This window comes from Sarcophilus harrisii, chromosome 6 (genome assembly GCF_902635505.1).
Source record: "Sarcophilus harrisii chromosome 6, mSarHar1.11, whole genome shotgun sequence".
Classification (NCBI taxonomy): Eukaryota; Metazoa; Chordata; class Mammalia; order Dasyuromorphia; family Dasyuridae; genus Sarcophilus; species Sarcophilus harrisii.
Genome location: NC_045431.1, coordinates 70,020,456 through 70,164,634, shown reverse-complemented (window position 1 = coordinate 70,164,634; position 144,179 = coordinate 70,020,456). Strand labels below are relative to the sequence as shown.

At 35.0% G+C, this 144,179-nt stretch overlaps 2 protein-coding genes across 11 annotated transcripts in view; both read right to left on the bottom strand.

Moving 5' to 3' along the window:
- The window catches only part of C6H4orf51 (chromosome 6 C4orf51 homolog), a 74,899-nt gene extending 42,291 nt beyond the window's left edge, over window positions 1-32,608 (bottom strand). For all 6 annotated transcript variants that reach the window (XM_031942035.1, XM_031942032.1, XM_023505960.2 and 3 more), the window contains exons 1-4: window positions 32,483-32,608; window positions 31,540-32,276; window positions 19,151-19,227; window positions 4,667-4,725 (exon numbers count right to left, since the gene is read on the bottom strand). In XM_031942035.1, the coding sequence (XP_031797895.1) occupies window positions 4,667-4,725; window positions 19,151-19,227; window positions 31,540-31,772 (369 nt within the window). In that variant the 5' untranslated portion in view covers window positions 31,773-32,276; window positions 32,483-32,608. The remainder of the gene's footprint in view (window positions 1-4,666; window positions 4,726-19,150; window positions 19,228-31,539; window positions 32,277-32,482) is intronic.
- A 19,789-nt stretch (window positions 32,609-52,397) lies between these two features.
- MMAA (metabolism of cobalamin associated A) lies at window positions 52,398-142,223 on the bottom strand. Of its 5 annotated transcripts, none has more exons than XM_031943901.1 (7): window positions 142,098-142,223; window positions 80,576-81,077; window positions 77,524-77,646; window positions 67,272-67,442; window positions 64,923-65,008; window positions 54,372-54,521; window positions 52,398-53,442 (listed from the first exon to the last, which is right to left on the bottom strand). In XM_031943901.1, the coding sequence occupies exons 2-7, from the start codon at window positions 81,018-81,020 to the stop codon at window positions 53,161-53,163; spliced, it is 1,257 nt and encodes a 418-aa protein (XP_031799761.1). In that variant the 5' UTR covers window positions 81,021-81,077; window positions 142,098-142,223; the 3' UTR covers window positions 52,398-53,160. The 5 variants fall into 5 exon arrangements, with proteins under 5 accessions (XP_031799761.1, XP_031799760.1, XP_003773212.1 ...); XM_031943900.1 differs by lacking the exon at window positions 142,098-142,223 and adding an exon at window positions 99,169-99,391; XM_003773164.4 differs by lacking the exon at window positions 142,098-142,223 and adding an exon at window positions 88,641-89,171.
- Between the last annotated feature and the right edge of the window lie 1,956 nt (window positions 142,224-144,179).

Below are 144,179 nucleotides of genomic sequence, written 5' to 3'. Positions count from 1 at the left end.
GTCCAATATCAACATGGAGATAGGGCTCTTAAGAATGTCTCTGTTCTTGGCCCTGTTATATTATATCTGAACAATTTTATCATTTACTTAGATAAAGGCATAAATGGTGAGATTGTCAAATTTGTGGTTATCACAAAGCTCAGGGGACACCAAACATGTAAGATCCAATAAGATCTCAGCAGGTTAGAATGGTGGGTGAAATTTAGTTTCATGGAATTTAATAAACATAAATGTAAAACATGATATTTGGATTCAGAAAATCAATTCACAAATTTAAAAATGGGGGAGATGTGGCTATGCAATAGTTCAGGTGAAAAGAATTTGTTAGTTTTAGGAGACTGTGAATTCAACCTGAGGGAACCATTAAAAGCATCCCCAGAAGTTAATGCCATAATACACTGTACTGACTAGAATATTCTGATTAGACATAGCTGAAATAGTGTGTTCTGTTCAGGGTATCACATTTAGGGATGATACTGACAAACTAGGTTTGCAAGGAGAGATAAATGATCAGAATGGTGAAGGATAACATGAGCTCATTGCTAAGAAGGGTCACTTTTTAAAGAAATGAGCATGTTTGGTTGGAAGAAGAGAAGATATAATAAGGTATGATATAATTTTATACTTGCCTTAGAAATCTGAAGGGAAGTTGTGCAAGACGGATTATAAATAAGAGGAATCAGTGCAAGTTACAAGGAGATGTTTTCTTTATGTCATGAAAGATTTTTAAACAATTTTTTGTTGGGTATCAGTCATTTCAGTTGCAACCAACTCTACGACCTCATTTAAGGTTTGGCAAAAATACTGACGTGGTTTGTAATTTCTTTCTGCAGTTCATTTTAAAGATAAGAAAATCGAGTAAAAACAAGGTTCAGTGACTTGCCCAGAGTCACACAGCTAGGAAGTATCTAAGGCCAGTTTTGAACTTGAGATGAGTCTTCTTGACTTCAATCTCAGCACTCTATGCACTGCGCCATCTACTTGACCAATCTGTTCAAAAATGTAATGGGCTATCTTGGAAGACAGTAGGTTCCCATTCTCAATAAGTGTTTAAGCAAAAGACTAGATTACCAGATATTGGGGATCCAATTTACTGTGATTCAGCAAACATTAAATGTCTCTCCTATGTCAGGTACTATGCTAGACTCTGAGGATGTGAAGACAAAAATGACACAATAACTATTCCTGAAGAGCTTACATTCTACTGAGGATTCTAATACATACATAAAGGGGATATTTTGTGCATGTGATTCTTATTCAGCAACAAATAAAGCCTCTTCCACTGCTGAGATTCTGATTTGGTGATGGCTCCAGACAAGCCATAGGATCTGAAGGTAGACATAGAATTAAGAATTGAAAGACTAAGCAAAGATCAGCAAAACTGGTGACAAAAGACAGTGACTGAACAGGCCAAAAGGACTATAGCCCTGCCACCATGTTAAACCCAAGGACAGAGATGATTTCTGTTCATTTCATGTCTCCAATAGGAAGATCCCCACAGAATAGGAGAAAAATGGGAATGAAAACAAAGAGATGTTCAATATTCAACGTTGAAAAAAAGTGTTTCAATTAACCAGAAAATTCAATTGCCCTGAATTGGTCATTCTCTGTTTTGACTAATTGAAATATCACTGCAGAATTACGTACCTCCTGATTAATCAGGGTGCAAGTTAAGATGATTTGGGGATATAGCCAGTGAAGGAATTGATTTTACTTTATTATTCATATCTAAAATAGGGGTTTTGTTTTCTTTCTTGGGGGAAGAAAAAAGAAGAGAAGGCAGATTTTCTTTGTTTGAAAAAAAATTTTTTTAAAAGAAATATCATTGCAAATAGAAGACATATAGTTCATGTCCTCAAGAATACTTCAGTCTAGTTAGGGCAGCCAGACTGTGTAGACATGGAAGAGTGCTTTATCTGCCTCTGCCAAAATGAGGCGACTGGACTAGAAGACCTCCAAAGGAATCTTTACGTTCAAATTCTTGTAGTCTCTAAAGAATTCTTTTACTGAGCAATAATATAAATGTTTTTGTTAGAAATGCTTAACTGAGTCTGAAGTGAAAACGTTCTTGGATGTTGAGTAAATCACTTAACCTCTGAGGACTTCCATTTTACGCACATATATTTGGAAGAATAATCTTCTTTTCCTACCTATCTCAGAAGGGCACTGAGAGGCAAAATAAGATATTGAGCCTGAAGTCTTTTTGAGCTCCTTCCAAGTAGCAAAGTACTATATAATTATACTCTTTGCCATTTCTTCTTGAGAAATGAGACTGAAAGATAGCAAAGGAGGAAAAAAGGATATAAAGAAGCCCCAGTACTAGATTTGATATTTGAAGTTACATCCTAGGATGGGGTCTGGAATATCTTAAACCCCAAAGTTGCTATGGTCAGGAAGAGCCTCTCCCTCATTTCCTTCCATTCCAACTCTAACCCATAGGAATGGCTTAGATGCAGAGATAGTAAATCCTAGTAGAGATTCCCAGATGAAAGATTCCATTGCACAAATAGAAAGCATTGCTATTATTCCATTTTGTAGTTTTGATTTGTCATCAGTTATTACATTTAGAGCTTCCTCCATGGGCTGAGTTTTATACTATTTTCTCACCTTTACAGTGTTTTATCTTCTATTTCTTTGAGAATGATCTTCAATCTATCCTGAACACCACTTGCCAAGGTATTAATAAAAGGGTAATGGAAAGACACATGGTAGAAATGCCACAGGTTACGATATATAACAAAAAAGGTGCTATGAAAAAGATGAGAATAAAAGATATCATTAAAGAAATGTGTATATAGAAAAAAGAAGTTAAATTGGTCTGGTGCAGGGAGCAGGAGATGGCCAACCTATGTGCTCCACTGGTATTCTTGTGACAGAGAGATAGAGACAGGAGATGGGGAGAAGGAGAAGGAGAGAAAGAGAAGACAGACACAGAGACAGAGAAAGAGAACATCTATGATGCACTTAATATATACTAGGAATACAAAAATAAAAGATAATTCCTACTCTTACATTCTAAGAAAGATGATACATAAAGAACAGCTGGAATCCAGGGGTAGATTCCACATTTATGGGACAAGGTGGGTGGCAAAGAGATGAAATCTGAAGAGTAACTTCAGTGTTAAACAATATCAAGAGAAAGTAAAGAAGGTTCCTAAAAGATTTGGAACACGTTCCATAATGAAATATTCACAAAAGAATCATACAGAATAGGCAGACATTGGCAGGAACATTGACAATGAAATCCCAGATCCATTTGAATATTTAAAATGCCAAATTTTTCAAGTTCTTACTCCCTCTTTTGATCCTGGCCCCCAAATGTTTGCAATCTTGCCTCCTAATTTTGAATAAGATCAGAATTTGATTAGCAAACTCTTCATTCAAATTCTAAGTTGTTATTAATATATAGACCCATTCAATAATTCCTTTGGAGCTCATAATAAATCAGTAATAATTAGTTGGCTTAGGATTGGTTTTAACTAGGTGAAAATTCAATTTAGACTGAGACTGTTCTATGTACCTTATATTTATCCAGTATATATATATATATATATATATATATATATATATTAATGTTATGTGAAATCTCTCATTAGTGTTAAATTATACTACAATGAATGAGACATATTTTTGGATAGCAATGTGAGAATTAGTACTGCTTTGTTATGCATATTTATTACAAATGTTTTGTGTATTTTTCTTTCAGTAAGGAAGAAAGGTAGGAGGGAAAGAATTGTTTGTTAATTGAGAAAAATCAAATTTAACATAAAATAAATCATGCTATAATTCTTTACTCACTGAATTTGTTTTCCCTTCAAGGAAAAAAATTAAATTAGTTTTGATGAATACATGTTGACCCTATTTATCATCTTATTTAGCATATGTTTTGTTAATATTAAAATTATTTAAATCACATTTGGAAGTAAAATTGACCAATTAGAACTGCTATTAACATATGTTTTATCACCCTTTAAAGGTAGAGTTTGAATTAAGCCATGAGTTGGCCAGAACGATCTTTTCATTTCTTTACCCCAGTAGAGCAGGTCCAAACTCATCCTGTGACTGAGAACTAGAGTGGGGTTTAAAGATCATCTAGACCAGGTCTTCTTAAACTTTTTCCATTCCTGACACCTTTCCACCTAAGAAATTTTGATGGGACTTAAGTATATAGGTATATAAAACAGATGTACAGATCAAACATTTTGTGTTTGAGTTGGTTTCTTAAAATTTGGTTTTTGTCATATCAAATAAAGAAAATCATATCAAATGTAATATCAAATGATGAGAAAAATAAAATACGGGGTTAATGGCTTGGAGCCAACTTCAAAGCCAAGAACCAAAGTTCAATTTCTGTCAAATGATGGCTGTGTGATTTTGAACAGGTCACCTAACCTCAATGCTTTAGGCAACTCTCTAGGACTAAAAATTGCAAAGAAGTCTACATTGTTAGAATTGGTATGGGAATTCCTCATATCAATGAAATCATAGATTCAATACCTATGCAATATTGAGCCCTATAAAGTAATAAATACCTCCAACAATCTTTTTGAGCACTTGAATCAATTAAATTATTTACTTAATCTTATTACTTAAGAATAATAAAGAATTATTATTGTACTCCTAAGTCCTGTCTCATATAAAATGAATAACAAAATGTTTCACTTACCACTCGTCGTTTAACATTCAGTGAATCTTTAAAGTAACTCGTAATATCAGGAGTGGGAGCTAGAAGACAAATGGAAAAGAAAAAAAAGGCTGGCACTAAACCCAGTGTTCCCTTGGAGTTCTCCAAAATTTTCTTGGAGGTTACTCCCATAAATATTATATAGCATCTGCCCTATTTAAAGGTATGATCATTAGAAAGTGTGATTATTTTTGTAGGATAGATATGTTACAGAAAAAACATTTTCTGGAAATAATAAATATTTTTATTACTGAACTCTGGTGTGACACTAAGTCAATGGTAGAAAAATTCTAACAGATGATTCCAAGTTATACAATTTTTTAAAATTAAATTTTATTGTTTTTTTTTGTTTTGCCATTTATATTTTTCAACATATCTTTTCCTCCTTTCCCTCCCAGAGATCATTTTCCATAAAAATGAATAAAAAAGAGCAAAAAAAATTAGGCAAAAACCTATGAATTAAAAAGTATGTTATTATATGCCATGTTCCAGACTCAAATACCACCCCTAAAAAGAACCCCTAATATCCCTTCTTTGAGGTTAAGATTGTTCATTATAATTGTCACATTAATTTTCCATTGTTTTGTTGTTAGTCTTTTGAATTACATTATTATACAACTTCTAACATGAATGATACACTAAGGGTTTGCCTTCTATTATGTTCTTAGAATCATAGGATTCAATATTTGGAACTAGAAGAAAGCCTGAGGGACATTCGAGCATAGACTTAGGGTTGGAAGGAATTTTAGAGGCATTCTGGTTCAACACACCTTCATCTAACAGGTGGGTAAACAAGCTTAGAGAGATTTGCCCAGAGCAACATGACTGGTATCATTCACAGGATCTGAAAAAAAAAAAAGTCTTCCTGACTCCAAGTCCCTCATGATATCCACTAAACCATTCTGCAAAAATTTCAGGTATTTGGAGTGCTAGCATAGCTTTGAAGGTGGGAGTCAGATGTTTGGAAAGACTGAGGGCAAGTGAGGACAAACAATGAATAAATGTGTTTAATAAGAGTCAGGGAAATGGGGTAGTGACTATTCAGTACTCTGTGTATTATAAATACGTGTGTTTGTGCCTTATTCTCCTTTTACACTCTGTTACACTTTACTCCTTTAACCATGAGAGAAAGGACCATGTGTTATGTAAATATTGATTCTTCTCCAGCCTATTGCCCAGCACAATACTGGCCACATAGTAGGTATATAGTCAATCTTCAGTGAATAAATAATGAATATAAATTGAACAGCGTCTATAATTTTATTATAACCTTCTGACTTTTTCTTGATTTACTATATTTATTGAGTAAGAGAAAAAGGATTTTTTTCCTAAGAATACTCAGCCAAGGTGAAGGCTTGAGATAGTTATCTGAATGATTCAAGGGGAAAAAACAACACATTACCACAAAATTCAGGTGAGAGCAGACTGCAGTTTTAATCTGGCCAATTTGCCTTACCACTTCACTTCCCCAATGAATATGAATTTCTAGCCTTTCAAGGGTTAGAGCCCCAAGGCATTGACAGATGCTTTAAGTAACTTATCACCTTGCAAGAGAAAAACATGAGAAGCAGAGCAGCACAGTTCCCAAAGTAATGACCTCTCTGCTGAGCTCCAGACCCAAATCTCCAATCACCTATCAGAAGGTCATCTTTGCCTGGTAGTTCCCTGGGCATCTCAAGTGCCCATCCACATCAGCACATCTACAACTGAGATCATTTCTCCCAATAAACGTCTTGCTCTTCTGACTTTCCTTTTTTTATCTCTATTCATCCAGTCTCCCATATCCACATCACGATGGGTGCTTGGTTGTCTCCTTTAGCCTTCAGATCTCATCAGGAGCACTTGTATCATTCCTTCCTCTGTTTCCATTGCCACATAATATACCATCACCCACCTAGACTATTGCAATAGCCCCACACACATTTTGAAAGATCTTCTCCCTTTGACTCTTTCCCCAGGTCCAAGCCATCTTTCTGTCATTGTCAGAATCATTTTTCTCATGCACACACTCTTCTGAGTGCCTCTGTGACTCCATCCTGGCTTGTCTTCCATATCTGCAATGTTCTGCCCCGTCACTTCAGTCTTTTACTTCACCAGGCTTTCTCCATGATTTAGCTCAAATCTTACCTTTTACAGAAGACCTTTCTAGTCTAATCCCTCCTCCCCAGCAGCTAATGTCTTACCCTTTCAGATTACTTGATCTACTCTGAATATATCTTGTATAAACCTAGGTTTTTTACAAGCTATCACTCCCATTCAAATAATAACTAGGTTTTATTTACCACTTTAATATTTGTCAAAGGCTTTGTAGATATTATTTGGGCATCTTCACAACAGTCCTGGGAAGTAGATGTTATTATTATCCTTATTTTTACAGATGAGGAATTTTAGAGACCAAGAGAGATTTAATGAATTGCCCAGAGTTATACAAGCTATGAAGTATGCAGCAGGAGGATCTAGCCACTTCACCACCTTCCTGTAGTGTGGAATGTGTGTCCTCTAGGAACAGGAATTTATTTAATGCATGTTGACTGACTGATGTCACATCTGCTATAAAGTCTTCAGAAGATTTCTATTGTTTATGGAATAAAGTTCAAACTTCCTTGCCTGGCATTCAAAATCCAGAGTGTGGCAAATACTTTGCCTTTCTAGTCTGTTCACATATTACTCCCTGGCACTATTCTATGATTTAGATAAACTAGATCACTTCTACTCCTCAAACACTGTTCTTTCCTCCACGTCTTTCTTAACACTATTCCCCATGCATGAAAGCCCCTCCCCACAACTCAAGTTCTGATAGTCTTTACTTAATATTAAATTCCTCCCAGTTCTTAAAGCCCAAATCAAACATCCTTTTCCTTGTAACCTTCCCTTATCCTGATGGCTCCAACCTCACAGGAAAATTTGTTTTGCAATTCTCTAATGATTTTACCATGTAATATTTTATTAATTATCACTATTTCATGAATCCTCTCACCACTCACACAGATATATCGCATATGCTTATATGTACAGGTACATATTTCATTTTATATATTACATGCATATTTATATATGTACACATGTGTGATGTAAATTATGCATATTCTGTGTCATTTTCAACCTCTATGAGACTATCCATTCCATTTCATGTCATATTTTGAACATATTCTTCATTCATTTGGTTTTATTGTGTGAATAGTTAAGCTATTCATGAAATGCAGATAATAGACAGATATGATAGATAAGATAGATGATAAATAGACAGCTAGGGAGATAGATGGAAACATACATACACTTAGATACATAGAATATATGTGTCAGTATATATATGTGCATAATATATGTATATACATATATAGATGCATAAATATTTGTGTAAATTATTAATGAACAAGTAGGAAGAGGTTGTGAATTTCTACCAATTCTTTAAAATTTAACCCAAGTAGCCCTTCTCTTTTGTAGGGTTAAAATTTAACCCAAGTAGCCCTTCTCTTTTGTAGGGTATCTGTATTTGAGGAAAGAGATCATAAAACCATTTGAATTATATGTAAACACATTTATTTTGTAAGCTTCATGATGGTAAGGACTGTGTATTGATCTAAAATTTGTATTTCCCTCAAGGCCTGTGTCACATTGTTCTGCAAACTTTATACATATATATATATATAAAATCTTTAACTAATAAATATAAAATTATTTGACCATCTCCAGGATTAAATATAAAATTTTCTATCTAGAATTCAAACTTTCATAATCTTCCCTCTCTTCCCCCCAATGCCCTCCAACACCTTTTTCCAATCTTACACTTTACCCATGGCCTTTCAGTCTTTGTGCCAACGACACTCGCTTCCTTGCTGCTGCATTCCATCTCCAATTTGGGGCATTTTATCTAGCAGCCCCCTATCCTGAAAAGTCTTTTCCTCCCTCCATCTCCTGCCTTCCCTGGCTTCTTTCAAATACTACATAAAATCCCACCTATTGAAAACCTTTCCAAATCCCCCTTAGCAACAGTGTATTTTCTCAGTTGATTAATTGTCTACAATTTATCCTTTATAAAGATTTTTTGTTCATATATAACTATTTTTATGCTTAGGTCTTCTTGATTCTCAATCTAGAATTTTATTCACTGTATCACCTAGCTCCTACTAAATTGGTGCATTAGCTAACAATTTCCCATCAAAAATTCAATTTCCAAAACAAACTTTAATGTTGTCTTTCTGAACAGTAGCCTTTTTTCAGTTTGGTTTGTTATTAAAGACATTTTATGTGGCTGTGATTTACTGGCATTTCTCTACCTCCCTGCTTCCACTTTCCAATCCAAGAACAGTAATAAGATTGGTTGACATTATTCATGAGAATAAAAAGCATCCCACACATCATAAAGATGGAACTACTTCAATCTTTCGATGAGATCTTGAACTTCTGGCTACTTGGCTCCACAGTTCTGATTAGGATCCATCCACTCCTTCTTCATTCTTTGTGATTCCTTGTTCTCTGCCTTTCCACAGGTGATCCACGCAAGATCCTGGAGTCCTTCACCTGGTTCATAGATATGAATACAGCATGGAGGTTTTCTATCTGCTTCCCCCAAAATGTGCTACATAACTGACCCACCTATTTTTCAGATCATGAACACCTCGAAAATACTTTATGATGCTTCTGAGGGGGAATAAGTCATCATGTATAACTTCCTACTGCCTTTAAAGAGGATGGAGATAAGTCTTAGACACTATCAATTCCAATTAATAATCTCAACATGTTGATGAAGAAACTCTGGCCCAGGTAAGTTAAATGACTTTGATGTACAGTGGTGCTAAGCAGCAGAGCTGAGATTCAAAAATCACAAAAAATCATGGAATTTGAGAGTCTGATTTGATCTTCATGGCCATCCGATCCAATACATACATGAAAATAATTCCCACCACAGTAAACCTGACAGACATTATCCAACCTCTGCTTGAATTCCAATGTGGGATCCCACATTCATCTCTAGAGATGAAGTATTCCTTTTGGACATTCTACTTGGGAAATTTTTCCAAATTTTAATCCTAAAATTCCCTCTTTACAACTTTTATTTGTTGTTTCTGTTTCCTTCCTTTCAATGACCATCCTTTCAATACCTGAAGATACTTATCATGTATTCCCATTCCCAAGTCTTCTCTTCTTCAAGCAAAATATCTCCTGTCCCATCAAAGAAATCCTCATATGATATAAACTTGAGGCCTTTCCTGTTCCTGAACTCTAAAGTCCATGGCCCTTCCGTTATGTCACAATACAAATGTCAGTAACTACCAGGAAATTCAACTCTTCTATTCAGGGACCTGAGGTATTTTGCAATGATAGAGTGAAATACCCAAATTAACTATGGGGAACATATTAAGGAAGACTCTAACTGTATCCAGAGAAAGAGCTGATAAAAAGAAATATGTATAGAATGAATTTACATATATATCTATGGTAAACATGTATTTATGTGTGTATATGTATAAATATATATACATATATGGATATCATATAAGTATATATACAATATATGGATATCATATAAGTATATATATAAACACATAGATACATATTTGTGTCTAATGGTAGCCATCCTTAGGATAGAGCAATGGGGAGAAGAAAAAAGAAAAAAGAAATTTACATGATAACTTTTATATTTAAAAGGAATAGCAAATTGTACATATAGATTTACAGATTCAATCATCTTTTTTATTATTTTATATTATGGAAATGTTTGCTTTAATCCAAAAAGTTAAAAAACAAATAAAATTTTAGAAAATGAAATTTTAAAAAAAGAATCACACAGAAGAGTAGTACAAGTCAATGGCAGAGAGGCATAGGCAGAGTGAGCACCTTTTCTGTCTCTTCCATTTACTGATACATGACACCACAGAAACCCCCCTTCCTCAAAGTGTTGTAGTAAATCTTCCTTACAAAATAGGGATCATATTCTCTATTCTTTCCTTTCTCTTAGGGATCAGTTAAGAACTCCCTGGAAAGACTCTGAAAGAATAAGAAGTGACCCCAAAAAGCTGATGATTGCAAGATGGGGACCTGTTTTTTTCTTTCTCTTTGGAGAAACAAACAAGAGAAGTGAGTTTCATTTGCAGATGGGGGAAGAATTGAGATAAGACATTAAAAGCAGCCCTGCTTTAGAATAAGGGTTGTTAACAAACCCTTGGGAGCATACTGAAGAAAATAGTAAAATCTCTTTCCTTAAAAATGTTCCTAAATAAAGCATATCTTCATAGCAGCACATTTTATAGTAGCCAACAGCTGGAAAATAGAGATAGGAATAAGGGTGGGGATGGGAATAGAGGTACAGGTAGGAGGCAAGAAAGCAGTGGGAGAATAACTGAACAAGCTGTGGCATATGAATATAGTGTATTAATATTGTATGAATGATAAATGTGAGGAATTCAGAGAAACATTAGAAGACTTCATATGAACTGAAGAAATAGGCAGAAACAAAAGAATATATGCAACAACTGCATCATTATAAATAGAAAAACAAGAAGTCAGAAGATATGAGGTTCAAATCTTGTCTAGTTACTTTGGTGTGATTTTAATCAACTCCCAAAGCTAAGGAGAGGGGCAACTGGATGATGGAGCATTGGCCCTGGAGTCAGGCTTTCCCCGAGTTCAAATCCCGCTTCACTCACTTATAGGCTGTATGACCCTGGGCAATTTACTTAACTCTCTTTGCCTCAGTTTCTTCATATGTAAAATCAATTGGAGAAAGAAATGGCAAACCACAACAGTATCTTTGCCAAGAAAACCCCCAAATGGGTTTACAAAGAGTCAGCCATTACTGAAGTGACTCAAGAACACAAAGCTAAGGGGTTTTTAGATATAGATTAGGCTAATTTACTTCTTAGTTCCCACTCTCAAAATTGTGTAATTTTCTTTGTAGAACCCTCATTTCTCTGAGTCTCACTTGCCTCATCTGTAAAAAGAGGAGGTTGGGCTCTTTAAAGCCCAATGCCAATGTAACCTCTTCTTGGAAAGCATATATAACCTCCTCACCCTACCCCCAAACAAGAAACACCTTTCTTCTGGGTCCTCAGATGGCACACAGTATGTTGTGACTTTCTATTTATCTGTGACTTACTAATACATTTAATCAATAGCCTTCAGGCTCTTTTGATTATATACCTATATCATGAAAGATCTTTGAGCATATACTTCCCAAATACTTGTATTTGTGATTTTCTAAATTATATTCATTTACTATTATGCCAGCAATCAAAGGTAATATATAGAAGATGTCTGCCTGAACAGGAGGCAGACTATTCAGGTCTCACATACCTGCTCCAGAAAAGACCTGAAATTCATGCTAACCCAAATTCTAACTCAAGAACTCCAATGAGAAATTACAGTAAATGATTTCTTCCACTCTAGAATTAAATGATGAAAAATTAGTTAATATACATACACTAAGAAAAGGAGCCTACCACAAAAGCAAGTGGGAGAACTGGGTCTCAAGATCCATTCCGGCATAATCAGAGACACATGAAGAGGATTGCCAGCAGAGACAGTGAGAGAGGAAGGATCTCCTGAGAAGGACTCAAGGAGGCCACAAAGCTCCAGGGAGGTCAGAGAGCCCCAGGGTAAAGACCTTGGAAGTCTCTGGGAGTGACAGCTGCAAGAGCCTCCCCTGCAAAGCTCAGAATAAGACAGCACAGGTGGCTGGAGTTAAGAGGACCTGAGTTCAAGTCTGGTCTCAGACACACTAACTGTGTGATTTTGGACAAATCCCTTTTAATTATTTCCAACCTCCCAAAAAAGTAAGCCATAATGTTTTCTGTATGTGGAGATGACTACAGTATGAGGTGAAGGCTTGGATTCAGGCTCATCTACTAGAATAGAGTCCAGGGAAGGACTGGGAGTACAATCTGATTGGCTGGTTGGAATGAAAGCCAAAGTAGGGGTTACTTGGTCTGAGAATGAATTGAAGACTTTCAAGATAAAATCATAGCCCTGGGTAGTTCTTTGCACTGAGTCCAAATTTCCAGGGGAGGGGGAGAGGTAGGAATGAAGACGCACAGAGATATTTTTGTAAGAGCAATGTGATTGAATATGCTTCATTATTTTTGAACAATTTTGATTTCACACTTTGTGATACAGCAATTTTAAGATCTAGTTCTAAGTTCAGTTTATTTAAATACTTGGCTCTTATAGATGAAAAAGCTCACAAAAATATGCCAAAGGGAAGTACACATCATTGATTGTCAGTAAATTACAATCTCATCCACTAAATATGTAAAAAAAAATTTTTGAAGGTATACTAATAAATTTCTTCCCTGGTAACAACCAGTAGTTCTTGTTAAAAATATAAATATAAATGCCTTCAAATTACATTGAAACTATTTGGAAGATTTTTAAACAGGTTAGAAGATTTCGGTTTCCAAATATTCTAAATATGAAGATATGAGATATTTTGTAGGGTACACACAAATCATTCCCACAATAAGATCATCCATGAATGGAAATGTTTCAAAACATCAATTTTCAAAATGCTTTCTTCAAAGAAAGTTTCTTTTGAAGTGGAACTACTTTCTCACTTATTGAAAATGTCACTTTTATCTTGAAAGGCCATATCAAGTGTATATGTGTTTTTAATATATGTAAAGAAGGATTATTATTAACAGCCATTTCTATTCACAGAAAAGGCTGGGAATTTGGGATACTAGTCTTTTTATAAAAGAAAAATGCACAATTCATCCTTCTCTTCCTTCTCCTCTCTTCCCTTCTCCCCCACTCTCTCTTTTCTCTCCCCCCTTATTCCCCTCCTCTCACTCCTCTTTCTCTCCCCTCTCTCTGTATGTGTATCTCCCATCTTCCTTGCACAGTGAATCCTAAAAAAATGTTTTTGTTTATATCTCTTTCTCCATTAAATCCTATTACCTAGGACATAGTCTCTGAATCTTATTTGAGAATGAAAGCCATCCAATGAATGGTTAAATGTTGCAAGAAAATATTTAACTTCAAGATAATTATTTCTAAATTCCCTTGTAGAAATTAGACGCAGAGAACATGCTATTACTACAAAGGGATCTGGGCAGGCAACATCCTAAATTAAGTGAGGGTTAAGAGCCAAGGACAGATCCAAGAACTTTCTTCAAAGCTTCTTGCCTCTCTTCTGCTCATTTAAATACACCCCATGACTTGAAGAAACACAAAGCCCAGTCCACAAGCCCTGGAAAACATTCTGTCATCCCATCTTCCAAGTGGATGGGAGGCATCGAGCCTGGCCCCACCTCCTGCCATATGAGGCTTTCCTATTAAGATGCTCACAGTAACAGATGATGTCTTGTGACCTTAATAATAGCTCTGGCTGCCAATGTTCGCCCGGGTCCCGTCTCTCTGGGGAATTTAGAAACAGTTGCCTTTCACTTAAAATTTTCTTGCAACATTTAACTGTTCATTAGATGCCTTTTGATCTCAAATAAGGTACACAGAGCAAGAAATCAGTGCTCTGTGGCTCCAGGCTGGGCTTCCTCTGGGCAAATTTAGCTACAGCAATCAAGGCTGAAAATTTCACAATCTAAGTCAAAATGCTTATTATCCTCCCTCAGTTGATCAGAGAGCAGTGAACTTGAATGATAACATAATTGTTCTATTTCCTTTGTGTGTATCTGTGTGTGTGTTTTATTCACATCAAGACAAAACATACAAAATAATCAAAATCCAGCAATCCAAACATAATTGTACCAAAAATATTAGTGATGTTTTAAACTAAGCTCTGTATATAGTAAATTTTTGTGGAACACTTTTAAGATTTACAGAGCATTTTCCCTACTGATACTAGTATTATTCCCATCATTTAGATATAAAAGAAACATTGGAGTTTCCATCTAACCCTTCAGAGTTCTGTATATAAAATGGGGACTGATATTTGCACTACTACCTCACAGGAAGGTTTATTCACAGGAAAGTATTTACAGCCTTTAAAGCTATAAGAATAAGGATATTGCCAAATTATAGAAAGCAAGATTGGCGCCAAAGACATTAGAAGCCTTATATGGATTATAAGACCACCTTGCTTTCCTTTGCAGAAATGAGACTTTTTTATATTTTTTTACTCGATTTTATATTCTTCCTCTTTAAAAAAAATAGTACCTTTAATTTAATAGTACTTTTAAAAAATAAGATCTCTGAGAGGGGGGCAAGGAGAAGGATTTAGTAGAAAATCCAGATAATATAAAAACAAAAGATATTAATTAAAATTACTGTTAAAAGCCTAAAAATAGTATTGTCATTGATGAAGAAATTGAGGTTGAGAATTGGAGAAATTTATACAGGTTCACTCAAGCAATAAATAATAGAGGTGGGAATTGAATCCCTGTTCTTTCAATCCTACCTCCTAAATATATTGTTATCTGAAGTCTTTTGGAAATGCCTTAAAACCCCTGATAACAACAAAAGTCAGCAATGACTACCCCATAAATCATGGACTTCTAGATCACATTATTGGTCTTTTGTCTGGTGTTGGCGTAGTCCAAATGAGTTGTGCTTCAAAATTTCATCTGGAAATTGGCTTTTTGTGGGCTTTTTTTTTTTCCTTTTGAAACTCAGAAAATATTTCCCTGAGAAATAACTTGAATTGTTTTATTTATTCTGAACTTAAAAAAATAAAACAATTATCTTGATAACATAGTAAAAGCAGAGGAGAAAAAGATGATTCCACATGAAACTATAGATCTGCTATATATAATTTTCTATCCCTTTTAAATTTATCATGTAACTTTTTAATAAAATTATAAAAAGTGTTAGTAGTGGTTAAAATTTCCAGGCAGCTACAAAAATGAGTGAATGAATAAATAAATAACATTTAACCTTAAAATGTAACTGAAATACTATAGGCTGTTTTTTCACATGTCCTTTATTTCATTCTCTATATTTGTATCTCCAGTACTTAGTGTCTGGTGCCATAATAAGTGCTTAATAAATGCTTATTGATTGATTAATTTGCTTACGCCTTTTTATAAGTATATTTGATCTTACAATAAAAAAGATCTTGAAACCCATCCCTAGTATTACTTTATTTAACTTTATGAAAAAGAAATTTTTGACACTGCCCTAATTCTATGAGTGCCCTACATGTTTAGTCTTGCTATTCCTACATATATATGCATACACATATATATACTCTCTTCTCCATTTGTCCCAGTCTTTTTGAATTCTAAATCTTTGCTTCTATAATTCCCAAATCCTATTATTATAGAAAATGACCAGGAATTAAATTTCAGAACATTTAGAAATTCTTATGCATATCCTCTTAGATATTTGCTTTCATGTTTAAGGCTTAATATTATAAAAGCAGAACTTTGTATTAGATACTCAAATTGTCTTAAGTTGGCTCACTCTTACCTTTGTTTTCAATGAGTTCATAGCAGACCATCTCACTGATGGTCCACAATATTGATTCTCACAATATTCTCAAGAACATAAGATGTCCCAGTATCACTTTTCCTGGAGACTTTATCTCCCCCACCTTAAAACACTAGAAGGACCAAATTTTAAGACTACCTTAAAGGATCCAGCTATATCATATGACACCGTGCATTTCTTTTATCCATAAGGAAAAGAAAATGGAGAAAGGATGACAATTTTTATTTCAAAGTAGAATTAAAATAAATGTTTGCATCAAAGATATATCTAAGTTCATCTTATGTTAATAATGGTGGAAGTTCATCTAATGTTAATAATAATGGATGAAGGGTCAGAAGAAAGAGGAAAAGGTTGTCATATTATATTTATGTGATACTCTATATTAAGGCAATGAGGCATAGTGAAAAAAATAATGAATTTGAAATCAGAGGAAATGAGTCCAAATCTGAGTTTTGTCACTTACTATTTGTATGACCTGGGCACGGTAATAGGCACTAAATAAATGCTTGATGATTTGATCTTGATTTCAGATTTTTTCCTATGTGAAATGAGGCAATCTGACTAAGTACCTATGATGCTAAATCTATGATCTTTTTTTTTATAGCAAGGCAATTGGGGTTAAATGACTTGCCCAGGATCACACAGCTAGTAAGTGTTAAGTTTCTGAGGTCAAATTTGAACTCAAGTCCTCCTGACTTCAGGGATAGAGTTCTTTAATCTATGATCCTTTGCTTCACTTGGTTGCTTCTGAAAATATTTTTAAAATAATGACATAATATCAATCCCAAGATCTGTAAGAAATATATTTGGTAGAGTTAGGGGATGGAGAGAGTCATAAATAACTCAGTGACTTCTGCGTGCCAAAAATTGTAGGAAACCTCTAATTAATTACTGCTTGGTCCCAGTGTGTAAAATCACTGAGAACTATTCAAAACACACTAGTTATTCCCAAGTTCTGAAAATATTCCCTCTTCACAGGTACATATCCTGTATGTACTTAAAACATATACATGTTTTTTTTGTCTCTCTTTTTAGAATACAAGCACCCTAAAAATAAGGTGTTTTTTTCCCATTTGTTCATTTGTTTGGTTTTGAGCATTCCATTTCCAACACCTAGCAGAGGGCTTGGTATGCAATAGGTTATTAATACTTATTGATTATTAATTGATTATGACACCATTTCTAGCCCTCCTCAATAAGTACTTATTTGTCAAAATATATAAAGGCTAGCTAGCTAGTCTCAACTTTTCTGAGCCCATGATGGGTCTTTACAAATACAGAGCTAATGAACTTGTTTCATTGTTCTTTTTCGGTTACACGTTTATAATCATTGTTAATTTTGTTTTCCTGGTTCCTTCTGAATCTCTGCAGTTAATGTAGCGGTAGGAGTGTAGCAGTAGTAGCAGCAACAGCAGTAATAGTAGTGATAGTGGTAGTGGTGCTGGTACAGGTAGTAGTGATTCAATAGTAGTGACAACAGCAGTACTAATGGTGGTAGTAGTAGTAATAGTAACAGAGTAGTAGTAGTGGGAGTAATAATATAGTAGTGGTGGTAGTGGTGGGCAGCAGCAGCAGCAAAATGGTAGTGACAGTGGTACACAGTAGTAGTATCTGTCAACAGGCATTGCCTCTCTGCACCTTAGGCTGTCTTGGGGGCTATTACTATTAGTATTAGTATCAAAGGACATTCACTAAAATGCGCCTGCACATCAGATCTTCCCTCCCCACACACCCGCACATTTTTACTGCTAAAGAGGCAGCAGCAATCCAATTAGACGATCCCTGCTTGGATGCTTGGGGCTGGCTCACAGAGCTCTGAGCATTATTGGCCCTCAGGCAGGCTTTGTAGCTATCAGAACCAGGATTCTATCTCTGGATGGGTCCAAGATGATTAGCTGGACTAATAGCCATTTAATGTAATAGGATTACACTCTGCTGGTGCCCACACTAGACTTGCTGTCTTAGAGTAAAGCTCTCAGGAGGTTTCCCATCCTATTACCTAGAAACACTAGATTGTAACCTTCTAGGTCCTACAAATGAATAAGAGTTATTACAATAATTGATTCTATAAGATGCTAAAAATCCTAACTTGGATTTGGCAAGGAACTGGTCCTCCTCAAACCTTCACAGGTTGACAACTTGGTGCTTTTGAGAGAAGCAGCGGGAAAAATTTAGAAAAAAATAAGTCATCTATTTTATGCTCACACTTGGCAGCAAGGGAAGGAATGGAAAATAGAATATGAGCGGAAAACATGCAAATAAATATGGCCTCTGGGATGACTACATTCCAACCAAGTTTTCTGTTCCTTCCCTCAGCTTACACTGTTGCCTTCTTTACCTGTGTTGCAGAGGCTACCTGTATCTGCAATGTCCTCTCTTTATCTGAGCCTCTCAGGTCCCTAGATTCCTTCAAAGCTCAGCTTCTGTATCACCTCCTTCTTGTACGACATCTTTCCTTGATTTGTTAGACAACTGGCATGTATTGCTTAATAATTGCTTAATAAATCAATATGGTTGGAAGAACGAACTTTTATTTTCCTCAGTCATTCCATCTTTTACCCATCATACCATCATATTCCTCCAACCATCATACTGAAACTTCTTGGCTTCCATCTTGAATCCCTCTCATAAAACATAAATCCCATGAAAGGCATCAAGTTCCTCCAAAGCTCACCTTCTGTATGAAGTCTTTCCTGTGCCCACAGTGGTTAATGCTTTCCTCTCAAAACTCCCATATATCTGTATATGTTTTATTTATTTTTAAACCGTGTTGACTCTCTCATTGAATGCAAACTTTCTGAGGACAGGAACTATTTCTTTCTTTTGTTTTTTATGTCCCTAGGACCTAGCATTTAATAAATAGTTATTGAATCCAAGTTAAATTAAAGTAGATTGGATTATGCAATTAAAATAGTTGTCACCTTTAAAAGAAGCAAGGGCCATAATATATTGCCTCTTCTCCCTCCACATAAAGGAATGTTGTCTTTATGATAAACAGATGAAAATTCAGGAATCACCTTGAGACTGAGTTTTAACACCACCTTGCTGACTAAATGGGTTGTCCCCAGAAGAAATATTCACATTTACCTTTTTTTCTTTCAGGCTCTCGTGCTTTAGAATTGTAATATCCAGGAAGATAATGGATTTTGTTCACTAGAAACAATCTGGAAAAGGCAAGATAGAACAAAAGAGTTAATTCTTTTTTAATTACAAAGGATTGTGCATTTCTATATAACTGGGAGCTCAAATCACTTTTAAAAAAAAATTCTGAGTCTTCCCATTTTTCCTCCCAATAAATCAGGCTAAGTCAGGCCTTCCCATTTAGCCATTAGTGAGTTGTTTGTTCCTTCATTTTTCATAAAGGGGTAACATCTTACAAACATTACTTGAGGGACACAAACATTCAATTCATAATTGTTTCAGTAGGATTTGTGAGTGCTTCTCTGGAGAAAGTTTTCAAAATAAGACAAGTACTCAGAATGAAACAGGAAAGATTATAGTAATTATGTTTGTTTCCCCATACAATTTTTAAAAATGCATGTAAATCGTATTAGTCATAGAGTTCTGGGTTTCTGGAGGAAATGAGAATGCTAACAGGTGGGGAATCAGCTCCTCAGAAGACCCTCCAGAGATCATTCATTAAAGATTCTAGACCCCTCTCCAGCAAAACTATGAACAATTAAGTAGGTGAATGTTCGTTCAGCAGATAGTAATCAGGGAGCTGGGGGTATGAAATCTAGCAGAGCAAACCATTCTAATTCTGTACAGGACAGGGCCATGCCTAGAAATGACCTTGTCTTGGAGAAGCCTCTCCATGCTATAAAGAGTCCATGCTTGAGATCAGTTTGAACTAAAAAATTAAAAATATAAAAAGATGAGGTGTAGTCATATACAATCTAAGCGTAAATCCTCCCTTTCCATACTTCTCAACTGTCAGGTAGGTTGGGACTGACTGACTGATAATCTCTCCTCTGGTCTTTTTGTTTTAATGCAAACTTTCTTTTTTATTATGAACTTAACAGTGATCAACAAAGCTAGCATTTCAATAAAAAAAGAATAGAAAGGAGAATTGCATATGCAAGCATAAGCTTTTGTTACACAGAGATTTGGTTTTGTCCCCCATCTGAATTCTTTTCATTTTCTTTTTTGTCATTGCTGTTTTATTGTTTTTTTTTTCTTATTCTTTGTCACTTTCCACTAACTCATTATGCCTTCAAATAGAAATTAGTAAACAAAATTACACATCCTTCCACACACATCACTTTGTACTGGCTTTCTCTCCTTTTTTTTCATTCCAAGGCTGTATTTGATGTTCACCTTATATTTTTTCAAAGTTTTATTGATAACCTTTCATTTTTTACATCATAGTCACTGCCCAATATGCTTTTCCCTCTCCTCAGTCAAGCCCACTCAGGAACAAAGAAAACCAGTTAACAAAAAACAACGGCCATTGCACCAACATCTGATGGTATATGTGACATTCTACAGCCGTAGGTCCCCACCTTTTCACTGAGATAGAAAGTGGGTTTCTTGATATTCACTGTAACCAGATTTCATTTGGATAACAATGTTCAATGGAAGTAGGACTTTATACAATATATCCTTCCCTACTGCTCCATGGTCCACAAATTCTGCTAACGGAAATTCAAGCTGTAATATGAAAAACTTCGTATTACCTAGTCTGGGAACAATTTGTCACTTTATGGTAAACTCTAAACTATGCAAAGGAGCTAGTTCTTCTATATGTTATTCCTAAAGTTGCTCTCAATGGCAACTGAAATGCAAAGTACATCCCATAGTTCTCTTCCCACAACAATCCACTCAAGTTTTGGAACTACATCATAGGACTGAGCGGTCATTTGGGAAGAATCTAGACCCTGTTTCACATTTCATCCAACCATTCAGGGCCACTTCCAGTCATCCTAGTCTCTTATCTGGCCACCGGACCCAGAGGGCTGCTGAGGAGAAAGTGAGGCAGGTGACTGCCCAGCTCTCTCTCACTTTAGTCTAATTCACTTGCATGTCATATCATCATCCCCCTGATGTCAAGGTCCTTTTCCAGAACAAAGGACAAAGCACAAAAAGCACCACCCTATACACCAACCTACACCAGGGACTACGCAGAGCATGTTGATTTTTTCCTTTGCATTGTCATACTCCTCCCCATCCTCTGCATGTCTTTCTCCTGCCTTGGGAATAATCATCAAATCAATATAACCATTATTATTGGGGGGAAAGTGTTAACAGCCCATTTCTCTGGGGATGCTCCCACAATTGTCATTAACAAAACTTCCTTGCCTGGTCACTGCTCCTCTGTGGGTGTCACCTTCTACTTAGCACAGGGTTCTTGACTTGGGATTACACGAGTTCTGTGACCTTTTTTTTGTTTTTTTTTTTCTTAACACTTTGATAACTGTGTTAGAATATAACTGTGTATTTTATTTTTTTAATAATAGTTTTTTATTTTCAAAATAGTTTTCAACATTCACCCTTGCAAAATCTTGTGTTGCAAATTTTTTTCTCCCTTCCCCACACTCCTGCCCTAGATGAAAAGTATATGTTAAACATGTGCAATTCTTCAATATGTATTTTCACATTTATCTTGCTGTACAAGAAAAATCAAATGAAAAAGAAAAAAATGAGAAAGAAAAAAAAGCAAGCAAACAACAAAAAAAACGGTAAAAAAAAAAAAAAATACTATGTTATGATCCATACTCAGTCCCCTTAGTTCTCTCTCTGGATGCAAATAGCTCTCTTCATCATACGTCTATTGGAACTGGTCTGAATTACCTTCCTGTTGAAAAGAGCCATGTCCATCAGAATTGATCATTATATAATCTTGCTGTTGCCATGTACAATGTTCTTCTTGTTCTCCTTACTTCACTTTGCATCAGTTCATGTAACTCCCTCCAAGACTCTCTGAAATCATCCTGCTGGGTTGTTTCTTATTCAATAATAATATTCCATAACTTTCATATACATATAATTTATTCAGGCATTCCCCAAGTGATGACCATGCACTTGATTTCCAGTTTCTTGTCACTACAAAAGGGCTGCCCACAAACATTTTTGCACTTTTCCCTTTTGATGATCTCTTTGGGATACAGGCCTAGTAGAGACCCTGCTGGATCAAAGGGTATGTACAGTCTGATAGCTCTTTAATCCTATATGTTTTAGGAATTTCACAACATTCTTCAAAAAAAGTCCATAGGCTTCTCAGATACAAAAAAGATTAAGAATCCTAGGCCTTCTAGAAGGTAAACTTCTTGACAGGAACTTATCTCTGGCCTAGCAGAGGACCAAGAGAGTACAAAATAAATTTTTATTGTTTATTCATTATCTTCTTTATCATTCAACTGTGGCAAAATTCCATGGACCCCTCAAATGCTCTATTCCTGGTTATTTAACATGAACAAAACAAAATAAAAGTAGAGACTTAGCTGTTTAAGCTTAAATAGCTTTCTAAAAATGAATATTTCGTATTTCTTTTACTCATTTTCATTATCCATATATTTCTGAGTTAAGCACTTAAATACAATAGCATTAGGTAAAAAGAAAATTGAACAAAATTAATAGGAGCATAAAAAGCAAAAAAAAAAGCAAAGCACTTTTCTTCACCAAACAGCCCATTACAACTCTAAGGGAACAATACTGAGAATCCATGGTGGTAGCTTCAATGGTAAGCTTCTATGTGACTAAAACCAAGCTGATACCTTGCTTTATTATAACTACACAGCAGGTTATTCAGGGGGTACAAGCTGAAATTAGAGAAAAATACAAGGAAAGGGCCCCTGAGATACTGTTCCTATAGTGGAGAAGTAATATGGGGAGATGGAACAACATTTTCCTAAAACTCCAATAATCTCTTCCTTGAGGGAAAATAGTCATTTGACCACAGGTCAAGCTGAAAGAAATATAGAATACAAGGAGAAATGCAAGTTCTTTATCTCCTCAAAACTTCACCTGCTACCCACACACACCTACCCACCCACACCTGGTCCCTAATCAGCCAAGGAAGAGATGATACTTATCATTAATTAAGAGAAATGAATTTAACTTGGCTTCCTAACCTCCCACATCCCAGGGGCTCATCCTCTTTTCCTTACCACAACAACAAAAGTGAAACCTCTAATAGGAAAAGTGATGTGCCAAAACCAAAAACAGAATTCAAGTATTTTTTCCCCTCTTTTTCATTATTGTTTCTCGCTCTCCCCAAACCTATCCTTTTCCCCCATTGTCCTTATTTCTGTAAAGGTCAAACCCATTCTTTTAATCACCTAGGTCTCCAATTTTGAAGGAGGATTCTTCAACTTCTCTTTCTTCCTCCTCTAATAAAATGTCAAGTTTTGTCAATTCCATTTCCTCAAATCCTCTTGCATCCATTCCCTTCTTTCTACCCACAAATACCCTAATTCAGGTCTGCCATTACTGTTAGTCTGGAGTATTGCAAGACCTCCTAACTGGTCTCCTAACCTCAAATCTCTTTCCTTTCCACCAGCCCATCTTCCCCCAGTTGTCAATTTGATATTACAACAGATTTGATCACATCACTTCATATGGTTTCCTAATACCAGTTAGATCAAATACAAAGTCAGACATTATGGTACATGTCTATAATCCCTGCTGGTAGGGAAGATTAAAGAAGACAAATCGTTTGAATTCTGGGTTACAGTGACTTAAATGAGAATGGTGAATTCTTTTGCTTAGGAATCTGCCAGGCTACAAACTAGCTCAGTCAGAAACAAAGCAAACCAAAGCTCCCATACCAATTACATAGTAGAGTCTGGACCATGAATGGTTCCAATCTGGGAGAGCTAAGGAGACCCAGTCCCTAAAAGCTAAAATACAAACGCTTTTATTTAACATTGACAACTTACTTCTATTCTACCTCCAAACTTATTAAGTATTAGTCATCTTCATCTATTCTTTACTCTAGCCAAATTGACTTTCTTGCTGTTCCTCCCAACATTCTATCTTTAATCTTGAATAAGCACAGGCTATCCCTGGATCCTGGAATGTATTCTCTGCCCCTTTTTTTCTCTATTCTTTTCCCCTTAGAATAAATCATTTCCTTCCAAGATTATCTTAGATTCCAGTCCTTACAATAAAGTTTTGATTCCCCTCAACTGCTGCTTCCTTCATTCCACATTGCCTTGCATTTAGTTTATATATAGAAGGGATGCAGCTGTCATGGATGGGTAGAATGGAATTTTGATTTGGATCCTTAAGCAATAAAAAGTCAGATTCTCTGATGAAGACCTCATTTCTCAAATGCATATATAAATGAGTCAAATTTATTTTAAAAAATGTCTTTCTTCAGTTGATAAATGGTCAAAAGATATGATCTATGTCCAAAAGGTTATAAAAATCATGCATATCTTTTGACCTAATAATAACACTACTAGAATCCCAAAAGAGATTTTTAAAAAAGAACTTATATGTATAAAAATATTTATAGCAGCTCTTTTCTCAGGATAAAAATTGGAAATTACAATTGGGGAATGGCTAAATAAATTGTGAACAGAAGTGGGAAAAGTTAAAAAGATAATTTTAATAGGAAAAATAATAGGTTCTTTTTTCGACATTATCACTTTGAGATGTCTATAAAACATCAAGATGAGATAAGGCAGTTGGAATTGTGGGATGAAGGATCAGGAGGGAGATGAGAGCTGAATATGCAGATATGGGAGTCATCTGTATAAAACAGATAATTGAATCATTGAAGTTGATTGAAAAAAAGGAAAAAAGTATGAAAAGAAAAAAGAAGGCCCAGGACAGCACCTATGAAATTTATTGATGTGCCTATTTTGATCAGGACCAAAAACTTGCTGTTTATCCAATAGCTATGCCCATCATCCTCTTCTTTCTAGCTCTCATTTAGGTGTTAATAATCAAATTAATATCACAATTCCCACTGTGAAGGCTATGGCAATTTATTTTTTTAATGTTTTTATTTTTACATGTTACATGCTACATAAAACATGTTTACAAGTTATATGTAAAACAATTTTTAACACTTGTTTTTAAAATTTTGTATTCCAGATTCTCCCTCTTCTTCTCCATAGTATATCACCCCCATTGAGAAGGCCCATGTGAAGTTGTACAAAACATTTCCATAAAAGTTATATTGCAAAAAAAACATAGATCTTCCCCCTAAAAAACACTCAAGAAAAAAAAAGAAAATTGAAAAAAGTATGGTTCAGTTTGTATTCAGACCCAATCAGTTCTTTCTGTGGGGTCCTTCAGAGTAGTCTTAGATCATTGTATTGTTGAGAATAACAAAGTCATTTATAGCTGGTCCTCTTTCTTGCTAATGCTATGTACACAGTACATTTCACTTCGCTTGAACTCATTAGGACTTGCTATTTTTCAAAATCTTCATGCCAACTTCCATCTTTGTGTATTCACATAGATCATTCATCTGGAGGTACTTCCCCCCTCATCTCCATCATTCAGACTTCCTTCTAGGCTCAGTTGCTTTGTAAAGCTTTTTCTGGTCTTCCCAACTTAAAATATTCTCTTCCTGCTCAAATATTCAAAATAAACTCTGCAGACTCTGCAGAACTTCCTTGCCAAGATTGCTTGCTATCTTATCTTTATCATGTAGAGCCCTTCCTCTTTCCCACTGAGTAAAATATAAGCTTCATGAGGGCAGGAATAATTTCATTTTTCTTTGTGTCTCCATCACCTAGCATAGTTGCTTTTGCATATAGCAGGCATTTAACTGAACATAGGCTTCAGGGCCAAGAAAATTCAGGGCCAGGAAATTCAATCAATGAATCAAGGAGATAATGTGAAACTAACTGGGGACGGACTAGAATCTACAGATTCCAAAAGCAGAAATTATTCTTTGTTTTACTAAAGGACTGTTGAACTACAAATGCCATCATCCTTTGTTGGAATCTTTTACAAAATGTGAAGACATTGGAGTTGATTTGATCTGATTTTGGGCCAGAACTTGAAACAAGATTTATTTCAACTAAGACTAAGGCTGCCCCCCAAGAAAACCTCCACAATCCTTTACCTACATAGAGATGATGGCACTCATATTCAAATTCATCTATCTTACCAGCAGTAGAAAGGGAGCCAGAACACAGATTTCCTTTCTCTCTGGGCAATGGCATTTCCATTCTTCTGTGTTGTTGCTTTTTCTCCACTAAAATTCTGACTATTCTAAGTTCTAATATGGAGCAAGAAGTCATCTCTTTCTGAGTTCTGATGTAAAAGCTCTAGTGCTGAGCCACCATTATTTGTTTCTACTTTCTCTTCCTCTTAATATGAAAAAAAAAACCTTTGGTTATCATAGAATCTGGAAAGCAGCCCAATAGACAGAAAAAGAGACCCAGGTCATAGCCTCTAAAATTTGATGGGAAAACTGTTTCCCAAGAATAGAAAAATAAAACATTATTTAAATAAATTAATAAAAACTAATAAATATAATAAACAACCACCTGCTCAATAGGACATTACTTCTCATCAAAATTCTAACAGGCAACTCTCCACATGAAGGCCACTTAAGAGTTTAACAGATGAATAAAACCCATTTAAAATTTGGTGCCACATTCATCCTCTTCCAAATGCAACTTTATTTTCTAATTATGTATGTATGTATGTATGGGGGGAACCAGGGATAGGATTATTATTATGCTGCATTGCTCATTTTCAAATCTAGGTCACAGTCCTGGGTTTCTCAGATCCAGGGTGAGAAGGAGCACAAGTACACCAGAGCTTGTGGCCATGAGTGATCTGGGACTAAGGTCACAGTTCCAGGGTGAAAAAGAGTGCTTGTGGTTGCTCAGAGAACAAAGCACAGAACAGGAAAGTAATAAATATACCTTTTCTAAGGACAGATCCCCAGAATTAATTCTGAAAACAGCTGAATAAAAAAACCTGAGGCTTCTGAAAGTATCCCCTCTAGTCCAGAAGCAGAGACTCACTTTAGCATATAGTTAAAAATCAAGAAATGGATTGAAAAAATGAACATTAACAGCAGAAAAAAACTCAACCACAGAAAATTACTTTGTTGCCAGGAAGAATCAAAACACAAACTCAGAAGAAGACAAGAAAATCAAAACTCCTACATCCAAAGCCTCAAAGAAAAATACAAATTGGTCTCAGACCATGAAAGAGTTCAAAAAGGATTTTTTAAATCAATAGTAAAAAAAAAAAAAAGGTAGAGAAAAAATGGGAAGAAAAATGAAACTGATGCAAGCAAATCATGAAATAGAAAAAACAGTCAACAGCTTGGTAAAAGAGGCACAACAATACTACAGAAAACACCACCTTAAATAAAGAATAAGCCAAATAATAAAAGAGGCATAAAAATCCAATGAAGAGAAAGAATAGCTTAAAAAGCAGAATTGGCCAAATGGAAAAAGATATTTAAAAAATAAGAACTCCTTAAAAAGCATAATTTATTGAAAAGGTAGATTAGTGCTAGATATGAATAGCTTACAATTACAGGTTAATAAATTTGTATTTTATCTTATTATTTCATAGCAAAGTTGGGTAAAGATGCCATGAGACATGTCAAGTGTCAGCAAAACATCCAAGTGAAAGTTGGGTGTTTTAAGTTGTAAGTTGGTCACAATATGGATAGTTTTTTTAATGGATATTTTATTTGGTAGGCAATGGTGAACCAGTGAAAGACTTTGAGTAGTGTCATATGGTCAAAGAAATTCATTTGATTGATTCTAGAAGGAACAGCAGTATGAAGAATGGACTGGAGAGAAAATAGACTGAAAAGACTATTTAGGATGTTACTACGGGAGTCTATGTAAGATGTTCTGTGGACGGATAATTAACAGGATAATGGTCACAGTGGAAATAGAAAGGAAGGGAAAGGAGTGGAAAATATTACACAAGTAAACTTGATGGGGCTTCAAAGTAATTGGAGGGGCAACTGGTAGCACAGTGGGTAGAGCAACAGGCCTGGAGTGAAAAAGAGCTGAGTTCAAATCTGACTTCAGACATTTAATGCTGTTAGCTCTGTGTGACCTAGGGCAAGTGACTTAACTCCAATTGTCTCACCAAAAATAACAACCACCACCACCCAAAATCTGATTGATCTGATTGCATATGGGAATAGAGGGGAGGGAAGCAAGAAGAGTCAAAGAAGAAAGAAAGAACTTTATACTCAGTGTCCAGGAATAATGGTGGTGCCATAAATTAAAATATTGAGTAAAAGTGGGTTTAAGGAAGAAAATAATGATTCTATTTTGGACATGTTGCATTTGGGATGTGAGTAGCATATCTCAGGGGAAATGTCCAAGAGTAATTGGAGATAAGGGATTGGATTCTCAGGGAGAAAATATGGATTGGATTTACAATTTTAAGAGTCATTTGTGTTGTACAGAAATTGGTTATAGAAGTGAATGAGATTGCCAAGAAGGACCACCTGTGAAAGAGCCTGGAGGAACCCTATGCATAAGGAAAATCATAAGAAAGATAATGAACTAGTGAGTGATCATCTCTTTCTATTAACAAATTTTGCTCAGGCTTTTAAAAAAAGCATTTTTCTTTGGACTAATGTCAACAAAGAAAATTATTTATTCAATAGTAAATAAAGAATTATCACTTTTTAAATGATAGTGGAAACAAAAAGCCTTTGACAGAGGGAAATGTTAATGTTTTAAAAAACTAACTTAGAAATAAAAAACTTTTTTAAAAATGATAAAATGTATATATTTAAAGCCAAAAGATAGTATTTTATACAATGAGGAAACACTAGAAATTTTTCCAAGAAATGACCACCCTTTTCCTTGCTGTTATTTAATGTCGTTTTAGAAATGCTAACAATGGCAATATCAAGAAAAAAAAATTAAAGATAACATTTTTCTTAGACCTTAAGCTTCCCTTAATTTTCCATGCTAATGAATGTGTCAATTACAATCCATAAGCAAGAATATGTGTAATTAGAAAACAGAAAATTAGTCACTTGAATTATATCAGACAGCAAAAAGTCTAGCCCCAATTTATAGTATAGTAAGGATCATTCAAAACTAACTCAATTCAAGTATCGCTTCAAAAAATGGCTATTAGTCATGCAAAAAAAAGGCATTTTTAAGGTATTAACATTTTTTGAAACAACAAGCAAAGAGGATCTGAAAGCTATTGGTATTTACTGGCAAAACAGTGGTTTGCTTAAGAAATACCAAATAATAAAAAAGTGCTGAATGTACACATCCATATTTCTTAGACACCCACTCCATGAAAAACTTCATGCTAAGTAATTGAGGATATAAAGATAAAAATTACATGGACCTTACCAGATAAGTGGGGGAAACATAAAAATGCATGATATGTTATAGTCAAAGGTACAATAGATTCAAAGTCCAAGAACTTGGAGTCAAAGTGTGCCTCTGTTTTTGCTGCTTCTGTGACTTTGGGCTTATGGCACCTTCACTTCCTCAAGTCTCAGCTCCCTCATCTATAATGAGGAAAGATGATCTTAAAGGTCTTTGAAAGTCCAAAAAGCAATCTAAGGAATAATGACAAAGGTGCATGGGAGAGAGACCTGCAAAGTGATGTGGAAAATCTGAAGCAAGATAACTTCTACTGGGAAGGAAGTCATTCGACATTCGAGAAGGTAAGAAGGTGATGGCACCTTTTAGGACCACACAGATTTGGAGTTGAAAAGGACCTTAGTACTCTCTGAACCCAAACTCTTCATTTTCGGGATAAGAAAGCTGAAGCTTACAGAAAGGCTTGCCCCCAAATCACTAGGTCATAAACCATAGAAGAAATGGGCTCTGAACCCAATGACAACATGCCAAACTCTAGGCCTCTTCTCCCTGTGTCTTAGTGCTGGAAGGAGAGCAGGTTTTATAGACAAAGACTGGGGCATTTCAGGCCAAGAGGAGCAAGACACCTATCGCTTGCTTGCTTCAAACTTGGTAGTACTTTGAGCACAAGTGGGGGGAAGGGGAGAATGTAGTCACTCCCCCAGGGGTCTAAAACAGGCAAACCTCAGCAGCTTTTGCTTTCTTTGTCATATGAAGCTTTGGCTACCATGATTCCCATGATGATCACATTCTCTAGAGGAACCCAGTTTGGAAGTGCTACACTTTCTACTACTAGTGGCTACTTTAGCCCTGATTAAAAAAAGAGAGAGAGAGAGAGAGAGAACAAAAACTCTCCTCATTTTCCATGCTGATGAATGTGTCTCTTACAATCCATAAGTGGGAACATGCATAATTAGCAAACAGAAAATTAGTCACCTGAATCATATCAGACACCAAAGAGTCTAGCCCTAATTTATAGAATGTAGTAAGGATCATTCAAAACTAACTCGTTTCAAGCATCATCACTTCAAAAACTATTAGTCATGCAAATATCGGATCTTAGCAATGTGTAAGCAGAAAAAAACAGAATAACAACTTGTAAGAGCCTTTTTAGGGGCTCTTTGCTCCTAAAATGTGTGCGAAATCTTTGCTCTAGTGACTTTGGGGAGACTGCAGAGCCAATTTCCATTGGAGAGGGATTAAGTTAGAACCAATATTCCTGACATGCCAGGGATGTTAAGTAGACCAAAACAATTTTCCCAAATTTAACCAGCCCTGATCAAGACATTAGCAATAGACATGCTATTTAATTATATTTATAAAAACCTCTAAATATTCAGACATTATTAGATGGGGAAAGGGACCAACACCATTAACTAGAGCCATAACTAGGAATTTTTGCATAAAGGGAGGAATAGAAACCATGCACCCACAAATATCCCAAGGACCATCTGCTAATTTGCCATCTTAGCCAATTATTCTAAAAGATCACAAGTGCTCGGGCAATTAGGTGAAATGGCTAGAGTGTTAGGCCTGGAGTCAGGAACAGCTGAGTTTCAGATCTAACTTCAATTTCACTGGGCTAGTACCTAACCTGTCTGCCTCAAGTTCCTCAACTGTAAAATGGGAATGCTACTAGCACCTAACTCATAAGGATCAAATGAGATAATATTTACAAAAGCTTTTCCACAGTGAACAGCATATAATAGGAGCTAAATAAGTGCTTGCTCCCTTCCCTTTCCCACCAGCGCCTTCTAGACTCAGTGCCTTCCAAATTTGGATACCTCTAAATTTTTTACTTTTGACTGAAATTTTATTCACCCCCAACGATAATTATGCCATCTGTTTTCTCTTCAGAGAAGAGATTTAGCAAGATTTTTCAAACCCTTAATGGCAAAGAAAACAAGGTAAGAGTACAAAATGAAGTTCTCTACCACCAATTAAAAAAAAAAAACAGCAACACTAACTACAGCTTGTGCCAATGACCACAACACAATAGCATGTCTATGGAGGGAGGCCTTAATAATGTCTGCTCTGAGACCACCCATCTGTAGGACTGCTTTTTAGGACCCTAAACTAGAGACACACATTAAAATCTGAGTTTGTTCCCAAGCCTTATCACTCTGTGAGATTTTAAAAATTCCTACTTAATCGAACTGACACATACAGCTACTATGACAAAGAAAATCTTACTCGTGTGGATGAGGGTTGTTGAGTCTGGTTTCATTGAATGGGTGAATACGTGGGGGCTCATCCACTTTTTTGCTCCGGTAATGGGCTCCGTATGTTGTTGGACACCTCTCCGACCATTGAGTTTCATTCTTCCAGGATTTTTCAGCAGCACTTCTAATCTTGTTGAACTGTTCAGAAGACAGTGGCCTAAAGGGCAATACTATTTCTGGAGCCAGGAAAAAAAAGTCTGCCATAGCCACAGATGGCCCCTTCTCAGTGGCAGCTTTTCAAGTTCTTTGCATGATTAAAAATTAATTTCCTTTTGTGGCAAAGGGCATATGACCACCGAGATCTCTAACTAGAATGTCTTACTAGAGTGCAAACACTTTCCATAGATGCCAGTTGCTAAGCAACAGGTCACAAAAAAAGTTTGCTAGTAATACACCCACCAAAAAAAGAAACACTAACTACAAAGAGGTTTATGGGTTCTGTAACCTCATAAGTCTCTCTTATTACGTAGAATTTTGTTATATAATTGTGGTAAGGAAGTATTTCGTCAAATGACTTTTATAATAAATCAAATAATCAATTATATAGTGGCTCCAAATGGTGGCAGCATAAAGCTTAGAGGACTAGGTGGAAAGACAGAGAGGTGAGTATTGGCTTCACCTAGAGTTTCTGGTGTCTTTATTTGTCCAGAGCATGAAAACAGGAACTGTTGTGATGTCAACAATAGTATGTGACTCAAATAACTTCTCCTATGTCACAGGGAGAGAAAAAATATATAATTGAAGTAAATCTGCTTGACCATTGTTGCCATAGAGAAATTTCCTAATTCATATTTTTAAAAAATATGTTTTCAATTAATGATTTTTTTTTTGTCTATGGCATAATCATTTCAAGACCTCCACCCTCCTCTCCCCGGTAAAAAAAAATTTTTTTAAATAATGAAACAAAAACATACAGTTTCATTGTATTTTTCCCCCAGTGGATCTCCACCGATTAGTATTCAGTATTGTATCATCCCAGACAATTTCTTCATCTTTCTTCTTGATACTCTAATACTTCAGGGGGTTCTATGATCTCATCAATGTGAATGTTCTCTCCAATGATGCGGCTCACACCTCACTGGAGTCTGTCCATCCTGTGACACTATTCACGATTGTCCAGGTCTCCCCACAAACTCATCTCACAGGGTCTACCATGTACCTGAAACTTCCTCATTTCCCCTCGACTGTGGGAGGATGCCAAATGCAGCACAAAGGTTTTCTAAGGGATTTTTCCTTGCTCTGGCCATGTGACCAGCTCATTTTTTTCTTTTGCTTATATAGTTTTCTAATGACATCCTTTTAGCCCAGTACCAATAATGATTCTTAAAATTCTCAAGCCCCTTAATAATTGTTGTTATTCAATTATGTTGAGTTCTTCATGACCCCATTTGGAATTTTCTTAGCAGCTGGACTGGTTTGACATTTCCTTCTTCAGTTGATTTTATGATGTGAGAAACAGAATTAAGTGACTTGCCCAATATATAGTTACTAAATTTGTCTGAGCCTAGATTTGAACTCAGTAGGATGTCCTTATTTTTAGAGATAAAATCCTCTGAAAGTGGTCACTGGAGTCTCTTCTAAGAAAATTTGAGCAAGGAGGAATTCATTATATCTAAAATCTTGGGGATAGTTCTAGAGGTTAAAGATATTTTCCTTAAAGACAGCTGGAATCTCCTTCTTTGCTACATTTAGCCTTTGCTCTGTCTCCTAACCCTGTCTTCCTCCATTCCCAGGCTAAGCAGACCAAGTTTTACCTTTTGTCCATCCAGAGAAGTTCTCTGCTATAACAACTCTAAATTTGGTCATTTAAAAATAACTGAAAAATTATCTTCTGGGTACTCAAATTCTTGCCTATCTCTGTGTATATAGCTTGTTCTGGTTTTTAAATTGGACTATAAACTGCTTGAGGGTAGAACTCTTATTTCCTACCCTTCAGAGCCAGATTTTCCACACTTATTCCCCCTAAATTTTTACCATCTCTTTTTACAACCAAACACTAAGAGGGAAGGAGATTTCCCTCTCCAATACTGAAGTAAGCCTTATAACAAGCCCAATTCTCCTACTGCTGCTGCCTTGTCACTGGAGGAAATACAAGAGGAAGAAAATGGTTTCTTTTCAGTCTAGGAAGAAGGTGCTTTTTCCCCAAAGAAACTTCCATTTAGTTGACTGAAAATTATAATTCCATTTCTCTATCAGAGACACTTCATTTAAAAACCCAGCATTTTGAATTTTGATTTTGATATGTGTATGTTAACTCCCTGACTCTCCTTTATCCTTTAGCAATTCCTAGCGACTGCGGACACAAGATTTTTATTTTTAAACATAAGCTGTTCCTATCAGTGATTATCTTTTTGAGAGCGGTGAAGAGCCCTCAGATAATTAATAATGAGTGCTCACAGTTTGGATTTTCCTTCCTTTCAGGGATCATATTGTAGGTCGTACAAACATTTGGCCTTCAGGAAGAAGGATCTCACCACGATGGCAACCCCAGTTATTGACACATCCTACTTGTTGGGAGTTACTCTAGATGATAATACCGTCCTTACTTTCTCTAACCTATTTGAAATAGGAGCCTGAGAGAAGCAGAGATAGTTGAGTAAAATTATAAAAAGACTCAAACAATAAGCACAGCTACTCAGAAACTTCAACCAAAGAATACCATTTCTCTGTAGGGAAAGGTCTTATTTGACCCACTATGTAACTTTGAAAGAGACTGGTGTGGATTGAAAGTGTTAAGAGGGACTCTGAATAACTACCCAGTTTAACTGAAGCAATTCAGTTGATGAGTGGGAATGACATGGAAAATGAATCACTCTCCTCTCCAACAAACCAGGAAGTTCTCTCTCTGGTTTGTGGCTGGCTGCATCTTTAATTTAAACATTGTTTATCTACTGGAGAAAGAAATGAAGAATCATTCCAGTTTCTTTGCCAAAAAAAGTATGGTCCACTTGGTCATAAAAAGTTGGACATGACTGAACAACAAACATCCGGGTGAGGACAAAGTGATCTCTATTTTAAAAAGACAATTGTGGCAGAAAGTAGTTGTTTCCAAGTAACAAAAAATAGTGAATGACACTTGGGAAAAAAATTTAAAAATTGTTGTCTTCAGTGATTCAACTCAAAATGTATACAATTTTCAGAAGATGTATTAGAACAAAAGAAATGTATACTAGAAAATAGACAAGTTAATGTGGTAATAAAAATAATGAAAGTTGATTTTAATATGAAACATAGAGGTTAGCCAGGCCATGTTTGGCTAAGACCACATTGGCTGATGACCAGTACAAATGAGGTCCTTGACTTGTCATTGAGATTTGCCTTGGGTTCATTGCTCTGGAGTTAACTGAGTTGCCCATGGAAGAAGTAGGGTTCCCAGTTCTTACATTCACTGTCTCTTGACCCCAATCCTGGCTCCCCAGGGAAAGTTGTTTTTTTAAAGTTGCTAATTGTAGAAATTATTGTGGGCTCAAAGTATAAGAGTTCTTCAACAAAGTAGAAAGTTAAAAAAAAATAAACACAATCAATATACATACATGAATCAAGTATGGAAAAAGTAGTTTGTTCCTAGACAGATAAAAGGAATGTTAATAAAGAATCATAAATGGCTAGGATGGAATCCAGTAATTGATCACTTCTGAATACAATTATTTGAGCAGACTCATTGGGATTCAGTGTTTCCAAGGCTGATAATTAGCTAGTTCATAGTTGTCCTCCACTGAATATTGGACAATCAAACACTAAGTAGGAAGAAGGCCTTTCTCTCCAATACTGAAGTAAGTCTTGTCACAAATTTAATTTTGCTATTGCTACTGCAACAATCACTAGAAGAAACACAAAAGCTGAAGCAAGGCATGAGGGTGAGGGATGGGGAAGTTTTGAAGGCTTTGGGATGGTCTAATACAAGTGTAGCTAATTTAATCCAGGAGTAGCTCGGAATGCAATGGATGAAGCACTAGGCCTGAAATCAGGAGATCCCATTAAAATCCAGTCTCAGACATTTACTAACTATATTACCCTATTTACCTCAGTTCTTCATCTGTAAAATGAGCTGGAGAAAGAAATGGTAAACCACTCCATTGTCTTTTCCAAGAAAAGCTTAAATGGAGGTCACAAAGAGTTGGACATGACTAATTAATTCGCAACAACAACAGCAACAAAATTTAATCCATGCTCCACCTGGTGAGCAGGCACCAGAGAACAACATTCCCATCACTGTAACAGAAGAAGGATGGACACTCTTTTCACCCCATTCTCTCTGTCCCCTACCACAAGTCACATCTTAATTTCTTGAAAAGTGCTCCCAGGGGAGCCACCAACCAGAAACTACTTTAATACTTTTTTCTCTCACGTTGATTATATTGTGATTTTTACCAATAATTATTCCAATAAACACAAAGAACTAGAAGCTGTTTGAAATATAAATGTGGAAACATTCAGATGCTAAACTTTGATTCCTCACTCTAGACAGTGAATACTATTAAAATCAAATTGAAATAGGGAAAAAAAGAAATAGTTTCATATTTTAAAAAACTCTCTTAATCTGATAGAATCCAAAAGTTCCAAAGGATTCAGCACTTGTATTGTGCACTGTAGGACAAATCAGTACAATATTTGAGCTCTGAGATTAAACAGACTTGAAAACTTTGCTTTATAATATTCCTTGCTTAGAATGTTCTTTCTCCCTCCTCACCTCTGTCTTGATTTTCCCGGTCTCTTTCTAGAATCAGCTCAAATCCAACTTTCTGCAAGATGCCTTTTCCAGTCTGCCTTAACCCCTAACCTCACCAAGCTGCTAGAGATTTTTATTCTATGATTACCTTCTATTTTATTCTGTATATATATATATATATATATATATATATATATTCTAAGTTACTTGTACCTTGTCTCATTAAAACACATGTTCCTTGTGGACAGGTTTAATTTCTTTGTACTCTAGTAGTTTAGCACAGTATCTGGCACCTAATTAGAGCTTGGTAAATGTTGAGTAATTGTGAAAGGGACAATGAATCTTTTGGTTGTGATAGGAATGGGGAGGCAAGGATCAAAAGCATTCCCCCTTTTCAATATGTTTCCTGATATCATTAAGGTTTCAAGATAATCATAAAAACAATCAAAAGTGAATGTCACAAAACTACCAAAAGAAAACAAAACAAAACAAAACCCAAAAGACAAGCATGGATGGCCCTAAAGAAGAAATATGAGAAGGTACCTTCCCTATGAAAGGTAGGAGGTCCACAAGTATGAAACATTTAATATATTTTCAGAATCTTTTTAATGTATTCATCGGTTTTACTAATTGTTTTTTTCTCTTCTTCCTCTTCTTTTAAAAAATATTCTTTGACCCTTGATGGAGAATGCTATTCACATCCAGAAAAAGAAATGATGGAGCCTGAATACAGATTGAAGCATACTTTATTTTTTTAAACTTTTTCCCATTTTTTTCTTTTGTTCTGTTTCTTCTTTCACATGACTAATATGAAAATATGTTTTACATGATTGTGCATATATAACATATCAAATTGCTTACATCTTAGGAAGTAGAATAGGAAGAAAATTTGGAACTCAAAATTACATATAAAAATTAATCTTAAAAACTATCTTTACAAATATAATTGTAATAAATTGAAAAAATATTAGATGAAAAATAGTTCTTTGTTATAAGGGATAGCTGTTTGGGAAAGGTGAAAGGAAGAAGTATCGGAGGAAATTTAGGTGATGTAAAAACAAAAGATATCAATTTTCAAAATATTTTTTAAACCTCAAGTCCATTAACCTGGTCTAGACATTAGCTAATAGAGGAAAAGGAATTCACTTCCCTTCTCCCAGGTCTAGAGTTGGAAGCAAGGTGGGTAAATCAAGGGGGGAAATTCTTGACAGATACTTGAGAGAATCTTTTTGTCAAGATAAAGACTTTCATAAACACAAAAGTTAAATTGTGTTGATTGGCTAAGCAGTTTTGCAAAAGAGGGGTCACATTCTTCTTCATATCCCCAATAAGGAAAAACAAACTAGGGCAACAGATGAAAGCTTCAGTAAGTAGCAAATGGCAATTTTATACCAAAAGCAGCAAGAGACACTTTCACAGGTAGATTGGAAATGTAGTAGTAAGGGGAATTCCAGGATTATCCCAAGCCATAAAGGGAGAATTTAAGAAGCAGGAAGGCTCAGCAGGTTTACCAGGAGATAGAGTTACAAGGAATATGCCTCATCCCTCTTGTGCCCATGGCATTATTCCTCTTCACTTTGGAGTGGTCTAGGAGTGGACAACCTTTCCCATCAACAAAAATATCTATGGGACACTGTATGCCTTCATGTGTGTGTCAAGAGATGGGGGAAAGAAAGATACTTGTGAATAACTAATTTCTTGATTTCCTCTTAGTTACTTTGCTATTGTGTAATATTTAAATGTTTTGTGATTTGATTTATGATTTCTGACTAATCTGCTGATAAGAGAACATACTTCACGAGAGCCTGACACCATAATTGCTTAGTTACAATTACTTAAACACCCCACATGGAATCTGGTATGACAAAGGAGTTCCAGAGTCATGTGATAGCATGTTACACATGATTCATGCAGATTGTAAAATATAGAAAGGATCAATGATTTACTAGTCAGAAAACATGTTATAAGGTGAGTAAAGGACGCAGCTAATTAAAACCCAATTTTTGTAGAAAGGCGGGGGTTCTGTCTATATGGGATGAAGGGTTGAGAAATAGGGAAAATGGAATTTAAGGAAGCTGGTAAAGTAAAGCTCAGAATAAAGGTTCATTTTGTAAAGTTGCTTTTTGTTTTTCCATTTGTTTCAGTCTGCTCTTCTGTGACTTATTTTTAGCTTTCGCCAATCGAAAACTGAAAATTATATAACACTAGGTATACCAAAAGTTTTAGTACAGTTTTAAGCTGTACTGCACTAAGATTTTTGGAACACTTTTTGTCAACTTAAAACAATACTTTAAAACCTTATAGGAGATTATTTTTCTTTATTTTTTTTCTTTCCTCTCAGGAAATTTAAGAAAAATCAAAGATAATACCATAGAATTTCATTCAGTAAATCTGATAGATAGATAGATAGAGATAGAGATGTAGATGTAGATGTAGATATAAAGCTGAAAGTAAATTCTATAGCAATCAAACTACTTTTGGGATATTTTCCAGAGTTGAACAAAATAATTACAAAAGTCATTTGGGAAAAATAAAATATCTAGATCTCTAGAATAATATGAATGAAATGAAAAAATGAAAATGAAGGGGAACTAAAATTTTCAGGAACCTTTTATCTTAAAGCAGTAATCATCAAAAATATTTTATTCTGGACAAAAATTATAAAAGACGATCAAGGGAACAGACTAAACGGGAAAGAATCTCCTTTGCTGACTCATCATCCAGATCACATCTACCAATCATAGGGTTTCCCCAAGACTCTGTCCTGAGCTTTCTTCTTTTTTCTCTCTAAATATTTGGCCTCAATCATTAACTCTCTTGGATTTAATTATCATCTCTATGCATATGATTCTCAAATCTACTTCTTCAGCCCTAACATTCTCAAATCTATTTATTTAGCCCTAATGTTTCTCCTGACTTCCAATCTCATCTCTGTCAAATGAACATATTTAACTAAATGTCCTACATACCAAATCTTCTTAAATTGTGGTTTGTAAGCCCATATGGGTGGTTCTCACTGAGTGTGGGGGTTACAAATTATGATTTATTATCAGTAAATGTATACAAATCTCACTCCCCTCAGACAAGCTCTTGCTGACCATTGACTCCAGGATTAAATTTAAAACTCTCTGTTTAAATTTTAAGGCCCTTTATACCCTGGCTTCCTCCTACCTTTCCAGTCTCCTTAGATCTTTTTCCCCTCCAAATACTCTGGGATCCAGTGACACTGACTCTCCTTCCTGCTCCTGGCATAAGATACTTGAACTCCCAACTCTAGATATTTGCACTGGCTGTCCCCCATGTTTGAAATGCTCTCCCTATTCATCTTCATCTCCTGACTTTGCTGGCTTCATTCAAGTCCTAAACATGACTTAATGTTTTCCTTAATGATTGTGACTTTCTTCTGTTGATTATGTCCAACTTATTCTGCATATTTCTCATTTGTGTGCAGTTATGTTATTGAAACCCTTCATTAGACTTTGAACTCCTTCAGAACAGGAGCTAGTTTGGGGTTTTGTTTTTCCCTCTCTCTTGTATCACCAGAATTTAGCAAAAAAGTTTCCCTCCAATTGGTACTTAATATTGATTGACTAAACAAATCATTGAACTTAATAAATCAATTTCAAATAAATACAAAAACAAATTACCTAGAAAAGAATTTCTTATTTGAAAAGTTAGAAAGTAGTTCAGCAAATATTAGACTTAAACAAATATATTACACAATATATAAAAGAATAAACTCAAAATGGATATATGACCTGAATATTAAAAATCATACCATAAAAAATAAAAATCAGATTAAGTGTTTATCATAGCTATAGTTAGGAAGTGGTTTCTTAATTAAGCAAGGGATAGAGAGGCAATTGCAGGAGATAAAACAATTATTTCAATTATATGAAATTGAAAAGCTTTTTCATGGAAAAAAAAGTCAATATAACTAGAAAAACAAAAAGAGGAATGAGGAAAAAACCCCTTAATATCAAGTGTTTCTAATAAGGAGACAACTGATAGAAATGTAAAGAATCAGACCAGTATACAAGAGATCAAAAGATATGAACAAACAATCCTCAGAAGAATTGCAAACTTTAGAAAAGAGCTGAAGGACCTAAGGGGAAACAGATGCTTCAAAACATTGTTGGGGGAGCCATGAACTCCTTTGATTATTCTGGAAAGCAATTCGGAACTGCCACTTAAAAACTATTAAACTGTTCATATTCTTTAACCCAAGGCAACTAAGTGATGCAGTGGATAAACCAAAACCTATCTTCCTGAGTTTAAAACTGGCCTCAGATACTTATTAGCTGTATGATCCCAGGCAAGTCACTTCTCCCTAGTTACTTCAGTTTCCTCAACTATAAAATGATCTAGAGAAGAAAATGGCAAAATACTTTAATATCTTTGCTGAGGAAAACCCAAAAGGATCACAAAGAGTCGTATAAGACTGAAAATGATTAAAGAACAACAACTCAGTGATACCACTATTAGGTCTAAATCCCAGAGAGATCAAAGGTAGACAGAAAGAACCTACATGTATAAAAAATAATTTTAAAAGTTCTTTTTGTGGTGGCAAAGAATTGGAAACTAAGGGAATACACAAACAAATGAGGAAACAAATTGTGGTCTATACTGTTGTTCTGTAAAAAAAAAAAAAAAAAAAAAAAATGATGAAGGGAATGGGTTCAGAAAAACCTGGGAAGACTTGTATGAATTGAAGTAAAGTGAAATGAGCAGAATCAGGAGAACAATTTATACAATAATAACAATATTGTTAAGACAATCAATTTTGAAAGACTTAGCAATTCAGATTAACACTATGACTAAGGACAATTCAAAAGGATTCACGATGAAACATACTATCCATCTCCAAATAACAAGGTAATGAACTCATAGCACAATTTCAGATGAGGTTAATGTGGGAATTTGTTTTGCATGCTATAGATATTTATAATAGGATTTTGTTTTGCCTTCTTAATAGGTCGAGTATGAGGAGACATGAAAGAAAGCATTTGGAACTAAAGACAAAATAAAATAAAAATTTAAATTTATAAAAGAAAGAAAAGAATTGCAAAGTAATAACAACAATATGAAAGAATACTCCAAATCACTAATAATAAGAGGCATGAAAAACAAAATTATTCTGAGGAACTCCCTCACAGCCAGAAAATTGGCAAAGATGACAAAAGATGGGAATAGTTCATTGTTGTAGATGTTGTAGTAGTAGAAGTACACTACTAAATTGTGACTGTGAATTGGTCCAACCATTCTAGAAAAAAAATTAGAATTAGACTAAAAAAAGATAATTACAATGTTCATAATCTTTGCTAGACATATACTCTAAGCATGTCAATGGCTAAAAAGAGGTCCATGTTTACTGAAATACTTATAATGGCATTTTTATAGAAGCAAAGACCTGAAAATAAAGTAATATCCACTGACTTTTGTTGTTGTTCAATCACTTCCATCAGGCCCAATCCTTCATGATTCCATTTGGAGTTTTCTTGGCATAGAGACTAGGTAGTTTGCCATTTTCTTCTCCAGTCCATTGACTGGGAATAGCTAAACAAGCTGTGATAAGTGAATATGAGAGAATATCATGATGCTATAAAAAAATTAAGCATTTGAGTGCAATGTATAGTAGGAATATATGAACTGATCCAATGTAAAGTAAACAGAGCTAGGGAAACAATATAAATATCTACAATAATATAAAAGGAAAGACCACTACCACCACTACCAACAAAAACCAATAAAAACTAAGTGTTGTGAAATTATAATGACCAAACAAACTTGGTCACAAAGGCATATCAAAAATTATTATATTTCCCTTGATCTTTGCAAAGATGGGAAACATAGATATAGAACATCAGACTTCTTATTTTTGCTGAATTTGTTTTATTCCTCTTTCAAATCCTTTAAAAAGATGTCTCTCAGAGGGAGTAAGAGAAAGAGTACAATGAGAAAAACAGATGATATGAAAACAAGATATTGTTTAAAAAAATCAAAACAGAACTATGGAAAGATTTCTACAAATTGATACTAAGTAAAGCAATCAAAGTCAAGAAAAATAAACAATGATTATAATAATGTAAATGGAAAGAATGGCAAAGCAGTTAAAAGTAAATGCCATTTATATGGCATACCCAAAATTGGACCCAAAGGAAAAAAAAATATGAAAAAGCATCTTCCTTGTTTCTTTTCAGAGGAATGTCATAGTACAGATGTAAAACAATATATATAATGTCAGATTGCTTAAAACTGTTGGCTTTTCTTCCTTCCTTCCTTCCTTTTTTTTTTTTTTTTTTGTTATAAAGAACTATTAGGAGGATAAGGAACAGAAAGATATGCCTAGGGAAATAGATGATATCAAAACAAAAAAAAATAGTAAAAATTCACTTTAAAAAAAAAAAAAAACCTATGTTTGTCTTTACATGAATACGTTTAAGAAGAGAATACCAATTCATTTCAAATTCAATCTGATTCCCCTGAAAGCAAAAGTTCAAACAAGGCCCTATAACTGTCTAATATATGTTCTGTATATGGCAGACACAATAAATAGTCACTGAATTATTCAAGGAAAAAGTGTATAGCATATCCCCTTAGTCTTCTGAATCACCATTTTGTGCTGCCCTGATTCTACCCTTAAGCAAATAACATTTAATAATGTTATTGCCCTTTCAGGTAACCAATAATGCTAATTTGCCCCTGGAAACTACAGAACCAAGTATCTGATCTGTCAAATGCCAGTTAAATGATATTTTAAATCATCCCCATATCACTTATAAAAAGAGATCAAGTTACCAATTAAAGAATGGCTAAACAAGCTGTGGTATATGAATATAATGGAATATTTTTGTGCAATAAAAAATGATCAATTTCAGATTTCAGAAAAACCTGGAAAGACTTATGCAAACTGAGGCAAAGTGAAATGAGCAGAACCAGGAAAACATTGTACACAGTAAATCCAACATTGTATGATGATCAACAGATTGATTCAGCTCTTCTCAATAATACAATAATCCAGAACAAGTACAAAGAACTCATGGTAATTCATAACCAGGTACAAAACTGATGGATTCTAAATGCAGATGAAAACATTTTTTTCATTTACTTTGGTTCTTTCTCATGTAGGTTTTTTTTTTTTTAAAGCATGTATTGACTCTTAATAAAAGAATAACAAAAACAGGAATTAGATTTCTCCAATGTCACACAATCAGCAAGTAGCAAAGATGTGGATTTAATTCAGAATTTTCTGGTGTCATGTTCATTGTTCTTTCTCTTTATTTCCATGTCTTCTTCTAAACTTTTCTGTGTATTCCTATGTGGGTTTTGTTGTTATTTTTATTATTCACAGTTTTAGTCAGTGTACAGATTGTACTTTTGGATTTGCCTTCAATCTATATCACTTTGAATGTTTTCCCATATTTCTTTGTTTTCTTTGTACTTGCCATTCATCTCTTAAATTAAATGTTTTATTTATGAGTTTACACCTTTTTTTATTTTACAAAAGCTGTTACTTCCTTGCAACTACCCACCCACCAATAGAATCCTCCCTTCTAACAAGGAAATCTAGCTAAACCAAATAATAAAATAATTGTACGTACCAATTCACTGGTATTGTCTGGCAATAGATGCTCCATTCCACATTTATAGACTGCAGGGAGAAGGGAGTCAGGCCCCTGGTATCAGCAGTGGTCATCATCAGAATTCTGATATCTTTCCATGTTTTCCTTTATGTTATTTTAATCATCATGTAAGTTGTTTTCCCAGGTCTAATTATTTTGCTCTGCTTTGTCTTCCCCTTGTGATAGGTCCAGCATTTCCCTGATACATACCACTCACCCTGCTGAGACTTTGACTAAAAGAAGGCAAAGTCATCTTGGGGTCTGACTGAACTGCATGATTGGTCCCAGTTTTCTGCATGAAACTTCTTCCTTCTTCTGCCTGATCACCTCTCCCCCTCTCCCTGGCTAATCTGGGATTAAATCTAGTGCAAAACTGCCTCTGGGATTTGATTGGCCCCAATTTCCCTGCCATGGCTCCTGTACATCTGAAGCCATACAAAGTCTCAGTCAGGGCAGCTAGATGATGCAGCAAATAGAGCAACCAGTTTGGAGTCTGGAGGACTGGCTGTGTGGCCCTGGCGAGTCACGGCCTGTTTGCCTCCAAAAACCCCCAAACATAAATCGTCTCAAGTGATCAAGTAGCATGCTCACCATTTCCGAACCGTAATGAGGCAGGCCACACCCAAGTGCCACTGCATCCTGCTGTTTCTCCTTGTTGTGTTTGTTGTGGTTGTTTAGTCATTTCAGTTGTGTATGACTTCATGATCTCATTTGGGATTTTCTTGGCAAAGAAAATGGAATAGTTGCCATTTTCTTTTCCATATCATTTTACAGGTTAAGAAATTGAGACAGACAGGGTGAAGTGACTTGTCCAGGGTCACACAGCTAGTAAATGAGGCCAGATTTGAACTCAGGAAGATGAGTTTTTCCATCTCCAGGCCTGACACTCTGTGCATTATAGCATCCCCCAGCTGCCTTGTTGTGCTAGATCTAAGAAAATCCCCTTATGTTAAATATTCACTTATGTTTAAGTGCCTCATTTTGTCCCAACATCAAACTTGAACTAAGGGTGCTGATATGAGAGCCTTGCCTCAGTCACCAAGTTTCCCCAAATTCACATTCATCATTTCTTATGGATCTAACTATATTTACATAGCATAAATTTTAAAAATCACTATTGGTACCTATTTTGATTACACTATTTTGCTGCCATAAAAAAAAAAATCCAGTTATATTTTTGTACATATGGAACCTTTTTCCCTGTTTTGGAATTCCTTGGGGGGTACATACCCAGTAGGGATCTTAATTTGTGATTTCCTAAAATGTTGTAATATTTCATTACATTTATAAGCCATTTTTTAAGCATTTCCCCAACAGTTGGAGGTTATTGCTAGTGATTTGGTTGGATGGATTTCTAAGTCTCACTATGACCTAGGGAATTTATAAGCAATAAAAAATTCCGTATGTACCAATTTAGGCTGTAAAATATTTTCAGAAAGCAAAATCACCAGTGATCCAGTTAACCACTTTAAGTTTCAACTCTGACTCCTTTTGGCATGTTGCATAAATAGAGATTTCTGATTTTGTGATTTATAAAAGTTTTCTGGTATTTTTCCATGGTATTTCTGAAACACGCAAAAAGCTAAAACACAAATATTTGTGTCTCATTTGTGTGTCTCATTCATTTACCACTCCATATTTATCTATTTATCATTTCATCCCACAAGGCTAAGAAATCTGACTTATAGAATTCTTATTCATACAGTAGAACTTGATCAATTACATTATGTGTGATCTGTCCTCTGGACTGCCATTTCTTTAGAGGATAGATGCTGTTCCTAAGTTTTTTTCCGCCTCAGGAAATTTACAACAAATTTGCTCAAACTGAACCAAGTAGTCCATTATTAGCTATCCATAGGTGTATTTTATTTTTGTCCTGCCACTGGATTTTGATCACTCAGGAAGAATGAGCTTGACAACTTTGTGCAACTGATTCATTTATATCAAATTTACACGGAAGTCAAGACATCACTCATAATGTCATTGGTCTTCAAAAGCAAAGATATGTAAATGGAAAGTACAATAACCCATGGGTCTATTTCTTATATACATATTTCTATGCCATATTGCTTGTGTGTGGATTACAACATAAGGGAAAAAATACTAAAGGAATCCAGATTAAGTAGTTGAAAAACTAATTATGGTCCTGAAGAACAGAATGAAATACATCTATTTTCTTTTGCTAGAGAGGTGGGGAACTACTTGGAGAAAAATGTTATAGACAATGTCCAACAGGGCCACCACAAAGGATGTTTTCTGTTTAAACATTTTCCTTCATACAAGGAAAGTTCCATTTCAAGGAGAAGGATGTGAGATTATATAAAAACAAATTGTATCAACACGATTTGTAAAACAATCTTTTGTGGGCTTGACTTTAAACCTGTGTCACTTCTCTAACACTAAGATTAGCTCACAATAGAATAGCTTTTGAGACAGGAAAGTAAAATTAGATAATATCTTATATAATCATTTAAAAATACAAATAATTTTTTAATTTTCTCATTATTAATAGAAAAAACAACTTTGTCAATATAGGGGTTTTTAAGACAGATTTATACTTTGACTATTTTGACAGATTTTTGATGTCATCAGAGCATTTCCTCCATAAATGCAAGTTGTAACTATGTTCTTCATGCCTTTTCATTCTCCTTATGATTAGCATCTATTATTTCTACACATCATCTTTCAAGTTTTTACTGAATGCATTGAAGGGCTTGCTTTCTTATCCCCTTTGAATATTTCAAAAATGCTAGTGATGCATTGAGCTATACAGCTTTTATCCCTAATTCTTATTTCATGATTATCTCCCTTCCTTTTCTGGTCCCATTAAAGCCATGATGTTGTCTTTCAAGCCATTAATCACATGCATGATGAATCTAAGTAGTTTGCAGTGTACTACTACTAATAAGGAATTGCATCTTTCCACTATGTTTGAATTGTGATCTTTCAAGAATCAAGGGGCTCCATGATTCAGTCACAAAACACTGTTGGAAGAATATTGCTTTAAAAGATTAGGCTGAACAGTCTGATTGTAAAGAAAATCAACTGTGAAAGACTCAGTAACCCTCTTCAATACAATGATCCACCAAAATTCCAAAACTCATGATGAAAAATAGTTACTATTTCCAGTTTAAATGATGGATTAGTGCAGACTGAGGAATATTTTTTCCTTGCCTTTTTAAAAAATGTTGCTAATGTGGAAATTTGTTCTGCATGACTTCATATTTCTAATGGGTTTTGTATTTCCTGTCTTCTCAATGAATAGGGAAGAGGGAAAATATTTGGAATTGAAAATAAAATTGAATTTAAATTTTTAAAAAATCATTGGTCACAGCAGTGAGTAGTTTATGACAATAGAAAATGTTCCTGTTTTTCAAATATGATCCTTCCCAATTGCTTCCTGTTCAATTTTGGGCCCAGGTTATTTTCCAACCACAGCATGTGAGCTACAAATGTGTATTTATCTATGGATATATATGCAGAGAGAAATAATGTAGGAAGTGAGCAAAGTGCCAGGTTTGTAGAAACTTGTCTTCAAATCCTACTTCTAATACTTACTACCTGTGTAAAATGGAAAAGTCACTAAACTTTATGTGTACCTGAAGATCTTTGCAAGCAGCAAAAAATTTATCTATTTGGACTTACAGAAGATCTCTCCCCTAACACTTGTAAACAGTTTTAAGTATTTTATATGAAACTAGCTTTAATATGTTGATTCTCAGCAGATCCTAGTTGTCTTCATTATCACGTGTCAGTGAAAATTGTGTGACTTTAACAATCATATTTCAAAATCTCATTTGAAGATAATCTTTGAGACTGATTTTTGTTCAACCAAATCAAATAAATTTTTGAAATTCAACAATGAACACAGAAGAATCTTGCATATTTTACATTTCTCAATCAGCAGGATGACTGGAAGATGTGCTCTACTTAAAAAATTGTTTTTAGATGAAAATAAAAGCGGCATTTTTTTTTTATAATAGCAAAGAACTGAAAACAATGGAGCTGCCTACCAACTTGGGAATGGCTAAACAAATTGTGATACATAAATATAACAGAATAGTATTACAACAAAAGATGATAAAAATGAAGGCTACAGAGTTGCTCTGGAAAGATTTTTATAAACTGATGCAAAGAAAACAGAATAGACAAAAAAAATATAAGCAATGATATATAAATGGAAAGTACAATAACAATGAAATGAAATGGATTATATGGCCAAGCTTGCATTCAGAAAAGATTGTAAGAAAATATTCCTCCCTCTTCTTGAGTTTCAAAATGGGAGGGGGTATGGCTATGGGGTTTTTTTTTGTTTGTTTGTTTGTTTGCTTTTGCTGAGGCAATTGGGATTAAGTGACTTGCCCAGGATCACACAGCTAGGAAGTGTTTAAGTGTCTGAGGCTAGATTTGAACTCAGGTTCTCCTGACTTCAGGGCTGGTGTTCTATCTACTACACAACCTATATGCATTGCATTTACTGTCAGATTCAATGTAATTGGTTAGTTTGACTGATTTGTTTGTCCTCTCAACACTCTTAAAACATTTCTTTGTAACAAGATATAGGGTGAAAAAGGAAGTATATGGAAATGAAGGTGATATAAAAAAATCACATATATATGTTTACACACACACACACACACACACAATTTTATGTGTATATATTTTTATTTTCCCCTCTGCAATGTTCTGCCAATATCTAGAATAATATTGTCTTGGATTTCACACGTCTCTTTTTTGGTCAGGAGATCTAAATACATAATATAAATTCAAAAAAATTATCTTTGGCCCAAACAAGTTTCACTACAGCACATAGCACTTTAAGTTCATTTCAGAAAGTATGGCATAGAATTCATGGTGTTCATTTCATATTGATCCTAATAGTTTTCTTTTTCCAATCACCTAAAGAAAGGTAGGGAGAACATCTATAATCATCCAAGACTTATTATCAAATCAGGGACTTTTTAATATGAAGTTGCATGATGATTAAGAAGTAGAAGACTCAAGATAAATTATAACAGGGATTAGAGGCCTTTATCAATAATATATTTTTAATCTTGTAGCTCTTTACATGATTAAAAATCTCAAAAATTAGCATAAATCCAAAGTTTAAAAAAAAAAGGCTTCACTTTTAAAAATTAAGTTGTATCTAAAAGAATTTTAGTTAAGAATTTTGGTTTCATTATAACTCAAAGCTTTATATTGCACATTTCCATCCTACACAATATGTCCTCTCTGCCAATAAGTTTAAGAAGGATATCTGGAAAAAAAAAAAAAAGAAGAAGAATATCTGAAAATCTGGTAGGGGGATTACCTGTATTTTCCTAGTTACAAAGCTGGACAAAGGAAATATGATTCTATGACCAAGAGTAGGCTTTTTAATGGAAGAATAAGAAAAAAGGTGACAGGAATGATGAGAATATCCCTTTAATAGGCTTGAATAATTTAAGTTATCCTCTTTTTATCTTGATTAACATTATCATACTATTGCAATATAATAAAATGCTATGTAGTACCTTTTGTTATAAAGGAGGATTTTATATGGATAGAAAGACATATATATGCATATACATATCCATATTATCTACATGTAATATTTGTAAGTCTTTTCAGTCATGTTTTCGTGACCCCCATTTGGAATTTTCTTGGCAAAGAAATGGTTTGTTATGTCCTTTTCCACCTCATTTTATAGATGAGGAAACTGAAGCAAATGGTATCAAGTGATCTGCCCAGAGTCACACAGTCAGTATCTAAAACCTGATTCGAACTCAGGAAGACTTGTTTTTCTGATTCCAGGCTCAGAATTGTAGTACTGTGCCACTTAGCTACCTACATGTAATATAGATTTAATTTAATATTATGCAATATTTCATAATTATATATTACATATTTCTGTAATTAATAATATGCTGAGACATTTCTAAATGGATAATACTCAAAACTTACCAGAAAATTTGAAAACAAAGGGAAAACTAGATTGTGTAAACTCAAGTGTAATTTGAGAGAAAAAAAGAATGGACTCTTAAGAGTCAAAGGACTGGTATGGATGTCTCAACTGAATAAACAGTTACTTTATTAATTGTCTACTCTGTGCAACTCATTTATAGTCTCTCTACTTGGATTCTCCACTTTTAAATCAAAGATAACATTCTCTGTCAAACTAACTTTAAGAAAGAATGAAGTAAGGTTTGATAAACACTTTCAACTTCAAGGTATTAGTCATGTATAACAGGGCTTCTTAAACTTTTTCCATTCATGACTCCTTTTCACTAGAGAAATTTGTATATGACTCCAGTTATAAGTATATAAAATAGATATACAAATCAATTTACTGATAATAAATCATTATTTCACAACCCCCATATTCAGTTACAAGATACCACATGAGGTTACAAACCACAGATTAGGAAGTTGAGAGGTATACAACATCCAGTATTTATCTCCTAGGGATCTCTACATATAATCATTCTAACCTTAAGATCAGCTGCCCTTCAGAATTATATAGTCACACAATTCCTACTCCCTTTAAAAATCATCCCCAATTCAACCATAAGCATTCTACAAAACATCCCTTAACCTCAGATATACCAAATGCTCAGCTAAGGACCATATGCTCTCACAAAAAATTTTAAATATTATATGGCTCATTTAGAAAATTTACATTGCCTAAATTTTTATGAATTAACTGAAAGTTAAACTGCGTTTTTTCTTTTGAGAAACTTTTCCATAAAAGTCACTCATTTACCACTGTAAGATTTATCACATTATAATATCTTGTTATCAAACAGAGCACTTGAAACATTAATGATAAAAATGCACTATTTTCTAAAGTACAATTGTGGTTAACACAGTAATTACAAATACTCCTGGGAAAAAGAGTGCCTTACTATCATCTGCTATAAATATATGTTTCAAGTGGATAAAAATGAGCTGTCCAAGAATTATAATAATTAACTAACCAGAATTCCTTGGTTGGGGAGGAGGAGGTGGGAATTAGGCTAAATGCTGTTTTTGATTGTTCTTAGACAATCTCTCATTTCCTCTGTCTTCTCTGAAAATAAATTATGGTGGATTGGACCGCAAGCCAAAAAATTGTCATTAAACTGGCAAGTTCAAATAATGCAGGTAAGAGTTCATGTATAAAATTAGACTTCATAAATAAATTCACTAAAGGTAACAGATCTTTTAGATAGTATTCTATTATATGACCAGTAGTGCAATAATGGTACAAGGAGTTAAGGAGTTTATAAAAAACACTTTCAAATTATATTTACAATATAAAAATTAGCTTCAAAATGAGAATGAATACATAACTAAACATGAGAACAAAAAAAATAACCTTACATCTAAGAGTTTGAGGTCAATTTTTTTTCATAACCTAATTTTTTAAAATTTATTTTCATGGTATATAATACAAGAGATTTTTTTTCCCAAAAAAAAACTGAAATGGGTTTATGAAGTAAGTTTTTGTCCAAGTCTGGGATTTAATCAGCATGGGAAACTACTGGTGTGGAAATTTCCTCTACTAGTACAGCACAGCTACTAATTTAAAACTGTCTTGGAGTTGTCTGGGTCACAGAAAGGTTAATAACTTTTCCATTGTCACATAAGTAGAACATGTCAGAGATAGGACTTGAATCCAGCTCTTTATGACCCTAGGACCAGCTCCTTCTCAAATACGCTACACTGCCTCTTGCTGAAGAAAATTATGTATCTTTAAAAACAGAACAGAGTTCCTTGTGGCTGGGATTATTTAAGCTTGATTCTTTCTGAAAATATGGGGACAGGCAAAATAAGTTTTTCAAAGTACTTTCTAACTTTATGATCCTATAAAATAGAAATCCTAATACCATTAGCACTGTGAAAACTAGAAAGGAATGTTGGTTAAAATCAAACTTAAGGAAATTAAATTCAGCAAGTTAGGAAAATTTTGCTTTAAATAGTCTAACAGACTTGAGAATAGGGCATTCAAAGAGTTTCCTGCGAAAATAATTTGCATGATGAAGATACTTTATGTCACAGAAATTGGCTTACTAAAATACAATGACTTCATTACTTCTAGGATTCATGTTTTCATTTATATGAGTATTCCCTCTACTAACCCATCCCCAAATGCTATAGCCCAAATCATTTCATCATCTAGTAGCCAAATCTCTAGTGATGAGCTTCTACAAACTTAACTAAATTAGAATTCAGCTGACAAATTCTCACCAGGTCTATATTATTGCAAAGTTCAAAATATATCCAAAGAATTAATTATAGAAAGTACTTAAAACTATGTCCAAATGTCTATCTATTATAACAAGTGAGAGCATTACAGCAGTGACAGGACAGTGGAAAAGAAATGGAAACACAGGAAAATGAGTCCATTGTGTTTAATAACTTAAAAGGCTTAAAATCTCAAAACCAAATTCAAATGTTATATCTTTAAGACAAAAAAAGGAGTGAATTTTCATTTTTTCTACCAATAGTGTTTATCATAAAATAAGTTTTAAGCTTCTAATAAAAGTAGAAAAGTACTAAAAAAAGAACAGAAGAAAGAAGAAATAAAAAGTTTAAATCAGTACAAATTGTATAATTAAAATTTAATTAAGGATTAGCAAGAATTTGGGAGAGTGCCCATGCTGTCCTTTGGGAGATTAACTGGAACTAGATCACCTGGCCCATATAGTTACAATGGATTTCCTGACCTTTTATATGGTTCTGTTTCTCTTTTGAGATTGATATTCAAATCTGAGCAGATATCCTATAATTTAGCCATCACATATTTTCCCCAACTCTTTTGCTAACTTTACACCATAAGTAACTATTTTAAAAATTCCTCAATGAATCTGATACTCACTAAATGTCAACCATATTTTTAAGGTTTTCAAAAATGACTCTATTATTATTAGCACCAAACAGAGCTTTAAAAATGTGGTCACATACTGATTTTTTTTGCCTGGAATGAAGGAAAGTATTTCTGGGACATGATCTCCTTTCTGCCTCTCTCAGTATCCTTTGTTCCTGGCTAAGGACAGAAGCCAATCCTGCATCGCCTCTGCACTTGTGGGCAAGAGCTCAGCAAATCCCACTTCTCTGTGCCAGGAGGAACAGAAAAAGAATATAATTAGTAACGGATGGTGGGAACTTCCCTAAGTGTTGTGAAATTGCCTCATCTCTACCACTGATACATTTACCAAGTGTGAATCTCAAATATGGGAATCAAATTTGGCCATAAAAATAAATGACAGATTATAAATAATATGAGAGAATTTTAATATTAAAATATTTTAACAATATTGAAGAATCACATAAATTAGTCTCAAGATTTAAAAGCTTTCAGCAATATATCTGCTGCTAGTCCTGGAGAAAGATCTCCATTGGCAACCTTTTCTTCCAGAAGAGGAATTTGGTCCTTCACTGCTGAACAATTTCGGAAACGTTCTAACACACTTTCCTGGATTAGGTTCCACATCCAGACCTTCTGCTGCTGCTGTCTCCTGGCAATGAGCTCATGACTGGCGAGCCTTAGGTCCCTGAATTCTTTCATTCTGTCCCACATCTCAGTGATGCCTTCTCCAGTTTTTGCAGAAATGCGTACTACCTATAGAAAAATAAAAGAGCGATATCAAAGAAATAGTAAGCGTTCTTCTTGAGTGATTCATTCTTACTATCTCATTATACGGATAAACCACAAATTCAAGCTGCATTTTTAAAATGAGAAAAGTACAAAGAATAACTTAAATAGAATTAGTGTACAGTAAATTTGTTGCAGAGCCAAGAAATGACTGTAGAGTCACATTCCAGTTCAGTAATTTATGAAGAGTCAATAATTGTTGAGGGGTAAGAGGTTTAAAAATAAAAACTGCAAAATTAAAGGTCCACATCCAAGCTAGTTTTGGAACCACAATCCCATTAACTGGGACAAATACCCTTAATTAGGGTAATAGGTCAACAAAATAGATGAACAGTGAGGAATTATTAATGGGACAGAAAACTGAGTCTAAGAAATGATTTCACTTTCTTGTAGCTGTCACCTTTGTGGTTTCTTTAAGGATACAATAATCTTACAGGTAAAGTTGGAGAAGTCAGAATTATGACAGCAATAGATACAGGACTACCTGTTTTTTGTTGCCATGTTCCCTTGCCTCCAACTTTATAACATGATAAACAAAAGTTTTTACCCTTTTACATTATGGAGAAACTTCAACAATAGCTCTATAATGTAATTTTGGAAATAGTTTGCTTTTCAGAATGAATTTGCCACCATTTCAACATGTTCAAAATCAAGCAATAAGTAACATTTCATAACTAGAGCACTACTTTTTGACGCATAGTAATCTGGTGATAATTTTAATATCTCTGCTACTGACTCTACCTGTGACAAAACTTCTTATTTGTAAGATTTTTTAAACTGCAATTTTCATATAAAAGATAAGATTGCTTCTATGTTTTATGTAGAATTTACATCCTTTTATAAAATGTGCACAGTTTATTCAAGAGGAAAAGCTTGTAAATGGAATGGATACTCACTTTTGGTTTCCAGACTTTTGAGCGCTTGCGGAGTAATTTTAATGCACTCACATATTCTGCTTGTATCCTTCGAGCTGGTACAACCAAGTCCCCATCAGATTTAGTTATAACTACCAGATCAGCCATTTCAATTATACCCCTTTTGATGCCCTGAAGACATAAAGACGGAAAAAGGAATAACTATTAACACTGGTGCTTATAAAGCAAGCTGTTTCACTAATTTATTCTTTCAACTTAAGTGTGAAAATATGCCAAGACTCTATCATATGCTGCATTCTTTTCTCTCCAAATACTCTCCCTTCTTAACCTTATCTGCTCACATATGTTCAATTACCAATTCTATGCAGATGACTCTAAAATCTATACATTGAGCTGGTGTCTCTCTCCTGGAAGGGGCATCCAGTAGACTTCTAATCCTATCATCTATCTACATCTCAATGTCTTACTGACACATCAAACTAACTATGTCCAAAACTAAACTCACCATCTTTTCCCTAAACCCACATCTCCTCTAAAGAGTCCCCATTGCTACTGATAACACCATTTATTCAAAAATTATTTATCAAATAATTATGGTATGCCAGATACTTATATCCCTAATGCTACTCTATATCAAAATGGAATGGGTACTCATTATCCATTATCTGATTACTGATTACTGACTGACTGCTTATAGGACAGCTCTTCAAATATCGCAAGGCAAAAAGTTGGCCCCAAGCCTCCCCTTCTCTAAGCCAACTATCCCAAGCTGCCTGTGAGACTAGCACTGAGGGCTAATTTTTTTTTTTTTAATTTGGAAAAATGTTTAAGAAACAATAGAGAGATACAAATGGAACATCTGTCAAGAGGCTTACATCTATTGGGGGTAACATATACAAGGGCACTAGCAACAAAGAAGGACCAATCATTGTAATGGGCTGAGGTTTGAGCTGATGCACTGAGGTCCCAAGTACATGAGGCTAAATAGTAATTGGGCTATACTCTATTAATATACATGATTGGATAAAGAATGGTCCCTGCCCACTCTCCCTGCAAGTCCTGATGTGTTGTATAGGAAATGACGATTTTGGTGGGTGGAGGCAGAGAGAGAGACAGGAAGAGAAGCTGGGAGAGATTGGGCTGGGTTCGAGACTCCGAGCTGCTGGTTGTGTGGCTGCTGGTCGAGCTAGCTTCTTGACTCATGCACACATTACATATCGCCGATTCTCTTCCACCTCCGATCCTTCTTCACTGAGAATAAAGACTGACGATTTTCCCCTAACCTGAATTCCTGTCTCGTGTTGATCTTAAAATACACGATCTTCACATTTGGCGCCCAAAGGTGGGAACCAAGGACTGAAGAAGTCTCCGGTGACCAGGAACTTGGGTGAGTATTGTTAATAGACAAATAAGGAACTTATTTTCTTAAAACTAAACCAGTAATCTTTTTTTTTTTTTTTTGGCTAAATGGGACAAATGCTAGCTAAAGACTCTCCATCCCGCCCCAACCCCACCCAAGAGTGGTGCTATAGAAAGCATGATTGCTGATAGAAATACATGGGTTACTTATAACTTGGGAACAGATAGCAGATTTGTGGGTATATTAAACTGCATCTCCCCTTGATCATAGAGGAGGAGCAGACTCTCCAGATAACTGGTCCCGGTTGACTAGAGATGTCCATACATTTCAGAGAATATGGTCCTCATTCAATTTCCATGGAGGCATTTTATTTATACAATGTATTTCAGTTAGCACTAAGAACCTTAGAAGAAAGAAAACCCTGGTTCCTTCCACTCTCCTCAAATTAGCCATGATATTAAGGAGGAAGACAATGAAGAGATTAATGACCATATCCCCACAGGGCATGGAGACTTAAGTGAGCAAGGTGTGGGTGACCTTCCCCTCAGGGAGGGCTTCAGCCCCACCCCAGGAGCAAGTGATTGACTCTCCTCCACCAACTCCACCCTCCGGGATGGAGGAAGGAGGGACAGTGGGGGGGGCAGTGACAGGACCAATCTTGAGTAGGCTTCAAGAGGGCTTGATGAAGGCCAAAGAAAAGGGTGTGGACATCCGGGAGCTTCAGCCACTTATGTTTCCTGTAATTTCCCAGTCTAATGCCTCAGGTCAACAAAGTCAAAGATACGCCCCTTTTAATGTAGAAATCATTAAAGATCTTAAAAGGCCTGCACCTAATTATGGGGCTACATCAGCTTATGTTAAGATGTGTTACAGAATTTGGCTTTTGAAGTCTTGACTCCTGATGACTGGAAATCTATAGCAAGGGGTATCCTAGAACCTGGACAAAATTACATGTGGCTTGAATATAGTGAGCTCTGTAGGATACAAGCCCAACAAAATAGTCAAAATGTTGTTCATGCTGGATCACCTATGACCTACTACAAGGTATAGGTCCATATGCAGAGGTCACAGCACAGGTTAATTATTCAGTAGCACATATGAGCAAATTGTTAAGCACAAAGCGTGGGCATCGATTCACAATAAAATGATAAAGGTGAGGCCTTTAAAATAATCAAGGCCAAGATGAGCCTTGCTGACTTTTAGGACGTTTCAGACCATCACAAGAACTAATGGGGAAAATCCAACAACAGATGTTTTAATAAAGCAACTTGCTAAGGAAAATGCTAATGAGGTGTGCAGAAGGATTATTCTAGGACTGCGTGCGTAAGGATGCTCCTTTAGAGGAGTTCATAAGACCCTGTGCCACAGTGGGCACAAATGCCTTTTATAGCCAGACTATGATGCAGACTTCCCAAGATCCCAACATGGGTAGACAGGGTCCCTTCCAGCAACGGATTTCTAGAGAGACACGTCAATGCTTTCAGTGTGGTAAAGTAGGCATCTGAAAGCTCAATGCTTAAGAAGCAGAATGAGAAAACAGGGTGGAGAACAAGACCCAGATCCCATGTCCAAAATGCAACAGAGGCTTCCATTGGGCCTCAGAATTGACAGGTTCAGGAAAGGGATGAGGCCCAGCCCCAGGGCCCCAGGCAAAACACTTGGGCATGATGGCAGCCAATGGTGCACCCAGAGAGGCCTAGATGGCCAATACCCAATATGACCAATCACCAGGAAGCCTATGATGGCAGAAAGGATTACACAATCAATCAGCCAGGAAGCAACCTGATGAAGAAAGGATTACAATTAGAGAATAGAGTTGTATGCAGCTGAGACAACTGAGAATACCCCCTGAGAGGTGAAATCTGTTCCTCTCCAGCCTATGGATCCTTGCCTCCAGGCACAGTAGGCTTGACCATTTTACCTCCTGAGAGTACGCAAAACAGTGTCCATCCACATACTGATGGAAACTGGGGAATGTGATAATATCCCAGTGACCAATACAGGCAGACAATGTGACTTATTACCCAGGAGAAATAGGTAGCATCAGGTTTACTCTACAGAATCCTAATAAGCAGCCTGGTGATAGTCACCCAGATTCTGATTCCAGATCACAAATCCAGCAATTGACTGGACAGCAGCTGTAACAACGATCGACCATCTCACAATCTATATAAATGGCCTTCCATTGGGATTGGTAGACACTGGTGCAGATCGGACGTCATTAGAGGTGCCATGGCCCAGTCACTGGCCAAAAGATTAAAAGCAGACACCTACATGTCTGGTGAGGAGGATCAATAGCAGCTAAGTTAGTGCTGCCCCTATGAGATGGACTTTTGAAGGCAAAACAGGAGTTTTTACTCCTTTAAGTTGAAAATCCCCATCAATCTTAAGAGAGCTTTACAATTAGGTTAAAATGAATACTTCGTTTTTAAGCAGGGCTGCTGTTGAAGGCCTGCCAACACTTTACCTTCCTATCCAATGGAAAACTGATACACCAGTGTGATAGAATGGCCCAGTAAAATAAAATTCAGCCTTATTAGGATATAGCAGGAAACAGCTTGACCAAGGAACTTAAACCTTCTCTAAGTCCTTGGAATTCCCCAGTGTTTGTTGTGAAAGAAACTGGAAAATGGAGGATGTTAACGGATTTAAGAAAAGGAATGAACAGATGGAAACATGGAACTCTCAGCCTGACTTCCATCTCCTACTCAGTTGCAGAAATGGCCTCTTGGTCATAGATATTAGATTGTTTCTATTCTATCCTCTGGATAAGGAGGATATGAAAGATTGCCTTTTCAGTCCCAGCGTAACTTAGTGAGCCTTATAAAAGATATGAATGGACAGTTTTGCCACAGGAATGAAAAACAGCCCTACTATGTTCAAATGTATGTTAGCTGCTCTTCTCAGTAAGAAAAAGCATTCCAAAAGTTAAAGTATTACATTACATGGATGACATTTTGGGATGTGCACCTGAGGAACAAATGTTAGAGGCATGTCTACAAAAGACCATAGAAACACTAAGATTACAAATTATACATAGCACCAGAAAAATTCAAAGACATGCCCTTTTCAATATTTAGGATATGAAGTATACCTAAGGTGCTTACAGTTCAAAAACCTCCTTAAGAACAGAAAAGCTAAACACATTGAATGATTTTCAGAAATTGATAGGAGATATTCAATGGATGCACAGTGTTAGGTTTGACTACCTATCAGTTACAACTGTTATATGACATTTTAAGGGAGACAGTGCTTTAAATTCACCACGCCAGCTTACAAAAAAGAAGCTCAAGAGGCTTTGAGAGAAGTTGAACTGGCTTTATCCAATGTGTTGAAAGAGTCACCAAAAAACCCTTTGAGATATCAGTTTTCCACACAAGAGGCACCCACAGCAGTCCTTCATCAAGGACAAGTGTGATAGAGTGGTGAACCTCCGGCACAAACCAGATCAAAGCCTTACACTACCCAGTGTTGGTAAATATAAAGGCACTAAGCACAGTACAATTATCTGGGACAAGACCTGATAAGATATACACTTTTATACCAATACACAATTAATGTTTGTGAGACCATCCCAGAGTGGCAATTATTATTAGCCATGGCTCCAAATTTTTACATGGGTCTCCATTAAAGATAACTAGACTATTACATAATTGGCGATGGACTCCTTGAAGAAAAGTTTCTAAAGTTCCTCTTCAAGACCAACAATCTTCAGGATGCATCCAAACATAATATATTGTGTACTCATCATCTAACTATAAAGAGAGTAGTTAGAACCCTTTCAGTCCACTCAGCAGAATGAATTGTACGCCATCATTCTAGCCTTACTTATTATCCAGAGACATAAATATAATATCTGATTTCGCCTATTCAGTAGGTGTGGTACAAAGAATTGCCCACCAAATAAATTTGCAGCCTCTAATATAATTCAGCTCTTTAAGAAACTTAGAGCAAGTGAGAGCATCCAGGTAAGATCTATATTACATGTCCATTCTCATAGTGACTTCCAGGTCCCATACTTATGGCACAAAGCAGATAGTCTTCTAACTATGTTGGTCATACCCTTTTTCCAAGAAGCTCAGGCATCTCATTCTAATCATCAGGCTGCTCAAAGCTTACGTTTACAATTTGAATAAACAAAAGAGGAAGCTTAGAGCATAGTAAAAGCCTCAAGGCTTGCCTTCCTTTCCACGCCCTACACTTCTCCAGGGAAGAAACCCCTCATGTTTGAGACCCAATGAAATCTGGCAAATGGATGGAACCCATTAATCTTTGTTCGTCTGTCTTCATCCATGTTGAGACACCTTTTCGGATTCACTTTGCAATGCCAGCAGCAATAGAGCCCAGGGTCACTGAATTCCTCAATTCACATTTGCATTATGGGCCACAAGCAATAAAAAAGACAATGTCCTGCTTATAATAATTTCAAACATTTTGCACACTTTTGTGCAACAGTATAAGATTTTACACACCACGGACATACCTTTTAATCCTCAAGGACAGGCAATAGTGAGAGGAAAACAGAGATATTAAAAGACACTACTCCAAAACAAAGAAAGGGGAGCCACAGAACCTAGAGAACTCTAAATCTAGCTCTTATACTATTAACTTTTGATTTTTGACAAAGATGCACTGGCCCGCGACAGGTTTTATAACCCACCGGAAGGTCAGGTCCAAAGTAGCAGCTCCATATCTTTAGATAATCGCCAGGTGATGTGGAGAGACCCAGAAAGTGGTGAATGGAAAGGACCAGATAGGCTAACTGCTTTGGGAGAGGGTTTTGTATCTCACAGGTGGAGAAGGAATCAGATGGGTGCCAACGAGCCATATTCACCTTTGTCCATCACAGAGAGATTGGAGCAAAACCAACAAAGGGAGAAGACCAAGAAATATCGGTGGTGTTGTTGCTGATTGTGCTCACCAATTGAAAGAGCGTTGCAGTTATGCTTTGACTCATGGACATCCAAAGATTGTGGACTTGAAAATTAGAATCATTGGATTCTGAGAAATGATAAAGACTGTTACAACACTTCAAAATCTGCTGGAATCATTGGATTCTAAACATAAAAGACTTTTCAGGATTCAAAACTCAGAGGGATCATTGGATTCCCTGAATGTGAAACAATGGACAATAGATTGATTTTGACATCTCTTGGCTGCTGAAGAAGGTGTATGTGACTGTTGTTTACATACCCACCTTCTAGGACTTCTGGTGATCTTTTTCCAACACCATGTTGATTATATTGTTTGCTATTCCGCCTACTTGCATGTACAATTCATGTTTTTACACCACATCGAGCCTGCACTGACTGGGGGAGGGTCATCCCCAAGCTCTGCGTGATTGCATGTGCTTGTGTAATACCTCCATGCTGATGGGTTTGTGCATAATAGACCCTTCAGCCCAGAAACCCGCTAGCAACCCCCATTTCCTTTGGTGCTTTTCATCTCCTTCCTGAGATGTCAGGTAGGGCGTGATCATCTCCTTTTAGTGCTTTCACCGCCTTTTCTGAGAAGTCAGGAGGCTGTGATCACCTCCTTTCGGTGCTTTCACCTCCTTCCCTGAGAAGTTAGGGAGGCTGTGATCACCTCCCTTGGGGGCTCTGACCTCCCTGAGGATCAGGGATGGCATGACCACTGTGTTCAAATAAAAGAAAGCGGGAGGTTTGGCTGATGCAATTGAGGTCCCAAGACATGAGGCCAGATAGTAATTGGACTATACCTATTAATGTACATGATTGGATAAAGAATGGTCCCTGCCCACTCTCCCTGCAAGTCCTGATGTGTTGTATAGGAAATGACGATTTTGGTGGGTGGAGGCAGAGAGAGAGACAGGAAGAGAAGTGGGAGAGATTGGGCTGGGTTCGAGACTGAAGGCTGCTGGTTGTGTGGTGCTGGTCGAGCTAGCTTTTGACCTAGCTGCACACATTGCTATCGCCATCTCTTCCACCTCCGACCTTCACTGAGAATAAAGACTGACGATTTTCCCCTAACCTGAATTCCTGTCTCGTGTTGATCTTAAAATACACAATCTTCACAAATCATCAAATAAACATTTATGAAGTACTTAGCATTGTGAGATACTGTAATGAGAAGCATAGGATAAAAAAATAATAGAACAACCATCATCTCTCTTCTCACACAACTTGAGGATGTCACATCATTACATAAATTGTTCTACTAGTTCTGCTCACTCCATTCTGCATTAGTTCTTGAGACTTCCCAATGTCTTCTAAATTTGTCCATTTTATCATATATTTATGATGAAATGACATTATATCATGTACATATGCCACATTTTTTTTTAGCCTTTCTCCAATGGGAGGATATCTCTTAGTTTCCATTTTGGTATTATCACAAAAAAGCTGTTATAATATATATATATTTCCTCTTTAATTTCTTTGGTGTACAGGCCAAGGAATGGTGGCTAGGTCAGAGAATATGCACAATATGGTAACTTCATCGGAATAGTCCCAAACTACTGTCCAGAAGGGCTGAACTAATTCACAGCTCCATCAACAGTGCTATATTGTATTGGTTTTCCTACATCTTCTCCTCATTTGTCATTTTCCTCTTTTGTAATCTCTGTCAGTTTGAAAGGTATGAGGCGTAATCTCAAGACTGTTGTAATGTGAATTTCTCTAATTATTAGTGATTTAGAATATTTTTTTCCAAATGATTATAAATAGCTTAGATTTCTTCCTTTCAAAATTGCCTTTTCATTTGCTCATTAATTTGGGAATAGTTCTTAATCTTATAAATATGAATCCATTCCTTAAATATCTTGAAAATGAGACCTTTAGCTGATAAAGTTGTTGCAAAGGTTTCCCCCCAGTAACCTATTTCCCTTTAAATTTTTAGTAAAGCTTTAAAAGAGTTAATAATTATGATCAAAGTAATGATCAAGCACATGTTCAGAAAAACTATAATAAAAATACTAACATCTCTTGATGGAAATGATGCATTCAGGGTGTAGAAGGAGGTATATATTTTTGGACATGGTCTTTTATGGATTTATTTTATATGTCTATGCTTATTTGTCAAAAAAAGTTATTATCCCTTTCTGTTTTTAATGGGGTGGCAGGAGTGAAGGAGAAGAAAGAAAAAGAGATAGTCATGCCAAAAGAAGAAAAGAGATCTACTGAAACACTTTAAAGAGTTTTGAAAATGACATGTTAAAAGTTCTCACAAATTTTTTAAACAAAAGCAAGCAGTATAGAATAATAATTCATGATTTTATATAAAATTTTCTTTTGGTATTCAACTTTTTATATAAAGAAATTCTCTTAGATGATTGTTAAGTTCAGAATTTTAAACAATTTTTTTAAAAAGGACTCATTTTCAGATTTGTGCTTTAGGAATATCAATTTGACAGTAATGTGGAAGGTGGGTTGGAGAGGGAGACAAAGCAGATAAACTTAAGTAGCTACTGTAATAGTGGTCTAGGTGGAAAATGCCAGAATTCAGGTGGTAACTATATGCATAAAGAGGAGTCAGATGGGACATATAGTGTGTGGAGGGATAACCAATAAGACCACCATACTCCTAGTCATATGTCAGCATCTTGGAATTTCCTTTACTCTTCCCTCTTTGATTTCCCTTCAGTTGCCCAGACTTACTGACTACATTTCTACAAGGCCAACTATACCATAAAGCCTCTCATTGCCTTTTACACTGGTATTATCATTAATGGAACGAGGATAGTAATTCATCTTCCTATCTATACTCTCCCAACTCTCTTATCCATAGAGACCTTTCAAAATAAATCTCTTAAGGCACAACGTTAATGTCACACTCCCATTCAAAAACGTTCAGTGAGTGTGCTACCCATAGGATAAAATAAAGTAGTTGTTTAAGGCTCTGCATTAACCTCCTTCCAGCATCCCCCTTTTTTGAAGGGGAGGATAGGGGAAAACTGGATGACCAGTTTTTTCCTCTAAATTCACCTTGACATACTAGATTCTACTTCTACATATTAAATAAAAGTCATCCCAACACCTGAAACAAATAAGCTCCTTTTCAAAATTTTCCAGATCCTTTTCTTCAAGACTTAGCCTTGGTGCTCCTTTTTTATATAGGGTTCCCTAATAGGAAAATAGGTTTTCTGCCTCCTCTTCAGGTCCATGAGGGCAGGGATTGTCTTGTTTGTATTTGTATCTCCAGCCCAGAAAAGAATAAGTGCTTCCTAAAAGCTTTCTTTATTTCAGAGTTGCAATTATCCATTATTATATTGCTCAGAAAAATGACACACATATCAGTGATACATATGTAGCTATTTTATGCAATGTTAACACTTGAAATCATTGGAAAAGCTGAGAATTATTATATTTGCAAAGACAAAATCTTTGCTCTGAAATATCTCTCATATATACTTATTTGTTAGCATGACAAGTTTTTCTTTTATCTATTTGGGAAAAAATCTTGCAATTTAAAAGTAAACTGAGGTCTGAAATATTAAAATATATCAACCAAGTCTTTTGATTATGATAGGTGATTAAATGTCAATGCAAAAGATGAAATCCAATGGTGACCAAACCATAATAGTAGGAAACAGCGGGAAAATGTTATTTCTAAAACGATTTAAAAAGTTGCAATTTTTCAAAAAGTTTTCATTGATAAAATTTAATGGCTCATAATTTTACAGTCACTATAGCAATAAAAAGTTACCAGTAATAAAAAAAAAGTAAACTAGTCAGATTATTCCTCTAAGGATAGAACTCTACTCTATAATGTAGAATCCTGGTTTCCCAGAGAAATACAGAATCAAAATAATCTAAAGGACCATATAGCTAATAAATAAGTTTTAAAGTAAGTATAAAACAAATAGCAAGACTTCAACCATAACTGCAAGTCAGAATCATCCTATTTTAACTCTTTCCACCTTACTAATGGAGAAAGTTGTTTATATGACCTGTCATTTACTCAAGTGTTTTATGCACTAAAAAGAACCATACTTCTCTGACCACTTATTTTTATCATTTCAACTTACAAAGGTATATCTTCAATATTATCTTACAAACAAATTATAAATAACCTCCCATAGTATTAAAAAAAATTGCCTAAAACAAAAACTGGACAAAAACTATGAAACTAACCTTTCATAGAACCAACTTATAATTTTAGGTAAGGATATACCTAACACAGACAATAATGAAAATTTTAAATTTCAGGGATATGTCCCACATATTTCCAATTAAGAAAGAGAGAACAATTACCTGTAATTCATCTCCTCCTGCTGGCGGTATTAATAAAACAAACATATCAACCATGTCTGCAACAGCAAACTCTGACTGCCCCACACCTGAAAAATGTTAATTGTAAGCATACATTCAAATTGTCTTCCTGAAAGCCCATCTGAAAGGCTAAATCAGAACTTATTTAAGGAAAAGTCATGTCTCTGCTGACATAAAGAAAGTCGAGTTTGGGGAAACTAAATATGGAAACTAATTCCAGACAGGTGAAATTCTATAACATATAATCACAATGATTTTGTTTCAGAGAAATTTGTTAAAATTGACACATTTCTCCTTAGAGAAAGACTGATGGACTCAAGATATAGAATGAGATATATTTTTGGACATGGCCAATATGGTCATTTGTATTTCTGTGATTTGTTTTTGTTTTTTCTGTGGGGCTAAAGGTGGGAACCTGAGAAAAGAAAATAAATGCTTGTTGAAAAAAAATTATGTATAAAGATATTATATTTTCAACATGCATGATTAAGAGATGAAACAAAACAGACATAAAAATTCATTATACTAATTTTCAATTCAATCTTTATTTTGTATGGGCAAACCCCCCTCCCCTTTAGGGAGTTTGTATTCCCTTAAGGATTGAAGTGAAAGCTATAGGTAGACAAGTGAGTAGCACACACACACACACACACACACACACACACACTCACTCACTCACCAAAAAAAAAAAAAATAAAGGAAAAAAAGAAGCACTAACAATTGAAAATGGGGAGAAAATAAAAGGCTTCATGTAAGAAGTCCCATCTAAATTGAACTCTGAATGAAATCTGGAATTCTGAGAAATAAAAATGAAAGCACAAAACATTCTAGGGATGCAAAATAGCTTTCTCAAATTCATGGAGTCCTTGAAGAGATGGTAGAGTACTGAATTCAGAGAATGATCAATAGTCCAATTTGACTGGATTGTAGAGTTCATGAAGGAGAGTAGCAGGAAATAAGGATGCAAAGTTGACACTATAATGTGGAAAGCCATAAATATCATGCTAAGGCATACATATATACCCCTTGAGCAAATGACTCTTAGTGACTAAAGATTTTGGATCACAGATGTGTCACAGTAACAGAAGTATTATTTTGACAATTATACACAGGCAATATAGATGAAGGGAAAGCCTAAAAATGCAAAGACCTATAAGAAGTCTAATACATTAGTCTAGGTAAAAAGTAAACTAGAACAGTTAGCAGTTAAGTAAATAAAAAGAAAGAAATGCTATGGAGGTAGAATCAACAAAGTTTAGCAATGGATTGCATGAGGTATGAGACAGAGGGAATAATCAAGGCTGAATCAAGCTAAAAGGACTGCTTTTAACACAAGTGAGAAAAAAAATCATGAATAAGCCATCCTCACCCTTTTTACCTTTAGTATTTTTGTGTGTTTTGTGAATAGTTCTGGAGCTTAAACGATTGCTAAATTTCAATTAGGATAAGGGAAGAAGTAGTAAAGAAAAATTGCTTTTTGACCAAAGGACAATCAACCAACCAACCAATCAATCAATAAACAAATAAATAAATAAATAAATAAAATAATCAGAGAAGGCCCTTAGAAATTATTTTAATCCAACTCCCTTATTTTATAGTTGAGGAAGTGAATCTAAGAAAGGTTAAGTAATTTCCCAGTATTACAGAATGATAATCAACACTAGAAACTAGGCCTTCTGACATCTAGAGATGATTGCTCTTTCTACGACATGGTACTTCTCTCAAGTTCAACTACAGTTTGAGCAAATCTTTTTTCATCTATAATGCAAACAATATAATCACATTTATATCTTTCTAGCATGTTAGAAGAGTTAATCAAAGTGGTTATAAAAGATGACTATTATTTCAAAGCATTGTTCCAATGACCCTTTTTATTTGAACCACTTCATATTTATAAATTATTTTGTTTATAGTTAACTCATGAATGCCACATATTGTTTATTAAATACATTGTCATTTAGTTCTTTCAGTTGTGTATTACTATTTGTGATGCCATTTGGAATTTTCTTGGTAGAGATATGGAGTGGTTTGGCATTTCCTTCTCCAGTTCATTTTAATGATGAGGAAAGTGAAGCAAACAAGGTTGGTTAAGTGACTTGCCCAAGATTACAAAGCTAGCAATGAGTGTCTGAGGCTGGATTTGAATTCAGGGAGATGAGTCTTTCTGACTCCAGGACTGGCACTCCAATCACTGCTCCACTTAGCTTCCCCTTAGACTTTTAAGAAAAATTCATTGAATGAATTATATGTAAATAATTTTATTATCTAGAACCTGTCTTTACAAAGGACTTAATATGATTTTACTATTATAAAATAGAAAAATGTCCTTACCTACAGTTTCAATAAGAATAATATCATATCCTGCTCCTTCACAGAGAAGAATAGCTTCATTAGTAGTCCTTGTCACACCTCCTAAAGTTCCTCTGGTAGGAGATGGTCTGATGTACGCATTCATGTCTTTTGATAATTCAATCATCCGCGTTTTATCACCCAAAAGTGAACCTAAAATATATATTTTAGTTTATTTATTTTAATATACATTGTTTTATGAATTATGTTGGGAAAGAAAAATCAGAGCATGGGACAGATAAAAAAAACAAACAAACAGAAAAAAGAAGTACACATAACACATGTTGATTTATGTTCAATCTCCTTAGTTCTTTCTCTGGATGCAGATGGCATTTTCTGTTTAAAGTCTATTGGGATTGCTTTGGATCACTGAACCACTGAGGAGAACCAAGCTTTTCATAGCTGATCATCGCATATTCTTGCTGTTATAGTGTACAATGTATTTCTGGTTCTACTTGTTTCTCTTAGCATCAGTTTGTGTAAATCTTTCCAGGACTTTCTATAATCAGCTTCTTCACCATTTTTTATAGAACAATAATATTCCATTACCTTCATTATACAACTTGTTCAGGCATTCCTCAATCGATGGGTATCTACTCTTTTTCCAATTCTTTGCTGTAATGGGCTGAGGTTTGAGTTGATGCCCTGAGGTCCCAAGTACGTGAGGCTAAATAGTAATTGGGCTAAACTCTATTAATATACATGATTGGATAAAGAATGGTCCCTGCCCACTCTCTGTGCAAGTCCTGATGTGTTGTACAGGAAATATTTTTGGTGGGTGGAGGCAGAGAGACACAGGAAGAGAAGCTGGGAGAGATTGGGCCTGGGTTCCATACTCCTAGCTTCTGATCGTGTGGCTGCTGGTCTGCTAGCTTCTTGACTCAGCTACACACATTGCTATTGCCCATTCTCTTCCACCTCCGATCCTTCTTCACTGAGAATAAAGACTGACGATTTTCCCCTAACCTGAATTCCTGACTCTGGCTGATTTTAAAATACATGATCTTCACATTTTGTAACCACAAAAAGAGCCGCTACAGACATTTTTGCATATGTGAGTCCTTTTCCCTCCTTTATGATTTCCTTGAGATACAGATCTAGTCATAGCACTACTGGGTCAAAGGATATGCATAGTTTTATAGCCCTTTGGACATAATTCCAGATTGCTCTCCAGAATGGTTGGATCAGTTTACCACTACACCAACAATGCATTAGTGTCCCAGTTTTCCCATATCCCCTCCAACATTTATCATTGTCCTTTCCTGTAATCTTAGCCAATCTGAGAAGTGTAAGGTGGCACCTCAGAATTGTTTTAATTTGCATTTCTCTAATCAATAGTGGTTTAGAGCATTTTATCATATAACTATAAATGGTTTTAAATTCATCATCTAGAAATTGTCTGTTCATATCCTTTGGCCATTTATCAACTGGGAAATAATTCAATCATCTGTATTTTATCACCCAAAAGTGAACCTAAAATACACATTTTTAAAAATGTGTGCAGAAATTATAAAGAGCAAATAATAAGTAGTTAGTTCCCAAATGTATTACCTTCATGATATTTTACTAAAAAAAAATCACATTTCCTTCATTATTATTGTGCTTCAGTCCATCCTGAACATGAAACTTCCTTTTTGAGAACTATACAGTAATAGTTCTCTGTTCTTAAGATGCAGCATGTCATACCATATAGAAAGTTAGTCTTGGAATAGGGAAAGCCTCACACTGGCTTGAATGACGCCAGATAAATCACTTAATCTCTCAGTTAAGTGAGAGGAAACTAAGACTATAAATTACACACCAGAAGCTAATCTTCATGATAAATGGAATTTCCTCATCAATCTTCAGCAACTCTCCAGAAATCACAGATAGTGTGAAAATAGTTCTTTTCTGACTATGGGATCCACTAAGTTCTTAGCATTCAAAACCCTCCATAATCTGGGCCTATTGTATCTCCCCCATGACCTCCAAACAAACTATCAAGCCAGTCTTCAACACACCACACATTCATTTCTCTCTCTCTTTTCAAACATGAAATGTCTCCTCTCTCCAATTATCCAAATCCAAAGAATCTTTCAAGAATGAGATGATGTCAAAATTCTTCCATAAAGCCTTGGACTCACAACCAACAATGCTCTATGTCAAGGTTTGAAAAGTAATCATATGCTATCTTGCATTGTTTTCTGATTTATGTCTTAGAATGTCTAAGAATTTTCCTTAAGAAATTCTAAACCACTTGAGGACAAAGACTGTGTCATATTCTCTATCATACTGACTAAAGTATATGCACTGAACTGCCTGCCAAATTGACTTCAGTTTGAGAATTCACTATGATACACTGACACTTGCCAATTTAAGAAGTAAAGGCTTGAAATGTAGATGACTGCTCTTCATCATTTAGCTAAATTTAAGATGGCTATTTGAGGACTCTAGGAGGGTCTTATCCTAAATTCTCAGTTTTACTTAGCTTAAGAGAACTCTATTCTATGTACCAGGGACACTGACCAATGAAGGCACAGTTCTTGGAGCACACACAATGTGCTCTGCCTGGTGTCAGTCTATGTGGAAGCCTATTTCAAGAGTGTGTAAATTACTACAGGAGCAACTCCTTACCTCTCAACTTTGGTGTACCCAAATGTATGAGAAACCTTTTTAATTGGCAGTTCAATCAGGATTCAGTGCATGTGCAAAAGGTATAAAGAGACAAAATCTTCTTCTTCCTAGTGATTTTTCATATTGAAGAAAGTCTGTTGATCCCCTCATGAGTCTTTAACCCCAGTCAGCACACAGCCATGAATATGTAATGCTCATATTTGTTTTGTCCCCATTATATTTTTTCTTTTATGATCTTATATGAAGAAGTATCTGAGACAAAATGGACTGCCTTATGATCCTGTGAACTTCAAAAGGTTGGAAGCCTAAAAGTCTAACAACTGAGTCAGAAAAATCCTTGGGAGCCAAGCCCAGTGAAGAGCCAACCCTGAAAAGGCTAACCTAGCAATAAACTGGACCCAGCAGCTGAGACACTGTGCCTGCAAGCAAGGGAACAACTCATTGCCAGCTCTGCTAGAACCTTAAGTGAAGAGAATAGTTTGGACCATCACACTTTAAGTTTGAACCCATTTTCCCCAAACAGACGTGTAAAGGGGAAAGTCTGCCCCAGTTTGCAGATGTTTTATACTTCTATACTCACTATTTTCTCAGTAAATAAAAGTTCATTTATATTAACTGGTTAATTGATATTGAGGAAAAATTATTATCACTGTGAAGGAAGGAAAGGAAGGGAAGGAAGGGAAAGAAAAAAAAGAAAAATCTGTCTTGTTCTGTACTAAGAATCAAAGGAAACAACCCTAATTTCCATGATGATAGCTCTTCTAATAGCTAGAGAAAACTATATTCCAGTTAAATATCTCCTCCAAGTTAAAAATCCATCCATCCATCACAATCACTCAACTGTTCTTTTTCTATCCTTCTTAATTTTTTCTGAACAAGCTTCAATTTAAGCCTTTCTTAAAATATGATAACCAAACTAAATATAATATTCAGAAAACTGGCCTAAACAGTACATTGTGGGTGAAGAAAGGAAATTTGGTATAAACTATAGTTGAATTTGAGAAAATAAATAACTCATAAGTAAGAAGAACAGCTGGAGGCTGAGGATGGATTCCTGAGGCACTCTTGCAGAGGCCTCCTCCTAAGCTTATATTGTCCCATTAATGACTATTTTTTGAGTTCAGTCATTCAACTCCTTAATCCTCCTGCCTAGTCCCTGTCCTGCCATATCATTCAAAAGCATCCCATGAGAAGCTTTGTGAAATGTCTTACTAAAACTTAAGTATATATAAGTATGTTGATATGTGCAACATGTATATGTACAATTATAGTTAATTTAAAATATATATATATATATATATATATGTTAGTCCATTACCACAACCTGTTTCCAGTGAAGCCACAGACTTCCAGTGATCACAAAGACTTCCAGATCTGATATCCAAGATTTAAATGGAACTTATATAAATGTATACAAATATATGAAACCAGGAACTTTTCATGATCCATTCTCCATTGTTTTCATATCTTTTGATCACTTGTACAATTAAAAAAAAAATTATTGATAACTTTAAGAGAAAATGCTCCAAATAAGTAATAATAAGGAAATGCAAATAAAAACAAGTCTGGGGTTCTTCTTCACAACCATCAGATAGATTTGTAAAGATGACAAAAGGTCAAAATTACAATTGCATGACTTCCTCTGAAAAACAGGTGCACAAATATGCATTACTAGGAAAGATATAAAATAGTTCAGTTTTTCTAGAAAACAGTCTGGAATAATACCCCAAAAGCTACTAAATTCTGTATACATTTTCATTGTATTTTATCAACTGTGAATACTGTGAATACTATGAATGGTTAACTACTCTGATCAGTACAATGTTCTAAAACAATTCCAAAGGACCTATTATAATATCCGTCTCCAGAGAGAAGTGATGAACTTTGAATCATACTGAAACATATTTTCTCCCCACTTTGTTACTGCCTTTTTTTTTTTTTACAAAAAAAATTTTGCTCTTTTGGAAATGTTTTGCATGACTTCACATATATAATTGCTATCATATTGCATGCCTTCTCAATAGGTAGAGTAGGAGTTGGAGAGAGAAAGATTTTGTAGATCAAAATTAATGCAAAAAAATAAAAATTTGGAAAAAATTATTGTAGTTCTACTTATTTTACTCTGTATTACTTTAAACAAGTCTCCTGGATTCCTCAATCCATCATATTATTTTTTTCTGGCACAGCAATTTTCTTCTACACTCACATACCACATTGTATTTACCAGTTTGCCATTTGATGAACATCCAGTTTATTGCCAGTTCTTTTTAATGACAAAATGACAAATTTGGTGCATGATCTTTTTTCTCTGTCTATAACTTCTATGCATAGTAGTGGTATTGTTGAATGAAAAGGTATACAGAATTTAGTGGCTTTTGGGAAAACTGGAAAGCAGAAACTACGAACAGACCAATATCTCATATAATACATCAAGATAAAGTTAAAATGGGTATATTATTTAGGCATAAAAGGTTATATCTTAAGTAAATTAGAGGAGCATGGAAAAAATTACCTCTAATTCTATGGATGAGAGAAGAATTTATGACCAAACAAGATATAGAGAGACTCATGGTAAGTAAAATATAGAGTTGAACTAGTTCGCCAAAAATTTGAGATTGGAAAGGAAGAAGATTTACAGTCAGATCATGGATTATGGCCTAGAAAAGTACTATGTAGTAGAGGGATTGGAGAACACAGCGAAAATGGAACATGGTTAAGGAACATAATGCGTAGGGAGATGTGGAATGATAAAAGAAAAATTATGATCAGTCAGTGAAATTTAAGAATTCTTAAATATTAAAATGGAACACATAAGTAAAATCAAAATAAAGGGTATGAACATTGTTTTGTGTACCTGAGAGAGAACAGAGAAAGTTGGGTAGCTCTTGAGTTGAATAGATCAGGGAATTGGAAAATTAGGGGTATTTAAAGGACTATAAACATATATATTGAAGCCTTCTATAATGAAGGCAGGAGTTTGAGTGAAGACAAAGACTATGAGTTGGATAATGAAATGACAAGCAAGGAAGGTAAAAGAAAGTAGTGAGTTAAGAAAGTAGATACTGATCACCAACCTCAAAGGAGAAGAGGCTGCTGACTAATGGTAGGAATCTGGAAGTAGCAATGGAGAGAAAGAAGTATTCCAACGGGACCAGCTAGTCAGAGAGTATGAGAAAAGGTACAATCAGCTCTAGAAAGCATGGCCAGGAAAGCAGTAGTGACTGAGAAAAGCCAGACATTAAGTCCTTAAAAAAGGAAGTTTATTATCATAGAGGACAAGCTCTAAAAGGCACAGTGGAAAGGCTGAACAGGTTGAAAGAGAATGGAAATGAAAGAGGACTGCAGCGGTTGGGGAAGGAGATATATTTGAGGCATCAGAATTGCTAGACTAGGAAGCACTAGACAAGATAGGATTATTTTAACCTCCAAGGAATGAATCCAGGAAAACGATTAAAACGGTTCAATGTTTCCAGGTACAATAGACCACAAGATCTTGGTCTTAGCATAGCCTTCAACTGTCTGACCTCAAGGTAATGGTGCTTTGTCATCCCCATGTCATTAAGAAGTCCAAACTCTATGAAACAAGCAGGGCCAAGAGATCATTATATACTTCAACAACAATACTATATGATGACCAGTTCTGATGGACCTGGCCATCCTCAGCAATGTGATCAACCAAATCATTTCCAATGGAGCAGTAATGAACTGAACCAGCTATACCCAGTGAAAGAACTCTGGGAGATGACTAAGAACCATTACATTGAATTCCCAATCCCCATATTTTTGCCCACCTGCATTTTAGATTTCCTTCACAGGCTAATTGTACAATATTTCAGCGTCTGATTCTTTTTGTACAGCAAAATAACGGTTTGGTCATGTATACTTATTGTGTATCTAATTTATATTTTAATATATTTAACATCTATTGGTCATCTTGCCATCTGGGGAAGGCGGTGGGGGAAAAAGGGGAAAAATTGGAACAAGAGGTTTGGCAATTGTCAATGCTATAAAGTTACCCATACATATAACCTGTAAATAAAAGGCTATTAAGTAATAAATAAAAAAAAAAAGAGGTCCAAACTCTAGGGTGAGAGATCCAGAATAAGATAATTTTCAGATGTGGTCAATATATTGATTTGTTGTATTCAATTATACTTACAGATCATAAATGGATTTCTTTTGAGGAGAGGGGGCTGAGTTCATGAGTAGTGATAGAGATGCAAAAAAGAATATCAATAAAACAATGAAAACTATAAAAATTTCAGAAGGGAACATAAACAAATCAGGCAAGTCTATGTTAAATTTAACATGAACTACAAAAGAGGTTTAAAAAAACAAATTGTATTTAAAGAAGTTCATGGGTTCATATGATCCTTTTTTGTTGTTGTTTTCTTTGTATTTTGAAGTGCTCACATATGATTATTTAGTTCAAAATCCAAAAGAAAATTCCAAGATGAAGCTATGTTTAAAATAATTAAAGTGTACAAATGTCCTTTGACTCAGTGACATACTATTGGGCACATATCCCAAGTCAAAGACAGAAGGCTAAAGGCATATACTTGAAAAATGTTCATGGAAGCACATTTTTAATAGGAAAAAAAAGAAATTAAAAGCAAAACAGATGCTCATTGATTGAAGAATGTATAAATGAACTGTAATATAATATGAAAATACAAGCAAGAATTTAGTGAAACTCTGGAAGACTTGAATGAGATGAAAGCTAAGCAAAGTAAGTAGAACCAAGGGAATGATGACAACAAGAACATAAAGAAAAACTCAGAATAATGTAGCAAACAATCTTAATTTCAGAATATCAGGAGTAAAATATGCCTGTGACCTTGCAGAGAAGAGATGGCAGATATAGGTATATCTTGTAATGAGGTATATATTGTGTTAAAAAAAAAAAAAAAAAGGAAAAAAGAAAGAAAAGAAAAGAAATAGCAATTTTGTTGGCTTTTTTTTTTTTTTTTTTTTTTTTTTTTTTTTTTTTTTTTTGCTTGACAATACATCTTTGTTACAAGAAAAGATGCTAGGAAAGGACATCATTGGGAAGTGTAAATTATGTTTCTAAAAAGTATCATTAGACATGTAAGCCTGTGAAGAACCTTGGAGGAAAAAAACAGCTAAAGTATAACTCATTCCACTATATTTTAAAATGTTTCACAAAATAATTATAAAAATTGTCAGATGCATAGAGAACCCTGAAAAAGAACCTAGAGTTGGCACATAAGTTCCAACTGGATCAACGAACTATTGTTTTTTAGTTAGAAATAACTAATGAGAATGAAATGAGATATGAATAAGAATGAAAAAGATAATATATTTGTCTCAAATATGGAAAGGAAGACAAGTTATAAAAATGAAGGCAAAATTGATGGATCTGATTGTATAAAGATAAAAGGATTCTGTGAGGCAAAAACATACAGATATATTGTCATTAAAACTATCAAAATGTAAAAAGACCAAATATCAAAAGGAATTGATACATACTCATAAGAACAATACAAAAACAGGAAATTTTTAAGGTAAAAAGATAAAGTCATATAAAAAAGATGCTAAAATTCCCCATTACTCAGAAAAAATGTAAATCAAGAAATCTTAAACTATCACTTTATATTCATTAAACTGGCAAAAATATCAGTAGGAGCTACTAGTAAGAAAGGTAAGGCTAGAAAGTCTCACTTCCATTAAACATGGAGAACAGGAAAAATTTTGCAGGGACTTACATTAAGGATTCAATATTTATATTTCCATCCCAATCAAAACAAATATACTCAAAGTGCAGAGTCATTTGAGAAGAAAGGGTCAAGGGACTCCAAGAATAACTTCTCCATTTGTAGGTTATCAGGAAAAAGGAAATATTTTATTTAAAAAAAAAAAAAAAGTCAAAAGATATGAATAAGTTACTTTCAAAAAAACAGTTCTGGTCAATCTGTTCAATCATTTGCAGTCATGTCCAACTTTTCACAAACCCTTTTGTTTTCCTGGCAAAGATACTGCAGTGGTTTACCATTTTCTTCTCCAGTTTACTTTACAGAGGAGGAAACTAAGGCAAACAGGATTTAAGTGACTTTTCCAGGGTCACACAGTAAGCCTCTGGGGCCAAATTTGAACTGACATCTTCTTGATTGCAGCCTCAGGGCTCTATGCATTTTCCACTCAGCCACCCCAAATGTAAACTATAAACAAACACACGAAAATATGTTCTAAATCATAAATGGTAATAGAAATACAAACAGAAACAAGTCTGAGGTTTCATCTCATGCCCAGCAAATTAACAAAGATAACAGAAATGGGAATGGTGAAAGTTATGTGGACAGTGGTGAGGCAGGCTCACTAAAGCACTGTTAGAGAGCTGATGAGCCTAACCATTCTGGAAAATTATTCAGAATTGTACAAGAAAAAATGACTGAACTCTTCATACCCTTTGACCCAATGCTCAGACCCATACCACAATGGTACAAATACATAACTAAAGGAACTCAAAGATAGTAACAAAGATCCAATATATATCAAAATGCTTAAATCAGCCCTCTTTTGTGACAGAAAAAAACTAGAAACAAAGAGGGTGCCCATCAGTGGGGAAATAGCTGAATAAACTGTAGTGTATGAACATAATGGATTATTGTTATATAGTAAAAGAAATGACAAATGAGGAATTTAGAGAAATGTGAGATTTATATAAATCAATGGAAAGAGAAATAGCAGAACTAGAAAAATATGTCTAGTAACCATAACAATGTAAATGAAAATATCACTAAAAGGAAGTTGAGCTCTGAGTAACTAAAAAGTCAATAATGATGCCGGAAAAGAACAAATAAAGAAGTATACCACCTCCTTTCAGCAACTCAGGTAAAATTTTATATACACTGTCAGATATGACCACTGCTTTGGATGTTTCTGCTAAATCTTTTTTCTTTGGAACAAAAGAAAAAAGAGAAAAGATATGGAGTGTATATATATATATATATATATATATATATATATATAAATTACAGTGATATAAAACAAAAACTACTAACAAAATTTATTTAAAAAGCAAAATTAACAAAAAGAAAAGGCACTTAAATATCAAACAAAGAAAAAAAAGATCTAAAGAGAAAGAAGAAACCTTGACCTGCAGAAGAAGAGTTCAAAGAGTAATAGAATGTCCCACACAGGAAAAAAGGAAAAAGTACCACTAAGTAATTGGCACTAAGACATAAAACTCTTCCCAAAGAAGGAAGAACTAGATTCTATTCTAAAGCAGTAGCTAATGCTCATCCTCTAGAAAGGATTTTAATGGAGCCATAAATACTATCATTATGCTAGTTCTATGGAGGTAAGTAGTGAGAAGTGATCGTCCTTCCTAAGGAGTACTGAGAGCACTCCCTATTTGTGGCTCTCCTCCTGCTTAACAGAGAAGTTTCCAAGACTTACAAAACCAAAGGACTACACCAGCTTCTAGTCATTTACAGGGGTAAAAATTTAATTTCCAAAATAAACTCACAAAGTATTGTCAAAGATTACAAAACTTTGGGTAAAATACTGAGAACCTCATAATCAGTTCTGACAGGTTTGTTTTTTCATTTTGTATTTGATTTCAACTTTCTTAAATTGTAAAGATAAATGTGATACTTACCACCACTTGTAGAGGAGGAAGGGTCCACTGCCAACACAGATACTTTGTGTCCATTCCTAGTAAGCATCTTCCCCAAATATTCTATAAATGTTGATTTCCCAGCCCCTGGGGGACCAGACAACCCTAAAGTACAAAGAAACTCTCTAACTCAGGGCAATAAATAACAGCATTCTATTAAGTGAAACATTAATATTGCCTCTATTTTTCGTGATTCATTAGGACTTCTATTTGTCTATTTTAATCACTTCCAAACTTTGTTAATAGGAAATTTTTTGAATAATTTATATGTTATAGAAGAAAATTTTTAACATATCTTAAAATTAAATTCAATGGCTAAAAATAATAATAATAATATTTTTTTCTCTCAATCCCACTTAATTTCTAAAATTTTAGCTTCCAAATAAATAAATAAACATCACTATCATCCTAAGCTTGCCTTTGGTCTTCCCAATGGTAAAGTCTTTAAAACTGAACATTCCAGATAACTAAAGATATTTTATATATACTCACTTTAAAAGAAATGATATGTGTACTCAAGAAAATAATCCCTTTTCTTCCTTTATTCAAAATGCACCAATCTTAGTTCAAATTTTTAAATGAAATCCTAGCAAAAAAAAATACAGTAATAGATCCAAGTAACTATTCACTATGATCAAATTAAATTTATGTCAGAGGTGCAAGAATGATTTAACATCAGGAAAACAATTTGTGTAATTAAAATTAAAAACAAAAAATGCCTCACACTACATGATCATAATAGTGCAGAAAAAGGTTTGGATTATTATTTTATTGTTAATTATTAATTTATCCTTAAAACATGATAAAGCCTAAGTATATTGAAGCCATTTTAATGTGTCAAAAAGTACATATTTAAAATCAAGAAATAGCATTATTTGCAATGGGAAGATACTAGAAGCTTTCCTGGTAAATATAAGCATAAAGCAAGGATACTTTCTTTCCTAGGATTATTTGATATAGTCTAGAAAGGCTGGTAATAGCAATAAGAAAAAAATTAAGTACATAATCACAGTCAACAAAGAGACATAACTATCCCTAATTGCAGATGACAAGACGATTCTCTTAGAAAACCCAGAGTCAGCAAAGAAACTAAATGAGACAATAAATTCAAAAGTAGCGGGAGATAAAATAATAGCTTCCCCCCCCAAAAAGAAAAATTTACTAATGTTTCCATATAATTATAACAAAATCCAGAATAGTATACTAGAAAGGCAAACCTGATTCAAAATAATACAGAATATATAGAATAGCTGAGTCAATCTATCAAAGTAGGCTCAAACACAATTAAAAGACAAATATTTCTCAAAGAGCAAAATGTATCAGTCACTCTAAGAATGCCATTTAAACTAAATTCTGATGTAACTGACTTTTCCATTAAAGCCAGAAAATTATCCTTAACAAAATTTTCATGATAGGTATTTTAATTATTAACTTTTATAATCAAATAAGCATTTAAATGACTACTGTGCAATATATATGTATGCCCGGTGCTGAGAGCTAGGGTTACAATGGCAAAATTCTTTACCTTAAAGATACATATGATCATAAATTTATAGCTGGAATGGACCTTAAACATTATCAGTCCAATCCTCTGAATTTTGTAGATGAAGAAATAGAGGCCAAGAAAGGTTAAATAATTTGTGAAAAGTCATAAACAAGTAGTTTGGCTCTATCACCACTGTTCCTTAAGGACAAAGGCTATCACTTTTAAATCTTCCCCATACCTTCCATAGTCTCTTGCATACTGTACAGCTGTTCAATGTCCCTTGATGATAATGATGATGATAATCTATGGTATCTATACTAGAGGCACTGCTCTACCTAGACTAATATGATTAAAATAAGTGGAGGCTGTCAGGAAAAAAAAGTCGCAAATTTGGACCAAGCTGTCAACCAGTTCTGACTCTACTTCCAGACATTTCTAAGACTTTACTTTTTTAAAAAGAAATCCATTTAATCTAACAACTAAAGTTTTTCATCCATCTAGAATTTGTTTTTGTAGTGTGCTCCGCTATGTTTGTTGTTAATTATATAAAGATGATTATTATGGATCACTGTTACCTTTCAAAATAAGGACATATATAACAGATAATATGCCAGTTCAGGGTGGTATACAGAAAAGTGAAAAATCACAAGCTATTTCAAATACTGATAAAGCACAGTTTAGAAACTATTTCTAAAGCAAATATAGAATGCCTCCCAAACTAAGAACTAAAGATTATGTATTAAACTAAGTCTGGAAAAAAATCTTTTAGGTAATATAAATCTAAAATAACTTCAAGCCACTTAAGGCAGTTTTCCTTATTACTTTATTCACAACTTTAATTATTTGATCACTCCCCATGGTCATAAATCTGATTTGTTCGATTCTCTTTATGTGGTCAGACACATATACAATGATTTTGCAGTTTCAGAAATAAATCACTATTTCCAGAAATCAAAATAGTCTTTCAGGTGTTACAGGCTAGTAATAAAAAGGGTAGAACACCTCTTAAAATATATTTAATGTCAAGATGACTAGATTTCAAGCTATTCCCAGACACTCTTACATGTAATAGAAGAGGTCCATAAAGAACTTGCTTTGCCTACTAAAGAAAAAGGAAACTGAAAATGTTGTCTAAGAGAGTAATTATCTAGAACAAAGACAAAAACTGGACAATTCACTCATGGCTCTTAATCACCAAAATAAAAAACTCTCAGAAAATAATGTTAATATTATTTTCAGTATAGATTCCTCTTCTTTAAAATAGTAATATTCTATATGTTGAGCCTCTCACTTTGAAGAAGGAAAATTTATTTTTATTTTTCTCTTAACAAACCATGACTCATATGACCAAGTCAAAATCTTTCAATTTAATAATACCCATGAATCAATGATCTAAAGCTGATTGTCAAAGAAAAGACATCTAAAATTCATTCCAAAAATCCTGAGTAGAAAGATTTTTTTTTAATATTAAGACTAAAGGTCAGGGATCATTTTAATAGCAGAAAAGAAAATTAAGAATTATTTATTTACTGGACAAAAATGACTGACCTACTCTAAATGCCAGTGGTTTTCCGTTATTTAACTGCTCTTGTTCTTTGTGGTAGTTTAATACCATCTGAAGAAGCACCTGGGCTAACTCTTTTTTCCTGCTATGAGTTGATTCTATAAGAGTAATAGATTCTGCTAGAGAGGCCCTTTGACCTTGGATTACACCAGTGTAGAGTTTATTCACAAATCTTCGTTCTTTGTCAGAAAGTCCTTCTGTGTGTAACTTTAGGGTTGTCTGTATGCCTAGTTTTCTTTTGAAACCACATGATGGTAGCATCCACTCAGCACGATACAATCCAAAAGAATTAAGTGACTGAGTACATGAGAATCCAGATCCAAAACGAGTGCCTGAATGAAAGATGAATTGGTAGTTTTGAAAAGATGTTTTTGAAAGGTTCCTAAGAAAATGATGGTGAGGAAATAGTAGCAACATGGCTATTTTCATTTCGTTTTGAATTGAAGAATATACTGAAGTTTCAGTTCAACTTGATCTGTGACCTTCCTAGGAAAAAGAAAGAGAAAGAAAAAATTTTTACTTTATTCAACATAACAAATCATGACATGAAAAAGCAAATATGCAGTCATTTCAAACAAATCACCTACTTAAAATTGACTTTTGTTAAGAGGCATTGCAAATCAAGTTTTTTGTTTCTTTGTTTTCCTTTTTTTCTTTCTTTCCTTCCTTCCTTTCTTCTTTCTTTCTTTCTCTTTGTTTTTGGTAAGACAGTTGGAATTGCCTAGGATCACACAGCTCGTAAGAATTAAGCATGTGAGGTCAAATTTGAACTCGGATCCCCCAGACTCCAGGGCTGGTACTCTATCAACCGTGTTATCTAGCTTTCCCAAAACAGCTTTTTTTGAAAGCAATCTGGTTTAAAGTATTTTTTTATAAAGTTATTCCTGATTTTATTAAAATGTCAACATATGAGACCAACAAGTCTCTAACTAAGAAGTATAGTAGATATGGGCAAAGAGCTGGAAGGGAATTTTGGATTTAGTCTGTTTAGTCTATTTAGTCTGATTCACATATGAAAATACCTTCTACAACATTCCCAAAAAGCAAATGCTCCATCTTTACTTGTACACTATGAGAAGGAAACCACTACTCCAGTGAGACAGTCCAATCCATTTTTGATATCCCTAATTGTTATAAAGTTTTTCCTTACCATCAAAGTGATTTTTTTTTCCTTCTGTAATTTTCATCCATTGCTCCTAGCTTTGAGACCAAACAATTTTAATCGCTTCTCCCTTTTAAATGTCATCATGTCTCTTCTAAATTTCCTCTTCTCCAGACTCAACATCCACAATCCCTTCAATCAATCCTCATGAGGCATAGTTTTCAGACCTCACTATCCTGATCAGTCTCCTCTGGCTAAGTTCTAATCTTCCCATGTCTTTCCTAAAATAGAATGCCCAGAAGTAAAAATAATGCTCCATTTGTGATTTATGACCTAACCAGGGCAAAACATGGAACTCTTCTTCCTTATGACAGTATTCTCATCTTAATAAAGCCTAGAAGAACAAACTCCTGGGTCACGGTTTGCTAATAAAATCTCCAGGCAGACACTGTTTATCCATACCTCCTCCATCCTGTATTTATAAAGTTAATTTTTTGAACTCCAATGTAGAACTTTACATTAACCCTTGTGAAATTTCAGCTTATTCATTTGATTCAATATTCTAATTTGTCAAGCCCTATTTGGCTCTAAATTGTCGGCCAGTATATTATCCATTCCTCTATGATTCATGTCATTTGAAAATGTGAACAACATGCTTCCTAAGCCTTCATTCACATCAATGATTAAAATATGAAATATGACAAAGCCAAAAGTAGATCTTTGGAGGTATTTTCTCCCTTCAAGTTGATGTTATCCTAAAGATAACAACTTTATAGATTCTGGCATTCAACAAGTTCTAAATATATCTGGCTGTACAATTTTCTAACATATGTTTTCATCATACCCAAAAACATACTATGAGAAGTTTTGTCAAATGCTGAAAAAATCCAAATATAATATAAAAGCATAGAAAAATCTCAATTAAGATTGAGGCATGCAGTTTTTAAAATATAACTAATGAAGGAATTTATTTCACATGACTATATCTATCTATGTATATATTTATAACAAAGATCTTATTTTCTTTCATTTATTTTTTGGTTCCCTATTGGGGGAAAGGGAAATAGAAGAAAGAGATTTTCATTCATGGAAAAAAAAAAGTTAATTTTAAAAATAGTTTATCAAGATTTTTGTTAATCAAGTATACTACTCCATAGTTTAAAGAACTTCACCTTCTGACCTAGCTACACCAGATCTAAAACAATATTATAAAGCAGCAGTCATCAAAATCATTTGGTACTGGCTAAGAAGTAGAAGTTGATCAGCAAAACAGGTCAAGTTCACAAGCCACAATAGCCAACGACTATAGTAATATAGTGTTTGATAAACCCAAAGATGCTAGCTTCTGCTTCTGAGATAAGAACTCACTATTTATTTGGCAAAAATTGCTGGGAAAATCGGAAAACAGTATGGCAGAAACTAGGCACTGACCAACATCCAATACCATATACCAAGATAAGGTTGAAATGAGTTCATGATTTAAACATAAAGGATGATATTATAAGCAAATTAGGAGAACAAGGAATACCCTACCTCTTAGATCTGTGGAGAAGGAAGGAATTGATGACCAAATAAGAACTAGAGAACATTATGAAATGTAAAATGAATTTTTTTTATTATATTAAATTTAAAAGGTCTTGTACAAACAAAAGCAATGCAGCCAAGATTAGAAGGGAAGACAAAAACTGGGAAAAATCTGTTATATCCAAAATTTCTGATAAAGGCCTCATTTCTAAAATATATAAAGAATTAACTCAAATTCATAAGAATACAAGCCATTCCCGAATTGATAAATAGTCAAAGGATATAAACAGACAATTTTCAAAAGAAAAAACTAAAACTACTTCTAGTCATATGAAAAAATGCTCTAACTCACTACTGATCAGAGAAATAAATTAAGACAATTCTGAGGTACCATTACACACCTCTCAGATTGGCTATTATAACAGGAAAAGATAATGATAAATGTCGGAAGGGATATGAGAAAACTGGGACACTAATACATTGTGAACTGATCCAACTACTCTGGACAGCAATTTGGAACTATGCTCAAAGGGCTATCAAACTGTGTATATCCTTTGATCCAGAAGTGTCCTTACTGGATCTGTATCCTAAAGAGATCATAAAAAAGGGAAAAGGAACCACATGTGCAAAAAATATTTATAGCAGGCCTTTCGGTAGTGGCAAGAACCTAGAAACTGAGTAGATGCCCATCAGCTAGAAAATGGCTGAATAAGTTATGGCATATGAATTTTATAGAATATTATTGTTCTATAAGAAATGATCAATAGGATAATTTCAGAAAGGCCTGGAGAGATTTATATGAACTGATACTAAGTGAAGTGAAGAGAACATCATACACAGCAACAAGAAGAGTATGGAATAATCAACTGTGATGGAACTGGCTCTTTTCAACAATGAGGTGATTCAGACCAACTCCAATAGACTTATGATGGAGAGAGCCAAATGCATTCCATAAAGAGGACTATGGGAACTGAACATGGATTACAACATGATATTTCCATCTTTTGTTGCTTGCTGAATTTTTTTTTCATTTTTTTTCCCTTTTTGATCTGATTTTTCTTGTACAGCATGATAAACGTGGAAATATATTTAGAAGAATTGCCCATATTTAACCTATATTGGATTACTTGCTGTGTAGAGGAAGAGAGCTGGAAGAAGGAAGGGAGAAAAATTTGGAACACAAGGGTTTTTCAAGGATGAATGTTGAAACCTATCTTTCCATGTATTTTGAAAATAAAAAGCTATTATCAAAAAAAAAAAAATTAAGAACTTCATCTTCTTTCCTTTTATAAAACAATACTGATATCTGCCCCTTCCCAATTGTAGAGTATCTCTTCCATTTGCTTTTGAAAAAGCCATTAATACTGGCTCATCAATCACATCTTTTCATTCATTACTGTATGATAGAGAATATTTCAACCACATGACTTGATTCATGGATATGGACACAAACGCAGGCACATATGCACAGACACATGCATGCACGCATGGTTTCCCCAATAGATTACATGCACTTTGAAGGCAGGAGTTATTCCATTTTTGTCTTTATGTTCTCAGCTCCTTGCACAGTGCCTAGGCACATAGAAAACACTTATGAATTCTTGATTTATTGACAGAATGCTGGGGTTATAGATTCCAAACCAGAAGGTCCTTTAAAAACTATCAAGTTAAATCCCTTTCCCCCATTTCATTACAGATGAGGAAACTGAGACCCAAAGAGGTTAAATAACTTGCAGAGAGGCACAGAAATGCTATGTTTAAACCTTGATCTTGACTCGAAATCTTTTCCCACAGTACCATACTGGTTGTTTGAAAGCACCTGGATGATACCTGACCATCTCACCCGCTATAATTGGGTTTCTACTCTCTGTTTACCATTTTTAGTCTATTCTCAACCCAACAATCTCTACTTTAAAAAGAGGCACAAAAGAAGAATAGATTAATTCAGCCTTACCATCACTACTAGTCTATCTGCCCACAAGCAGCAGTCTTATTCTTTGATCCTTCTCATCCACCAAAAAGAGCTTTTAAAAATTCTATTTTCATATCTTTAGCATTTATTATCAGCTTCTGCTCATTCTTAATTTTCATCTGTTGCTCTTTTTATTGGATCATATTAGCCTTTTGTACTCCTCAGTTATTTTGCCTTTCTTCTATAGACCATAAATGTTCTTAAAATCAAGAACAGAAGGCTATAATCATAATGTCCAAATTTGGCATCAAAGAAAAATGGAGACAATGTACCTCTTTCCCTTCTTTGCACAGATAGAGGAAAACATGAGAAGGGATGCAGAGAGCAGGTTTGGATCTAGTGAAAAAAATTTTCAAAGTCTGCATTAATGGTGAAAAAGAAGGGATAGGTAATGAAAGAAGAGGCATAAAGAAAGGAGAGGCTGCAGACAAATTAAAAATCTTTTTTATAGGATTAGTATTGATGAACCAAATAAAGAAAAAAAATATTCCCTATCCAATGTACAAATGAAACATGATAATAAAATATTTCTTCTTAAAGAGCATGTTAATATAGAAAAAAAGTCAACACAATAGAAACTTAAAACCAAAATCACAATACATCACATGATTATAACTCACACTGCAGTAAATGCAGTTTTGTTTTTTGTTTTTGTATTGCCAGAACTGGTGAATAGAAGACAATGAATGATGATGATTGGTTCATAGAAAAATTGAATCAGAGATTTAGAATTCCAAAGAACTTTTAATGACTATCTAGACCAACATTCTCATTTTACTGAGGTCCTGAGTGGTAAGTGATTTGCCCAAAGTCACAGAGCTATTAAATGGAAAAGGAAATGCATCATCTTTAAGTGTAACCCTCATATATATGATATAGATTTGTACATGTTAAATATAATTAAATTTGTACAATACAATGTGTTTTAAATGCTTACATATTTAGAGTAACTACTCAAAAATGCAGCTGTCTTGTATCTCAATAGAATTTTACATATGTAATTTTTATAATTTTGGCATAATCTTATTTGAAAATGAAAATATAATTAGAAATATTTTCAAAAGAAATGCTATATATTGTACACAGGCAATTTAACCTTTAAAAAAAAACCAAATTTTTTTATTAAAGATATCCTATTAATGTCAAATACTGTCCTCTTATATTAATATTTTAAATATTTTATTAACATTGATATTTTATTAAAACAATAAGATTATACCTCAACTTTCCAAATTGCAACTTTGTTCACAAAAAGCTGTTTTTAAAAACAAATGATTTGGGAAAGTTGTCATTATATATAATGAGACTGTTGTCATATTGTCAAAATTCAGAAACATATGTTCCAATAAAATTTAGAAATGACCAGAAATACTCAATTCATGGCACAAGTTCACATATCATTGTTCAAAGTTGTACCTACACTAAACATAAAATATGAATTGAGAGTTGGAAGACTATAGAGATACAAATATTTAAAATTACATTCATATGTAATTACATTATATTCTTAATAGGTAGTGGGTTTTTTGTTTAATTGGAATCCATATTGACCAATAACTGATAATTTTGTATATCATTATTTTCTTTGAAATTCACTGATTTACAATAGATGGCAAGTAAATTAACTACACAGAAAGGTAAAAAACATTTGCAATAGTCAAGTCTTCAGCCCCCTTCTAGACCACTTATGCCAGCTTTTTCAGTTGTTCTTCTCTGCCCTAATGATAGTACAATATACCTTAAAAATTTTCAGACTTATGTTGACAAAATTTGCCAAACCAATTTTCTTTTTCTTTTCTTTTCTTTCTTTTTTTTTTTTTTTTTTTTTTTTTGTTGTTGTTGTTGTTGTTGCTCACTGGTTTGTGTTACTGGGACACAGAGAGAGATACATTTGGAAATGAAGCTGATATAAAACAAAAATACATTTAGAGATATTCTTTACCCGACTTTTTGCTGAATTACCTATTATCCATCCACCCTTTAACCATCTCTCCCTTTTTTCTTCCTCATTGGAGTGAGCCATGTGTCAAAATTTAATTAAGAGACTTCCAGGACCCTCTGTACCAAATGTTTTTGTTGCAAATCCAATTTTATATCCAATGGCCCAAATAAAATATTAGGCTACTGGATTCTACCTATCCTTTCCCTCCACCTTTTAAATCTGCTTTTTCAAAATCTAGGTTGTAAATGAGACTATGCCCAGGTTTTCACTCTTACTTAAGCATGAACTCTATTATGGAGTAGTGACTGGTTTTCTAAATTCTTGTCATTTTTTATTTTAGCAACCAGTTATTCCTTATTATTTAGAAGTAAGTACAGAATAGAAGTTCCTTGTGTTGCTTTTTTTTTTACTTCCTTCTCTAATAACTCATTAAATGTCAGAAGCTTTTCTCGACACTCTCCTCAATGAAAGCTACCTCATAACAACAAAAAATATAAACAAAACTCAACTAAAGTAACAGCACCTAAAAATAAATGCAACCTCCATACTAAGTATCCTATTTCTTATAGAGACAAGATTGTATCTTCCTCAATATTCTGGGATCAAAATTAGTCTGCAATTAATCTGAGTTTTACTGTTAGAGCTCTTTTCATTTGTGATAGTCATTGTGTGCAGTTTTCCCAGATCTACTCTCCTCTATTTTCAGAATTTCTCATCATCACTTCTTTTGGCATAATAATAATCCATGTGATTAGAAAAGATTGAAATTATCCTTAAGTCAAGTCACAAATTTACTAGGTACTCTGCTTTTGACATAGGGAAAATGCCAGAAAAATATCTAGATAAATAGTTTCCCATTATTACAATATTGTGTTTTATATGCCAGTTTTCCAATCTTCTCATCTATTTTCTTTTCCTATCCAACAGTCTACAGCATATGCCTACAATATTTTTCTTCTTCCATTGATCTTCTCCTCCCACTCAGAATCCTGGATTTCCTTATAGTCTTCCTATATATGAAGTAGTAATCAAATGGAATAACACATGTAAATCACTTTGCAAAACTCAAAGAACTATGTAAATTCTAACTGTTATTAACATATGATGCCACTGATATTTTTCACATACTCTGTTCCTTCTGAATAAGTTATTTCATTCCAGAGTCAAATGCCACTCTCGAGTTTCAACCTACTAAATTTTAATGATATCAAATTTGCTTCCTTGTGTTAATCTCTAGTTCACCCTATTTACTTCCCATACTTTGTGTGTGCTTATATAAAGATATGCCAGACTCTCTTCTTAGATACTATCTTCTATTAGTTCTTGTATCTTTCTTCTTCCAATACTACACCTGCTGTTCCTTGGTAAGAAGCTTATCAAAACTGAGTAGTTTTCTCCTTCCTCTTTCATTTTCATTTTAAAGACCTCTTAATTAGATTTTCAACACTTCAGATAAATATATTTTTCTGACATTTGTTAGGTATAAACCAATCCTCGTCAACATCTCACCTTTCCAACAATTTAAGCCACAGCTCAAAAATCGAAATCTACTTCTCACACACCGTCTTCATAGCCAGCTGTTCATTTCCCGTATCTGCTTTTCTTTTCTGAATCCTCTACAGTCAATCAGTAGTAGTGATAAAAACACCATCTGTGCTCCAAGGGCTTTAGTTTTTTGCCCAATTCTTTAAAATGCTAAGCTATATTTTTTAGGTTTCTTTAGGATAACATTTGTTCCCACGTGAATCATAAGCAGGGTATGATCATCAAGTTTGACAACTTTTAGAATGCTCGCCATTACAATCCAGATACACATCCTGGGGCAGCAGCAGATCTCGTTTCTCTCTGGTCGACAACTGCTTTGGTGCTCTTCACAAGAAGTCACTACCCACCACTTCACCACTTTTCCTCTATTACTAAATGACCTCTTTCCTACTAACAGACATTCTACTAAGGACATTCCCTTGAGCTCAACAAAGTTACTTCCTCATAATCTGGGACAACATTTTTACATTCAAAGGTTCTGATAAAGGCTTCATTTCTAAAATATATAGAGAATTACTCAAATTTATAAGAATTCAAGCCATTCTCCAAATGATAAATAGTCAAAGGATATGAACAGACAATTTTCAGATGAAGAAATTGAAACTATTTTTAGTCATATGTAAAGGTGCTCCAAATCACTACTGCTCAGAGAAATGCAAAGACAACTCTGATACCACCACACACCTCTCAGATTGACTAAAATGACAGGAAAAGATAATGATGAATGTTAAGAGGTGATAAGGGAAAACTGGGACATTAATACATTGTTGGTGGACCTGTGAACTGATCCAACCATTCTGGAAAGCCATTTGGAACTATGCTTAAAAAGTTATCAAACTGTGCAGACCCTTTGATCCAGTAGTATTCCTACTGGGCCTATATTCTCAAAAAAAGATCTTAAAGGGAAAGGAACCTATATGTGCAAAAATGTTTGTGGCAGCCCTTTGTGTAGTGGCTAGAAACTGGAAACTGAATGGATACCCATCAATTAGGGAGTGAACCATTCATTCTCCAATTGATAAATGGTCAAAGGATATGAACAGACAATTCTCAGACAAAGAAATTGAATCTATTTCTAGCCATATGAAAAGATGCTCCAAGGCATTATTAATCAGAGAAATGCAAATTAAGACAACTCTGAGATACCACTATACACCTGTCAGACTGGCTAGAATGATAGGGAAAGATAATGCAGAATGTTGGAGGGGATGTGGGAAAACAGGGACACTGATACATTGTTGGTGGAATTGTGAATACATCCAACCATTCTGGAGAGCAATTTGGAACTATGCTCAAAAAGTTATCAAACTGTGTATACCCTTTGATCCAGCAGGATTACTTCTGGGCTTATATCCCAAAGAGATCTTAAAGAAGGGAAAGGGATCTGTATGTGCAAGAAGGTTTGTGGTAGGTCTCTTTGTAGTGGCCAGAAACTGGAAACTGAGTAGATGCCCATCAATTGGAGGGTATATGATTTGTGGTATATGAATATTATGGAATATTACTGTTCTGTAAGAAATGACCAACAGGATGATTTCAGAAAGGCCTGGAGAGACTTACATGAACTGATGCTGAGTGAAATGAGCAGGACCAGGAAATCATTATATACTTCAACAACAATACTATATGATGATCAATTCTGATGGATATGGCCCTCTTCAACAATGAGATGAACCAAATCAGTTCCAATGGAGCAGTAATGAACTGAACCAGCTACACCCAGCGAAAGAACCCTGGGAGATGACTAAGAATCATTACATAGAATTCCCAATCCCCATATTTTTGCCCACCTGCATTTTTGATTTCCTTCATAAGCTAATTGTACAATATTTCAGAGTCCGATTCTTTTTGTACAGCAAAATAACGGTTTGGTCATGTATACTTATTTTGTATTTAATTTATACTTTAATATATTTAGCATCTACCGGTCATCCTGCCATCTAGGGGAGAAGGTGGAGGGAAGGAGGGGAAAAATTGGAACAAAAGGTTTGGCAATTGTCAATGCTGTAAAATTACCCATGCATATAATTTGTGAATAAAAAGCTATTAAAATTTTTTTTTAAAATTGGGGAATGGCTGAACAAGTTAGGGTATATGAATGTTATGGAATATTATTGTTCTGTAAGAAACTAGCAGCAGGATGATTTCAAAGAGTCCTGGAGAAACTTACATGAACTGATGCTAAGTGAAATGAGCAGAACCAGGAGATCATTGTACATGGCACCAACAACAAACACTATATGACAATCAATTCTGATGGACATTTAAAACAATCAATTTTGATGCGGCTCTCTTCAACAATGAGAGGATTCAAACCAATTCCAATTGTTCAGTGATGAAGAGAGTCATCTACACCCAGAGAGAGAACTGTGGGAGTTGAGTGTGGAACACAACATAGCATTCTCACTTTATTGTTGTTTGCTTACATTTTGGTTTTTTCCTCAGTTTTTTTTCCCTTCTTGATCCAATTTTTCTTGTGCAGCAAGATAACTATAAACATATATACATATATTGTATTTAACATATATTTTAACATATTTAACATGTATTGGACTACCTGCCATCTAGGGGAGGGAGTTGGGGGAAGAAGGGGATAATTTGGAATAGAATGTTTTGCAAGGATCAATGTTGAAAAATTACCCATAAAATTCGTAAATAAAAAGCTTTAATAAAATAAAAATTAATTTAAAAATAAATTTAACACCCCTCCCCCCCAAAAAAACCCAACAAAGTTGCTTCCTCCAAGCAAAATCCAGTTCCTCTTCCACAAATGCTATCTACACTATTGGACCTATTATATTTCCAATGGTTCCAATTTCTTCCCTGCCAACTTCCAAACCCCAAATAGTGGTGAGAATTCCTTTCTATCTCTTTATTTCCTTGTTCTTGTTTCTGCCTTAAAGCATATCTTCCTTTCTCTCAAGGAACAATTTAATTTCCTCCATAACCTAAAAAATAGAAATGTGTTCCTCCAATCCTTTCACTTTTCTTCTAGAATAGAAATGAACTTGAATTTTAGAAACAAATGGCAGAAACATAAGCATATTACATGTCACTGAAAAATTCTCTTTGCTTTCCGTAATTGGAGAAAATCCCAGCCTTCTTTCTACTTTTAGTTTGATATCATAGCTAATCCCCTATGATCAACTACAATGACAAACTGAATATATGTGAGGAATGAGAACTGAGATACAAACTACAATTGTTTCTTATTTTATGTTGGAACTCATCTCCAGGTTCTTCCACTTCCTTAGACACCAAACATTCTACCTCCATTTGGGACTGAAAACTTAAATTTATTTATCAGTCAGACAAAACTACAAGGAGAGCAGACACAACATGAAGTTCCTTTTAATTGATAAAAATTTACCTCATGGGGCTTTCTATCCCTTTTGAGAATTAAAGAACCTTTGTTCTTGTTATTTAATCATTTCAGTTTTGTCCGACTCTTCATGACCTCATTTAGGATTTTCTCAGCAAAAAACAGAGAGTGGTTCACCTCCTTTTCCAGGTTATTTTACAGACGAGGAACTGAGGCAAACAGGGCAAATAGTGTCACACAGCTAATACAGGTTTGAAGTCAGATTTGAACTCAGGAAGATGAATCTTTCTGATTCCAAGTCTAGCACTCTATCCATTGCACCACCCAATTGCCACCAAAGAATTTTTAATAGCATCAAAAAATAGAATAAAAAGCACAAGAGCAGAAGATGCAGCTAATTATGTCTATCTCTAATTTCTGGAAAATCCTCTCTCCTTGCCTGGATGCTAGTTTCTCTATTCATAAGTGTCACATGCAATTACCAGGAACAATTATCAACATGAAGCCTCCTGCAATATCCTAATATCAGACACCATTATTTGTCTGATCTGTGATAATTACAGCAGTATTACTACTTCTATTTTTGCTAGTTTTAGCAGCTGGTATTACAATACTCTTAACAGACTGCAACCTAAACATAACATTCTTTGACCCTGCTGGAGGAGGAGACCCAATCCTATACCAACATCTATCCTGATTCTTTGGACACCCAGAAGTATATAGTCTAATTCTACCAGACTTTGGAATCATTTCTCACATTGTTACATACTATGCAGGCGAAAAAAAACCTTTTGGTTACATAGGAATGGTGTGAGCAATAATATCCATTGGATTCCTAGGCTTCATTGTATGAGCTCACCACATATTTACTGTTGGTTTAAATGTAGACACATGGGCATATTTCACATTAGCTACAATAATCATTGCTATCCCTACTGGCGTTAAAGTATTTAGCTGGCTGGCTACACTACACAAGGGGAACATTAAATGATCTCCAGCTCTACACTGTGAGCCCTGGGCTTCATTTTCCTTTTTACAATTGGAGGCCTCATAGGAATCTGGAAACTATAATACTTCAATGGCCCTTTGGGTTCATTGGTGTAAGAGTTCTCCCTCAAATGGTGTAGATCACAACCATCTATACCTTCTTATTATATGAACCTGTATCTGTATCCAGCTAAGAACTTTCCTCTGGATTTTTTGACATCATGTTAGTACCAATGAAGCACACAGACTGGCCATTTGTAATCCCTTGCTCTCAACTACTTTGACCAGCTCACCTCTTCTTCTGGTCATTAATCTCTTTTATAACTTTTATATTGCTTTTGATGTACAATTTTTCATTGCTAATATGTTACAACCTATTCACACCCACCATGCATCTCTCTCAAATGGCCTTTGGGTAGGAAACCAGACATTAATTTTTTGCAAATTTTGGTATTCTGACTTACAGTCATATAACATCACTATACAAGTACTGGTTTTTAAGATGGAATTTTCTTTCAGGATTTTTGGATGATTTAAAGCACTGACCAACACACTCTATTCTTATAATTTTGGAACCCAGTCATCATCTATTTGTACTGAAATGTAAGTGCTACCTTGGAAATAAAGCCAAATGTCAAGTCAGAAAACCAGGTTCAAAATGCTAGCCATGTTATTATATGGCCTGAGCAAATCATTTAATGTAAGTCTCTAGTTACCTCTCTGCACATAATGCCACAGGGACCTCCTTCAAAATCTAAAGCTATGACGGTCAGTTCTGAGGACTATGGAACTTCATTTCACCTTCTTAACAACAGACTTGTCTTCTTTTCCTCTCTCTGGAGAGCAAGGCCAAACTTTCTCGAGTGATGATGGATCTCATCCAGACATCGCTATAATATTCTGGGGTTTGATGCCATACAACGCCATCTACAGGAGAATATGGAGGCTCTCACAATCCACTGAGAAATTTTCAGTTTGGTCTCTTCACTGAACAGTAGCAAATATCTCTAGTGAGTTGCATCTCCCTGTTTTATACCTCATTTCATATTTATAATCAAAGGCTCACTAAACAAAGTTCTCTTGTTGCATTTTTCAAAGATTCTCATGGATTTTAATAGGTATGTGGCAGACATTTTGTAGGAGAAATACTTTTTTATAGTTGATAAATAAGCACATTAGAATCTTGTTCTTTATACTTTTCAGACACTGTGTGATAAAGTATGGTGTACTTTATATTCTTTGATGCTTCAAAGAATTAACCAAACAAACAGCATTTAGTAAATATACTACTATGAGCTACACTATGAGCTTACACTGTGCTAAGCATTGGGGATACAAATACAAAAAGTGAACCAATACATATCCTCAAGGATCTTATTATATTCTACTGGGAGAAATAAATATATGTGTAAGTATATTAAAAAATATACAAAGAGAATAAATCTAACAGATACAAGGCTTTTAGTGAGAGCATTCACAACTGAATCACTGGGAAGGGCATGAGGAATAATTTCATATAAAAGTTGGAGAAGTGAGGAGGGATCTGTAAACTTATCAATTTGAATATTTCCTTCAATAAAAACTGTAACCATCCATATGACTTCTATTCATGTCATCCTTATACATTCCAAAGAGGCCTTCTTTCTTGAAATTACATGGATACCAGTGGAATACAGACTACTTTTTATTTATTTTTTGCTTTTATCACATCACTATCCATCTCCTTTCCAAGCATCATTTCATTTTCATAAATGGTAACCCATTTATATATAGTTTTAAGAGTTACAAAACACTAAAAGAGATCCTAGAATCAATGATGTCCTAGAATCAATGATGTATAAAGTTGGGAGGTAACTTAACATCATCTAGTCTCAATTTAGCCTCTATCCAATGTTGTCTCTATCTCCTTCAATTTTACAAATAAAGAAACTGAGGCCTAAAGAGAGTTCAATGTCTTATCCAAGATCTAGAAGCAGTAAGTAGCAAAAACAAGATATGAACTGGGGCTTCTGATTTCATATTCAAAACCCTTTTCAAAGCACCTTACTTTATGTTTAGATTTGAAATATAATAAATATTTTGGAGGAGGAAAAATATGACATTCCTACCTATGTTTTTCTTAGGATAACATAAAGATTAATTTACATCCTCTCATCACATCTTGACAGCTGGCATTTTTTTTAAAAAGCTGAGTGACCTTTTGATATTAACATTTTATTATGTAATTCATAAATAATAGTTTATGCACAAATACCCAAGAATGTTTAACATATTTAAAATCACCCTAAAAGGAGTCTGTTTAAAAAAAAAAAAAAAAAAAAAAGACAGCTTCAGTATTGCCTTACCAAATTTTCCAAATTTAAGATTCTAACACAGGGCATAATTGTTGAGATCATCAGAACTATAGGAGAAAAGGACTTCACAATTGTTATACAAATTAGCATCTTATCTTTTTATATAAAGGCAGAAAAGCTCCACCAGTTATAAAATCAAAATATTTCAACTTGTTTTCACATTCACTAAAGAGATAGGGATCACTGTCTACAAGTGGTAAACTAAAGCTCTCTTAAATTGCAAGTGAAATCAAGCATAAATTAAGACAGAAATTGTCTTTATTTCATCTAGTAAATAGCACTCTTAAACAACACTCTTCTATTGGGGAAGTCTGTTCTTAAGAATTCACACACAGTTTTACATAAGTTAGTGCCTTCATTATACAGAATAAGCACAGAACTGATGTTTTAAAAATTTACATTTTTCTTTGTGCCTCTAGTAAAGGTATATTTTTAAACTTGTTCATTCTATGTCAATGGATGGATTTGGATTTCTCTCTTAAAATCTTATTATCTATGTGTGTATCCACACACACGTGTGTGTTCATATGTATTCTAAAGCACAGGTCTGACCATCTCATTCCCTTAAACTATAATCTGCAGTAGTTTTCTACCTAGGGCTTCTAGGATCAAACATAAAGTCTGCTTTTTAAAGCTCTTTATATTCTGGTCTCAACCTACCTATCCAACCTTATTAAACATTTCTCATCTTACATCACTCTATGATCCAGTCAGAGTAGCTTTCTTGCTGTTCCTTATAGTTTCATCTTGTCTTTGTGTCTTTGTAGTCTCCCAAGCCTTGAATGTAATACCTTCCCATCTGTACTTCTTCAGATGCCTCCACTCCTCCAAAACGCCACTTGTACTATCTATTAAGGAGTTCTTACCCCAGAGTCTATGACCTTTTAAAATGTGATTAATTAAAGGCTTTCTTTGTAATTCTATGTATTTCATGCACATAAAACAGTATTCTGAGAAGGGATTTGGAAGTTTCATCGTAATTGCCAAAAATTTTTTTAAATCTCAGTTCTACATGAAACTTTTTCTGATCCCGCCCCCCAGCAGTTGATGCCTTCTCCCACCAATTTTTTTTTTTTTTACTTTGTATTTTTCTATAAATTTAATATATATCCACATATATACATGTTGTCTCTCTCAACAGTGTGGGCTCCTTGGAAACATAGAGTTTTATTTTTGTTTTTGTCTATCAGTGCTAGGATTCATGAGGCTTTCAGTGGGGAGCCGGCACTAATCTACAGGTGATAAGACCATAAGGCCATACAGGTGATAAGGCCACATTCCAAAAGACTGCCCTAACCTTGAATAGGAATCTCTTAATCACATCATGGAGTTTCCTACATGACCAAGGACTGCCCTAACCTTGAACAGGCAGATATCTAGACATCTCCTAATCACATCCTGGAGCTTCCTACGTGACCAAAGACACCTGATCAGCTCATCCTTGGGCGGGAAACCAATCCTTTGTCTAGGACCCCCACCCTGTACTAAGTTCTGCTGCTATATATATCTGTACTATTGCACCCATTAAAATGAGGCTTGATCAGATTGTTTTGTCTTGCCTCCTCCTGCTCGCCCCCTCTCTGTTACTTCTGTCTCTTTTCTTCCAGGGTCCACACACGCTGCCTTGCGGGCCGAGACAGCTTTCCCTTAATTTTAAGTATTTTAATTACTTCTTTGTTCATAATATACTAAAGAATGACATTTTCCAATGATTGTCACATTTCCTTAAATACTTCCTAACTGTTTGATCCTGGGGAATTGTTTGCCTCAATTTCTTTATCTGTAAAATGAGCTGGAAAAAGAATGGCAAACCACGTCGATATCTTTGCCAAGAAAACCCCAAATAAAGCCATGAAAAGTCACTTTTTTCCCTACTTTTTAAAAAATCCAAGCACAATTTCTGGTATCCCAGCCCAGAACATACTCCCTCCTCACCTCTGCCTCTTAGAATTCCCAGTTTCTCTGAGAGGATAAAAGTGCTGACTCCCACCGTGAAGCCTCTTCTGTTCTCAACTGTCCCTCCAAGAACCTTATATTGATTTTGTATATTTCCCACCTACTCATAAGAGGGCATGTCTTTCTCTCCTCCCCAAATAAAAAGCAAGCTCCTGGGCTGTGGGTTTGTCTTTTAATTACCAAAATCCACTCCCCACAAGAGACCTGCAGACAATAGATGGAAAGGTCTAAATCCAGCCTCAAACAGTACTCACTATAAGCCCCAACTCCCTGCAAGTCCCATAATCTTTCTGAGCCTGTTCCCAATAATCAAATAGCTTACTGTCAAAGTTAGGGAGAAAAAAATTAGAATTCAAATCTTATAAATCTTATAAAAGGGAATGTTGGAAACTGTTTACATGTGATTGGAAAAAATACTATTGAGAAAATAACAGCAATAATAATTGCTTAGATGTAAAGTGAGAATAGTGACTTCTTACAAAATCTTACAAAAGTGAATGTTGAAAACTATCTTTACATATAATTGGAAAAATAAAATAGTATTTTAAGTAATAATTGCTTAGATGTAAAGTGAGAATAGTGACTTCTTACAAAATCTTACAAAAGTGAATGTTGAAAACTATCTTTACATATAATTGGAAAAATAAAATAGTATTTTAAGTAATAATTGCTTAGATGTAAAGTGAGAATAGTGACTTCTTACAAAATCTTACAAAAGTGAATTTTGAAAACTATCTTTGCATGTAATTGGAAAAATAAGATACTATTTTAAGTAATAATTGCTTAGATGTAAAGTGAGAATAGTGACTTCTTACAAAATCTTACAAAAGTGAATGTTGAAAACTATCTTTACATATAATTGGAAAAATAAAATAGTATTTTAAGTAATAATTGCTTAGATGTAAAGTGAGAATAGTGACTTCTTACAAAATCTTACAAAAGTGAATGTTGAAAACTATCTTTGCATATAATTGGAAAAATAAAATAGTATTTTAAGTAATAATTGCTTAGATGTAAAGTGAGAATAGTGACTTCTTACAAAATCTTACAAAAGTGAATTTTGAAAACTATCTTTGCATGTAATTGGAAAAATAAGATACTATTTTAAGTAAAGTAGTAATTGCTTAGATGTAAAGTGAGATTAACTTCTTACAAAATCTTACAAAAATGAATGTTGAAAACTATCTTTACATGTAATTGGAAAAATAAGATACTATTTTAAGTAATAATAATTGCTTAGATGTGAAGTGAGAATATAACTGCACCAGTTAGACTCTTAAAGGTGGAGGATAGCGCTTTGAAAGCTGCAAAGCGCTACTACAGGTGCAGACGGATCCGTAGAGAAGCGAAGGACAGAGGACTAGCCTGGCAGACCATTAAGCCCGGACGGACGGACGGACGGGAGCGCCCGGGCAGGACCGTCACGCGCCACCACCGCCCCGGGCCCCCTCCCCGCCGAGTGCCCCAGGGCTGCGCCCTTCCACGCCCAGGCCCGGCCAAGGGGTCCCGGGGTCCCGGAGAAGGCGGCCAGCGAGCTTCTGATCCGGAAGACATGCCTCTGTCTGGGCCTCTAAGCGTTTGCGCAGGAGGCGGCGGCCGCAGGCCAGCCCGCTCTGACCTAACCTTGGCCTGACTTCCTTTTCCCTTTTCCCCTAGCTCCCTCCCCCTTCCCCAGGCTCCGGGGTCGCGCACGCGCACGCGCGCCTCTCCCCTTCCCCCACCAGTCCAGGTTTCTCTGAGGGCGCGGCCGAGAGGCCCTTTCCGTCCCCAGCCCGAGCCCATTCTCAGCCTATAGCCGCACCACCACCATAGGCAGGGGAAGGGCGGCCCCTGAGGCCAGAAGAGCCCTCGCACCGCCTGCCCCCTTACTCACACGGGACAGCTGTCATAGACGCCAAAGCCGCGCCTCTTCCGCCCCGCCCCTCCGCTCAGGTGCAAGCGCAGGCGCAGGCGCAGTCTTCCAACGGGAAGTTCCTTTCCGCAGGAGGGGGCGGGGCGGGAAACCGGCGCGCGGCGGCTACTGAACGGCGCGAAAGGGTGGGAGGGAGAGGCGAAAGAGGCGTGGCCTAGGTCCCTGCGGACGTGGCTGGTGGGAACAGAAGAGCGCGCGCATGCGCAGAAAACTCCAGGCGCCGGCTGAAACGGGAGAACTGAGCATTGGCGCCGGAGCTGGGGCGGGGGTGACGGTCTTCCCTGGGGGTGGGCTCGCGGGACGGAAGTCCGTGGAGGGGAGGGTCTGTGAGGCTCGGGGAAAGAAGGGGTGCACTGCGCTATCTGTGGCTCTCGCTGCGAAGAACTTGAGAGTTCCGTCATTTTGGAAACGAAATCCGAGCACGGCTTGCTGGGCTCCGGGAAGTAACTAGATGCTCGGGCTTTTATTAACTCTTGTTTGCCAGCCCCAAGGTCGCCCTGAACTCATTCCCAGCTTACTCCAAGCTTCCATGGCCCTCACCCTAGCCCGAGGGAAACGTCCTCAGACGCAAAGTTCCTTCTCCGCTGGGGATAATAAGCCACGGTGTATATGTGTGCGTGTACACGCGTGCGTGGCGTCTCCATATATATACGCACGTGTACACGCGTGCGTGGCGTCCGCATACATACACGCGCGTACACGCGTGCGTGCCGTCCGCATACATACACACGTACACGCGTGCGTGGCGTCCGCATACATACACGCACGTACACGCGTGCGTGCCGTCTGCATATATACAGACGTGTACACACGTACACGCGTGCGTGCCGTCCGCATACATACACGCGCGTACACGCGTGCGTGGCATCCGCATATATACACGCATACATCGCGGGCGTGCGCCTCGTAATACAGACGGCACGACATCGCGCGCTGCCGCTGCATATATACAGACGCGTACATACGCATGACACGCTCGCAGCGTGCGCCGCGATACATACACGCTGCGTACACGCGCGCGCCGTCAGGATCCGCGTGCATATATACACGCACGCAATCGCCGCGGCGTTGCCGTGATCATATACAGACGCGTACACAGTACGCGTGCGTGCGCGCGCGATACATACACGCGCTGCACACGCGCAGCGTGGATCCGCGATATACACGCATCGACACGCGCGGCGCGCTCGCCTGCATATATACAGACGTGAACACGTGCATATCGCGCGGCGCGTCTCCGGATACTACACGCTGCATGACACGCGCGCGTGGCATCCGCAATATACACGCGACGATACGCGCGTGCGCGCGTGCCTGCATATATATCAGGACGCGTACATCCGCACATCGCTGCGTGCGTCGCCCGCTAGATATATACATACGCTGCAGATCAACGCATAATGCTGCGCGCAGCGTTGCCTACTATATACACACGGCGTACTTGTACACGTGTGACATCTACATATACACACGAGTGTACACATGTACATGTATGCGGGGAGTCTACATATATACATGCGAGTACACATATGAGTGCCGTCTACATATATACACGAGGGTACACGCGTGCACATGTGCGTGGCGTCTACATATACACATGAGGGTACACGTGTACATGTGTGCGTGGCGTCTACACATATACACGCATGGTCACGTGTACACGTGTGCATGGCATCTACATATATACATGCGCATACACACATGAAGGTGTGTTTGGTATCTACATCTATACACGCATGCATCGCATCTATACATATAGATATATATATACACACCCAAGTACACATGTACACATGTACATGGCTTCTACACATATACACGCGCGTACACGCATGAAGGTGTGTGTGGTGTCTACATATATACACGTGTGAACACGTGTACATGTGTGCATGGCGTCTACATGTATACGCGCACATACGTATATACACGTGTGTACACATGTACACTAATGTGTGGCGTCCACATATATACACGCACATACATGTATACAAAGGGCGTGGGTGTGTCTAAGCCATGATATACACATACATATAAACATTGGTGTAGACACATGGGCCAAAAGCTAGACACATGGTAGTATGTGTAATATACATATATGTTATATAATATATACATATACATATATATATATTTCATTTTTATTCCCCTGCATGAATGAAAACTTGCACTAGTTCATCTGAAAGCTGGGGATGGAAGAGATTGTGTATGTGTGTATATATTAATATATATATATATTATATATGTGTGTGTGTGTGTGTGTGTGTACGCATTTTCATCAAATTCATGCAAGGGAATAACAAAAGTGACATGTACATCATAAATGTATGTGTATATACATAAATACATTTATATACATTCAGCATCAATATATAAATCTGGATGTACCCATACATATATGTATATTTATAGTTATATTATATTCTATAAACCTATAAAAGCAAAAAGCCTGTGAAGTGGGTTCTGCAAATATTATCATTACTGTCTTATAAGAAACTGAAGTTCCGGTGAAATGATCTAGCTTTATCACGTATCAAACTTAGGTGCTGGGCCCTTTCCTATGTGATACTGCCTGACGTTAAACAATATCCATAAAGGCATATTAGAATTTAGAGTTTTAAAAGGTCAATTAGTTTAAACGCCTTATCTTAGAGATGAGAAAACTGAAGGGGAAATTATGTATGCAAAGTCACATAAAATAATAACAATATTTAATATTATAATCAATAATAATATTGTTTATATAAATATCAATCATAGAATCAATATATCATATTTATATAAATAAATGTAATGTTTAATAATAAAATAATAAAAATATATTAATAAATAATAAAGACCATTTTTGGTGTATACAGCTACTCTAGGTTGAAATTCTATTTTTTCTCAATCTATGTGACTTTGGACCAACCAGCTTTCTCTGGACCTTTGTTTACAAAACTTTAAAATTATAGCTATTACCTTCCGTTTCTAAATCCTATTTTTTAATATTTTTTATAATTTCTTTTTTTTTATTATAATAACTTTTTATTGACAGAACCCATGTGTGAAGATCGTGTATTTTAAGATCAGCACGAGACAGGAATTCAGGTTAGGGGAAAATCGTCAGTCTTTATTCTCAGTGAAGAAGGATCGGAGGTGGAAGAGAATCGGCAATAGCAATGTGTGCAGCTGAGTCAAGAAGCTAGATCGACCAGCAGCCACACAACCAGCAGCTCGGAGTCTCAAACCCAGCCCAATTTCTCCCCACTTGTCTTCCTCCCTCTCTCTCTGCCTCCACCCACCAACATCGTCATTTCCTATACAACACATCAGGACTTGCACGGAGAGTGAGCAGGGACCATTCTTTATCCAATCATGTATATTAATAGAGTATAGCCCAATTACTATCTAGCCTCATGTACTTGGGACCTCAGTGCATCAGCTCAAACCTCAGCCCATTACACCCATGCCAGGGTAATTTTTTTTTTTTACAACATTATCCCTTGCACTCACTTCTGTTCCATAAATCCTATTTTTATGATGTCATATGAATTTATTATTGTTCAGTCATTTCCAACTCTTTGTGATCCCTTTTGGGTTTTCTTGGCAAAGGTACTGCAGTGGTTTGCCATTTCTTTCTCCAGGTCCTTTTACAGAGGAGGATGCTGAGACAAACACAATTAAGGGATTTGCCTATAGTCACACAGTTAAGAAGTATTTGAAGTTGTATTTGAATTTAGATGGTCCTGACTCCAGGCCCAGCATTCTATTTACTATATTATCTAGCTGCCTCTGTCATGAATGATTAAAATGCAAGAGTCAAGATATGCAGGACATACTGTAGGAAGAGTGTAAAGCCCACAAGAACTATTTATAAAGCTCCTCCTATGTGGCAGACACTGTGCTGATATGAGATATACAAAAAGAACAAGATTAATTCCATCTGAGGAAACAAAAAATCTAGAAAAGTAAATACACTGGGTTGGAACTAAGATGGTGGAGAAAAGCCAGGAGGATGCCTAAGCTCTCCCCATTTTCCCTGGGAAACTACATTAAATCAAGACTTTAAACAAATTATGGACTGATAGTACCTCCAAAAAGATGAAGTGAAACAATTTTGCAGATTAAAATAATTTAGGACTTCAGGAAAGGTCTGTCTCACTTGGAGGGGAGCTCATCCTGGTACAGGATTTGGGCAAGGCAGCTGGAGGCTCTTAGCCACAGCACAGATGAGTAACTGGAGCCTCGAGTCCTGGCTCGCAGACTCGGCAGATAACTCCAGACCCCCAACATAGAAGGCAAACTGCCACCCCAGAACCCTGGTACAAAAGGAGTAACTAGACTAGACCACCTCAATGCAGGGGACAAGCCGCCAGCACCTAAGTCCCCAGTGCAGAAAACCAATGAGCAGGACAATGTCAAAATGACTACATGAGAAGCCTCAAAGGGGAAGATGAATTGGTCTCAGGCCCAAAAAGTCTACTTGAAAGAACTCAAATACAAGAGATGGAAGAGAATTGGGAAAAGAATTGAGAGAGAATTATGTAAGAAAGTAGAATTGGCCAAATGGAAAAGGACGTACTGAAGAAAATAATTCATTAAAAGGTAAGTGGAATCTGATGTTTCAAAGAGACATCAAGAATCAAACAAAATCAAAAGAATGAAAAAATAGAAAAAATGTAATAATCTCATTGGAAAAACAACTGACCTGGAAAATAGATCAAGAGAATTAAGGATTGTTGGATGGCCTGAAAGCCATGATTCTTCCCTACCCCCCCCCCCAAAAAAAAAAAAAAAAAAAAAGAGCTTGGACAGAATTTTTCTTTATTTTTCTTTTATTTTTTTATTAAAGATTTTTATTTTCAAAACATATGCATGAATAATTTTTCAACATTAACCCTTGCAAAACCTTGTTCCAATTTCCCCCTTCTTCCCTCACCTCTTCCCCTAGATGGCAAGTAATCCAATATATGTTAAACATGGTAGAAATAACTGTTAAATACAGTAATACAATTATCTTGCTTCACAAGAAAAATCAAATCAAACAGGAAAAAAAAATGAGAAAGAAAATAAAATGCAAGCAAACAACAACAAAAAGAGTGAAAATGCTATGTTGTGAACCACACAGTTCCCACAGTCCTCTCTCTGGGTGCAGATGGCTCTCTTCATCAAAGATTCTTGGAACTGGTCTGAATCATCTCATTGTTGAAAAGAGTCATGCTGGACAGCATTTTTCAAGAAATGATCAAGGAAAACTATCCTGATAGGCTACAACCAGAAGGTAAAATAGTCTCTGAAGAATCCTCCAATCACTCTTTGAAAGAGATCTCAAAATGAAAACTCCGAGGAATATTGTAGCCAAATTCCAGAATTATCAGGCCAAAAAGAAAATACTGCAAGCAGTCAAAAAGAAACAATTCAAATATCAAGGATCCACAGTCAGGGTTACACAGTGTTTAGCAGTCTGATTATTAAAAGATTAAAGGACCAAGAATATGATATTTCTGGAAAGCAATAGAGTTTGAATTAATACCCAGAATCAACTATCCATCAAAATTGAGCATTATGTTTCAGGGGAAAAGATGGATATTCAATAAAATGGGGGACTTTCAAACTATCCTGGTGAAAAGACCAAAGTTAACAGAAAACTTGATCTTCAAGTACAAAACTCAAGAGAAGCATCAAAAGGTAAACAGGAAAGAAAAAAATAATGTTCTTCATTAAGGTTAAATTGTTTACATTGCTACATGGAAAGATGATACTTGTAATTCTTGAGAACTCTATCTCCATTAGGGCAGTTAGAGGAGTATACATAGAAGACATGGATATAATTAATTTTAATGTGATATTTTTTAAATTAAGAGGTGAAAAAAATGCCTGGAGAAGAGGAAAGGGAAAAAAAAGAAGAGGAAAGGGGAAAGTGGAATAAGATAAATTACATCACATGAAAAGGTATAAAAGACCTATTACAGTAGAGGAAAAGAAGGAAGGGGGTAACATTTGGGTAGAGAAATTTATCTTACCCTTTAAGGAAGTAAGAGAGGAAAGGAAAAAGAAAAAGGAGATGGGAGAGCAGATTAGGAAAGGAATGATCAGAAGCAAAACATGGTGAGAAGAGACAGGGTGAAAGAAGAGAAAATAGTATGGAGGGGAGAGAAATACAGTTAGTAATCATAACTATGAAAGTTAATGGGATAATATCTCTTGTAAAATGGAAGCATATACCAGAGTAGATTAGACTAGAATTGGATAATACATTGTTTACAAGAAGCACATTTGAAGTAAAGAGATAAAACAGAGCAAGGGTAAAAGGCTGTAATGGACTCTTATTATGCTTCAGCTGAAGTAAAAAAAAAAAAAAGCAAGGTTACCAATGCTGATCTCAGACAAAGCAAAAGCAAAAATAGATCTAATTAAGAGATAAGAAAGGAAACTACATCTTGTGAAAAGGTACCATAGATAATGAAGTAATATCAATACTAAATATATATGTACCAAGTGGGATAGCATCCAAATGTTTAGAGAAGTTAAGTGAGTTACAGGAAGAAATAGCAAAACTATATTAGGGTCATTCTCAGAAGACACAATCTAACCACAAAATTAATAAGAAAGAAGTTAAGGGGTTGAATAGAATTTTAGGAAAGTTAGATATAATATACCTTTGGAGAAAAATTGAATGAGGATAGAAAGGCATGTATCTTTTTTTTTCATTGGTATATGGTATGTATACAAAAATTGACCATAAAAGCCTCACAATCAAAAAAGAAAGGCAGAGATTTTAAATGTATCCTTTTGAGATCATGATATAATAAAAATAACATGTAATAAAAGGACATGGAAAGACAGATTAAAAATTAATTAGAAACTAAATAATCTAATCCTAAAGAATGAGTCAAATCACAAGTCATAGAAACAATTTCATCAGAGAACAACAATGAGATAACATGTCAAAAATTATGGGATGCAGTGAAAGCAGTTCTTAAGGGAAATTTTATATCTTTGAATGCTTACATGGATAAAATAAATGGCAGCTCAATGGAGTGGGCATGCAAATAAAAAGCTAGAAAAAGAAGAAATTAAAAATCCCCAATTAAATGTCAAATTGAAAATTCTAAAAATCAGAAGAGATTAGTACAAATGAAAGTAAGAAAATTATTGAACTAATAAATAAGGCTAACAGCTGATTTTATGGAAAAAATTGATAAATTAGACAAAATTTTGGTTAATTTAATTAAAAAAAAAAAGAAAACCAAATTACCAGTATCAACAATGAAAAGGAAATGATCACTACTAATGAAGAGGAAATTAAAGCAATAAATTTGGGAGCTATTTTATTCAACTGTATACCAATGAATCTGACAAAGTGAAATGGAAGAATTTTTATAAAAAATACAAATTGCACACATTAACAGAAGAGGAAATAAAATACTTTACCCCATTTTAGAAAAAGAAATTCAACAAGTGATCAATGAACTCCTTAAGAAAATATCTCTAGGGCCAATTGGATTTATAAGTACATTATACCAAGCATTTGAAGAACAATTAGTGCCAATATATAAATTATTTGGAAAAATAGACAAAGAGGGGGTCCTATCAAATTCCATTTTTGACACAAATATGGTGCTGCTACCTAAACCAGGAAGAGCCAAAACAGAGAAAGACACTTATAGATCAATTTCTCTAATTAAAATTGATGACAAAATTTTAAAGAAAATATTAGCAAAGAAATTACAACTTATCACAAGAATAATACACTATGATCAAGTGGGATTTATTAGAAATACAGGGCTGGTTCAATATCAGGAAAACTATCAGCACAATTGACCATATCAATAATAATACCAACAGAAATCATATGATTATCCCAATAAATGCAGAAAAACTTTTTGACAAAATACAACATCCATTCCTATTTGAAAAAAAAAAGACTAGAGAACATAGGAATAAATGGATTTTTCCTTAAAATGACAATTAGTTTCTATCTAAAATCATCAATAAGCATTATATGTGATGGAAATAAGCTAGAAGCTTTCCCATTAAGATCAAGAGTTAAACAAAGATGCCCATTATCTTTTTTTTTTAATTTAATAGCCTTTTATTTACAAGATATATGCATGGGTAACTTTACAGCATTAACAATTGCCAAACTTCTTGTTCCAATTTTTCACCTCACCCCCCACCCCCTCCCCCAGATGGCAGGATGACCAGTAGATGTTAAATATATTAAAATATAAATTAGATACACAATAAGTATACATGATCAAAACGTTATTTTGCTGTACAAAAAGAATCAGACTCTGAAATATTGTACAATTAGCTTGTGAAGGAAATCAAAAATGCATGTGGGCATAAATATAGGGATTGGGAATTCAATGTAATGGTTTTTAGTCATCACCCAGAGTTCTTTCTATGGGCGTAGCTGGTTCAGTTCATTACTGCTCCATGGGAAATGATTTGGTTGATCTCATTGCTGAGGATGGCCTGGTCCATCAGAACTGGTCATCATATAGTATTGTTGTTGAAGTATATAATGATCTCCTGGTCCTGCTCATTTCACTCAGCATCAGTTCGTGTAAGTCTCTCCAGGCCTTTCTGAAATCATCCTGTTGGTCATTTCTTACAGAACAGTAATATTCCATAATATTCATATACCACAATTTATTCAGCCATTCTCCAACTGATGGACATCCATTCAGTTTCCAGTTTCTAGCCACTACACAAAGGGCTGCCACAAACATTCGTGCACATACAGGTCCCTTTCCCTTCTTTATAATCTCTTTGGGATATAAGCCCAGTAGTAACACTGCTGGATCAAAGGGTATGCACAGTTTGATAACTTTTTGAGCATAGTTCCAAACTACTCTCCAGAATGGTTGGATTCGTTCACAACTCCACCAACAATGCATCAATGTCCCAGTTTTCCGCATCCCCTCCAACAATCATCATTATTTTTTCCTGTCATCTTAGCCAATCTGACAGGTGTATAGTGGTATCTTAGAGTTGTCTTAATTTGCATTTCTCTGATTAATAATGACTTGGAGCAAAAGATGCCCATTATCACTACTATTATTCAATATTGTACTAGAAACATTAACTTTATTTTTTTTTGATTTTATTTATTTATTTTTTTTAAATTTTTTTTTTTATTTAATAGCCTTTTATTTACAGGATATATACATGGGTAACTTTACAGCATTAACAATTGCCAAACCTCTTGTTCCAATTTTTCACCTCTTACCCCCCCACCCCCTCCCTAGATGGCAGGATGACTAGTAGATGTTAAATATATTAAAATATAAATTAGATACACAATAAGTATACCTGACCAAAACGTTATTTTGCTGTAGAAAAAGAATCAGACTCTGAAATATTGTACAATTAGCTTGTGAAGGAAATCAAAAATGCATGTGAGCATAAATATAGGGATTGGGAAGTCAATGTAATGGTTTTTAGTCATCTCCCAGAGTTCTTTTTCTGGGCATAGCTAGTTCAGTTCATTACTGCTCCATTAGAAATGATTTGGTTGATCTCGTTGCTGAGGAGGGCCTGGTCCATCAGAACTGGTCATCATATAGTATTGTTGTTGAAGTATATAATGATCTCCTGGTCCTGCTCATTTCACTCAGCATCAGTTCGTGTAAGTCTCTCCAGGCCTTTCTGAAATCATCCTGTTGGTCATTTCTTACAGAACAGTAATATTCCATAATATTCATATACCACAATTTATTCAGCCATTCTCCAACTGATGGACATCCATTCAGTTTCCAGTTTCTAGCCACTACACAAAGGGCTGCCACAAACATTCGTGCACATACAGGTCCCTTTCCCTTCTTTATAATCTCTTTGGGATATAAGCCCAGTAGTAACACTGCTGGATCAAAGGGTATGCACAGTTTGATAACTTTTTGAGCATAGTTCCAAACTACTCTCCAGAATGGTTGGATTGTCACAACTCCACCAACAATGCATCAATGTCCCAGTTTTCCCGCATCCCCTCCAACAATCATCATTATTTTTTCCTGTCATCTTAGCCAATCTGACAGGTGTATAGTGGTATCTTAGAGTTGTCTTAATTTGCATTTCTCTGATTAATAATGACTTGGAGCAAAAGATGCCCATTATCACTACTATTATTCAATATTGTACTAGAAACATTAACTTTAGCAATAAGAGAGAAAAAGAAATTGAAGAAATTAGAATAGAAAAAGAAATTGAAGGAATTAGAATAGGCAATGAGGAAACAAAACTATCACTCTTTGCAGATGATGTTATGGTATACTTAGAGAATCCTAGAGAATCAACTAAAAAGTGCTAGAAACAATTAACAATTTTAACCAAGTTGTAGGATATAAAATAAACCCACATAAATCATCAGCTTTTCTATATATTACCAACAAAACCCAGCAGCAAGAGCTAGCATGAGAAGTTCCATTTAAAATAACTGTAGACAATATAAAATATTTGGGAGACCACCTGCCATGACAAATCCAGGAACTCTATGAACAACGTATTGCGAAACACTTCACACAAATAAAGTCAGAACTAAACAACTGGGAAAATATCAATTGCTCATGGGTAAACTGAGCTAATATAATAAAAATGACAATGTTACCTAAATTAATTTACTTATTCAATGCCATACTATCAAATTAGCAAAAATTATTGACTTAGAGAAAATGACTACAAAATTTATCTGGAACAAGAAGTCAAGAATATCAAGGGAAATAAGGGGTGTGGAGCAGAGAATATAAAGGAAGATGGCCTTGGTATACCAAATCTAAAACTATATTATAATGCAGCACCAAAACTATTTTAATATTGGCTAAAAAAAGAGGAGTTGGAATAGGTTAGGTACAAGACATGGTAGTAAATGACTAAGGTAATTTACTGTTTGATAAACCCAAAGACTTCAGCTTCTGGGATCATAATTCATTATTTGACAAAAACTGCTGATAGTAGACATAAGCCAACATCTCACAATATATACCAAGATCAAGTCAAAATCATGAGCACATAATTAAACATTAAAAGTAATACTATAAGCAAATTAGGAGAGCAAGGAATAGTTTACCTATCAGATCTATAGGGAAAGGAAGAATTCACTACCAAACAAGAGATAGAGAATACTATAAAATGCAAAAATTGATAATTTGGATTACATTAAATCAAAAATGTTTTGCACAAACAAAATTAATGTAACCAAGATTAGAATGAAAGCAGAAAGTGGGAAATAATTTTAATAGCCCATATTTCTGATAAAGATCTCATTTCTCAGGTATATAGAGAACTGAGTCAAATTTTTAAGAATACAAGTCATTTCCCAATTGATAAATGTTCAAAAGATATAAATAATTTTTAGATAAAGAAATTAAAGCCCTCTATAGTATATAGTATAGAAAATACTCTAAATCACTTTCGATTAGACAATACAAATTAAAACAACACTGAGATATCACTTCACACCTATTAGATTGGTTAATATGACAGAAAAGGAAAATAATAAATGTTGGAGAAAATATGGGGAAATTAGACCACTAATGCATTGTTGGTGGAGTTGTAAATTGATCCAACCATTCTGGAGAATAATTTGGGACTATGCCCAAAAAACAACCAAACTCTGCATACCCTTTGATCTACTCAAATCCAGTACTAGATATGTATCCCAAAGAGATTCATAAAAAAGGGAAAAGGATCCACATGTACCAAAATAGTTATAGCAGCTCTTTTTGTGATGGCAAAGAATTGGAAATTGAAGGGATGCTCATCAATTAGAGAATGGGTGTAAAAGTTGTGGTGTATGAGTGTAATGAAATACAATTGTACTATAAGAAATGATGAGCAGGTTAATTTCAGAAAAACCTGGAAAGACTTATATGAACTGATGCTGAATAAAGTGAGTAGAACCAGGAGACTACTATACAGTAACAGCAACATTGTGTGATCAATTATGATAGATTTAGTTCTTCTTAGCACTATAGTGATCTGAGACAATTCCAATGGATGGGATGCCATCTGCATCCAGAGAATGAATTTTGAAACCTGAATGCAGATTGAAACATACTATTTTCACTTTTGTTTTTTTGTTTTGTTTTGTTTTGTTTTCTTCTTTCTCATGGTTTTTCCTTTTGGTTCAGCTTCTTCTTTCACAACATGACTAATGTGGAAATATGTTTTAACATTATTGTACATGTATAATCTAAAAAAAAGAAAAGAAAATTAAACATACAATATATATAAATAACAAATTAAGCAAATAAGCATATATTAGGTAAATAGCATGTGCCCTGCATATAAGATAAAGCAAATTAAATACTGTGGCCTATTACACGTCATAACTAGGTGGCGCAATAGATAGAATGGTAGGCCCAGAGTCAGGAAGACCTGAATTCAAATGTGACCACAGACTCTTACTAGTGTATGACCCTGAATAAGTCACTTAAACCTGTTTGCCTCAATTTTATCATCTGTAAAATGAGTGGGAGAAGGAAATGGCCAACCACTTCAGTATCTTTGCCAAGAAGACCCCAGATGGGGTCATAAAGAATCAGACATAACTGAAAATGATTGACCAACCTAATTATAAGATATATAAGCTGCAAGATATTTTAGATTTTTAAAATGCAGTTGAGAGTCCCATTAGTGGCTCATAAAAAGTTTAAGTGAGAACTCCTTTCAGTTTTTTTGTTTGTTTGTTTTAAATTTACTTAATAGGTCCAGGATTTATTTCTAAAATTTGGACAGTTGAATTAACTAGTAATAGTCACATCATACAAAGGATGATGTGAGATCTCTCTATAATTTTTTAGGGAAATCTTAAAGGGTCTAGGACTTACACCTAAAACTTGGACAATAAAATTAAGGGGAAGTAGTTGTACCATTATTTTACTAGAACAGGTGAAATGAGATGTCCCTTTGAGTTGTTTTTATGGTTTCAGGAGTCCTGGAGACTTGACTCTAAAATTTAGATTGTTGGAGGGACAAAATACTAGGGAAGGGTCAAAAGACAAAAGAATTCCCTCACCCCGAATCACTATGGCTAGTAAAGAAGTACAGAAAGATAATTAAAAGGATACTGGTTATGTAATATTTAATCAACCCATAGGATTTAACACTCCAGGATTTTTAGAGAAAAGCCAAGTTAATTCCCTAAATGATTTAAATACTACAGTGTATGAATAAAAACTAGGCCCTGAAGATAGCATCAAGAAGCAAATGAAAATGAGCAGCAATCTCTCTTCTCAAAAAGCACAGTCCAAAAAAAAAAAAAAAAAAAGCACAGTCCAGTTATTATCTGGAAGCAAGAAGACATATCCCTTTGGTATCATATTTGCAAGATTCACCCAGTGGTATAGAGGGCATAGTCCTTTCCTGAATATTTGGCCTTGATTCTTGTCAAAGATAAGACAAGAATATTGAAGGAGTATTGGTTCCCTCCAAGTCAATATTATTGTTATTACTTGGATTAGGAGGATACCTTTATTCCAAAGAACAGTTCCTAAACTACAGTTAATTATTTAAATAAGTATTAATCCAGGTCAGGTGAGAAAATTAGGAAGTCCCCAGAAGACAGATTTAAAAAAAATTTTTCCTGGATTTGAAATAATCTTTTGCTTTTACATCTTTTGCATCTTTGCATCTTTTACATCTTTTATATCTTTACATCTTACAGCTTACATCTTTTACATCTTTACTTCACCTTTGTTTCCCCAACATGTTTCTTCTTTCCCTTCCAGAGAGCTATCACTTATAGAAAAGATTTTTTTTTAAGGAAAGGAGGGAACAACACTACAGCAAAGCAAACATATCAACTAAATCTGACATTATATGTAGTGTTCCACACTCGTAATCCCTTCCCATTACAAAGAAGAGAAGAGGAATAGAAGTTCTCCCTACTTTTAAAATAGCTACCAGATAGAACATTAGCCCTGATCAGGACATACCCGAGTCCAAATCCAACATTTACTAGCTGTGTGTTAAGGCAAGTCTCTTAACCTCGTTTGCCTCATTTTCCTTATCTGTAAAATAGACATAATAATAACTCCTATTTTATAAGATTATTGTAAAGATCAAATGATATAATATCTGTAAATCACTTAGTATAGAGCCTGGTACATATTATTGTTGCTGTTGTTGAGTTGTGTCTAACTCTTTGTGATGCCATTTGGGATTTTCTTGGCAGAGATACTAGAGTGGAAGGCATCATCTGGAATTAGCACTTATTGGGATCCTAGTTCCTCCTTTCCTACTTAAATCACCCCTCTCAATCTTCCTGTTAATGTCCCCTTCTCCTTTTTCCTTCCTAGCCTGAAACTAACCTCACATTTTGCCCCTGCCAAAAGTCCTCCCTCTATTCTGACCTTTAGACTCACATCAGCAATTTCAATATAGAGAATATTTCCAAGAGTTCTTCCTGTGGAGCAGACATCTCCACGATTCTAAGGATTCCTGGACTTGACCATCTGTACTTGAAGACTTTTGTATCCATCTTGTAGCTTTACTTTTCTAAATATATTGTTTTCTTCACCAATTAGACTGTGAGTGCCTTGAAATCAAAATACCTCCTTTTTCTCTTTGAATTTGCAGAGTTCTGAATAATGCTTGCTTATGATAACTACTTAATAAAATGCCTTTTTATTCATTCTTATGGTCAAGCAAAATAAATTCATACTTTTGATGTCTAGAAATATACGTCTCATTTTGTTCCTCTTGTCCAATGTCCCCCTGTAAAATATGAAGCATGATGATCATCAGTTTTCTGGACTTGTAACTATTTCTTTTATACTAGTTTTCCTTTTATTGTTTTCCTTTATATTATCGTAGTCATCATAAGAAATTTTCCTTCAGGTTCTGCTCATTTCCCTGTCTCAGTTCATATAAGCCTTCCCAGGCTTTGTCATTTCTTATGTTAAAATATTATTCCATTACTTCATATGCCATAATTTGTTTAGTCATTCCACAATTCATGGCTCCCATTTAAATTCCAAAAAGTGCTACTATAAATATTTTTGCACATCTGGGTCCTTCTCCTATGTTCTGTCTTTGACCTTGTTGAGATACCTGCCTATTAGTGGTATGAGTAGGTCCAAAAGTCCACCAACCTTTTAAATAGTTCTTCCACTTATCCCATTCTCTGCAATTATAAAGCCACCACCCTAGTTTCAACCCCCATCACTTCCTGTCTACTCTACTGATTTTGGCTCCCTGCTTCTAATCTCTTTTCTATCCCTCCCATCCTATAGCCAGCTGCCCAAGTAATCCTCCTAAAGTGCAGAAGCATTTTCTGCTCCTGCTCCTAATCAGTGTAACTCCTCAAATCATTCCAGTGATTCCCTATTGCCTCAAAGATGTCAGGCATTTAACACCCTTCACAAATTGGCTGAAGTCTTCCTTTCCAGGTTTATCACATTCTGCTCTTGTCTATGTACTCACTAAATTCCATCCAAACAGTTCTCCTCATACCCGACATCCTACCTTAGTATAAGGTATCTTCTATGTCTCAAATGCACTTTCATTTTGCCTCTAGTTCATAGGATCTTTTGGTTGTTGTTCAGTCATGTCTGACTCTTCATGACCCCATCTAGGTTTTTTTGGGGGGGGGTTTGGGAAGACACACTGGAATGGCTTGCCATTTCCTTCTCATTGCCTTTCTTTCCGGCTCATTTTACAGATGAAAAAATTGAGGTAAATTAAGTGATTTTCCCAGGGTCACATATCTAGTACATGTCTGCAGCCAGATTTCAACTCAGGAAGAATGCGTTCTCTTGACTCCAAGCCCAGCACTCTATCCATTGTGCCATCCAACTCCCTTCAAAACACAATTCAAGTTCTACATCCTATATAAGGATTTTCAAGTTCTCCCCACATGGAGCCCCCTTTTCAAGTTTCATTGCTTCATTAAACTTCATATTTATATTATGTTACTTACATAAACCACATGCTTAATTTTCCATGATGGAATCTATAAATTTCTTGAAAATAGAGCGTTTCCATTTCTCCCCTCTCTGCCCCTCTTCCATCCGAGTGCCAAGGAAATGCAATCCAAGGAGAGAATATTTGTCAAGGGTTTAGGACAAGTCCTGGCACATAGTAGGTGCTATATAAAGGCTTATTCCTTTTCTTTCCCCTCCATTTCCAATTAATAAATGCTTTTTGATAGATTTTTCTTTCCAGAATAGCAGAACTAAACTTCAGACCTATTTCCAAGTCTTCTATTCCTATTGATTTAATTATCATTATAATTGACTTTCCATCACAAAGGTTCTTTAACTCAAAATTTTATTTTTCCAGGTTTTTCTTAGGCTCAGAGGTATAAAGTAGCTTGCCCAGGGTCCCATAGCTAGTGTAAGAAGCAGGATCTGAGTCTGAGTCTTCTTGCCTCAGAACCTAAGAACTCAAGCCATTCTCCTTGGCTGATTCCAACCAATTGATTCTTGGTCACTAGACAAACGTTCTTTATATGGAAGCTACCATTTTAAAGAATCCTGCTGGAAAACATTTGATTAATGGAATAATCAGTCCCAGTTATATAACTTGTAAATGTCCATTTTCATACTCAATATCCATTTTTATTCAAGCTCAGCACTCTCCTTCCATTCTGGTATTTTTAAGCACGATTTTTCTTCCCCAATTTTTTAAATTGACAATTTTCATTTCAACACAGCATACAAATTCACAACATGAAAACAGTTAACAAAACAGAACAAAAGAGTGACTAGAACTAATAACACATACCGCCTTACAATGGTAGTTTTATCATTGATAAAAGAAAAGAAATTGTCCCTATCCCAGCAAAAGAAAGGTTCATTCCTGCCTATAGGAGGCCTGGGCTTGAACCACAACAGAAGATACCACCATTCTCATTCACGATCAGTCAGGATCTGTCCATGATATCCAGAAGTGCTGAATGGAATTTGACCTAAGAAAAAAAGCCCTAATCCAGATATTGAGGCTGATAATAATGTAAATAAACCTAAGGAAATACTAAAAACAGTAAAGAAGTAAGCTAAATCCTAATTAGAGCAAATTAAATGGATTCAAATTCACACTAGGCAAAGTAATTATGTCAACTTTGGTACTTTGTTCTAGCCCAGTGGTAACATGCAGTATGAATTCAAATAACGCAACCACTTCACTATTTTGCTAGATCTGGCTGTACCTTGCATTGGGAGATGTCCAGGAGGGAAACACAGAGGAAAAGAATAATTCTGCAAATCCAAGTAGAGCTTAAGGAAGGGGAAAACTGGTCAGGGGGATTTCATGAACACCTGGAAAAATGAAATGAGAGTTTAAAATGGAATAACTGGGGAAAGAATGACAGGTAATTGATGCTGGAAACTAAGATGGTGGACAAATTGTACTGTATGCATGCAATGAATATTTTTGTACTAACAAAATGACAAAATAGACAGTTTTCAGAGAAAAATGGGAGGACTAATATAAACTGACTTGGAGTAAAGTGAACAAAGCCAATAAGAACAATGTCATAAAGAAAATAACTCTGAAAAACTTTGGACCCCTGAGTCCTTTGGACTAAAGATTACACTTCCTACCTACTTCTTACTAGAAAGTTAATAGATTGAAAATGCTGAATGAAACATTCATTTTGGGACAGGAAACATAAGAGAATTTGCTTTGCTTGACTGTATATTTATTAAAAGTATTTTCTTTTCTTTAATTTGTTCAATGGGGAAGGAAAGGAAGAATAAATGAATGAAAAAAGGAAAAGAAAGGAAATTTGTGTGCTTTAATTTTAATAAGTTAGTACTAACTTTATCCTTTGCCTTTGACCCAGTGTTTTATTACTGGTTAATGTTTTCATTTATGTAGATGTGATCATTATGTATACTTTTCTGTTTCAGAATTCTGTTTCAGATTCTGTTTCCTCCACTTGTCATTACTTCCTACAAGTAATATTTTTACATACATATATATACATATATATAAATTTTAATTCTTCTGTCTTATTATATTCATATACCACAATCTGTGAAAACATTTATTCCCCAATAACCGACCAACCAATTGTTGCTTTTTCTAACTTATTGGTAGGGCTGCTCTATCTGTTCTCACCCAGAGATACCTTTTCTCACTGTCAATAACTTCTTTAGGGACACAGACCCAGTAGTTAGATCTTTGGGCCAAAGGCTAAGAATAATTTTGTAAGTTTTCTTGCATAATTCCAAATAGTTGCATAAAAGAGGTGGACTGTTTCATAGCTCCACTAGCAGTGAACTATTGTCCAAGTTGCAGGTTTTTAAAAATTACAATGATGTGTTTTATGGGGAAAGCAAATTTTGCAGTCACCTACGCTAAGAAACTTAAGAGCCCACTCCTACTTCCCAGCAGGTGGCAGCAAATCAATAGTAGATAGGTAAAGCAATTTAAACTTGACAAGTGGGAAATTAAAGGAAGACCTGTAGTCTCTCCTAGTTAGAAGAACAAGAAGACTGCCTAAATGGAGAAAAATTTTAAGTCTGCCTCTTAAAAACTAATTTAGTAATTATATTCACTTTCTGGTTCTGATTTTATAGTACTTAGTAATTTTGCTGGGGTTTAGTAATTTTGATAGGGTTTTTTAATGGCGCTGCAGTCAATTAAAAAGCTTTCTTTTTATCATGTGACTAGCTGACCAGAACCAAAGGCATCCCCCTTACACATTATCATCATTACCCTATAAACATCATCCTCCGTGTGGAGAATTGCCATATTCTCACCATTAGCCTCCACTTGGAGATGCCATCTGAGGCACTCTGGGAATACACCAGCCCCTCACTCCAACACTAAAAACTAGCCTGCCCTACTTGGCAAACACTGCTTGTACAACAATCTCCTCCTCAAGCTTTTGTGCCTCATTGCTCTTAAATTCTAGCCCTTGCCTTAGTCCTTGAGTCCAGAATTCCTTTCCATCCACTCTGATTCCTCTTCCTCCTTTAGGGTTCTGTTGCTCCATTACTTCACCCACTTGGCCCAGTATTTCTTCCTTCCTTCTGCTTTTTGTTACCATGCTCTGATTTCCATCTAGATTTAAAGTCCCGTATTTCTCTGATATACTTCTTTTTTAAAAAAAAAAATTTTTATTGAAGCTTTTTATTTTCAAAACATATGCAAGGATAATTTTTTCCCATTGACCCTTGCAAAACCTTGTGTTTCAATTTCCTTCCCACTTCCTCCCACCCCCTCCTCTAGATAGCAAGTAATCCAATATATGTTAAACATGGTAAAAATGTATGTAAATCCAATATGGGCATACATATTTATATAATTATCTTGCGGCACAAGAAAAATCAGGTCACAAACGAAAAAAATAAGAAAGAAAACAAAATATAAGCAAACAACAACAACAACAACAACAAAAGAGTGAAAATGCTATGTTGTGAACTACACTCAGTTCCCACAAACTTCTCTCTAGATGCAGATGGCTCTCTTCATCACAAGATCATTGGAACTGGCCTGAATCATCTCATTTTTGAAGAGAGTCACATCCCTCAGAATTGATCAAAATATAATCTTGCTGTCACCGTGTACAATGATCTTCTGGTTCTGCTCACTCCACTTAGCATCAGTTCATGATGAAATCATCCTGCTGATCATTTCTTACAGAACAATAATATTCCATAACATTCATACCATAACTTATTCAGCAATTCTCCAACTGATGGGCATCCATTCAGTTTCCAGTTTCTTGTCACAACAAAAAGGGCTGCCACAAACATTTATGCACATGTGGATCCCTTGCCCTCCTTTAATATCTCTTTGGGATATAAGCCCAGTGGTAACACTGCTGGATCAAAGAGTATGCCCAGTTTGATAACTTTTTGAGCAAAAATCCAAATTGCTCTCCAGAATGGCGGGATCTGTTCTGGGATATACTTTTTCACTGCTGCCTCTGTAGCCAACATTCACTCGCTTCCATAGCAAAATGTTACAGCTCTTTTCAAATGAGACTACCAGACCCAATCAATTAATGCCCAGCTCATTTGTTAGTCAACTTACAGTCCTATTTAGCACCTAAATGGACTATTTAGGCAGCAGTAAAGACCTCCTGATGGCTTCTCAGAAGATTCCCCAGCCTTCAATTATTTCTGAACATATTAATATGACTGAATTTCATTCACATCTTTCTGTTTTCAGACAGCATGATCCACACATACAAAGTTACTGTCACTGAGACTTTCTAAATCTGAGAGGAAACATTCTTATTCCCTTCCATTTAGCCTTTCCAAATTTTGACTAGTGTCATCTTTCCCGTATTCTAGACCTATCCCTTCCAAAGATCATGAGGGTACAGATTATTTGGAAAAGTACAGAAACATCACCGGGATGGTAAACCTTTCCAAACACGCAAAATGTAGATCTCTATTACATACACAAGTCTAATTTAATGCAAATTAAGAATAAAGAGAACCCTAACAGCTAGAGGCACCAGGAAAAAAAAAATTATGATAGGAGGTAAAATCTGAGCTCAGCCCTGAAGAAGTCTTGAAAAAAGGGAAGTCCCCTGAGGAGTGAGATCATTCTCAGATTTTAATACAGCAGAATCTCCCCATTTTACAAAAGAGGAGACTGAGAGGTTAGAGTGAGCTGAAATTATTTGCCTGAGTTCTATGAACTCCACATCTGATCTAGCTGAGACCCTTTCTTCATGTCTAACATCAGATCCTTGAAACCTAAATTATGGACCTATAATTTCTACTTCTGGCCCTTCAAACTTGTTCTGAATCCTGACCCCTTTTTCACAATTTTCCTGACCTTGGCCTCTTCTCCATTCTCCAAACCAGGAAGAGTTCAATTAACATCATGCATCCTGCTCTGCAGTAATAAGGCAAGTTGGGGTAGGGAAGAGTAAATAGCTAGTTAGTAGTAGAGCTCACAGTTGTGTGTTAATTTGTTAAAGGCTTCTTGATTCCCAGTTCTTTTTCCTCTACCATATTGCCACACCAGAGTGAAATCTCCCCCTTCCAAAGGCTAGTTTTTTGACCTTTGAAACCAGAGCTTTTGTTCAAAATTTGCATTGAATGGTTCCTTCCTTATCAAGGATCACACATATACAAAAATGCCAGTGACTTCGGAGGGAACTAGAAGTTGCAAATTAGTCAGCTATAGTGGACAACTTTTTCCAAATATAATTTAAAAGAACCATTATTTTAAAACCTAGATGTGATTTAAATTTACCACAGGAAAAGACACAAGTGGAAATACATTACAATATATGGGAAAAAATAATTTTAAATTTACAAATGGTGTTTGGAATGATATCCAGGGGCAGTGACCTCCATCAGGTAACTGAAGAAGTGATAGGGTATCAGAAAGCAAATGCTTATTTTCCATTCAAATGTACAGAGTATTCCTAAAATCAGATGTTCTTAATTGAGGGTCTAGTTGTACTTGCCTTCTAGTGCTCTATTTATGCAGCATTTAGGAAAAGGGAAAATGAAGTAGTATAGTATATCAACATGCAGAGAAATTATAGGCAGATCCATTAAGGTAAAAGAAGTGTTTTTAGGAACTCTGAAATCCTCACTATGAGTCTAATTTCAAGGATATTCCTTTGTAGAGGACTTCTAACATAACATTCTTATCTTCATTTTCAATAATAAATCATTCTTTTATAACGTTGGGAATTTGTTGGTTGAATATCCGATAATACATATCTATTGGGAAATGATTGCTAAACAAATTGTTCAAATGAGTTGTTTTTTTTTAAGATTAATGTGATGAATATAAACATAGGAAGTAATATGTAAACTGATATAAAGTGAAGTAAGTAGAATAATAATAAAAAAAAAAAACAGATAACCTGTGGTTATTCCGTACAATAACTACAGCAATATAAGAGAAAAGAATTACTACAAACTTTCAAAATAATTATTACAAAATTTCAAAAAGCAAGCATGAACTCGAAAGAAATCTGAGAAAATAGCTCTACTCACTCCTTTGAATAGATGGACTTTGCATAGATGTGGAACATTGTATGCTTTTTTCAGATTTTTTTCAACTTATTCATTGGTTTTATACTATTTTTGCCTTCTTTTTTCTTAAAAAAATTGTTTAGTAATAGAATCAAGAGAATATTGTACATAACAACAACAAGATTATGTGATAATCAAGTCTGATGGACTTGGCTCTTTTCAACAATGGGGTGATTCAGACCATTTCCATTGGACTTATGATGGAGAGAGCCATGTACATCTAGAAAGAGGACCATCTTTTTTGTTATTTACTTGCTTTTTTTTCTCATTGTTTTTTCCTTTTTGATATGATTTTTCTTGTGCAGTAAGATAAATATGGAAGTGTGGAAATATGTTTAACCTATATTGGATTTCTTGCTATTTAGAAGAGGTGGTAAGGGGAAAGACAGTACTAAAACCTTGGAATACAAGATTCTGCAGGGGTGAATGTTGAAAACTATCTTTGCATGTATCTTAAAGATAAAAAAGCTATTATTAAAAATTATTTTAAATGAGCAGGAAAAAAAAGAATTGTTTAGGCAGAGCAGTATGGTAGAGGTATCAACCCAACTGAACTCTCTCAAAATTCTCTTCCAAACAACTTTAAAATAATGGCTCAAATAGAATTTTGAAATAGTAGTGCCAACTAAAAGGCATTAAACTGAGACATTTTTCCAGTCTAAGACAACTAAGGAAGTTGGCAGGAGAGGTCTATAACAGCAGGATAGGGACTAGCCAGCAACAGAGATGATGGCAGAACCAGAAAAGGTCTTTAGAGATGGCTAAGATAGCAGCAGCAGCAGCTTTGGGAGATCTCAGCCTAGAGATGGTAAGAGAATTGGACAACTGGTCAAAAAGAGATTACAAGGGACCTTTTGTTGCTACTAGATGCTGCTGGTGTTAATTGGACCATACACTTTTCAGAGTTATAGTTTCAGAGGAGAAAGAAGTACTTGTGGTTAGTCACAAGGGAGCAAAGGTCCTGGTCACAGATAGGAGCATTTATATTTGCAACTGCAGGAGAAAGGGGAACCTGGTCACAATTGTAGAGACAAAAGGACCACTAGTCTTGTAGATACAAAAGAACACGGGCACTTCCTGAAGAAATATCAGAGCCAAGACCAGAAGAACAGGGACCACACATCTTCTCAGATTATATCACTTTGAAAGCACTGAAAATTTGCAGACTCCCAGAACTAATTCAGTGCCTCCCTTATGCCAGGTGAGCAGAGCCTAATTTTAACATTATGTTCAAAGTCAAGAAATAGATTGGAAAAAATGAGCAAACAACAAAAAATAACTTGATCAAAAAAAGCTACTACAATGACAAGGAAGACCAAGACACAAACTTAGAAGAAAATGTAAAACAGCTATAATCAAAGTCTGAAAGAAAAATGCTATTTGGACATATGCCCAACAAGAATTCCTGAAAGAGCTAAAGACATAAGAGTGGCAGAGAAAAAATTGAGAAAATAAATGAAAGCGATTCTAGAAAATTATTAAAAGAGAATTAAAAACTTAGTAAAATAGGTACAAAATAACTAATGAAGAAAATAACTTAAAAAACAGAATGATAATGGTAAAAGGAGCACAACAATTCACTGAAGAAAAAAATACTTAAAAATAGAACTGGTCAAATGGAAAAAAGAGGTACACAAGCTCACTGGAGAAAATACTTCTTTAAAGATTAGATATGATTAAGATATTACAGCAGAAATAGGAGGCTTGGATTATGATATTCTAGAAGGCAAAGGAGCTTGGGATACAACCAAGAAAATCCTACCCAGCAAAACTGAGGACAATCCTTCAGGGGTAAAATGGATATTTAATGAAATAAAAGGTTTTTAAGCATTCCCTATTTTAAAAATAAAATAAAAGACCAAAGCTCAATAAAAAATTTGACATTCAAATACAAGTTCAAGAAAACCATAAAAAATGTAGACATAAAAGAGAATATAGGACTCAATAAAGTTAAACTTAACATTTCTATATGGGAAGATGATACATGTAACTCCTAAGAACTTTTAATATTATTATGGCAGTTGGGAAACATCCATTTAGATAGGGCATGAATATGAGTCTATTATCATGGAATGACTTCAGAAAAAAAATGAAGGAGAGAGAAAGGAGGAGAAAGAGAGAGGCATTGGGAGAAGAGGGAAATTATGATACACAAAAGAGGCATGCAAGGAAGAGCTTTTAAGAGTGGAGGGGAAAATGAAGAGGAGTGGTGGGTGGTAGGCAATGCTTGAACCTCATTCTCATCAGAATTGTGTTATGGGCCAGAACTTGAAACAAGGGACTAAGTGGAATTGAGGAGACAATGGTTAAATCTAGTTTAGCATTGATTTAATCCTACAACAAATAATGGTTTCCCAGTGATATAATGATTGGTGAATACTCAGTGTGGAGCTTATAAACTAGGAGCCTTAGCCAGGATTCATTCAGAGAAAATGATGAAAGCAGAGACAGATTCATTCCATCATCCATCTTTGTGATGGCTGGAGGCTGAAGCACAAACCCTAGGATTGAGACAGACTGGAAAACAGAGACCATGGTGGCGGTTTTCCTGCCTCCCCCTCAGAAACCAAGACACATTCAGGAGGACCTCAGAAAGCTGGCCTGGGGCCCCACGCAAAGAGATAATAAAGGATTTGGACTTTAACCCCTGGCTACTGGTGTGGTGATTACTGAACTGAAACGAAGGCTGCTCCAGAGACCCCAAGAAAACCCAACAAGAGAACATTATAGAATTGTTTCAAAGAGGAAAGACTATATACATATATACATATATACAATGTGAGTATATTTATACACATATGTATACATACACATATGTATATAATGTAAGTAAATATATATACATATATGTGTATTATACTATATATAGTGTATATGTGTTGTTATATTATATGTGTTGTATATATATGCATATAGATGTATGTGTATATACATAAATATGTACATATATACACACTCAGTTGGGTATAGAAGTCTATCATCCAACTGAGAAATAGGAGAGGAAGGAAACAACAAAAAAGGGGAGAGAGATAATAAAAAGGAGAGTGGATTAAGGGAACTAGTAATCAGAAGCAAAACAGACTTTTAGGAGAGACAGAATAAAGAGAGAAAAAGAAGGATGAATAGAAGAAAATAGGATGGAGAAAATATGCATTTAGTAATCATAACTATGAATATGAATGAGAAGTTCACCCATAAAACTGAAGTGGATAGCAGAATAGATTAGACACCAGAATACAGCAATATGTTGTGTATAAGAAGACCTAAAACAGAAAAACACCCAAATGAAATTAAAATAAGGGGCTCTTGAAATTAAAATAAGGGGCAAGAACAGAATCTGTAATGTCTTAGCTGAAGGAAAAAAAGGCAGGGGCAGCAATCATGACTTCAGACAAAGCAAAAGCAAAAACAGACAATTAAAAGAGATAAACAAGCAAACTACATCTTGCTAGAAGAAACCATAAACAACTATCAAAAAAAATTTATAGCTGTTTTCTCTGATAAAGGTGTCATTTCTCAAATATAAGTGGAACTGAGGCAAATTGGTTTAAAAAAAGAAAAGAAAAAAGAACCATTTCCCAGTTAATAAATGATCAATGATATGAACAATTTTCAGAAGAAGAAATCATAAAAAAGTCAGGTGAAAAATTCTATAAATCACTATTGATTTAAGAAATATAAATTAAAAGAACTCTGAGGGTACCATCTCACAACTATTAGAAGTGACAAATAGTGGAGGGAATCAGGGAAAATAGGTACATTAATGAACTGTTGGTGGAACTGTAAATTGATCTAATCATTCTGGAAAAAAATTCAGAACTAAACCCAAAAGACAATCAAACTATCAAACTTTGATCTAATAATACCACTACTAGTTTTTTACTCCAAATAGGTTTTTTTTTTAAAAGGAAGAGTTCCAATATGTAAAAAAAAAAAAAAAAAAAAAAAAAAAAAAAAAAAAAAATTATACTAGCTTTTTTGTGGTGACAAAAAAAGGAAATTAAAGGGGTGCCCAACAATTGAGGAATGTCTAAACAAGTTATGATCTAGGATTTTGATGGAGTAAATATTATTTTGCTATAAGAAATGGAAAGCAGGAGGATTTAAGAAACACATGGGAAAAGCTAATTGAATTAATACAAAATGAAGTGAGCAGAAACAGGAGGTCATTGTATATTGTAAAAGCAATTTTGTAATGATAACTAATAGAGAAAGATTTAGTTACTCTGATCAATACAGTAAACTAAGGCAATTCCAAAAGATTCACAATGAATAATGCTATCTGCCTCCAGAGAAAGAACTAATGAATTCTGAGTACATAGTGAAGTATATAATTTTCTCAGTTTATTTTTCTTTTTTTTTTTTTTTAAAGGAATGTGGCTAACATAGAAGTATGTTTTATAAGAATTTTCATGTATAACTGACATACTGCTTATCTTCTCAGTGGGTGGGGGAAAAGTTGGGAAGAGGAAGAGAATTTGGAACTCAAAAACATTTTTAATGTCAAAAATAAATATTAATAAATTAGGGGTGAGTGGAAAGAAAGGCTATTAAGAGACAGACTGTACCCAATAGCTAAATAACTAAACAGCTTAGGAGGGACTTAATGAAAAGCCTTTCTAAATGTCAAGGGTTTATGAACTATCTAAACATAGCAAATCAAGGTGAATTATAAAAACTGATTATAAAAGAACCAAAAAATGTTTTAATTATTATGTGCAATGGTTATCTGAGAGAGAAGACAGTGAGAGATACAGAAGAAAATTTAAGTAATATAAAAATATGACTATATTATATTTATGTTTATGTTTAATTATAATTATATTTGCATAAAATAAATACGCTTATATTTATTTATAACTAAAAGCTATATTAAAGAAAAGAAAATCCCAGTTCAAATTCAGTATAATCAAAATGTTTCTAAGATTATGCAGTATCTTGAATTCATCAACAAAGACACCATTGAAACTCAAATGAGTAACTATATTATATCTACAATCAGTGGTAACATCTTGACTCTCCTTTGCTTGTTTAAAAAAAGTCATACATTCTGAATGTATAGCTTGGTTCTAAAGGAGAAATGTTGAGAAAATACTGCCAAACTCTCTCCTTCTTTGCAGAGGTGGTAAACTATGGTTGTTACCTCTTATATATATACTTTAACACTTAGCTGTTATGTCAGTTGGTATGGTTGACTTGTTTTGTTTTTCTTTCTTTCTTTTTTATACCTTTGGTGCAAGGGACAACTTGCTGGGTAGGAGAAGGAGAAGAATATATTGAGAAATAAAAGTGATAGAAAAACAAAAGATAATCTGTTTTCTTAAGTTTCAAAAGCTAGAAAAACCCAACAGCCACAACAAAAAACTATGAAATTCAAGTTTCTTACAAAAACTACGTCACAAAACTATAAATTAACAAAAAGTTATAAAAATCTTCCTCGCAAATGCAATGAGAATATAGTCTAAAAACAAGACTTTATTGTGTCTTTATTGCATTTAGACAAACTAATTTTTTTCCTAAAAGAGATATCTTTCATTGAAAATGAACATACACATAATTATTGAATGAGAGGCACTACAGAGAATTTTCAAAATTCATAAAGATTCCTACTTTTAAAGGACCAACAATATTTGAAGAGAATTGCAATATGTACACAAATGCCCATTTCATTTATAAGGCATGTATGATGAGAAGTAAAGAAGACATGCAAACAAATGTTAAAGAAACACATAAGAAGGCAAGATTACTTCTAATGAGGGGACTCAAGGAAAATTCATTCCATTAAAGGTAGTTCATTAGTATGGAATTCATGTTGACCCACAGTTAGAAGAATATATTCTTTGTACTTTAAGTTCTGGTCAATAGTGGAATTGATTTAGGCTAAGCCATCCACCATCTCAATCAAAACATTTACTAATTTTTTCATTAAACATTTATTAAATTCCAGACATGTGCCAAGAACTGTGTTAATAGGGGAACAAAGACAAAAGACAGTCCTCGTCCTTAAAAGCTTGTATATTGGATGTATATTCTACTACCTAGTTATACCACACTTCCAAACAAATAATTCAACACTTATTAAGCACGTAGTGTTTATAGAACACTGTGCTAGAGACTAAGATCCAAGATACAAAACATAGCCTGATAGAATTTACAGTCTGGTAGTAGGATGTGACCTTTTAGAGCTAGCTTCAATACAAAAGAAATATAAATACATGAGAGGGCCAGTGAAGCAGTGTGATGTCCAAAATAATGCTATTTCTGACCACAAGAAGAATGATTAGAACAGACTTTCTGGAAAATATTGCATTTCAGATGAACTTTAAAGGAGGGAGAGTTGAAAGAAGAAAGGAGGGCAGAAGAAAAAAAGGGCGTTTCAGATACAGGAACAACATGGGTTTATATGGAAATATAGGGGGATGCCAGATTGTGCAGAGCTTCGAATGCCAGGTTAAGGACTTAGAATTTGGAAGTAGTCATCAAAGGGGTTCAAACATCAACCTGATGAGATCTTTGTGTAACTAAAAGGACAGGTTTGCAAGACTACTGCTCAGAGTTAGGGCTGCTATCTGTGGCCACTGAACAGTTTTTCCTTTGAAGTGCACTGATTCATTTAGAAATTAGCCATGGACTCATTGGGAACAACCACCCAGAGAAGCCAAATGTGTGAAGTTACAGTATCACAGTCTCACAAGGCATTTAAAATTCATAAGCCTGTTTCCATTGCTCACTTCCCCTCCCCTGCTGTCTTGAAATCCTGGTGAGATATCCAAGAACAAGACTGGGGATGTAGTTGACAAAACAGAAAAGCTGTTCCCGGACAGCTCAGCTCTGGATGAATTTAATAAGTGGAAAGATAATGAAAGTGGGTTGTATTTGCATAATGCCCTCAGAGATTCATGGAACAAGGTCGGATTCCTATGAAAAATCAAAGTAATAGAACTAAATCTCTAATTCTTATGGGGAAAATCATCCATTTAAAAAAGACATAATCAACTATATGGATACCCACAAACACAGAGCAGCACACTAAATATGGCTTATTTCAAAAATCCTATCATTTAATTATTCTAATGGAAATTGGAAATTTTTTCCACCCTACAGACCACTCTTAAGCATAAAAATAAGGGATTCATAAATCTCTGTGATAGTTGACTCATAAAGTCTCTTTTATCATGATTTTAAAATTTTATTAAATTTATTATCTTTTTCTTTTAATAAAATAACTTTTGTTAAAAGGTTCTTATTAAACCTTTTGTTTTTATCCCACACTCATTAATACCCTCCACTTTCAAGCTATGCTCCTTTCCCAAACTCACGGAATCCTTTCTTATAACAAAGTAAAACATTTAAGCAAAGCCGGCCATACAAGGATGGGCTGCTTCTGACTGGACAGAGTGCATTCAGCATCCATCACACACTCACACACACACATGCAATGAGAGGATAAACCCTCAGGATCATTTCTCAGGAACCCAGATTGCTTCTTAGTTCTGTGCTTTTTAGAGATGTTAACATTCTACTTTCTTTACTCTTTATCACTTCCCATGTTCCTCTGACTTCTTGCTACTTCTCATTTCTTTCAATGTGCTACATTTATATACCATTAATGTGCAACCATTTCTTGAATGAGCCTCCTTCCCCCCATCATATCAGAAGCAAAAGAGAAACTTGAGTAGTTCTGGTCCGACTTATTTATTTTGATCAAAATAACCAAATTTTACTTTTTTGATATATAAATGTAGCTTATGTCTTTCTCCTCAGCTAGCATCTTCCTTACCCTCGTACAAAAGGTATTTGTTCAAATATTTTTTCTATTTCATAATTTCCCACTTCATTGTATTTCTACAACCCCTTGGGGGAATGGTTACATTTCCTATAAATTCTGCTATAGGACTACTGAGTCATCTGGTGAGCTGCAAGCTTTCAATAGTAATATAGAGTTTCACCACTTGATGGCGCCAAGAAAATGAAAAGTCAGGTAATAGATGGGGTTTGAGACAAGCTTTGACATCAATCTCGGGGGAAAAAAAAACCCTGCAGCAGCTAATGGAATGGAATTAAGATTGGAAAAATAGAAGAGCAAAGTCAGGAAGAATGAAAGAGATGTCTTCTTTTAAATGATGAATGAAACCATGAAGAAGAATTTTTGGAGGGTGATTGATGTTTAAATATGGGAATAAAAAAGAAAATGAGATCAGCATAAGATGAAATGAACAACTTTTGATTATATAAAATTAAAAGGTTTTGCACAAACAAAATTAGAAAAGGAACAGGTAACAGGACAAAACTTTATAGCAAACTTCTCTGATAAAACTCTTATATTCAAGATATATGAGGAACAATTCAAATTGATTAGATTAAGAGCCACCTTACAATAATTAGTCAAAGGGTACAAATATGTATTTTTCAAAGGAATAAATCCAACATATCAAAAGCTATATGAAAAACACCCCCCCAAAAAAATTTGGAATTCAAAATCTTACAAAAATGAATGTTAAAAACTTTCTTTACATGCACTTAATTTAAAAAATAAAATATTATTGAGTTTAAAAATACTCCTAGGGGCTGCTAAATGGCACAGTGGATAGAGTACCAGCCCTGAAGTCAGGAGGACCTGAGTTCAAGTATGATCTCAAACACTTAACACTTCCTAACTGTGTGACCTTAGGCAAGTCACTTAACCCCAACTGCCTCAGCAAACAAACAAATAAATAATGAAAAAATACTCCCAATCATTAATAGATATGAAAATAAAAATACCTTCACATATTGGGACTGGCATAGATGACAAATGAGGAATATGACAGATATTGGAGGAGCTGCAGGAAAACAGGCAAGCTAATGGACTATTTGTTGGTGGAAATGAATTGATCTAAGCCATTCTGGAAAGAAGTTTGATCAAAAGTGACTGTGCATACCCTTTGATCCAATGACTACTTAGTAGCAATCTCCAAAGAGATTAAACAAAGATGAGAAGGATTCATATGTACAAATCTAGCAGATCTTTTTCATAGTAGTCCCAAACTGGAAACTAAAGTGGAGATATTTCTTGGAGAATGACTGGACAAATTATTGTATGTAATAGCTAATATTTACATAGAATTTACTATGTGCCGAGCACACAGTAAGTTAAGTATTTTGCAATTATCTCATTTAAATGTATTGGAATATTAAGAAATGATGAAATGGTCAGTTTCAGTGGATATTGGGAGGACCTGAATGAAGTAATATAAAATTAAGCAAGCAGAACCAGGATTGCAATTTAAATAATGAGGCAGGTGAAAAATGAAATGATTGAAGAAGTTCCAGTTCTCGAGAATATTAATTTATTAAGCAATGCATGTCAAATGCCTAACAAATTGGGACCAGGTTTCTTCCTCATATTAGAGCTGGACCCCAAATATAAGAGGAAACAGATTTTTTTATCCATTAAAAGCAACTAATCAAATAAAGCCAATTAATTGAAAGGAAACAATTAACCAGGATACAACTTTAAGCGATTTTTGAACTCTTATTAATGCAATGAGTAAGCATTAATCCAGAGAACTGAAGATGAAACATGTTACCCAATTCCTGCTAGGAAGATATGGATTTAAAATGCAAAATGAGATGTACTTTTTCGGACATGAACAACGTGGGAGTTTGTTTTGTTCAACTGTGCATTTTTATGAGGGCTTTAAAATTATTATTCAATTGAGAACATTGAAAAGAAGGAAAATTAAACTTGCAAAAATAATTTTTTAAAGAAAAAGATCAGCTCCTATGTTTTTAAATTAGTAGATAAGAAATATATTAGACACCTTTAAGAGGAAGAATAGGTATATCAAAATAGAGGTACATACAAACAATAAATGAAATCAGTGTAAATGACCAAAAAATGAGAAAGGCAAGAATAACATAATTTCATAGCTGCATAGTATAATAATCCCAGTAGGAATAAGATAATATAGTAAGTCCAGTTAGGTTAGTAAAAGACAATAATTATGGTTAATTTAAAAAAAAAACCTAATAACTGCTAAGTGGTCAATGAATAGAGCACAGAGGTTAGAATCAGAAAGACTCATCTTTACAAATTCAAACCAGCCTCAGACACTTACTAGTTGTGTGACCCTGGACCAGTAACTCCACCCTATTTGCCTTGGTTTCCTCATTTGAAAAATGAATTAGAAAAGGAATGGCAAACTATTCCAGTATCTTTGCCAAGAAAATCCCCAAAAGGGATTACAAAGAATCAGACACAATTGAAATCATTCAATCATAACAATAAAAAGAAGATTAGAGAATGCTTTAATAGAGATCATTCATCCCTCTTTTCCAGGAAATGTTACTCTTTCTCTTTTCCTATCATTGTTAAAGTTGAATAAGAATAAGCTATGGTTTTCATGTATTCATTGCAGCAAATCATTACATATTCTCTTACCTTTAAAAATGCTTCCAACTTTTTTTTTTCAATGTATGTAAAAATTCACCTTTGACTGTCCTTTCTAAATTTCTGGTTACTAGGAGTAATCCACATCAAGAATAGACTAAACACAATGGAAATGTGCCACTTAATTTGACTGCTGAAGAATGACAGCTTGACAACAAATGTAATAATAATACATTTTTATGATGCTTTTTGAAGTTTACATACAGGTATTATCAACCCATATGAGGACCAGAAAAAGAAAGGGACTAACCAAGTTCCTGTAGCTCATAAATGTTACAATATGGCTTTGAACCATGAGTTTCTGATTCCAATGCATTTATGAAGGTCCTACTATGCACTAGTTATTGTACTAAATAATAGCGAGAAAAAGATGAAAGCGCCAGACTCTGTCCTCAAGAAGCTTACACGTGTTCCTTTCATTCCAGGTCCAACAGACTTTCCACCAGATTACCATGAATCCAGCATGGAAAGGATAACACAAGTGAATAGTTTAGAAATACCCACCCTTTCTGAAACGGTAGGTCTCATTAGAAAATCAGAATCAATTGTAAAAGTCTTCTGTACCAAGACTAAAAGAACCCAGGAAAATATTTTGTAGCAGCAGCAGTTTAAGTCATGGAGATTTTTTTTTTTTTTTAGTCATAAGGATTCTTCAAGGTCTTCAATATTCCTCCTGACAGTTTTGCTGTCAGCTACAATAATGGCTGACTAGCTCATGGGATTATGATTCTAGAGGGGAAAAAGACCTCTGAAGACATCCCCAATGAGATCCAGAGAACTGAAATGGCTTTTCTACTATCATTCATTCTGTAAGTATAAGATGTAGAATTTGAATCCTACTGATTCCAAAACCAGCATATTTTCCAAGCTACTATTTATTTAATAAAAATAAGATGTGCTGACTTATAGTCAAAAAATTAACCTTTTATAAAATAATTTCACTTTAAAATATTTCAGATCTCAATGAAAGCAGCCATGATTCTTGACCACAGCAATGTTAGAATCTAAGTTTCTTGAAAGCAGTGTCTGTGTCTTGTCTAGCTTTGTATTGGGTAAGAAGAATGTGAATAAAATTTTACAAACTTAAAATTGCTATGTAAATATGGACTATGGACTCTAATTTGTATCCCCAGTACCTTGTTCTTAAACTGATATGTGAGGAATCTATGATTTTATCAGCATGGGAAACTCCCCAAGGAATTCCCTAAAGTACAGAAGTAATTTACCCATGATAATACAGAGTTGCAAATAGAATTTAAATTTAGGCCTACCTGACTCCAAGAACATATACGTAGTAGGTGTTTAATAAAGGTAAATTAAATGACAAAGAGTAGAATAGAAACACTGTGAAGATAGAGTAGCTAATATTTTATACATTCTCTAAAATATGTGGTTATATGGTTGGACTTTGATTCAGACCTATATTCGAATCATCTGAGATATTTATTATCTATGTGATCTTGAAGAAGCCATTTAACTTTTATTTGTCTCAATTTCCTCATGTGTTGAATGTGGATAATAAGAATATTCAGCTCAAATGGGTTGTTAATGAAATGGTATATAAAAGGCACTTTGCGAACCTTCAAGATATGTTTGACAAACAGTTGGTGAAATGGCTGAATAAGTTGTGATATATGAATGTAATGTGAATATGTTTTATAAGAAATGATGAGCAGGAAGATTTCCTAAAAACCTGGAAAGACTTACATGAACTGATACTGAGTGAAGAGCAGAACCAGGAGAACTGTACACAGTAACAGCAAGATTGTGTGATGATCAACTATAACAGATTTACTTCTTCTCAGAAATACAGTGACTTAAGACAATTCCAAAAGACTTGGAAGAATGGAAAATGTCATCCAAATCCAGACTCTGCCCAAAGGGCTATAAAATTGTATATAGTCTTTGTTCCAGCAGTCTCGTTCCTGAGTCTGTATCCCAAAGAGATCATTAAAAAGGAAAAGGACCAATATGTGCAAAAATGTTTGTAGCAGCTATTTTTGTAGTGGCAAAAACTGGAAATAGAATAGATGCCTATTAGTTGGGGAATGGATGAATAAGTTATAGTATATGAAGGTAATAGAATATTATTGTTCTATAAGAAATGATGAACTGGCTGATTTCAGAAAAGTCTGGACAGATTTACATGAACTGGTGCTGAGTGAAGTGAGGAGAGTATTGTACATTGTAGCAAGTAAGATTATGTGATGATCAACTGTTACTCATTTGGTTTTTCTTAACAATGTGGTGATGGAAGGCAATTCCAATAGTTTTGGGATAGAAAATGTCTATCACATCAGACCAAAAGGAGAAAAAAATCTACAAGGAAGAAAAAAACCAAACATAATAAAGGTAAAAATACTATGGGGAGAACTGTGGAGACTGAATGTGGATTGGAACATAGTATTTTTACCTTTATTATGTTTGGTTTTTTTCTTCCTTGTAGATTTTTTTCTCCTTTTGGTCTGATTTTTCTTGCATAACATGACAAGTTATGGAAATATGTTTAAAAGGATTGCAAATATTAAAACTATATCATATTGCTTGCTGTCTGGTGAGGGAGAAGGTAAGGGAGGAAAGAAGGGCAAAAAATTTAGAACACAAAATCTTACAAAAATAAATGTTGAAAACTATCTTCATATGTTTTTGAAAAAATAAAATAATGATTAAAAAAAAAAAAAAAAGAAAATGCCATCCACATCCAGAGAAAAAACTACGGAGACTGAATATAGATCTCTTTTTTACTTTTTTTTTTTTTGGTTGTTTTTCTTTGTCACAGTTTTCCCATTTTGTTCTGAATTTTCCTTACCTACATGACTAATATGGAAATATTATTGAAATGATTGTACATATATAACCTATATCAGATTGCTTACTGTCTTGAGGAGGGGGGAGGGAAGGGATAGAGGGAGAAAAAATTTAGAACTCAAATCTTATAAAAATTGATGTAAAAACTATTTTTACATGTAATTGGAAAAATAAAATACCCTTAAGTGAAAAAAGTAAAGTTAAAAAATGAGGGAAAAGGTATATAAATTAGATAGATATCTAAGTATTAAATGTATTTGTGTATATATATATACATACATATAGCTATATATACATACAATAAGCTATTATTAGTGGTAGCATCTGCATAGCTGTAACAATATGCAATATAAAGATAAAACTCCATATATTGATAATTCAATTATATATGAATACTTCTACATGCCTTTTTTTTTTTCTTTTTTGGTCTAGATCTCTGTCTTCATGAATGTAGGGAATTCTCAGTGTGGAAACACCTTTCTTCCTGACTAAAGATCAGCAACTAGTGTGTAATTTCTAACCTTAGGGAAGCTGTTTTAGCACCAGGGATTAAATAACTTGTCCAGAGTCCTATAACTAACGTGTGTCAGAGGCCTCTTAGCACATGTGTGTTACTGGTCAATAAGATAAAATTAAAGGCATAAAGATAGACAAAGATGAAAAAAAAAAACTATTCCTAATTACTAGTGACATGATGGTTTATTTGGGACCATTTTAGACTTGTTTCACAGAGTTTTAAAAAGAAAAGGAAAAAAAGCAGTTACGCATCAAATCACTGGGCTGGAAGGGACCTTGAGAGGTCACCTAGTCCGTGACCTTTCATTTAGCTTACCCTCCCTTCCCCCATATCTCTACCTGATGAACTGAAAAACTTCTTTACTTCCATTGAAAAGAGACCTGTGAGTCTCTTCCTCCCACTGCTTCCCCACCCTTCCTCCTATATTTAAGCTTTGCTAGTATCCCCCATCTTTAACTCATGCTAAGTAGCTCCTGGTATTTTTTCAGGATGGTCTGAGCACAGAACTGAAAAGAAAGAATTGCTGAGTTGGACCAATAATTACAGGCCAGACACACGTTCTGGTTTTGCATGGCTGGTCACACAAAGTTGGTTTTTGTTTCGTTTTATCTGTCATCACCAGCATACCAAGCTGGCCTCCAGCTTAGGATTTAGGTCAACTTTTTCACCTCTTCATTATAACATCGACCAAATCGACTTTAACTTTTTCTCCCTTGCACTTTATAGAATTAATCAGATAAGGCTAGTCCTTTTAGGACTGTAGATAAGGGATATTCCAAAGAGATTCTGTTCCTTTTAACCATAAGAGAAAGCTTAGGAATGTTCACAAGTTATAAAACCTTTAAACTTACATCACCAATGTCATAAATTTATAGAGTTCAATCACGGTTAAAACAATCATCATCTAGATAGCTTTCAGTCAGACCATCATAGAATCATGGAAATTTAGGACTGCTAGAGAGCTCAGAAACTACATTAAGAATAAGAGCTGACTTTATTGAGCATAGGTGCTTTCAATGCACTATTTCCAAATGATGGTCCTCTAAAAAAATATAGATATTATTATCTCCATTTTATATGAGAAAACTGAGGCCCAGAGATGTTAAGAGAATGCCAAAGGCACGATTTGAACATGTCTTACCATGTTGAAAGTGCTGTGATCTTTCCACTATAAATAAATGATATAAATCTTTCAACTCAATCAACATAAAACTTAATGATTGCATATTGTCCTATTTTTTGTTTTTCTTTTATTCTTAAATTAACAATAATATATTTTCCTCCTCCTTTCCTAATTTGAAAAATACAAAACCCTTCCTTGTATGAAGCAAAAAAAAATCCATAATGGCCAAGCCCAAAAATGTATGTCTCATTCTTCATTCTGAATCCATTACCTCTCTATTAAGGGGTAGGTAGCAGAGATCATAAACTTGTCCTTTGTAAGCATGGTTAGCACAGCGCTTAACAGAAGGTCTGGCACAAATTAGGGGGTTAATAGGTGCTTATTGATTGATTAATGGTTGACCATTGCATTGATCTTAAGTCCTTCAAAGTGATTTGTCTAGGTATTTTCTTTCATGATTTCTTGAAATACGATATTGTCTTTTTTTTTTAGCCATGGCTTTCAGGTAATACAATGCTTTTAAAGTTATTTCTATTTTTTAAATCTTTTTATTCTGAACTTAAATATTCAAAAAAGAGAATTTCCATATATATAAAATAAAACACAGAAATTTATAATTCATAATCCTTGCTTTAAAAAAAACACATAAATTCTATGTATTACTTGTAATACTGTTCTGCTTGTCTGTTTTCTTTGGAATTTTCTTCTCATCTGTGCATTTTAAAAAAATTACAATTGTCTTTTTTTTTTTTTTTTTTTTTTTTGCATCAGTGTTGCTAATTCTCTCATTCTTTCTCTTTCTATTAAAAACTGAAAGGAGAAAGAAAAACAAACCTTGCAACTGTTATAGGTGTCTGGTGCACGGACAGACCCATCAGCTTGCTCAAATGGTGTCTGCACATGGAGAACACTAGGGAGCAGATGGTATTACCAGGTGGAGGATGCTAGGGAGCAGATGGTGTCTGCATGTGGAGAAGGTTGGGAGCTGCTTCTAGGAGAATCGTGCTGCTACATGAAGGAAGTATCTTGGAGAGAGTGGCACATGCGTGGACATGCCGTTTGTTTCTGGCTGGTCTATCATGCCGTTGATGGGGCAAGGGGGAATTTTGTTTCCTTTAATCATGAAGCTGGGACTTCCCAAGATCCTCACTCAGTTCCCATCATCCTTTTGCTTCAATTTACTTCAATTCACTAGAAAACCATGTTATAAAACAAGTGATCCCCAACCCAAATTGTTGGAACTAAAGCTGTGTATGAACAGAATCACAGTAACAGCCCAATCTCTCCACCCCAAACTGAGGTGATTTAAGGAAAAGTATGTCTCTGAGGTAATAGGGGAAATGTTTTTATGTTTGCTATTGCTATTTTGCTTTTGTAAAAGCCACCAGGTTTTTAAGTAGTTAAATGGAACTGAGGTGATAGACATTGGGCCCCAGTAAATGAGAAGTATATAGCCAGTCAAAGCTTATGAGAGAAGAAAGAAATGATCAAAAAACCCCAATAGTGTCCTGAAAATCTGAAGGGTGATACAGGTTAGACCCTGAGAGGGCAGGATTGGAGCATTCACATTTCATAATAATTTTCAGTTTCTTGTCATTACTAAAAGAGTGCTCCTATATGATTCCTTTTTCTCCTTCTTTGATCTCTGTAGGGTGTAGGGCTAGTGGATTTATCACTGGGAAAAAGAGTATGTATATTCTGGTAACTTTGGGGACATAGTATCAAAATTATTTCCAGAATAGCTGGGCCAATGGACTAAAGGTTGTAGTGTTAAAACCAGCACATACATCCTGGACACAGAAAGAAACACTCATCATTCTGCAGGTAATTAAATTCTTACAATATCAGTGTCAGATTATGCTTTGTTTCATTTGTATTCAGTATAGGTTACCTGTTACTGAGAGCCATTATATTTATATAAGTGGAAACATCATTCTATTATTTCCTATGGAAAGGAACTGCAATTCAGTGTATTTTAAAATTTCATTTTGGTGATGGTATTTTAAAATCAAAATCGAGGAAAAGAAATCTTTTAAAATGTATATTACATATGAGCTGTTGACCTGAAACATAATTCAATATTTACCAGAGGCTATATGTTTTTATGGCTGAGCTTGAAAAGAGGAAAACTGTAGTATTTGTCTCAATTAATTTGTGTTCAATTGGATATGATAAATATCCATATTTGCCCCTAAACCAAATTCAAATACACTGATTTTGTTGCTTTTCTATTTTAGGAGGGAAGGAGACAGACTGGATTGCTGAATGTTTCTTTCTTTAAAAAGTTAAATATACCCATTTAAGTTGTCAGCATTAATGAGAAATGTCTGTTTATTCAATTAAATAAATAACTCATTGGCTATGTTAGCTCAATTTTCTATTGATACTGCTCATTGGCCATCACATTCACAAGAAGGCCCAACAGCTTTTACCTTTTTTTAGCTTTATTACGCTGCTTGTATAGTGGGATGATGGCCAATTCTCAGAGAATTTTATTAGCTACTTTCCAATTTTCCCAAAGTGAGTTAGTAAAAGGAGAGGGAAAGAGAACAGGGGAAAGGGAAAGAGAAGGAAAGAAGGAAAGGAAGAATAGATAAGTGAAAGGCGAGTGAGGAGAAAGAAATGGAAGAAAAGTATAGAAGGAATAATTTCCTTACCCCTGTCCCTATGACAGTGAGCCTATTTTTTCCTAAAAGATATTAAAACCATCTTTAAGATTTGGATGGCTCAAGAGACTAAAGATTCAAACTACAGACATCACTCCCTGGACAACTATGTACAAAACAGCCCCGGAGAGCTCCAGGCTTATTCCAAAGCTTGGTAGGCAAAGTAGCTTCATTCAACTGAATCAATATGAGGCATCTTTATTGCTTTTCCTGGTTCAATATCCTTCTGCAATACCCAAGTAAATCTGTTTGTTAACTGTCACATGACTTAGAGGTGTCTCATTTTGTTCCAGTATTGAACATAACCCAGCACGGAATTGACCCTGTGCATAGTGAAAGAAAAAAGGCAGAAATGGAAGAAAGTATGAGGGAGAATAAATGATAGATAGGAAATCAAGAACAGTCTGTCAGAGAAATCTTGACAAGATGTTTCTAAATGAATCTCAAAGGGTCCAGTGTTGCATTTTTTGATCAGGGAAACTCCATTTACCAGTGCTTATAGTAAACAAAGCACCTTACTGTGGGGAGAGTTACAAGAGAATTCATAGAAATAGTTCTCCTCCTGAAATAGCTTATAGTCTAAAGAACAACTTTTATGCAAAAAGCTCTTATACGTCACAAATATACCCAGGTACATATCAAGAGATTTTGCACTTTTGTAGCCCCCAACTATAATTCTGGAAACCTACATTAGGATATATCTAATAAGTTTTCAGCAACTCAGCAACAGTCGATGACCCTTTTGGGGGAAAACTTTTGTTTTTAAATTGAAGAGAATAAAATTAACACAACAAATCTCATAAGAAAAAATGACACCTGCCCATGAGCAATCCTTCCTGAGAAATCTCTTGAAGTAGCTATCTTCAAAGGTTGGACTCTAAGTAACAACCTTGAGGGAAAGTGACCCCCTTCATCTTAGCATCTATGATAGAAAAAGATAAGAAAGCCAAGCATAGTCTGATATGCACCTTGGAGTTTAAGGAAGTAGATTTCAAAGGGTTCACAAAACGGATAAATAGCCCTAATGGCCTAAAATTCTGTAGGAGAAATCAGCCCAGAAGGGAAGAAAGTGCTAAAGAATGAGATTTTTAAAACACAAAGAGAAATAAGGTTCTATGAGGAAGAAAAATTAGAATAATATTGAAACATAATGGATTCATCAATCAACTTGGATTTTTAAATATTACATGCAATATAAATTATATAATACGTACATAGATATTTGAGAGAAAGAAAAAAAAAACATTAATGCTGTACTTGATGTTTTAGCACAAGTATGCCAGAAATAATTTTTTCATAATTTGACATTACTCACTTTAAGTGATTGGCCCCAAGACCTACCTGAGGGCACTGTCTTTTTTTACAGGGAAGATTAAATTTGGTTATCACCTTTAATCTGTGTCCTTAACTTTTCTTCTACTGACTTTTCCAAAGTTCCCTTAATCTGAAAAAAATTTTAGGCTGCAGAAAATAATTACTTCTTGATATTCTCAGTTTTCCTAAAAAATAAATTTTTAATATTTCCACATATATAAGATGGAATGAAAAGCAAGTAATGAAGGATGAAAACAAAAGCATGGATTTTCTCTAAGGGTATTGTCAGGAACACCACAAGTCAGAATAGATCTGAGAATGGCATAGGAAAAAGCTTAAACTGTGGGCTGCAACCCCAGATAGGTCATGTAATTGAACCTGGGGGTTGTGGAATTATCTGTTATCGTTAAATGTTAAATTTGTAAACCTATTTTATATATCCAGGGTCACCTAAAAATTTCTTGAGGGAAAAAGGGGGTCATGAGTGGAAAAAGTTTAAGAATCTCTGGAATAGACTTAAGAAAAAAAAGGAGGGGTTGTTTTGGTGGGCTTTTTTTGTGTGTGTGCTACATTTTAGGGGGAAAAAGGCTCAAAAAAAGAAAGAACCACTGTTAGAACAGTGATGATGGGCATCTGAGAGAAGGAAGAGTATACCTGTTTTTTTGCCTTTGTCTCATCTTTGGATTGGAATGAACAAAACTAAAAAGACTACTATAGAATTGATACAGAAGTTCATAGGATCAGAGATTTAGAGTTGGAAGGAATCTTTGTAGACATTTTAACCAAGTCTTTTATTTTACAGATGGGGAAACAGAGACCTAGAAAAGTTAAATAGTTTGCTTAAAGCCACACAGGAAGTGGATCACTTTGGATTTGAATTCATATTCTCTTCTTCCAAATTCATCACATGTTAACTTAGATCAAAATTCCCTCCCAAGCAAGAAGATAATAAAAGAGTACCTAGATACCCATGCTAAATTCAAAGCATTAGGCCCAGACAAATTACTTCACCAGGTACTGAAAGGATGGCAGAAATAATTGCTGAGTCACTCCAATAACCTTTGAAAAAACTATGAAATCCAGGCAGAAGTCTTGTACAAAGAAAGGTTTCTGATTTTCAAAAGAAAAGAGAAGAGAAATGGGGATTACCTTAGATTTCTGCAGAATTTTTGAATGTTACAATTTTAAAGTTGGCTAGAAATCATCTAGAAAAGAAAGGAGTAATCACAAAGAAACCTCCTGGTTACTAGGCTAATAGATTAGGAGAATGTTACCTTGACGTTAACAAAACTGTAGAAAATTTCTCTCATATTATTTTTTGTGGAAAAATGGAGAAACACATACTCCATAGTGGTAATGTAATTAGTAATATTGGGAACTGATCCAGTGACTATATGTAAAGAAGGTCCATTAGTGTTTAATGTTAGCACAGAGGAAGGTATCTAGGTGTCTCAAGGATTTTGTGCTTAGCTCTCTAATCACAATATTTTAGCAGTTACCTGGAGGGAGAGGGAGGGCGGAATGCAGATGGTTTGATTATCAGATTTGCAAATGACATAAAAGTGGAAAGCATAGTTAACACTCTGGTGACAGATTTAGAGTACAAAAAAGATCTTGACAGACAAGAACTCTGTACCAAATTTAGGAAGGTGAAGTTAGGTAGGAATAAAAGTAAAATCTTATAATTGGTTTAAAAAAGTTGACTTTACATGTACAAGATGGTCTGGATCAGGGGTCCTCAAAGTAGTCAAGTCCAGCTTGCAGCAAAATAGTCTTTACATTTTAAAACAAAATTTTATTGTATTTAAAAATGAAAAAAAAAAATTAGTGAATCAGTGAAAAACAGGATCCTCCTATTGTATTTGCTGACCCTTGGTCTAGCTCACAATTCATCTGAAGTTACAGTGAACTGCTAACTTAATACAGTTCTATTCGTTTACCATAAGAAATATTATATACAGAACTATATCTGGAGCACTGTATATATCTCATGTTTTTGGAATGATGCAAATAAAATAGAGAATAATAAGAAAAGTTGAGAATGGTAAAAGGCCACACCACCTGACTGATGAACACTGCTTACCTTCTCCTGCCAGAGGAAGGATGGATTCAGGATGCTGAATGGATCTCAAAATGGATGGGGCCAATGTGGAAGTTTGTTTTGCTTGTCTACATCTGTTTATTAAAGGGTTTTCTTTCTTTTTTTTCCCTCCTCCTATGGTAGGGAAGTGAAGAGAAAATAAAACTTATTAGTGAGGGAAAATGAAATTTTTATAAAAAAAATTTTTTATATATAACCTGAGGATCTAGATCTAGAAGATCTAGAGAAGGGAAAAAATGTTGGAGGAAAAGAGGAAAGGTTGAAACACTGTCACTAAGTGTTTGAGGGATTTTCATCACTTGGAAGCAGGATAGATTTGTTTATGTGACCTAGAAGAACTACATTTATGATAGAACAGTAGATCTAGAATTGGAAAGAACCTCGGAGGCAATTTAGTCAACTCTCTTAATTTATTGGTTGAAGAAATTGAGTTGCTTAAAAGTTACCAAGTGATCTACCCAGGAATACTAGCAAGGTAGCAAGTAGCAGAACTATGATTCAAATCGAAGTCTCTCAGCACTCTAAATTTAGTGCTTTAAATTGAGCATACTGTCCAGAGGCTTCCTGTACCTGCCTCTGATAATAAACATCATCATAATTTGTGCTACTGAACTTCATGAACATCTCTAAGATTAGTTACTAGGTTGTAGAAAGTCCATTGATGACAATATACATTTTGGGGATATTTTTAAAATTATACGGATGCTGACTCATTAGTGAGTTATACTGAGGTGGTCAGAGAGAAATGATGTATACCAAGTATGGTCAGCGTCCCTTGAAGTCAAAGAGAAGATCCACAGTTTCAAGAGTTTTAGAAGGTCAAGAAAAACTCAGAATTAAAGAATGCTCCTTAGTTTTAAGATTGGGAAGGAGATCAGAGACAATCCTTAGAGGGAAAAGAGACATTCAAAAAGGGGTGTGCTTCTCTTGGTGACCAGTCAAAAATGATCGGTCTTTGCTTACATTGTTTTACTTCCTGACTATAACCCTTTGCAATCTTCCTTATGCCATTGGTGGTCATCTAAATTTTTGTATAATTAATGTCAGTGAAGATAAGGAGTGAGGAAAAAGTTTTAACTCTAAAAAAGCCAGGAGACCTCATACTTCTTTTAGCAACAATGTGGAGCAGATCAAGATGGACATCCTACCTTCGTACCTTTGTATACACCTGGAATACAGTCCCTTCTTGCTCAGGTGCCACCTTCTACTAAGTAAATCAATTTTTGCTAATGGTTAGATGGACTATGAGTCTCTCATTTCACTCTAGTCTTGCATCTCAATTCTAAGACAAGACAGGTCTGGTCTATTACAAAAGGTGATCCAAAAATAAAATATAAGATTTTCTGAAAAAAATATAATAAAAGTTATAGTGAGAAACCAGAACAAATGTAGTAGGAGCTAAGGCTTCTCCTTGAAAGTTGTCTTGGTCCTTTCAATTATTAATATCCTCCCTGGCTTGCAAATGACTTTAGAATGATTGTACTCTCTTTTGCATTTATCTTTTTGTGGACATATTAGTTGCATCAAGCTTCTTATTTTCAGGAATTGTTTTGGTTTTGTGTGTGTACTTTAACATGTGTTATCATAAATGTTAATACAGGTTATAGTATCACACGCATGTGTTGATATATCACATGTATGTTAACATTATATGCCTATCACATAATAAGCACTTAATAAATACTTGTTGAATGAACATTAACTATGAGAAAAGGATTATAACTGAATGCATGATGTGGTGGAAAGAACACTGGGCTTAGAGGCAGAGGTGCTGCATTAAAATCCTGACTGTCATTTCCTCTATAATCTTAGGGAAATCACTCAACCTTTTTGGACCTATTCCCTAATCAATCAAATGACTAGATGACTTCTTAGCTCTTTCCATTTCTAAATCTGTAGTCTCTCATCCTATGATTCAAAACACGAGGGCGTTGAAATGTAAACCAAATTGTTCTCCGTGGGAACAGATTTTGAAAATTTTCCTTGCACAGATGGTATTGGTGGAAGGTCATAGTTTCCATTAAGGATTATTATTTGAATGTCTGTCTACTATGTGCCTTGCTT

Excerpts from the sequence above, each read along its gene's own strand:
- MMAA (XM_031943901.1), bottom strand. The coding sequence starts at position 81,020 with ATGAAAATAGCCATGTTGCTACTATTTCCTCACCATCATTTTCTTAGG. Across the intron at positions 65,009-67,271 it reads TATTCTTATTGAAACTGTAG|GTGTGGGGCAGTCAGAGTTT; the intron begins GTAAGGACATTT and ends AACATTTTTCAG. Across the intron at positions 53,443-54,371 it reads CAAAAGTCTGGAAACCAAAA|GTAGTACGCATTTCTGCAAA; the intron begins GTGAGTATCCAT and ends ATTTTTCTATAG.